At 43.1% G+C, this 134114-nt stretch overlaps 2 protein-coding genes across 2 annotated transcripts; one reads left to right on the forward strand and one right to left on the reverse strand.

Annotated features, from left to right (window-relative positions):
• The first annotated feature begins 7244 nt into the window (after window positions 1–7244).
• LOC106589741 (uncharacterized) lies at window positions 7245–9030 on the forward strand. The gene is made up of 4 exons (XM_014180029.2): window positions 7245–7752; window positions 7959–8052; window positions 8283–8567; window positions 8652–9030. The coding sequence occupies exons 2-4, from the start codon at window positions 8001–8003 to the stop codon at window positions 8657–8659; spliced, it is 345 nt and encodes a 114-aa protein (XP_014035504.1). The 5' UTR covers window positions 7245–7752; window positions 7959–8000; the 3' UTR covers window positions 8660–9030.
• Window positions 9031–28356: 19326 nt separating this feature from the next.
• Window positions 28357–119605, reverse strand: LOC106589743 (lutropin-choriogonadotropic hormone receptor). Its single transcript, XM_045709987.1, has 15 exons — window positions 119384–119605; window positions 119151–119289; window positions 77217–77352; window positions 58955–59029; window positions 58396–58470; window positions 58124–58204; window positions 49445–49522; window positions 49003–49071; window positions 47074–47148; window positions 41309–41497; window positions 36097–36162; window positions 35716–35940; window positions 35278–35389; window positions 32119–32376; window positions 28357–29043 (listed from the first exon to the last, which is right to left on the reverse strand). The coding sequence occupies exons 1-15, from the start codon at window positions 119603–119605 to the stop codon at window positions 28480–28482; spliced, it is 2364 nt and encodes a 787-aa protein (XP_045565943.1). The 3' UTR covers window positions 28357–28479.
• Between the last annotated feature and the right edge of the window lie 14509 nt (window positions 119606–134114).

The raw sequence follows: 134114 nt of genomic DNA on the forward strand, positions 1-134114 counted from the left end.
CACAAATTTCTTGTTAACAAACTATAGTTTTGACAAGTCGGTTAGCCTCTCTGGGCTAGGTGGGACGTTTGCATCCCACCCTAGTCAACAGCCAGTGGAATCCCGTGGCGCGATATTCAAATACCTTAGAAATGCTATTACTTCAATTTCTCAAACATATTACTATTTTACACCATTTTAAAGACAAGACTCTCGTTAATCTAACCACACTGTCCGATTTCAAAAAGGCTTTACAACGAAAGGAAAACATTAGATTATGTCAGCAGAGTACCCAGCCAGAAATAATCAGACACCCATTTTTCAAGCTAGCATATAATGTCACAAAAACCAAAACCACAGCTAAATGCAGCACTAACCTTTGATGATCTTCATCAGATGACACTCCTAGGACATTATGTTATACAATACATGCATGTTTTGTTCAATCAAGTTCATATTTATATCAAAAACCAGCTTTTTACATTAGCATGTGACTAGCATGTGACTAGCATTCCCACCGAACACTTCCGATGAATTTACTAAATTACTCACGATAAACGTTCACAAAAAACATAATTATTTTAAGAATTATAGATACAGAACTCCTTTGTGCAATCGCGGTGTCCGATTTTAAAATAGCTTTTCGGTGAAAGCACATTTTGCAATATTCTGAGTAGATAGCCCGGCCATCACAGGCTAGCTATTTTGACACCCACCAAGTTTGGTACTCACCAAACTCAGATTTACTATAAGAAAAATTGGATTACCTTTGCTGTTCGTCGTCAGAATGCACTCCCAGGACTTCTACTTCAACAACATATGTTGGTTTGGTTCCAAATAATCCATAGTTATATCCAAATAGCGGCGTTTTGTTCGTGCGTTCAAGACACTATCCGAAGGGTGACGCGCCGGCGCATATCGTGACAAATGTCAAAATATTCCATTACCGTACTTCGAAGCATGTCAAACGCTGTTTAAAATCAATTTTTATGCGATTTTTCTCGTAAAATAGCAATAATATTCCGACCGGGAGAAGTTGTTTTCGTTCAAAGACTCAAAGAAGAAAATGGACTCTTCACATGCACACGCGCACCCGTCTCATTGTTCTCAGATCGACCACTTACCAAATGCGCTACTGTTTTTCAGCCAGTAACTGCAGAGTCATCATTCAACGTTCTGGCGCCTTCTGAGAGCCTATGGGAGCCTTAGAAAGTGTCACGTTACAGCAGAGATCCTCTGTTTTGGATAGAGATGACAAAGAAGGCCAAGAAATGGTCAGAGAGGGCACTTCCTGTTTAGAATCTTCTCAGGTTTTGGCCTGCCATATGAGTTCTGTTATACTCACAGACACCATTCAAAGTTTTAGAAACTTTAGGGTGTTTTCTATCCAAATCAAACAATTATATGCATATTCTAGTTACTGGGCAGGAGTAGTAACCAGATTAAATCGGGTATGTTTTTTATCCGGCTGTGCAAATACTGCCCCCTATCCCCAACAGGTTAAGACATCTACTTTGTGCATAAGACAAGTAATTTTTCCAACAATTGTTTACAGACAGATTATTTCACTTAATTCACTGTATCACAATTCCAGTGGGTCAGAAATTTACATACACTAAGTTGACAGTGCCTTTTAAACAGCTTGGAAAATTCCAGAAAATGATGTCATGGCTTTAGAAGCTTCTGATAGACTAATTGTTATAATTTGAGTCAATTGGAGGTGTACCTGTGGATGTATTTCAAGGTCTACTGTCAAACCCAGTGCCTCTTTGCTTGACATCATGGGAAAATCAAAAGAAATCAGCCAAGACCTCCACAAGTCTGGGTCATCCTTGGGAGAAATTTCCAAATGCCTGAAGGTACCACATTCATCTGTACAAACAATAGTACTGAAGTATAAACACCATGGGACCACACAGCCGTCATACCGCTCAGGAAGGAGACGCACTCTGTCTCCTAGAGATGAACGTACTTTGGTGCGAAAAGTGCAAATGAATCCCAGAACAACAGCAAAGGACCTTGTGAAGATGCTGGAGGAAACCAGTACAAAAGTATCTATATCCTCAGTAAAATGAGTCCTATATCGACATAACCTGAAAGGCTGCTCAGCAAGGAAGATGCCACTGCTGCAAAACCGCCATAAAAAAGCCAGACTTCGGTTTGCAACTGCACATGAGGACAAAGATCGTACTTTTTGGAGAAATGTCCTCTGGTCTGATGAAACAAAAAAAACTGTTTGGCCATAATGACCATCCGTTATATTTGGAGGAAAAAGGGGGAGGCTTGCAATCCGAAGAACACCATCCCAACCGTGAAGCACAGGGGTAGCAGCATCATGTTGTGGGGGTGCTTTGCTGCAGGAGGGACTGGTGCACTTCACAAAATAGATGGCATCGTGAGGGAGGAAAATGATGTGGATATATTGAAGCAACATCTCAAGACATCAGTCAGGAAGTTAAAGCTTGGTCGCAAATGGGTCTTCCAAATGGACAATGACCCCAAGCATTCTTCCGAAGTTGTGTCAAAATGGTTTAAGGACAACAAAGTCAAGGTATTGGAGTGGCCATCACAAAGCCCTGACCTCAATCCTATAGAACATTTGTGGGCGGAACTGAAAAAGCGTGTGCAAGCAAGGAGGTCTACAAACTTGACTCAGTTATACCAGCTCTGTCAGGAGGAATGGGCCAAAATTCACCCAACTTATTGTGGGAAGCTTGTGGAAGGCTACCTGAAACGTTTGACCCAAGTTAAACAATTTAAAGGCAACGCTACCAAATACTAATTGAGTGTATGTAAACTTCTGACCCACTGGGAATGTGATGAAAGAAATTAAATCTGAAATCATTCTCTACTATTATTATGACATTTCACATTCTTAAAATAAGGTGGTGATCCTACCTGACCTAAGACAGGAACTTTTTACCAGGATTAAATGTCAGGAAAAACTGAGTTTAAATGTATTTGGCTAAGGTGTATGTAAACTTCCGACTTCAACTGTATATATCTAATAGAACTCAAAGGGTTTTGTTTCATGGAATCTTCTCTAATGTCAAACATGTAAAATGTGGTGTACCGCAGGGTAGCTCGCTAGGCCCTCTAGTCTTTTCTATTTTTACCAATGACCTGCACTGGCGTTAAACAAAGCATGTGTGTCCATGTATGCTGAGGATTCATCCATATACGCATAAGCAACCACAGTTAATGAAGTTACTGAAACACTTAGTGTTGCAGTCTGTTTTGGAATGGGTGGCCAGTAATAAACTCGCCCTGGACATCTCTAAAACTAAGAGCATTGTATTTGATACATATCATTCCGTAAATTCTAGACCTCAGCATAATCTGGTAATGAATGGTGTGGCTGTTGAACAAGTTTACCTTAGATTGTAAACTGTCATGGTCAAAACATATAGATTCAATGGTTGTAAAGATGGGGATAGGTCTGGCTGTAATAAAGAGATAAAAAAAAAAGAAATTGACACCACACTCCAAAAAGCAAGTTCTGCAGGCTCTAGTTTTGTCTAATCTTGATTATTGTCCAGTCGTGTGGTTCAGGAAAGACCTAGTTAACCTGCAGCTGGCCCAGAACATAGTGGCACATTTTGATCTTCATTGTAATCAGAGGGCTGATATAAATACTATGCAGGCCAGTCTTTCTTGGCTAAGAGTTGAGGAGAGACTGACTGCATCACTTCTTCTATTTATAAGAAAAATTAATGTGTTGAAAATCACAAATGGTTTGCATTGTCAACTTATACACTTATGCCACCAGGGGTCTTTTCACAGTCCCCAAATCCAGAACAAATTCAAGAAAGCGTACAGTATTATATAGAGCCCTTATTGCGTGGAACTTCGTTCCATCTCATATTACTCAAATAAACAGTAAACCTGGTTAAAAAAAAACAGATACAGCAACACCTCATGGCACGACGCCTCTCCCCTATTTGACCTAGATAGTTTGTGAATACATTGATATGTAGGCTACGTGTGGCTTTGACATTTTTTTTATGCTGTTCTTGTCTATTGATGTTCTGTATTATGTTTTGTGTGGACCCCAGGAAGAGTAGCGGCTGCTTTTGCAACAGCTAATGGGGATCCTAATAAAATACCGTTCAATGTCCTGCGTTTTGTATTAACCATGGCAGCCAGCATTGTAAATACACAGGTGTGCAGAAAGATAATCAGCTTCTGGAGTCTGTGGATCTTTTCCTCTTAATGTATTTTTCATGTCAGCCAGGCCCATCTTTTCAAAGAAACACTATTTTATTAAATCTCTAGTTGAGTAAAATGAGGAGTCTATTGCTTCAGTTTGCACTTCTTGTTTTCTGGTAAATAACCAACAACCATGCATAATGTCAAGGAAAATAAGGTGAGGAAATGTCAGCCAGGACCATCTTTTTAAAGAAACACCATTTATTTCAATCTCTAGCTGAGTAAAATAAGTAGTTGTGGTCTTTAAATGTACTGTTATCGTATTTCAACAGATGACATTCAATGCTATAAACCTGTCTCCAATATAATCGCATAGTTTACACAGACCCAAGGCGGACCTTTGACACACAAATCTCAGTGTGAAAAGATGTCCAATGGTTTGTTTTGTCAACGAACTCAATGTATTCCCAACACTGGTGGTAACCAGACGATCCCAATAATTTCGGGAGCCTAGCAAACGATGCCCCCCTCTGGTCAGCTTCTGGCATGTTCTATTGTGAGTTGTTTGGGACTCGTTGTTTTCCGTGTTTACTACTCAAAGATAATTTCGTATTTTGACTTAATAAGTAAAATATCTGCAATACACTGGTCTTTTACAATGGTGGACCCATTGTAAAATTAGAGGCTTTTTATTGTATTAAAACGTGTCTCAATCCAACGTGCCTAGCTAGCTCTGCCCACTGGGGCGTGGCTTACAGAGCGCTCTGAAATAAGTGCTCTTAACTCGATCTGTTGGAATAAAGCCATTCCTCATCAGTGAGCACGATCTTCTAGCTAATGTTAGTCCTCCCTGACCAATAGACTATTGACTTCGCTTTGTAACGCTTCGCTTTGTAACTTGACTACGTATTTTATGTCATAAAGGGAGTTAATAAGTATTTCAGAATATATCACATTGAAGTGTGGTGTTTTGAAGCTACATGTTGAAATCAAGAAAAGAGCAGAGGCCATATGGCAGTGCTGTGTAACTAGAACTGCAATCATATTAAACACAGTTTATGTTATGTCAAATTAACTAGCAAACCAAATGTGTTTTCTTCTGTAGCTCTGGGAGTCAAAGATTCTGCAGTCCAAAGCAGTGGATGGCTTGGCCCTCATGAAGAACACCAACTCATCCGACTTTGTGCTGCAGCTCCCTCCAAACTATGGACAGACTTTTACAAAACCTACATGTAAGTAATTAGAGGTTTTACAGTCCAAGGGTACTTCTCAATTCTCTCTTTCCTCCAAAAGTGTGCACTTGTTCACTTCCCTTCACTGATTTGAAGGAAAATGACTGGTAAAGGAAATATGGTGAAATTTCCCTCGCATGCCTCCACCGATCTAATGCTTTTAGAATTGTGGAAAGTAGTGAACAGGTGTAAACTTCAGGAGAAAGGAGATAATATTGGGACGCACCCAAAGGCTCTACACCACACCCATCTATCTATGTCACAAATCAATGAGTTGATCCACCAAATAGGATTGCCCAATGGTTGCATATTCTACAGTGCGAGTTAATCAGGTCAATTGATTATTGAATACAGATCGCTACATTAAATTGAATAGCCTAATCATTCCTCTTCCTTCTTCCATCCCCAGCCTCTGTTGTGATCCCTACAGGCCAAGACGTCCAGAGTTTCACAGCTAAAGCAAGTTACACGAAACTGTCATACATTTGAATGATAACTTTTGTTGTGCAGTGCATGTCTGCAAACTGCTGTTTGGGAAAAGAGCTTACTGCTAGCCTGTAGAATGTTGATTAAATAATTTGGTTGACAGGTGTAGATGACATTTTAGTCATTTAGCAGAGACTTTTATCCAGAGCGACTTATTGTTAGTGCATTCAACTCAAGGTACGACAACCACATGTCATAGTAAGTAAAACTTCCGTCAATATGTTTAATGTTGGAGCCACACCCTGATTGACATGCCAAGTTGTCAATAAGGTGTTCAGCAGCTTGATGAGAGCCAGGGCAGCACCAAATATCAGAGCCAGGCTAGCAGCACTGTATGGTTAGGGTCAGCACGATGGTGTGAAAAAAGTAACAGAGAGACCTCACCACCTTGTGGTTTTGTGGCAACCTATTACACCTCACTGGGATTGCATTCCAATAATTTCTCCTTTCTCACAAAGTATGCACTTGTTTATTTCCCTTCATGGATCTGAAAGGAAGTCACTGATATATGGAAACTGCCTCTAGCACAGTGTTTCCCTACTCCGGTCCTCCAGTACCCCCAACAGTACAAATGTCTGTTGTAGCCCCAGACAAACTCTTGATTCAACTTGTTAACTAATCATCAAGCCCTGAATGAGTAGAATCAGGTGAGTTTGTCTGGGGCTACAACAAAAATGTGTGCTGTTGGGGGTACTGGAGTTGGGCTGTTGGGTACTGGAGGACTTGAGTTGGAGAAACACTGCTCTAGCACACGCCTACATCAATCCAATGCTTTTAAAAGTGAACGAGTGCACACTTTGGGAAGGAGGAGAGATTATTGGGACACACCCTGAGAATGACTGAGGGAAGCAGCAGCAGCCCATTAAACCCCACGTTCTTATGTGATTCTGTACACACCAGGGTTGGTAACAAATTTGTCTGGGAAAGGGCCTTATGTTGTGTCTGGTAACAGGAGGACAGGTCAAGATGACACTATATTAACCATACAAAGGATGGGGATGGTGGGGCACATTTTAATTTAGGCCTAGATGTGGGCAGAGCAAAGAAAGGTAAAAAGGAAATCAGTCTTTAGAGCATGCTGTTTGTGGGCAGCTAGGGTTTTTCTTCTTCTCCCCTCTCTCTCAATTTGATGTTAAAGGCCCAGTGCAGTCGCAATTCTGTTTTCCTGTGTTTTATATCCTATTGTACAATAGACGATGAAACAAACACTGTAAAAGTGTGAAAAAATGTGATCAGTGTTATTTGCTGATAGTTTCTGGTTGAAAATACAATCTACACAGGAGCTTTTAATGAGCAGGTTTGCAGGGACGGGAGATTCTTCTTTCCATTGTGACATCACCATGTGGTATATTGGTTAATTGAACAATAACAAAGAGAGTTCTAAACCCCTCTGCCAATAACAGCAATTTGCCACTTTTTCATTGAAATCTATTACAGTAATGTACTTAATTGTTATCCAGAAGTGATTTGACATTGGGCCTTTAAGTAGCTACCTTTTTGCACGTCTGAGTACCATAAAACAGTCTTATGTGTTTGGTTATACTGTAGCGGCATGAGTCATGATGTCAACAGTCCTCCTATACAGTATGAGTCATGATGTCAACAGTCCTCCTATACAGTATGAGTCATGATGTCAACAGTCCTCCTATACAGTATGAGTCATGTCAAGCTGAACAGGATCATCTTTTTTCTACATGAGAACTGTATGATGACCTACTACAGTAACTCCTTTTTCTGAAATTACAGACAGTGATGCAGGCTAATTCTTTATGAGTTTTTAGAATGGCATATCTTTATCTCTGTGCACCTGATGAGGTTAAAATGTAGAATGTTTTCTTATGCGTATTAGACAGCCTCTAGTTTCCCAGGACTTGAGCCTGAACCCAGGACTCACTGGAAAACAGTAGTAAGTGTAACTGACAAGTCAACTCAGTGGCCCCATTATTTGTGTGAGAGCAGAGGTCAAGAAGACTTGTAGCCTACTAACTGTTGCATTTTATTTTATGTGTGATCTTGTTGCACAAGCAATTTCCATGTCTCTACAACAAATACAGTTGAACGTTCTTTCATTGAGTGGAGCAAATGTGTTTTAACTGTCTAATTGTGTTGCAGAACAACAGTGGGACTCTGGCCACCTTCTCGCTTCCTCCACGGATGACCTACCCAGTCCAGATCCCTGCAGGGGTCACAATGCAGACAGCCTCTGGTAAGAAGGGGAAAAACATGCATTAGCCCTCCATACACTCCCTCGATTAACTTAATTGAAAGGTCCAATGCTATTTCATAGAAACATTTACCAAAATCTCTATGATGCATGTTTATGATACATGAAATGTCATGATATAGAAAAAAGAAATAGCTTCATCAGTCTATTTTTTTCAACATTTACAATGGGACTTTTGTATCTATTTCTCCCTTTTTTTTTATCTCCCTAAGGCCAGCTTTACAAGGTCAACATCCCAGTGATGGTGTCCCAGGCTCCAGCCGGCCACAGCCCTCTCCCCTCAGCTCCAGAAGGGGGTACCTGTAGTGGAGCAGAGCGATCCCAGCTCAGCTTCCCAGCAGTCAGCTATGGTGGTCCCTTCTACTGTCCTCAAGACCATGACCCCTCCGAAGACAGAACCGTTCTCCCCACGGACTGTGGCCCCTCCCACAGCTCTACCTCAGACACCAGAGCAGAAGACCCTGATACGTCCAGTCCAGTTGATGCCTCCGGTCCAGGTGACCATCTTGATGTTTTTGTAGCACTTTGAAATGTTTTTGAAATGTGTTTTACAAATAAAATGTATTATTATTATTCCCCAGCCACCTGATGAGAAGCCCGTGCTACCCAAACCCATGGTCCAGCCCCCAGTTCAGGAGAACCATCTCCTTCAGCAGCCACAGGTTCCTTTAGCTCAAGCACGCTTTTCTGTACAGACTCCAGTGTCCTTTTATTTCCCGTCCCAACCGCCATCTCACCCCCCAGAGAGCCCTTTTGACAGTGGTGATTTCAATCTGGATGGGATTGACTTCGACAGTCCACAGCCACAGCAGCTAGACATGAGCCTGTCCTCATCCCTCTCCTCTGGCTCCGCCCAGATGCCAAAGCCTTCAGGCAAAGTCTTATAAAAAAGATGGTGAACAGGAGGACAACACACCTGAGCAGGATATAACAGACCTGGAGGGTCTACCTGTGTATGCTACCAAGGTAAGACAGGAGATAGCAATCCCAAATCCACCCCTAGACCCTATGCACTTTGGAGATCTGAAAGGATTTCATACTGTAGGTACAGTATAAGCAATATGGTGAAACTTCCACCTAACCTATCAGCGGGAAAGGTGGAGCTTTTGTCATATTGCTAATGTGGGAAGGGAATAAGATGTGGCATATGTGTTGCAGGAATTTTATTCTGATAACATCCACCTGTACTCTAATTGGCTTCTGTACTTTAGCAAGGGGCTGCTGGGTGGGGATCAGGCAGAGTGGCTATAATGTTGCCTACTCAGTGGAGGGGTCCCATTCCCCCTCCCCTTATTATTTATTTATATTATCCCCTGATAAGTTATGCATTCTGTCTCATCATTAAAGTGCAGTCTGGCACTGATGGCGCATTGTCAGCTTCTACAAGATGAAGACCTAACTCACAGAATTACACTAACACCAGTCAAATTCTCTCAGATCTCCACAAACATATAGGGCATCGGGTCTCAATTTGTAGTTCATAACACTTCCTGTTCCTCCTTCCCCAGCTGGAGATGACCCTGTTGAAAGACTACAACTTCAACGATGCTCTGGCAGACATCATCCACCTGAACAGCAGTTCTGATGTGGAGGAGTTGGAGGAGGTGATGGAAGGAGGTGTGTAGCATTGTGTCAACAATAGTTGTGCTAGCCAAAGGAAGTGTTTGCCTTGTTAGCTAACGGTTGCTGCGCCATTCTCATAAGAAGCTTGCTGATGCATGAACAAGCTAACGAGTGTGGTTACAGCAAAGATGGTGGATAAATGAAGATGTCCCTCTCAGGCCATTTACCATTGAAAATGGTCAATTCCGGTCTGAACAGGGTGGCTCTCACTTAGGCAACAATGCATTAGCAGCTGGGTCTGGTCTGCTTAGTTCATCGACTGTATATGAACCATAAAAAAATGAGAGAGTGGGATGTCTCGCTTCCTCTTCCGTCTGTGTTTACAGGTGCAATGGGAGAGAATGAGTTTCTAGGTATGATCACTGCGGAGGCTCTGCAGGCCCTACAGGAGGCAGAGGGCAGCAGCGATGATGGCAACTCCAGCTCCAGTGGTGACGGTGTCTGGATGGATGACTTCCCAGTGGAAGAGGTAAGAAATGGTTATTGAGGAAAAGAAGGGCGTCATGTCCTCTTTGTTTTTCAAAATAAGTATTTGGGTCTGGTTTGCCCGACACAGATCAAGCCTAGTCCGGGAAACTCCTTTGACAAGTCCCCATGCTGATGAACCTGTACAAAAATCAGTAGATGTTGCCTTTTCATTGTTTGACAGTAATCACCTAACACAGTATTTGGGGCCAAGTATGCTTTATTGGCATGAACAAAACCAGAGCGATTAACCCAAAACCAGAGCGTTTAAACCTAACACAAATTATTGTATTTTTCTTGTCTATATTGAATACATAATTTAAACATTCACTTTTTCCAACCTACACTGTATATGAACCCCTAGGCTAATGACTTCTCCAAAAGCTAGTTGGAGTCAGGAGTCAGCTAACCTGGAGTCCAATCAATGAGACGAGATTGGAGATGTTGGTTAGAGCTGCCTTGCCCTATAAAAAACAGTTTGCTATTCACAAGAAGCATTACCTGATGTGAACCATGCCTCGAACAAAAGAGATCTCAGAAGACCTAAGATTAAGAATTGTTGACTTGCATAAAGCTGGAAGGGGTTACAAAAGTGTCTCTGAAAGCCTTGATGTTCATCAGTCCACAGTAAGACAAATTGTCTATAAATTGAGAAAGTTCAGCACTGTTGCTACTCTCCCTAGTAGTGGCCATCCTGCAAAGATGACTGCAAGAGCACAGCGCAGAATGCTCAACGAGGTTATTAAGAAGAATCCTAGAGTGTCAGTCTACGATACGTAAAACACTAAACAAGAATGGTGTTCATGAGAGGACACCACGGAAGAAGCCACTGCTGTCCAAAAAAAACATTGCAGCAAGTATGAAGTTTGCCTAAGTGCACCTGGATGTTCCACAGCGCTACTGGCAAAATAGTCTGTGGACAGATGAAACTACAGTTGAGTTGTTTGGAAGGAACACACAATACTAAGTGTGGAGAAAAAAAGGTACAGCACCCCAACATCAAAACCTCATCCCAACTGTAACGTATGGTGGAGGGAGCATCGTGGTTTGGGGCTGCTTTTCTGCTTCAGGGCCTGGACAGCTTGCTATCATCGATGAAAAAATGAATTCCCAAGTTTATCAAGACATTTTGCAGGAGAATGTTAGGCTATCTGTCTGCCAATCGAAGCTCAACAGAAGTTGGGTGATGCAACAGGACAACGTCCCAAAACACCGAAGTAAATCAACAACAGAATGGCTTCAACAGAAGAAAATACGCTTCTGGAGTGGCCCAGTCATAGTCCTGACCTCAACCCTGAGATGCTGTGACATGACCTCAAGAGAGCAGTTCACACCAGACATCCTAGGAATATTGCTGAACTGAAACAGTTTTGTAAAGAAGAATGGTCCAAAATTCCTCCTGACCGTTGTGCAGGTCTGATCCGCGACTACAGAAAACGTTTGGTTGAGGTTATTGCTGCCAAAGGAGGGTCAACCTGTTATTAAATCCAAGGGTTCACATACTTTTCCCACCCTGCACTGTGAATGTTTACACAGTGTGTTCAATAAAGACATGAAAAGTATAATTGTTTGAGTTATTAGTTTAAGTGGACTGTTTGTCTATTGTTGTGACTTAGATGAAGATCAGATCAAATTGTATGACCAATTTATGTAGAAATCCAAGTATTTCCAAGGGTTAACATACTTTTCCTTGCCTGTGTGTGTGTGTGTGTGTGTGTGTGTGTGTGTGTTATATCGATAAGTCACTTATTAATCATTACCTCATCAATCTCATTCTGAACTTTGCAGACTTCTTGAATCCGCAAGAACCCCAGCCTTTTCTGATTATTCAGTACTACACACATTTATTTACTAACTAAATAATAACACAGAATACACACACACTAACATGAGACAAAAGTCCCTAGAGGACTGACAAGATATGACGGCTTGTTACACATGGAGAAGGGGGTGGGGAAAAGAGCGAGAGATGGGGAGAAAGGGACATTTATTGTACATTTGGAAACTACGCTCACTGTAACCATATACCTTACCGCCTGTTTGGGTAAGAAACTTTTGAACGGTAGTGTGTGTGTATATATATCTTTTAGAGTTGAATTTGGGAGATGGTAACTCTATAAACAACTTCTTCCGTGGTGCCCCAAATTCCTAATGAGTTAATTGTAACATTATTAATTTAATCGGGTAACAATTAAACATGATTCGATAAATAAGTCATCACATGAATGAAAGTCACGTCACGACAGCCGGGAATTGCCAGGGACTTCACGATACGATATTATCACGATACTTACATGCTGACCACACCGCTTGCGCTGCATATACATTTACACATACATGTTATTCAATCATTGCACCCACACTGCTCACGCGCCACAACGAGTGTCTGCGTTGCCAAGCACTAAAATAAAGTCAGTTCTATTTGTGACGCTAAACGCGGTGCAACTCTTGCCTCTCCCATCTCCTCATTTGTTTATAGAAGCAGATACCCACGTGCCATCTCCTCATTGGTTATAACCACGTGGGTGATTGAAAGATGAACTGAGGTTGGTCGGTCATGGTAATCCACCTATGAAAGTTAGATGCCAATCGCCATATCAAGTTCAAAGAAGAAAAGGCCTGGAAGGAGGAGAGATGACTTGAAACGATTCGGTTGACCGTTTTATGTGTGGATTAATTATCGGAGTAGAGGACATTGTGCATTTCAGGTAAAATAGCAACTCAACATTTATATCCCAGGACAAATTAGCTAGCAACTGCAAGCTAGCTAGCTAAATTGCCATAAATGTTTAATGCTTTTTGACCTGTCCCCAAATTAATATAATTGGTTCAGAGTTTGTTTTGATATTTCAACCTTCTTGTCGCACGCACTCGTCCGGTTTGGGTATGGTGTTAGGTGCCAATACGATATGTATTGCGATTCAATACTGTGATTTTTATTGTGATTCGATGTTCCAAACATTTTACTTCAGATTCACCTCATTAAGAACTGGTGGAAGTTCTATCTGAAGGATGGGGTGATGTGTTACGGAGGGGAGGACTGTCTTCTCAAAGGCTGTTGAGGAGGCAGAGTGGTGACTGGATTCATGTTATGTTCCACTGCAATGCCAATACAGATCCTAAGTAGCATGCTAGTGTGAATATCAGAACAGAACCTTGGTCTGTATTTCACCCATGTGGATACAGCCTTGACTTAGTCTTAAATGTGTCCAACGAGGTGTATAATACAAGTGTGTAAAACAATAATATTATCATTTTGAAGTTATTGGGGAAAACCAGTTGTTCAGTGAGCTAGAAAAAACATTTTGGAATCTATACAGACTTCTGTGAAGGAAATGTCTGGATGAGAAGTAATGTGTCTGGCCCAAATCACACCCTATATACTGCACTACTTTTGATCAGGCTCCATAGGGCTCTGGTCAAAAGTAGTGCACTATATGGTGCATAGGGTACCATTTGGGATGCTCACTATCTAATTCAGCCACCACAGTGCAGTAATGGCTTTCTGATTTGTTGATTTCATCCTTTATTTAACTATTTAAAATGTTTCTCTTATTTATGTTATGTAATGCCGTTAATGAGCACATTTGCCAAGTAGGTCCAAACGGAGCTTAGTAATTTTTAATGATGCTCTGTTTGTTTATATGTACCAAATTCATTCATATTAAGAGATACATCATGTGATTTTCTGTTCTGAGCAATGTTACAAAACAATGTATACAGTATGCCACAAAATGTTTTTCTTTCTGCCATGGTGGTCTTTTCTGAGTCCTTGGTAGTGACTGAAATGTGAATTCAAATACCTCTTATTTTTTCACTGTCAATAAAATATAAGCATTAATATGAACCCTGCTGTTATTTTGTCATAAATTAAGAATGCACATACAGGAGAATCTAAATGGAAAAGGACATGTTATGTAGTTAGGGCAAAAGGATGCTTTACACCAGGGTTTCCCAACCCTCTCCTCAGGCCCCCCAGACGTTTCACATTTTAGATTTAACCCTAAACTGGCACACCAGATTCAATTTGTCGACTAATCATCAACCCTTTGACTAATTGAATCCGGTTACCAAGGAGAGGGTTGGGAAACTCTGGTGTATACGACCATGTCTGTCTCCCAAATGGCACTATATAGTGCAATACTTTTACCAGAGCCCTATATGGAATAGGTTGCCATTTGGGATGTAGCCCATGTCTTTGCAAACAGGTTCATGTGATCAAAAATGTATTAGCTTGATTGTGTGCTCAAACAGTCAGAAAATGTAGCTAATGGCGGAAAGTCAATTTCCATTATGTACAGTATTGTACGACTCCCAATAAAGTAAATCATTGAAATTTAGTTAATTCTGGTTAAATACTGTATGTAACAGACTCTTGGGATACTGGAGACGGAGACTTCAACTGGGTACAGAGTCAGGGAAACATCACATCACAAAATTTGAAATATATAGTTTATTACTAGTTTCAATTAAACAAAGGGGATAAAGATTTTATTGGTTAATGTAACAGTTAATGTAACACACAAGTTAACTTATCACAACATTTTCTAAATCGAATATCACACCAAATGTTCAAATTAGAGGTATAAATCACAGCACTCAGGTTAGGTGATAGTGAAGCACAGCACACTTGAGGAAGCCACACAAGCTACTAGCTACCAATGAATCAGGCTAAAGGAAAATACAAAATGGCGTTCCCTTTTTTTTAAATGTACACAAGCAAAAATACAATACAAACAATGCACTTTACATCTTACTTTAATCAACTCACCAATACACTCAACAACAATACTTTAAAACACTTTGGCAAAAAACAGTGTGGCAGCAGCTACCTTGCCCTGATCTGGCTTGTATGCCAAGATAACACCATGTGCTTCTCTTTTATTTAACTAGGCAAGTCAGTTAGGAACAAATTCTTATTTACAATGACAGCCTACTGGAGAACAGTGGATTAACTGCCTTGTTCATAGGCAGAACAACATATTTTTTTACCTTGTCAGCTCAAGGATTTGATCCAGCAACCTTTCGGTTACTGGCCCAACACTCTAACCACTAGGCTACCTGCCACCTCAGGTAAAGGGATGGGCACAGGCGCTCAATCACCTTGTTACAGCTGAGATTAAAGGTACGGCCTCAGAGGCGCATAAAGCCTGTCGCATGCTTCCTAGTCAAAACAGTTTGCGCATATGTTATGACAGTTTTGGGACGTTTTTGTCGGCTGTTCATACACACTACGTTTTTCTTGAGGCAAGTCGATGTTCAAGTCGATTTTTATTTTTTTTATTTTTTTTATTTAACTAGGCAAGTCTGTTAAGATCAAATTCTTATTTACTATGGATGGGATCCTTCAATAAAGTGTTTGTCGTCAACAAGAGATGACTAGTTTTCATGCAAATGTTTTCACTTGAGAAATACTACACCAAACATCTTATTTAGAAATAAAATTGCACACCTAAGACCTCTGCAAAAAAAAACTTAAATCAAGAAATCTGTAATACATTTTTATCTTAATTGGGACTATTTTGGGGAAGTGTATAATGGCTTTTGTTACGGCGTCCCAAGAGGGACAAACCGTAATATTGCTGCTTTTTTCAAATGTTGCAAGTTTTTTAAGGGAGCAGCTACGTGAAGCACAGACATTCACTTTGCCTAGCAGAGTTCTGCTAGGAGCAAACCGAACCTAGTAGGGATGTTTCGATTCACCGATAGGGGTTCCTGGTTCAACTAGTCTTGATAGTTCTGCTTTAAAAGGTCAGTGCAGTCAGTCATTTTTAAATAAATAGTGTAAATGTGTAATTTCATGACAAGAATAAGTTTTACGAGCCGCACTGGTCTGAACAGGGGAAGAGCAGCTCTTCTCAGTAAAGTTCAAAACAGTCAAAACCATTCGCTTTTGCAGAGTGAAATTCAATCTACAATATCTTATAGTAATTGGCTATGTATGTCATAGCTCATTTCTAAAGATACATATTGACATATTTCTAGCTCAAATTATTTTTTCCATCTGCTATATGACAAGTGACAACAGTGGGGACAAAAATATAAAATGCCCCCCCCTAATCTGATAGTGGTAGACGCTCAGTCTGCCCTATGGCTATATACAGTTGAAGTCAGAAATGTACATACACCTTAGCCAAATACATTTAAACTCAGTTTTTCACAATTCCTGACATTTAATCCTAGTAAAAATTCCCTGTCTTAGGTCAGTTAGGATCACCACTTTATTTTAAGAATGGGAAATGTCAGAATAATTGTAGAGTGATTTATTTCAGCTTTTATTTACTTCATCACATTCCCAGTGGGTCAGAAGTTTACATACACTCAATTAGTATTTGGTAGCATTGCCTTTAAATTGTTTAACTTGGGTCAAACGTTTCAGGTAGCCTTCCACAAGCTTCCCACAATAAGTTGGAGGAATGGGTGAATTTTGGCCCATTCCTCCTGACAGAGCTGCTGTACCTGAGTTTGGTTTGTAGGCCTCCTTGCTCACACACACGCTTTCAGTTCTGCCCACATATTTATGGGATTGAGGCAGGGCTTTGTGATGGCCACTCCAATTACTTGACTTTGTTGTCCTTAAGCCATTTTGCCACAACTTTGGAAGTATGCTTGGGGTCATTGTCCATTTGGAAGACCCATTTGCGACCAAGCTTTGAGATGTTGCTTCAATATATCCACATAATTTTACCCCCTCATGATGCCATCTATTTTGTGAAGTGCACCAGTCCCTCAATACATGATGCTGCCACCCCCGTGCTTCACGGTTGCGATGGTGTTCTTCGGATTGCAAGCCTCCCCCTTTTTCCTCCAAACATAATGATGGTCATTATGGCCAAACAGTTCTATTTTTGTTACATCAGACCAGAGGACAATTCTCCTAAAAGTACGACCTTTATCCCCATGTGCAGTTGCAAACCGTAGTCTGGCTTTTTTATGGCGGTTTTGGAGCAGTGGCTTCTTCCTTGCTGAGCAGCCTTTCAGGTTATGTCGATATAGGACTTGTTTTACTGTGGATATAGATACTTTTGTACCCGTTTCCTCCAGCATCTTCACAAGGTCCTTTACTGTTGTTCTGGGATTGATTTCCATTTTTTGCACAAAAGTACGTTCATCTCTAGGAGACAGAAGCGGTATGACGGCTGCGTAGTCCCATGGTGTTTATACTTGCGTACTATTGTTTGTACAGATGAACTTGGTACCTTCAGCCGTTTGGAAATTGCTCCCAAGGATGAACCAGATTTGTGGAGGTCTACAATTTTGTTTCTGAGGTCTTGGCTGATTTCTTTTGATTTTCCCATGATGTCAAGCAAAGAGGCACTGAGTTTGATGGTAGGCCTTGAAATACATCCACAGGTACACCTCCAATTGACTCTAATGATGTCAATTAGCCTATCAGAAGCTTCTAAAGCCATGACACCATTTTCCAAGCTGTTTAAAGGCACAGTCTACTTAGTGTATGTAAACTTCTGACCCGTCTGTAAACAATTGTTGGAAAACTTACTTGTGTCATGCACAAAGTAGATGTCCTAACTGACTTGCCAAAACTATAGTTTGTTAACAAGAAATTTGTGGAGTGGTTGAAAAACGAGTTTTAATGACTCCAACCTAAGTGTATGTGAACTTCCATCTTCAACTGGATATATAAACTCAGACAAAAAAGTAACGTCCCTTTTTCAGGACCCTGTCTTTCAAAGATAATTTGTAAAAATCCAGATAACTACACAGATCTTCATTGTAAAGGGTTTAAACACTGTTTCCCATGCTTCTTCAATGAAACATTAACAATTAATGAGCATGCACCTCGGTCGTTAAGATACTAACAGCTTAAAGACAGTAGGCAATTAAGGTCACAGTTATGAAACTTAGGACACTAAAGAGGCCTTTCTACTGACTCTCTGAAAAACACCAAAAGAAAGATGCCCAGGGTCCCTGCTCATCTGTGTGAACGTGTCTTACGCATGCCTGCAAGGAGGCATGAGGACTGCAGATGTGGTCAGGGCAATAAATTACAATGTTTGTACAGTGAGATGCCTAAGACAGCGCTACAGGGAGACAGGAGGGACAGATGATCATCCTTGCAGTGGCAGACCACGTGTAACAACACCTGCACAGGATCGGTACATCCGAACATCACACCTGCGGGACAGGTACAGGATGGCAACAACAACTGCCCGAGTTTCACCAGGAACGCACAATCCCTCCATTAGTGCTCAGACTGTCCGCAATAGGCTGAGAGAGGCTAAACTGAGGGCTTGTAGGCCTGTTGTAAGGCAGGTCCTCAACAGACATCACCGGCAACAACGTCGCCTATGGGCACAAACCCACCGACGCTGGACCAGACAGGACTGGCAAAAAGTGTTCTTCACTGACGAGTCGCGGTTTTGTCTCACCAGAGGGTGATGGTCGGATTCATGTTTATCGTCGAAGGAATGAGCGTTACACCGAGTCCTGTACTCGAGCGGGATCGATTTGGAGGTGGAGGGTTCATAATGGTCTGGGTCGGTGTGTCACAGTATCATCAGACTGAGCTTGTTGTCATTGCAGGCAATCTCAACGCTGTGTGTTACAGGGAAGACATCCTCCTCCCTCATGTGGTACCCTTCCTGCAGGCTCATCCTGACATGACCCTCCAGCATGACAATGCCACCAGCCATACTGCTCGTTCTGTGTGTGATTTCCTGCAAGACAGGAATGTCAGTGTTCTGTCATGGCCAGTGAAGAGCCTGGATCTCAATCCCATGGAGCACGTCTGGGACCTGTTGGATCTAGGGTGAGGGCTAGGGCCATTCCCCCCAGAAATGTCTGGGAACTTGCAGGTGCCTTGGTGTAAGAGTGGGGTAACATCTCACAGCAAGAACTGGCAAATCTGGTGCAGTCCATGAGGAGGAGATGCACTGCAGTACTTAATGCAGCTGTTGGCCACACCAGATACTGACTATTACTTTTGATTTTGACCCCCCCTTTGTTCGGGGACACATTATTCAATTTCTGTTAGTCACATGTCTGTGGAACTTGTTCAGTTTATGTCTCAGTTGATGACTTGTTTGTTCTGCCCCTGAACACTGTTCCTAGGCCGCCATTGTAAATAAGAATTAGTTCTTAACTGACTTGCCTAGTTAAATAAAGGTTATAAATTTAAAAAATGAATTGATGGGTGTGTACGGGAACACAGGAGTGAGAGGAGGTTGGGTCTTGGTCACACTTGTTCATCTGCTGCTGCTCGCTCCCCTGCGAAGGAATCTGGAACTCCCTGAAGGCTGCATTTCTGAGAAGATCCGAAGCCACCCGAGTTCCCTCGAGACTCATCGGCGATGGGTGAGTCGGACACACTGGAGCCTATGCAACTGGGCAGAACTAGATTATCGCCTAGGGAACGTTCAAGTAGGCTGAGCGCCAACTGTTGTTTGTATTATGGTGCTGCGGGGCATTACATAGCCACCTGCCCAGTAAAGAGACCTGTCTCATTATTAGGTATGAGTGCACTGGTGAGCCAGACTGGGACTTCTCTAATTCCCATTACCCGTACTCTTTTGTGATCCTGCTGTGGGGAGACCAGTCTAACCCTCTCCCCGGGTGCTCCTTGACTCTGGGGCAGACAAGAGTTTTATGGATACTAATCTGGTATCGGAACTAGGTATCCCCATTCAACTCAACTCCTCCCAGGGTCTAAGAATGTGAAGCCAGATGCTCTGGCTTGCCTGTACAGGTCCGCCGCCTCACCCTCTGACTCTGAGACCATCCTCCCTACCTCATGCCTTGCGGCTTCATTTGTCTGGGGTATTGAGACCCTGGTCCATAAGGCACAACGGACCCTGGAGGGGGCCCAGCTAATCGGATATTCGGCCCGGTCCGAGGTCCTGGAATGGGCTCATTCCTCCAGGCTTACCTGTCATCCTGGCTCCCGTCGAACCCTGGCCTTCCTCTGACAATGCTTCCGGTGGCCCACTATGGTTCCTGACGCCTCTGCCTTTGTCACCGCATGCACGGTATGTGCCCAGAATAAGACTGCGTGGCAAGCTTCGTCGGGCCTCCTTCAGCCACTGCCTGTTCCTCATCACCCCTGGTCCCATATTTCCCTGGATTTTGTCACTGGGCTTCCTCCGTCTGATGGCAACACTTACTTACTTACTGACTTTATTGTCCCCATGGGGAAATTTTGTTGCAGTGTCATATACACGTTTAAAGTGGCGTTTTAAATACTAAACAAAATTACAATACAACTTTCATAACAGTTACATACCAATAAAAAGACTAGCCTGCTGGCCTTACTGAATCGATAGGAACATTAGCCCGAGCTATTTAGGAGGGATATCACATCTGGCACAAATGATTGTCTAGTTCCTGACAGTAGTGGATCAGTTTTCCAAAGCCACCCATTTCATTCCTCTTCTCAAACTACCCTCTGCCAAAGAGACGGCCCAGCTCATGGTGCAGCACGTCTTCTGGATCCATGGACTTCCTGTCGACATGGTCTCCGACCGGGGTCCTCAGTTCTCATCCCGGTTCTGGAAGACGTTCTGCACCCTTAATGGGTCGTCGGCCAGTCAGAGCGAACGAACCAAGACCTGGAAACGACACTACGGTGCATCATCTCGACCAACCCCACTGGATTTTCCCCTTTCAAGTGCTCCATGGAGTATCAGCTCCCGCTCTTCCTGGAGCAAGAACAGGAAGTCAACATACCCTCAGCCCAGATGTTCATCCGCCGCTGTCGGCGTACCTGGAAAAGAGCTTGGGCGGCTCTTAAGACCAACTCCAGGTATCGACCTCCACAAGTGTGGTTCATCCTTGGGAGCAGTTTCCAAATGCCTGAAGGTACCACATTCATATGTACAAACAATAGTACGTAAGTATAAACACCATGGGACCACGTAGTCGTCATACCGCTCAGGAAGAAGACGCGTTCTGTCTCCTAGAGATGAACTTTGGTGAGAAAAGTGCAAATCAATCCCAGAACAACAGCAAAGGACCTTGTGAAGATGCTGGAGGAAACAGGTACAAAAGTGTCTATATCCACAGTAAAACGAGTCCTATATCGACATAACCTGAAAGGCCGCTCAGCAAGGAAGAAGCCACTGCTCCAAAACCGCCATAAAAAAGCCAGACTACGGTTTGCAACTGCACATGGGGACAAAGAAAGATAAATGGAGAAATGTCCTCTGGTCTGAAAAATAGAACTGTTTGGCCATAATGACCATCGTTATGTTTGGAGGAAAAAGGGGGATGCTTGCAAGCCGAAGAACACCATCCCAACCGTGAAGCACGGGGGTGGCAGCATCATGTTGTGGGGGTGCTTTGCTGCAGGAGGGACTGGTGCACTTCACAAAATAGATGGCAGCATGAGGAGGGAAAATGATGTGGATATATTGAAGCAACATCTCAAGACATCAATCAGGAAGTTAACCTCTCTCGGGTATGTCGTCCCACCTAGTCAACAGCCAGTGGAATCGAGTGGCGCGAAATACAAAAACCTTACAAATGCTATAACTTCAATTTCTCAAACATATGACTATTTTACACCATTTTAAAGACAAGACTCTCGTTAATCTAACCACATTGTCTGATTTCAAAAAGGCTTTACAGCGAAAGCAAAACATTAGATTATGTTAGGAGAGTACCCAGCCAGAAATAATCACACAGCCATTTTTCAAGCTAGCATATATGTCACTTAAACCCAAACCACAGCTAAATGCAGCACTAACCTTTGATGATCTTCATCAGATGACACTCCTAGGACATTATGTTATACAATACATGCATGTTTTGTTCAATCAAGTTCATATTTATATCATAAACCAGCTTTTTACATTAGCATGTGACGTTCAGAACTAGCAAACACACCGAAAACTTCAGGTGAATTTACTAAATTACTCTTGATAATCGTTTACAAAATACATAACAATTATTTTAAGAATTATAGATACAGAACTCCTTTATGCAATCGCGGTGTCAGATTTTAAAATAGCTTTTCGGCAAAAGCACATTTTGCAATATTCTGAGTAGATAGCTCGCCATCACGGGCTAGCTAATTTGACACCCACCAAGTTTGGCGTTCACTAAACTCAGAATTACTATAAGAAAAATTTGATTACCTTTGCTGTTCTTCGTCAGAATGCACTCCCAGGACTTCTACTTCAACCATAAGTGTTGTTTTGTTTCAAAATAATCCATAGTTATGTTCAAATATCCTCCGTTTTGTTCGTGCGTTCAGGTCCCTATCCGAAGGTTGACGCGCGGACGCATGTCGTGACAAAAAATGTCAAAATATTCCATTACCGTACTTAGAAGCATGTCAAACGCTGTTTAAAATCAATTTTTATGCTATTTTTCTCGTAAAATAGCGATAATATTCCAACCGGGCGACGTTGTTTTCGTTCAAAGGCTGAAAGAAAAACATGGCCAGTTCTCGGGGCCACGCATCTCCTGTCTCTGAGCCACCAGCCTGACCACTCACAAACAGCGCTCCTGTACCTAGCCCAGAGACAGCAGAGATCTCATTCCACTTTCTGGTGCCTTCAGAGAGCCTATGGGAGCCTTAGAAATTGTCACATTACAGCAGAGATCCTGTATTTTTGACAGAGATGCCACAGAAGCACAAGAAATGGTCAGAGAGGGCACTTCCTGTATGGAATCTTCTCAGGTTTTGGCCTGCCATATGAGTTCTGTTATACTCACAGACACCATTCAAACAGTTTTATAAACTTTAGAGTGTTTTCTATCCAAATCTACCAATTATATGCATATTCTCGTTTCTGGAAAAGAGTAGTAACCAGTTTAAATCGGGTACGTTTTTATCCGGCCGTGAAAATACTGCCCCCTACCCTAGAGAGGTTAACTTCTTTGGGATAGTGGGCAGTATTTTGACGTCCGGATGAAAAGCGTGCCCAAAGTAAACTGCCTGCTACTCAGGCCCAGACGCTAGCATATATATGTAATTGGTAGATTTGGATAGAAAACACTCTAACGTTTCTAAAACTGTTAAAATAATGTCTGTGAGTATAACAGAACTGAAATGGCAGGCGAAACCCCGAGGACAAACCATCCCCCCCCAAAACAAATTCATCCTACCACTGATTTCAATGGCTGGCACTTTTATAATAGGGCGAAATCGTGCCCGATTGCAGTTCCTAGGGCTTCCACTAGATGTCAACAGTCTTTAGAAAGAGTTTCAGGCTGGGTTTTGGAAAAATGAGCCATAAATTGTAGTTTTTCTAGGTGGCTCCCATTTTGGCTGTAGTGTTTCCAAGTGCGAGAATGAGAGCACGTTCTTTGGTATTTTTCTCCGGTAAAGACAATAACGATTCTCCGTCTTAAATTTTATCGTTTATTTGCGTATTAGGGTACCTAAGATTTGATTATAAACGTTGATTGACTTGTTTGGATAAGTCTATTGGTAACATTTGGGATTTTGTATGCATTTTGAAGGAGGGAAACTGAGTGGATTTTTGACTGAAGCGTGCCAGCTAAACTGAGTTTTTATGGATATAAAGAAGGACTTTATCGAACAAAAGGACCATTTGTAATGTAACTGGGACCTTTTGGAGTGTCAACAGAAGAAGATCTTCAAAGCTAAGGCATATATAATATCGCTATTTCTGACTTTTGTGTCGCAACTCCCTGGTTGAAAATGATTTGTTATGCATTTGTGTGCTGGGCGCTGTCCTCAGATAATTTGCTTTCACCGTAAAGCCTTTTTGAAATCTGACACGGCGGCTGGATTTTAACAACAAGTTAAGCTTTATTTTGATGTATTGCACTTGTGATTTCATGACAGTTGAATATTTATAGTAATTTAATTTTAATTTGGTGCTCTGCAATTTCACCGGAAGGTGTCGAAATGGGACGCTAGCGTCCAACTGATCTGCAAGAAGTTAAAGCTTGGTCGCAAATGGGTTTTCCAAATGGACAATGACCTCAAGCATACTTCCAACGTTGTGGCAAAATGGCTTAAGGACAACAAAGTCAAGGGATTGGAGTGGCCATCACAAAGCCCTGACCTCAATCCTATAGAGAATTTGTTGGCAGAACTGAAGAAGTGTGTGCGAGAAGGAGGCCTACAAACCTGACTCAGTTACACCAGCTCTGTCAGGAGGAATGGGCCAAAATTCACCCAACTTATTGTGGAAGGCTACCCGAACCGTTTGACCCAAGTTAAACAATTTAAAGGCAATGCTACCAAATACTAATTGGGTGTATGTAAACTTCTGACCCACTGGGAATGTGATAAAATAAATTAAAGCTGAAGTAAATAATTCTCTCTACTATTATTCTGACATTTCACGTTCTTAAAATAAAGTGGTGATCCTAACTGAGCTAAGACAGGGAATTTTTACTAGGATTAAATGTCAGGAATTATGAAAAACTGAGTTTAAATGTATTTGGCTAAGGTGTATGTAATCTTCCGACTTCAACTGTGATTATCCTGGCTTATCCTGGCTTTCGCTAGCACCATTCTTTTATTGTTTTGTATGATCTAAAGTGTTAAAAACAAGCTTTTATCTTATAACCAACGTCCCAAGTCATTAATTTAAAGATGGTTATTCTATATTTTTGAGAGACATGCAAATCCCTAGAACCTAGTATGCGGGCGCCTTTAGTCAGTCAAGCCTTGCACGAGCCTTGGATTGTGTGAGCTGGAACAGCTCATAGGCTCCTGCTCCTATCTCCTGGTTCTGTAGCATGAGGCAGCTTGATGTACAAGTACACCTCTTGGGTATGACGCTACAAGCTTGGCACACCTGTATTTGGAGTTTCTCCCATTATTCTTGGCAGATCCTCTCAAGCTCTGTCAGGTTGGATGGGGAGTGCTGCTGCACAGCTATTTTCATGTCTCTCCAGAAATGTTAAAGTCCGGGCTCTGGCTGGGCCACTCAAGAACATTCAGAGACTTGTCCCGAAGCCACTCCTGTGTTGTCTTGTCTGTGTGGTTAGGGTCGTTGTCCTGTTGGAAGGTGAACCTTCGCACCAGTCTGAGGTCCTGAGTGCTCTGGAGCAGGTTTTTATCAAGGATCTCTCTGTACTTTGCTCCGTTCATCTTTGCCTCGATCCTGACTAGTCTCCCAGTCCTTGCCGCTGAAAAACATCCCCACAGCATGATGCTGCCACCACCATGCTTCACCAAAGGGATGGTGCCAGGTTTCCTCCAGACGTGACACTTGGCATTCAGGCCAAAGAGTTCAATCTTGGTTTTATCAGACCAGAGAATCTTGTTTCTCATGGTCTGAGACTCACTAGGTGCCTTTTGGCAACCTCCAAGCAGGCTGTCATGTGCATTTTAATGAGGCCCTTCTCCTTCGATTGCTCAGTTTGGACAGGTGGCCAGCTCTAGGAAGAGACTTGGTGGTTCCAAACTTCTTCCATTTAAGAATGATGGAGGCCACTGTGTTCTTGGGGCCCTTCAATGCTGCAGACATTTTTTGGTACCCTTCCCCAGATCTGTGCCTCGACACAATCCTGTCTCGGAGCTCTAAGGACAATTAATTCGTCCTCATGGCTTGGTTTTTGCTCTGACATGCACTGTCAACTGTGGGACCTTTAATAGACAGTTGTGTCTCTTTCCAAATCATATCCAATCAATAGAATTTACCACAGGTAGACTCCAAGTTGTAGAAACATCTCAAGGATGAAACAGGATGCACCTGAGCTCAATTTCAAGTCTCATAGCAAAGGGTCTGAATATTATGTAAATAAGGTATTTCTGTTTGTTTTATAAATTTGTAAAAATGTCTTAAAAACATGTTTTTACTTTGTCATTATGGGGTATTTTATATAGATTGCCGAGGATTTTTATTTAATTTAATCTATTTTGCAATAAGGCTATAACCTGACAAAATTTGGAAAAAGTCAAGGGGTATGAATACTTTCCAGTACCAGTCAAAAGTAGGGGTTTTCTTTATTTTTACTATTTTCTACATTGTAGAATAATAGTGAATACCTCAACTATGAAATAACACATATGGAATCATGTAGTAACCAAAAAAAGTGTTAAATCAAAATATATTTTATATTTGAGATTCTTCAAAGTAGCCACCCTTTGCCTTGATGACAGCTTTGCACACGCTTGGCATTCTCTCAACCAGCTTCATGAGTTAGTCACTTGGAATGCATTTCAATTAACAGTTGTGCCTTGTTAAAAGTTCATTTGTGGAATTTCTTTCCTTAATTGCATTTGAGCCAATCAGTTGTGTTGTGACAATGTAAGGTTGGTACACAGAATATAACCCTATTTGGTAATAGACTAGAGTCTATATTGTGGCAAGTAAAGCTCAAATAAGCAAAGAGAAATGACAGTCCATCATTACTTGAAGACATGAAGGTCAGTCAATACGGAACATTTCAAGAAGTTTGAAAGTTTCTTCAAGTGCAGTCGCAAAAACCATCAAGCGCTATGATGAAATTTGCTCTCATGACGACCGCCAAAGGAAAGGAAGACCCAGAGTTACCTGCTGTAGAGGATAAGTTCATTAGAGTTACCAGTCTCAGAAATTGCAGCCCAATTAAATGCTTCAGAGTTCAAGTAAGACACATCTCAACATCAACTGTTCAGAGGAGACTGTGTGAATCAGGCCTTCATGGTCGAATTGCTGAAAAGAAACCACTACTAAAGGACACCAATAATAAGAAGAGACTTACTTGGGCCAAGAAACACGAGCAATGGACATTAGACCGGTGGCCCTGTCCGGGAGTTTCATCGGATGGGGCCACAGTGTCTCCTGACCCCTCCTGTCTCAGCCTCCAGTATTTATGCTGCAGTAGTTTATGTGTCGGGTGGCTAGGGTCAGTCTGTCACATCTGGAGTATTTCTCTTGTCTTTTCCGGTGTCCTGTGTGAATTTAAATATGCTCTCTCTAATTCTCTCTTTTTCTCTTTCTTTCTCTCTCTCGGAGGACCTGAGCCCTAGGACCATGCCTCAGGACTACCTGGCTTGATGACTCCTTGCTGTCCCCAGTTCACCTGGCCGTGCTGCTGCTCCAGTTCCAACTGTTCTGCCTGCGGCTATGGAACCCTGACCTGTTCACCGGATGTGCTACCTGTCCCAGACCTGCTGTCCCAGACCTGCTGGAACCCTGACCTGTTCACCGGACGTGCTACCTGTCCCAGACCTGCTGTTTTCAACTCTCTAGAGACAGCAGGAGCGGTAGAGATACTCTCAAAGATAGGCTATGAAAAAGCCAACTGACACTTACTCTTGTGTTACTGACTTGTTGCACCCTCGACAACTACTATGATTATTATTATTTGACCATGCTGGTCATTTATGAACATTTGAACATCTTGGCCATGTGCTGTTATAATCTCCACCCGGCACAGCCAGAAGAGGACTGGCCACCCCTCATAGCCTGGTTCCTCTCTAGGTTTCTTCCTAGGTTTTGGCCTTTCTAGGGAGTTTTTCCTAGCCACCGTGCTTCTACACCTGCATTGCTTGCTGTTTGGGGTTTTAGGCTGGGTTTCTGTACAGCACTTTGAGATTTCAGCTGATGTAAGAAGGGCTATATCAATACATTTGATTTTGATTTGGAAATCTGTCCTTTGTTCTGATCAGTCCAAGTTTGAGATTTTTGGTTCCAATCGCCGTGTATTTGTGAGACGCAGAGTAGGTGAAAGGATTACCTCTGTATGTGTGGTTCCCACCGTGAAGCAGTGCGGAGGAGGTGTGATGGTGTGGGGGTGCTTTGCTGCTGACATGGTCAGTGATTTACTTAGAATTCATGGCACACTTAACCAGCATAGCTACCACAGCATTCTGCAGCGATACGCCATCCCATCTGGTTTGCGCTTAGTGGGACTATCATTTGTTTTTCAACAGGACAATGACCCAAAACACACCTCCAGGCTGTGTAAGTGCTATTTGACCAAGAAGGAGAGTGATGGAGTGCTGTATCAAATGACTTGACCTCAACCCAATTGAGATGGTTGGGGATGAGTTGGACCGCAAATGGAAAAGTAGCCAACAAGTGCTCAGCATATGTGGGAACTCCTTCAAGACTGTTGGAAAATCATTCCAGGTGACTACCTCATGAAGCTGGTTGAGAGAATGCCAGGAGTGGCTACTTTGAAGAATCAAACATCTTTTTTGATTTGTTTAACACTTTTTTGGTTACTACGTGATTCCATAAGTGTTATTTCAATGTTTTGATGTCTTCACTATTATTATACAATGTAGAAAATAGAAAAAATAAAGAAAAACCTTTGAATGAGTAGGTTTGTCCAAACTTTTGACTGGTTCTGTATATTTATTTTTTACACACAATCGTTTTCGTTGTCATTCAACCCTGTGAGTAAAATGTGATTTTACCCACAGTTCTGATTTACTGAGACTAGTCATGTTGCTCCGCCTCCCTTGCAGAGAAAGCATCCTTGCATCTTGATGTTGTAGGTGTAGAACCTGAAAGAGTGATGTTTTCTGGGGGACGTAGTACTACCCTTAGGCGGTATAGTGTGTGCTTCCAGGTTCTGTGCCCTGTAGAACTCCGCTCTGGCATGGCAAAAACTACAGCGACTCAACAACAAACGTATATCCTTCCGAAACGATCGAGTAAAGATGGTGTAGAGGAAGGGGTTACAGAGGGAGTTGATTGGGTAGAAAAGGACGAGCAGGATCTTGGAATGGGAGACGGTGATGAGGGGCATGCGGAGAGCCGCCGAGATGCCAAAGAAGGAGATGGGTGCCATGCAGATGAAGTTGGTGAAGATTAGGATGGCCATGCGCTTGGCAATCTTGGAGTCACCGTGGCGGATTGCTAGGTCGGGGTTGTGGATGGACAGGTAGATGCGTACGTAGCAGTAGCAGATGATGAAAAAGGCAGTGACGTTGAGGAGGAGGAGGGCTACAACATACACCTGGGAGGCTAGGGACTCGATGTCCATGGGCAGGCAGATTGACACCTGGAGGATAAAATATCAAAGAAAGTCAATCAAGTAAATGTATAAAGCCCGTTTTACATCAGCAATTGTCATGAAGTTATTTTACTGCAGAAATAAAAAGGCTGTGAATGTTCATCTACTACAGTATAACACATGTTCTGTGTAAAGTGAATGTTTGAATACGGGCCCAGGTTTACAAAAAGCCTCACAGATTAAGCCTTGTCCTGGTCTAAAAAGCATGTTCAATGGAGATTGAAAGTGCTTTATAGTATAGGACTAGGCTTAATCTGTGACTTGGAAACACACATATATATATATGTGTGTTTTATATATATATAACTGCTCAAAAAAATAAAGGGAACACTTAAACAACACATCCTAGATCTGAATGAAATAAATAATCTTATTAAATACTTTTTTCTTTACATAGTTGAATGTGCTGACAACAAAATCACACAAAAATAATCAATGGAAATCCAATTTATCAACCCATGGAGGTCTGGATTTGGAGTCACACTCAAAATTAAAGTGGAAAACCACACTACAGGCTGATCCAACTTTGATGTAATGTCCTTAAAACAAGTCAAAATGAGGCTCAGTAGTGTGTGTGGCCTCCACGTGCCTGTATGACCTCCCTACAACGCCTGGGCATGCTCCTGATGAGGTGGCGGATGGTCTCCTGAGGGATCTCCTCCCAGACCTGGACTAAAGCATCCGCCAACTCCTGGACAGTCTGTGGTGCAACGTGGCGTTGGTGGATGGAGCGAGACATGATGTCCCAGATGTGCTCAATTGGATTCAGGTCTGGGGAACGGGCGGGCCAGTCCATAGCATCAATGCCTTCCTCTTGCAGGAACTGCTGACACACTCCAGCCACATGAGGTCTAGCATTGTCTTGCATTAGGAGGAACCCAGGGCCAACCGCACCAGCATATGGTCTCACAAGGGGTCTGAGGATCTCATCTCGGTACCTAATGGCAGTCAGGCTACCTCTGGCAAGCACATGGAGGGCTGTGCGGCCCCCCAAAGAAATGCCACCCCACACCATGACTGACCCACCGCCAAACCGGTCATGCTGGAGGATGTTGCAGGCAGCAGAACGTTCTCCACGGCGTCTCCAGACTCTGTCACGTCTGTCACGTGCTCAGTGTGAACCTGCTTTCATCTGTGAAGAGCACAGGGTGCCAGTGGCGAATTTGCCAATCTTGGTGTTCTCTGGCAAATGCCAAACGTCCTGCACGGTGTTGGGCTGTAAGCACAACCCCCACCTGTGGACGTCGGGCCCTCATACCACCCTCATGGAGTCTGTTTCTGACCGTTTGAGCAGACACATGCACATTTGTGGCCTGCTGGAGGTCATTTTGCAGGGCTCTGGCAGTGCTTCTCCTGCTCCTCCTTGCACAAAGGCGGAGGTAGCGGTCCTGCTGCTGGGTTGTTGCCCTCCTACGGCCTCCTCCACGTCTCCTGATGTACTGGCCTGTCTCCTGGTAGCGCCTCCATGCTCTGGACACTACGCTGACAGATACAGCAAACCTTCTTGCCACAGCTCGCATTGATGTGCCATCCTGGATGAGCTGCACTACCTGAGCCAGTTGTGTGGGTTATAGACTCCGTCTCATGCTACCACTAGAGTGAAAGCACCGCCAGCATTCAAAAGTGACCAAAACATCAGCCAGGAAGCATAGGAACTGAGAAGTGGTCTGTGGTCCCCACCTGCAGAACCACTCCTTTATTGGGGGTGTCTTGCTAATGGCCTATAATTTCCACCTGTTGTCTATTCCATTTGCACAACAGCATGTGAAATTTATTGTCAATCAGTGTTGCTTCCTAAGTGGACAGTTTGATTTCACAGAAGTGTGATTGACTTGGAGTTACATTGTGTTGTTTAAGTGTTCCCTTTATTTTTTTGAGCATGTATATATATATATACACACACAATGAACATAAACCCAACATAATATTTAAAAAATAAACGCAACATGCAACAATTTCAAAGATTTTACTGAGTTGCAGTTCATATAAGGAAATCAGTTAGTTGAAATTAATTCAATTCTCCCTAATCTATGGATTCCACATGACTGGGAATACAAATATGCATCTGTTGGTCACAGATACCTCATAAAAAAAGTTAGGGGTGTGGATCACAAAAACATTCAGTATCTGGTGTGACCACCATTTGCCTCATGCAGCGCGACACATGTCCTTTGCATAGAGGTGATCAGGCTGTTGATTGTGGCCTGTGGAATGTTGTCCCACTCCTCTTCAATGGCTGTGCAAAATTGCTGGATATTGGCGGAACTGGAACACGCTGTCGTAGTCGTTGATCGAGAGCATCCCAAACATGCTCAATGGGTGACTGGTCTGGTGAGTATGCAGGCCATGGAAAAACTAGGCCATTTTCAGATTCGAAGTTATATGTAAAGATCCTTGCGACATTGGGCCATGCATTATCATGCTGAAACATGAGGTAATGGCAGGTCAATGGGCCTCAGGATCTCATCACAGTATCTTGTGCATTCAAATTGCCATTGACAAAACACAATTGTGTTTGTTGTCCGTAGCTTATGCCTGCCCATACCATAACCCCACTGCTAACAGCAAACTTCTGGCCCACACGATGGAATACGTTGTGAGCCCGGTTGGAAGTGGTAGAGAAAATGGAGGCGGCTTATGGTAGAGAAATTAACATAAAATTCTCTGGAAACAGCTCTGGTGGATATTCCTGCAGTCAGCATGCCAATTGCATGCTCCCTCAAAACTTGAGACATCTGTGACATTGTGTTGTATGACAAAACTGCACAGTTTTGAGTGGCCTTTTATTGTCCCCAGCACAAAGTGTGTAATGATCGTGCTGTTAAATCAGCTTCTTGATATGCTACACTTGTCAGGTGGATGGATTATCTTGGCAAAGGAGAAATGCGAACTAACAGTGATGTAAACAGATTTGTGCACACATTTTGAGAGAAATAAGCTTCTTGTGCATATGGAAAATGTATGGGATCTTTTATTTCAGCTCATGAAACATGGGACCAACACTTTACATGTTGCGTTTATATTTTTGTTCAATGTATATTTTCAAATTCAAATTCTGCTGACCTTAGTGTAGCTGCTGACCCCGAGGACAGGAAGCAGAGCGGCCAATAGGGAGAAGCCCCACCCCCCAGCCATCATGGCTACCACATGCCTCAGCCGCAGCCTCTTGTTCTTGTGCATGGCGTTGGTGATGGTGTGCCACCGCTCTAACGTTATCATGGTCAACGTGTAGACCGACAGCTCGCTGGCGAACACCGTCAGGAACCCTGCCACGCCACAGCCCGCACCCGTCTGCCAGAATGTGGCGTGGTTGTAGTATTCCTACAATACAAATACAGCTTTATTATTGGATATGGACTAGAACTCCTACAATAAAATACAACTTTATTATTGGATATGGAATAGAACTCATACAATACAACTTTATTATTGGATATGGACTAGAACTCATACAATATAAATACAATACAACTTTATTATTGGATATGGACTAGAACTCCTACAATGCAATACAACTTTATTATTGTATATGGACTACAACTCCTACAATATAAATACAACTTTATTATTGGATATGGACTGGAACTCATACAATAGAAATACAATACAACTTTATTATTGGATATGGACTAGAACTCCTACAATACAATACAACTTTATTATTGTATATGGACTAGAACTCCTACAATATAAATACACCTTTATTGGATATGGACTAGAATTCCTACAATATAAATACAATATAACTTTATTATTGGATATGGACTAGAACTCCTACAATAAAATACAACTTTTTTATTTTTTATTTTAGTTCACCTTTATTTAACCAGGTAGGCCAGTTGAGAACAAGTTCTCATTTACAACTGCGACCTGGCCAAGATAAAGCAAAGCAGTGCGACACAAACAACACAGAGTTACACGTGGAATAAACAAACATGCAGTCAATAACACAATAGAAAAGTCTATACAGTGTGTGCAAATGAGGTAAGATAAGGGAGGTAAGGCAATAAATAGGCCACAGTGGTGAAATAATTACAATTTAGCAATTAAACACTGGAGTGATAGATGTGCAGAAGATGAACGTGCAAGTAGAGATACTGGGGTGCAAAGGAGCAACAACAACAAAAAATAACAGTATGGGGATGAGGTAGTTGGATGGGCTATTTACAGATGGGCTATATACAGGTGCAGTGATCTGTGAGCTGCTCTGACAGCTGGTGCTTAAAGTTAGAGAGGGAGATATGAGTCTCCAGCTTCAGTGATTTTTGCAATTCGTTCCAGTCATTGGCAGCAGAGAACTGGAAGGAAAGGCGGCCAAAGGAGGAATTGGCTTTGGGGGTGACCAGTGAAATATACCTGCTGGAGCACGTGCTACGGGTGGGTGCTGCTATGGTGACCAGTGAGCTGAGATAAGGTGGAGCTTTACCTAGCAAAGGCTTATAGATGTCCTGGAGCCAGTGGGTTTGGCGACGAATATGAAGCGAGGGCTAGCCAATGAGAGCATACAGGTCGCAGTGGTGGGTAGTGTATGGGGCTTTGGTGACAAAACGGATGGCACTGTGATAGACTGCATCCAATTTGCTGAGTAGAGTGTTGGAGGCTATTTTGTAAATGACATCGCCGAAGTCAAGGATTGGTAGGATAGTCAGTTTTACGAGGGTATGTTTGGCAGCATGAGTGAAGGAGGCTTCACTCATGTTGCAAAATAGGAAGCAGATTCTAGATTTAATTTTGGATTGGAGATGCTTAATGTGAGTCTGGAAGGAGAGTTTACAATCTAACCAGACACCTAGGTATTTGTAGTTGTCCACATATTCTAAGTCAGAACCATCCAGAGTAGTGATGCTGGACGGGCGGGCAGGTGCGGGCAGCGATCGGTTGAAGAGCATGCATTTAGTTTAACTTGCATTTAAGAGCAGTTGGAGGCCACGGAAGGAGAGTTGTATGGCATTGAAGCTCATCTGGACGTTAGTTAACACTGTGTCCAAAGAAAGGGCCAAAAGTATACAGAATGGTGTCGTCTGCGTAGAGGTGGATCAGAGAATCACCAGCAGCAAGAGTGACATCATTGATGTATACAGAGAAAAGAGTCGGCCCGAGAATTGAACCCTGTGGCACCCCCATAGAGACTGCCAGAGGTCCGGACAACAGGCCCTCCGATTTGACACACTGAACTCTGTCTGAGAAGTAGTTGGTGAACCAGGCGAAGCAGTCATTTGAGAGACCAAGGCTGTTGAGTCTGCCTGACAAGAACGTGGTGATTGACAGAGTCGAAAGCCTTGGCCAGGTCGGTGAATACAGCTGCACAGTATTGTTTCTTATTGATGGCGGTTATGATATCATTTAGGACCTTGAGCGTGGCTGAGGTGCACCCATGACCAGCTCGGAAACCAGATTGCATAGCGGAGAAGGTATGGTGGGATTAAAAATGGTCGGTGATCTGTTTGTTAACTTGGCTTTCAAAGACCTTAGAAAGGCAGGGTAGGATGGATATAGGTCTGTAACAGTTTGGGTCTAGAGTGTCTCCCCCTTTGAAGAGGGGGATGACCGTGGCAGCTTTCCAATCTTTGGGGATCTCAGACGATACGAAAGAGAGGTTGAACAGGCTTGTAATAGGGGTTGCAACAATTACGGCGGATCATTTTAGAAAGAGAGGGTCCAGATTGTCTAGCCCGGCTGATTTGAAGGGGTCCCGATTTTGCAGCTCTTTCAGAACATCGGCCATCTGGATTTCGGTGAAGGAGAAATGGGGGAGGCTTGTGCAAGTTGCTGTGGGGGGTGCAGGGCTGTTGACCGGGGTAGGGGTACCCAGGTTTATCTTTGGATATGGACTAGAACTCCTACACTAAAATACAACTTTATTATTGGATATGGACTAGAACTGCTACAATAAAATACAACTTTATTATTGGATATGGACTGGAACTCCTACAATGAAATACAATACAACTTTAGTGTCCAAATAGGAAAGGGTCATTACAGAAATATAAACATTGGAAAGCAAGCATTACAGGGTCAGCCGCAGTGTAGCCCCCCTGGAGAAGTTTAGGGGTTAAGTCGTGCCTTGCTCAAGGGTTCAATGGTAGGTGGTTGGTAGTAATGTACTGAACTGAGAAGAACAGCCCTACAGAAGCCAGTCCAGTCCCCACCTTTTCATAGCCCAACTTGAGACTTGAAAAAGTGACCTTCTGATATACCTCTCTAAGCCTTTGGGCTACGTACCTTGCGTGAGTGGTAGTCCGTGGCTGCAATGAGGAGGAGGTAGACCCCCATGCAGAGGTCTGCGAATGCCAGGTTACATATCAGGAACCGAGAGACATTGAGCTTCTGGTGGCTGGTGAGCAGAATGATCAAAAATTTAAAAAAGATAATCAATTACTTGAATATAAGTTGCAATTAAAGCATTGTTTTAATTATATTTTTCTTATTCAAGCAACATTTCTTAGTAGACCACACATTGTCAGTTTACGCAAGAGGATAAGAGTTGAGCACACTCTTTCCTATAGAATGACATAGATTACTATCCATTCATTCCAATTCAATTGGTTTGGAATCTATCCCTGACAAAGATGGTTGACATTATCCGCACACTTGTCCAGAGACATGCAGGTATATGACATTGACCACTGTTAATCCTAAATCTCTTTTCTCTCCCTTTACCTGATGATCAGTATGACCAGCACGGCCATGTTCCCAGCCACAGCAAACACAGTGATGAGCCAGGTGACTGAGCGGAGGAAGGAGTACCCCAGCAAGTCCTCACAGGGGTTGAAGGCGTCGGACTTCGGGGTGCACTGGAAAGGTCCAGGACACAGGCTCAGCTGCAGGTCTGGGTATTGGAGGTTGATGTCGTACAGGTCTGTCACATTGTCTGCTGAGTGGTCCCTGTAGAAAAGGGGAAGACAACATGGATTTGATCAACGTAAGGTGTAGAGGTAGAAACCGCCCCCCCAAAAAGAAAATGGGCAATCAAGGGAAAAACATTTTCGAAAGCCTGATAACAGAACTTTCCCCTGATACATAGTGGAAATATTGTCTTACATGATTTCATCATCGTCATCGCACAGCCTTCTGAGGTTCGGAGAGAGTGCATGGACAACTTTTTCCCTTTGGATGGATAAAGAGAAAAGGTTAGAGGAGACCCTTGAGTGTCAACCTTTGTGTGTACGTGTGATGAGCACCTATGTGTATTTGTATTTATTAAGGATCCACATTAGCTACTGCCACGGCAGCAGCTACTCTTCCTGGGGTCCAGCAACATTAAAACCTCTTACATCTAGATGTTCCGCTAGCGGAACACCTCGCCAATATCCAATGATAGAGCGTGGCGCGAATTACAAACACCTCAAAAATCCAAAAACGTCAATTTTTCAAACATATTACTATTTTACACCATTTTAAAGACAAAACTCTCCTTTATCTAACCACATTGTCCAATTTCAAAAAGGCTTTACAACGAAAGCAAAACATTAGATTATGTCTGGAGAGTACCCAGCCAGAAATAATCACACACCCATTTTTCAAGCTAGCATATAATGTCACAAAAACCAAAACCACAGCTAAATGCAGCACTAACCTTTGGTGATCTTCATCAGATGACACTCCTAGGACATTATGTTATACAATACATGCATGTTTTGTTCAATCAAGTTAATATTTATATAAAAAACCAGCTTTTTACATTAGCATGTGACGTTCAGAACTAGCATACCCACCGAAAACTTCCGGTGACTTTACTAAATTACTCACAATAAACGTTCACAAAAAACATAACAATTATTTTAATAATTATATATACAGAACTCCTTTGTGCAATCGAGGTGTCCGATTTTAAAATAGCTTTTCGGTGAAAGCACATTTTGCAATATTCTGAGTAGATAGCCCGGCCATCATGGCTAGCTATTTTGACACCCACCAAGTTTGGCACTCACCAAACTCAGATTTACTATAAAAGAAATTGGATTACCTTTGCTGTTCTTCGTCAGAATGCACTCCCAGGACTTCTACTCCAACACCTAATGTTGTTTTGGTTCCAAATAATCCATAGTTATATCCAAATAGCTGCGTTTTGTTCTTGCTTTCAAGACACTATCCGAAGGGTGACGCGCCGGTGCGTATCGTGACAAAAAAATTCAAAATATTCCATTACCGTACTTCGAAGCATGTCAAACGCTGTTTAAAATCAATTTTTATGCGATTTTTCTCGTAAAATAGCGATAATATTCCAACCAGGAGACCTTGTTTTCGTTCAAACACTGAAAATAGAAAATGGAGTCTTCACATGCACGCGCACGCCAGTGTCATTGTTCTCAGAACGACCACTTTCCAAAACCCCTACTGTTTTTTGCCGAGGGACTGCAGAGTCATCATTCAACGTTTTGGCGCCTTCTGAGAGCCTATGGGAGCCTTAGAAAATGTCACATTACAGCAGAGATCCTCTATTTTCGATAAAGTGGCTACAGAAGGCCAAGAAATGGTCAGACAGGGCACTTCCCATATAGAATCTTCTCAGGTTTTGGCCTGCCATATGAGTTCTGTTATACTCACAGACACCATTCAAACAGTTTTAGAAACTTTAGGGTGTTTTCTATCCAAATCAAATAATTATATGCATATTCGAGTTTCTGGGCAGGAGTAATAACCAGATTAAATCGTTTCGTTTTTTATCCGGCTGTGAAAATACTGCCCCCTATCCTAAAAAGCTTAAGGCTGTTATATACAATTTCAAATATTACATGACATTACATTTCCTAACACTTTACCCAATACATTTAGTGTGTTCCCTCAGGCCACTACCACATACAGTTGAAATCGGAAGTTTACATACACTTAGGTTGGAGTCATTAAAACTCATTTTTCAACCACTCCACAAATTCCTTGTTAACAAACTATAGTTTTGGCAAGTCGGTTAGGACATCTACGTTGTGCATGACACAGGTACTTTTTCCAACAATTGTTTACAGACAGATTATTTCACTTATCATTCACTGTATCACAATTCCAGTGGGTCAGAAGTTTACTAAAATATTTGACTGTGCCTTTAAACAACTTGGAAAATTCCAGAAAATTATGTCATGGCTATAGAAGCTTCTGATAGGCTAATTGACATCGTTTGAGTCAATTGGAGATGTACCTGTGGATGTATTTCAAGGCCAACCTTCAAACTCAGTGCCTCTTTGCTTGACATCATGGGAAAATCTAAAGAAATCAGCCAAGACCTCAGAAAAAAATGGTAGACCTCCACAAGTCTGGTTCAACCTTGGGAGCAATTTCCAAATGCCTGAAGGTACCACGTTCATCTGTACAAACAATAGTACGCAAGTATAAACACCATGGGACCACGCAGCTGTCATACCGCTCAGGTAGGAGCTGCGTTCTGTCTCCTAGAGATGAACATACAGTGAGGGGGAAAAAGTATTTGATCCCCTGCTGATTTTGTACGTTTGCCCACTGACAAAGAAATGATCAGTCTATAATTTTAATGGTAGGTTTATTTGAACAGTGAGAGACAGAATAACAACAACAAAAAATCCAGAAAAACACATGTCAAAAATTTTATAAATGTATTTGCATTTGGTGGAACAAGCTCGCTCACGACGCCAGGACAGCGGAGTCAATCACCACCTTCCGGAGACACCTGAAACCCCACCTCTTTAAGGAATCCTACCCCCCCCCGAAAAAAAATAATATATATGTACTATTGTAAAGTGGTTGTTCCACTGGATATCATAAGGTGAATGCACCAATTTGTAAGTCGCTCTGGATAAGAGCGTCTGCTAAATGACGTAAATGTAAATGTTAATGAGGGAAATAAGTATTTGACCCCTCTGCAAAACATGACTTAGTACTTGGTGGAAAAACACTCATTGGTGATTCCTCACCGTTCTCATGATCATTGCAACTCCACGAGGTGAGATCTTGCATGGAGCCCCAGGCCGAGGGAGATTGACAGTTCTTTTGTGTTTCTTCCATTTGCGAATAATCGCACCAACTGTTGTCACCTTCTCACCAAGCTGCTTGGCGGTGGTCTTGTAGCCCATTCCAGCCTTGTGTAGGTCTACAATCTTGTCCCTGACATCCTTGGAGAGCTCTTTGGTCTTGGCCATGGTGGAGAGTTTGGAATCTGATTGATTGATTGCTTCTGTGGACAGGTGTCTTTTATACAGGTAACAAACTGAGATTAGGAGCACTCCCTTTAAGAGTGTGCTCCTAATCTCAGCCCGTTACCTGTATAAAAGACACGTGGGAGCCAGAAATCTTTCTGATTGAGAGGGGGTCAAATACTTATTTCCCTCATTAAAATGCAAATCAATTTATAACATTTTTGACATGCGTTTTTCTGGATTTTTTTGTTGTTATTCTGTCTCTCACTGTTGAAATAAACCTACCATTAAAATGATAGACTGATAATTTCTTTGTCAGTGGGCAAACATACAAAATCAGCAGGGGATCAAATACTTTTTTCCCTCACTGTACTTTGGTGCGAAAAGTGCAAATCAATTCCAAAACAACAGCAAAGGACCTTGTGAAGATGCTGGAGGAAACGGATACAAAGTATCTATATCCACAGTAAAACGAGTCCAATATCGACATAACCTGAAAGGCCGCTCAGCAAGGAAGAAGCCATTGCTCCAAAACCGCCATTAAAAAGCCAGACTATGGTTTGCAACTGCACATGGGGACAAAGATTGTACTTTTTGGAGAAATGTCCTCTGGTCTGATGAAACAAAAATGGAACTGTTTGGCCACAATGACCATCGTTATGTTTGGAGGAAAAGGGGGAGGCTTGCAAGCCGAAGAACACCGTCCCAACCGTGAAGCACAGGGGTGGCAGCATTATGTTGTGGGGGTGCTTTGCTGCAAGAGGGACAGGTGCACTTCACAAAATAGATTGCATCATGAGGAAGTACAATTATGTGGATATATTGAAGCAACATCTCAAGACATCAGTCAGGAAGTTAAAGCTTGGTCGCAAATGGGTCTTCAAAATGGACAATGACCCCAAGCATACTTCCGAAGTTGTGTCAAAATGGCTTAAGGACAACAAAGTCAAGATATTGGAGTGGCCATCACAAAGCCCTGACCTCAATCCTATAGAAAATGTGTTGGCAGAACTGAAAAAGCGTGTGTGAGCAAGGAGGCCTACAAACCTGATTCAGTTACACCAGCTCTGTCAGGAGGAATAGGCCAAAATTCACCCAATTTATTGTGGGAAGCTTATGGAAGGCTACCCAAAACGTTTTACCCAAGTTAAACAATTTAAAGGCAATGCTACCAAATACTAATTGAGTGTATGTAAACTTCTGACCCACTGGGGATGTGACGAAAGAAATAAAAGCTGAAATAAATCATTCTTTCTACTATTATTCTGACATTTCACATTCTTAAAATAGAGTGGTGATCCTAACTGACCTAAGACAGGGAATGTTTACTAGGATTAAATGTCAGGAATTGTTTAAATGTATTTGGCTTAGGTGTATGTAAACTTCCGACTTCACTGTAATTACAATACAACATCCATGTGTACGTGCATGTCTTATCATGTGTATGTGTGTTCCATAAGGTGTTTTTTTTTATTTATCTGATTCTACTGCTTGCATCAGTTACCTGATGTGGAAGAGAGTTCCATGTAACCATGGCTCTATGTAGTACTGTGCACCTCCCATAGTCTGTTCTTGACTTGGGGATTGTGAAGAGACCCTTGGTGGCATGTCTTGTGGGGTATGCATGAGTGTCTGAGCTGTGTGCTAGTAGTTTAGACAGACACCTTGGTGCATTCAGCATGTCAACACTTCTTACAATAACTGGTAGTGATGAACTCAATCCATCCTGCACTTTGAGCCATGAGAGATTTACATGTGTATTATTAATGCTAGCTCTCCATGTACATTTAAGGGCCAGCCGTGCTCCCCAGTTCTGAACCAATTGTAATTTTTCGAGGTCTCTCTTTGTGGCACCTGACCACACGACTGAACAGTAGTGCAGGTGCGACAAAACTATGGCCTGTAGGACCTGCCTTGTTGATGGTGTTGTTAAAAAAGCTTTATTATGGACAGACTTCTCCCCATCTTAGCTACTGGTGTATCAACATGTTTTGACCATGACAGTTTACACTCCAAGCAGTTTGGTCACCCCACTTGCTACATTTTCACATTATTTATTACAATATTTAGTTGAGGTTTAGGGTTTAGTGAATGATTTGTCCCAAATACAATGCTTTTAGTTTTTGAAATATTTATGGATGTATACCTACTTGTCTTTGCGTCGCCAGGTGTGGAAGGCACAGCAGTGGCTGGGGTAAGTGACCTCTGCCACCTCCAGCTCTAGGAGGCTTTCTAGAGGAGGTAGAGTCTTCAGGTAGGGGGTAGAACGGGCAATCAGGACCTTTAAATGTTCCAAGCCTCGACGGGGGAGTGTGTCGAGAGCTGTGGAGGAGACGTCACTGGGCAACACACACAACAAGATACAGGAAACACCTAAGTCAAATGTTGACAAATTTTTTCCTACCTGTTACAATGTAACTTTATTGTCCATAGTTACAGTGAACAATGGAAAATGATCTTCTGCTCTCTTCATTTCTCAACCCCTCCCACACATCACACAGTTGAGAGTAGCACAGGGTAAAGCTGCAGTGCAGCACCCCTGGATGGAGAGCATGTTGTGTGGTTAAAGGCCTTGCTCAAGAGCCCAATGGTAGGGGATTATTATTAGGATATGAACCCAGCAGCTCTCCAGTTGCCAGATCAATTTCTCCCTTTTTTTCCCAGCACCTAGCCCGGGAATCCAGAAGGCGACCTTAAGGCTACAGGCACAACTCCTTAGCCGCTCGGGCTACCTACCCCCGAGACCTAACCCTAAACTTTCACCTTAACAAACTTTTACACTCTTTTGTTTTTTACAATGTCAAGCAGGATGCAAACAAACAATACAACAAGACTAGACAACATACCATTACAATCTAACAAATACAGAAGGAGACCTGGCCGCCAAATTGTGTATATACACTGAACAAAAATATAAACGCAACATGCAACAATTTCAGAGTTACAGTTCATAGAGGAAAATCGGTCAATTGAAATAAATTCATTAGGCCCCAACCTATGAATTTCACATGACTGGGAATACAGATATGCATCTATTGGTCACAGTGAGCATTTGCCCACTGAAGTCGGTTACGACGCAGAACTGCAGTCAGGTCAAGATCCTGGTGAGAATGATGAGCATGCAGATGAGCTTCCCTGATGTGGTTTCTGACCATTTGTGCAGAAATTCTTTGGTTCTGCAAACCCATAGTTTCATCAGCTGTCCGGATGGCTGATCTCAGACGATCCCCACAGGTGAAGAAGCAGGATGTGGAGGTCCTGGGCTGGCGTGGTTACACGTGGTCTGCGGTTGTGAGGCCGGTTGGACGTACTGCCAAACGATGTTAGAGGCGGCTTATGGTAGAGAAATTAACATTCAATTCTCTGGCAACAGCTCTGACGGACATTCCTGCAGTCAGTATGCCAATTGCACACTCCCTCAACTTGAGACATCTGTGGCATTGTGTTGTGTGCCAAAACTGCACATTTTAGTGGCCTTTTATTGACCCCAGCACAAGGTGCACCTGTGTAATGATCATGCTGTTGAATCAGCTTCTTGTTATGCCACACCTGTCAGGTGGATGGATTATCTTGTCAAAGAAGAAATTTGTGTAGAAAAGTTTTTTATGCATATGGAAAATATTCGGGGATCATTTATTTCAGCTCATGAAACTGCAATATTAAAGCTGATCTGTTCAGGAGTTTGAGTGGTTACATTTCCCCAGCGCCATCCATCAGCTGTGTTCCCTTTGTTATCATTCAAATCAAATCAAAGTTTATTTGTCACATGTGCCAAATATAACCGGTGTAGACCTTACAGTGAAATGCTTACTTGCAGGCTCTAACCAATAGTGCAAAAAAGGTATTAAGTGAACAATAGGTAGGAAAATAAATAAAACAACAGTAAAAAAACAGGCTATATACAGTAGCGAGGCTATAAAAGTAACGAGGCTACATACAGACACCGGTTAGTCAGGCTGATTGAGGTAGTATGTACATGTTGATATGGTTACAGTGACTATGACAAATATGATGAACAGAGAGTAGCAGTAGCGTAAAAGAGGGGTTGGCGTGTGGTGGGTGGGACACAATGCAGATAGCCCGGTTAGCCAATGTGCGGGAGCACTGGTTGGTCGGCCCAATTGAGGTAGTATGTACATGAATGTATAGTTAAAGTGACTATGCATATATGATAAACAGAGTAGCTGCAGCGTAAAAAGAGGGGTTGGGGGGGGCACACAATGCAAATAGTCCGGGTAGCCATTTGGTAACCTGTTCAGTCGTCTTATGGCTTGGGGGTAAAAACTGTTGAGAAGCCTTTTTGTCCTAGACTTGGCACTCCGGTACCGCTTGCCATGCGTTAGTAGAGAGAACAGTCTATGACTGGGGTGGCTGGGGTCTTTGACAATTTTTAGGGCCTTCCTCTGACACTGCCTGGTGTAGAGGTCCTGGATGGCAGGCAGCTTTGCCCCAGTGATGTACTGGGCCGTACGCACTACCCTCTGTAGTGCCTTGCGGTCAGAGGCCGAGCAATTGCCGTACCAGGCAGGCTATGATGCAACCAGTCAGGATGCTCTCGATGTTGCAGCTGTAGAACCTTTTGAGGATCTCAGGACCCATGCCGAATCTTTTTAGTTTCTGAGGGGGAATAGGCTTTGTCGTGCCCTCTTCACGACTGTCTTGGTGTGTTTGGACCATTCTAGTTTGTTGTTGATGTGGACACCAAGGAATTTGAAGCTCTCAACCTGCTCCACTACAGCCCCGTCGATGAGAATGGGGGTGTGCTCGGTCCTCCATTCCCTGTAGTCCACAATCATCTCCTTAGTCTTGGTTACGTTGAGGGATAGGTTGTTATTCTGGCACCACCCGGCCAGGTCTCTGACCTCCTCCCTATAGGCTGTCTCGTTGTTGTCGGTGATCAGGCCTACCACTGTTGTGTCGTCTACAAACTTAATGATGGTGTTGGAGTCGTGCCTGGCCATGGAGTCGTGGGTGAACAGGGAGTACAGGAGGAGACTGAGCACGCACCCCTGGGGAGCTCCAGTGTTGAGGATCAGCGTGGCAGATGTGTTGCTACCTACCCTCACCACCTGGGGGCGGCCCGTCAGGAAGTCCAGGATCCAGTTGCAGAGGGAGGTGTTTAGTCCCAGGATCCTTAGCTTAGTGATGAGCTTTGAGGGTACTTTGGTGTTAAACGCTGTGCTGTAGTCAATGAATAGCATTCTCACATAAGTGTTCCTTTTGTCCAGGTGGGAAAGGGTAGTGTGGAGTGCAATAGAGATTGCATCATCTGTGGATCTGTTTGGGCGGTATGCAAATTGGAGTGGGTCTAGGGTTTCTGGAATAATGGTGTTGATGTGAGCCATTACCAGCCTTTCAAAGCACTTCATGGCTACGGACATGAGTGCTACGGGTCTGTAGTCATTTAGGCAGGTTGCGTTTGTGTTCTTGGGCACAGGGGCTATGGTGGTCTGCTTGAAACATGTTGGTATTACAGACTCAATCAAGGACATGTTGAAAATGTCAGTGAAGACACCTGCCAGTTGGTCAGCACATGCCCGGAGCACACATCCTGGTAATCTGTCTGGCCCCGCAGCCTTGTGTATGTTGACCTGTTTAAAGGTCTTACTCACGTCGGCTACGGAGAGCGTGATCAAACAGTCGTCCGGAACAGCTGATGCTCTCATGCATGCCTCAGTGTTTTCTTGGCTCGAAGCGAGCATAGAAGTGATTTAGCTCATCTGGTAGGCTCGTGTCACTGGGCAGCTCGCGGCTGTGCTTCCCTTTGTAGTCTGTAATAGTTTGCAAGCCCTGCCACGTAAGACGAGCGTCGGAGACGGTGTAGTATGATTCAATGTTAGCCCTGTATTGATGCTTTGCCTGTTTGATGGTTCGTCACAGGGCATAGCAGGATATCTTGTAAGCTTCCGGGTTAGAGTCCCGCGCCTTGAAAGCGGCAGCTCTACCATTTAGCTCAGTGCGAATGTTGCCTGTAATCCATGGCTTCTGATTGGCGTATGTACGTACAGTCACTGTGGGGACGACGTCCTCAATACACTTATTGATAAAGCCAATGACTGATGTGGTGTACTCCTCAATGCCATCGGAAGAATCCCGGAACATGTTCCAGTCTGTGATAGAAAAACAGTCCTGTAGTTTAGCATCTGCTTCATAAGACCCCGTTTTTATAGACTGAGTCACTGGTGCTTCCTGCTTTAATTTTTGCTTTTAAGCAGGAATCAGGAGGATAATTGGTTGGGCGCCCGAACACTGCTGACATTTCTTCCGGCGCAATTTTGCGACCTGCAGATTGGCCTTTTCTGGGATCTTTTATTTCATGAAACATGGGAACAACATTTTACATGTTGTGTTTATATTTTTGTTCAGTATAGATTACAGCATGCCTGTGTCAACAAGCATCAAACTTGTTTTATTGAATTTTTAATGAATAATCATTAAGAAACCTCTCCAATCAGCATTCAGGATTAGACCCACCCATTGTACACACCATAAACCACAAGGTCTCTATGATAACAGGTCTCAGTAGTCAGATTTAGTGTCCATGTAAGTACTGTATAACTAATGTGTATCTTTGACATTTCCAGTTATAGATAGGGAAATATTAAATACTGGGGCTCTATGGAGGTCAGTGTGGCAGGAAGAATCCCACTGGGCACACAAATAAAATACATTTTTATTTGTCACATGCTTCGTAAACAACAGGTGTGGACTAACAGTGAAATGCTTACTTACGTGCCCTTCCCAACAAAGCAGAGAGAAAGAAGATAGAGAAATAAAATACAATAATAATAATAATAATAATAAAAGTAATAATACTGTAGATACACAATGAGTTGCCTATACGATAACTTGGCTATATGCAAAGGATACCAGTACAAAGGATACCAGTACAAAGGGTACCAGTACAAAGGGTACCAGTACAAAGGATACCAGTACAAAGGATACCAGTACAAAGGATACCAGTACAAAGGGTACCAGTACAAAGGATACCAGTACAAAGGGTACCAGTACAAAGGATACCAGTACAAAGGGTACCAGTACAAAGGGTACCAGTACAAAGGATACCAGTACAAAGGGTACCAGTACAAAGGGTACCAGTACAAAGGGTACCAGTACAAATGGTACCAGTGTGTCAAAAAAAGGTTTGCGCAAAAAGGGTCAATGCAGATAGTCCAGGTAGGTTATTTGGTTAATTATTTAACTAAGTATTTAGCAGTCTTTTTGCTTGAGTGTAGAAGCTGTTCAGGGTCCTGTTGGTTCCAGACTAGGTGCATCGGTACCGCTTGCTGTGCGGTAGCAGAGAGAACAGTCTATGACTTGGGTGGCTGGAGTCTTTGACAATTCTTAGGGCCTTCCTCTGACACCTCCTGGTATCGAGGTCCTGGATTGCAGGGAGCTCGGCCCCAGTGATGTACTGCAATGTACACACTACCCTCTGTAGCACCTTGCAGTTTGATGCCAAGTAGTTGCCATACCAAGCGGTGACACAGCCAGTCAAGATGCTCTCAACGGTGCAGCTTCAAAACTTTTTGTGGATCTGAGGACACATGCCAAATCTTTTCAGCATCTTCAGGGGGAAGAGGCGGTGTCATGCCTTCTTCACGACTGTGTTGGTATGTGTGGACCATAATAGATCCTTAGTGATGTGGACACTGAGGAATTTGAAGCTCTTGACCCACTCCACTACAGCCCCGTTGATGTGAATGGGGCCGTGCTCGGCCCTCCGTTTCCTGTAGTCCATGATCAGCTCCTGGTTGAATCACGTTGTTTCCACGTCATTTCAATGAAATGATGTGGAACCAACGTGGAATAGACGTTGAATTGACATCTGTGCCCAGTGGGATGATTATATTATAGGAATGGACTGTATTGAAGGTGAATGTTACATAATAGTTCTAAGGAAGTATTCACTTACAGCACAGTTGGCCCTGACGCTCCCTCAAAGGCATCTTCATGGATGTTCCTCAGATACCTGTTGTCTTTCAGAATCCTACACGAGAAAACCATCACATGATACACATAGTATTAAATCATGTTTGTCTTTATCACAATGGAAGTTATATACTTGCAATATATGAGTGGAATATGGGTGTTTTGCTTTTGCATTCTGATGTTGGACCCTTTTGTTTTCTCTTCTCTAAAACCTAGTAGCCTATACTTTTTCTATGGATGCCCAACAGATCCTCAGCTCTACTAACTAAGGTTTGTTTGTTTAGACTTATTTTTTTGTGATCACATTTTTATTATTTTCAATTAGGTACACAAAACAGGCACACATGGACAAGGAAACAAGTGACAAGACCGAACAAGACAAACAGTTCCCATCCCACCCCCCACCCCACAGGATTTCCTCAACCCAAAGTTAGATTAGTGGTTTACAATAGCAGTATTTTTAAAGAGAAAATATGTTTCTTTCACTCACCCCATGCATGCATCCTACAGATATTTCCATGGTTGGGGTTTCTTGAGGAAAATTACATGTTGGACAAAACTCTTGTCCAATTAGTCACAGTACTACAGAGAGGTCTTTCTTCCACAATGCATGGGAAGGGATTGGTTTATGAGTAATTTTCAGATAATGTAATTTAGAGACTAGTCCCTGTGTATTACTATGAATAAATCATTTGTGGATAGGATGGATAGACCATTCTATGCACGCAAAAGTATTTTTACAGAGTCATAAGTTGATGAAAGAGAAAATGTTTCTTTCACTCACCCCATGCATGCGTCCTACAGATATTTCCATGTTTATAATGTCCATGAATGATAACAGCCACTGCTGTCTGCTTAAAAAATGAGGAGCCTGCCAATGTGAGGCTATCATCTTCTTGGCTGCTGTTAACCCAGCCAGCCAAATACGTTGCTGTTTGACAGATAGGTCTAAAGTCGTGTCATCATTTAACAATAAAATAGATGGTGAACATTTCTAACCACTATGTCAATGAGACCGGATGAAACAACCACAGAAACGTTAAACCCCTGGGCACTCACAGACCATATGAAAATATATGCCAGGAGCCCCCTGAGGGTACAGTGAGCAATTTGGGGATTGTCTAGCTTTCACCTTGAATAGTTTGCACGGTGTGCAGTAAGTTCTATGGGCAAAATTGTAACGTATCATTTGGTGGTTGGGGTTTCTTGAGGAAAATTACATGTTGGACAAAACTCTTGTCCAATTAGTCACAGTACTACAAACAGAGAGGTCTTTCTTCCACAATGCATGGGAAGGGATTGGTTTATGAGTAATTTTCAGAGAATGTAATTTAGAGACTAGTCCCTGTGTATTACTATGAATAAATAATTTGTGGATAGGATGGATAGACCATTCTATGCACGCAAAGGAAGTGCCAGGGCAGCTCCCAGTGGGTGGACCTGGCTCCCAGTGGGTGGACCTGGCTCCCAGTGGGTGGGCTGATGACCGAAATCCATAGATTAGGGCCTAATGAATTTATTTAAATTTAACGTTTTCCTTCTATGAACTGTAACTCAGGAAAATCTTCAAAATTGTTGCATGTTGCGTTTCTATTTTTGTTCAGTAAATGAATGTTTAGACTCATTGAAAGCGATTCTGGCGAGATCAAGATGTTGCATCCCGCCGCCACAGCGTGGCACATAAAGTAAACAACATGGCACCCACTCAATGTTGTGTCTTCCAAGACGTTATTTTACTGGTACATCGAGTTTCTTTGATTAACCAAGCCTTTGATACAACTCTGAAATAACAGCAACAAAGGGTTAGCAAGAGTGCGTGCACGTGTTTGTGTGTGTTCAGGCACTTCATTGTAAGAACCGAAACTAAGCAGTAAGCGGAAGAAAAGGTTCATTGTTTGAGGGGAATACGTACAGTTTATCCAGCTTTGTTCCGTTGAAAGCGTGCGACTTGATTTCCTTGAATCCATTTTTTATAATTTTCCTGACAAAAACACATTTTCACACATTTCATTTAAATTGGTTGTTATTGTCAGCTTGACCGATTTACAATTGCTTACATACAGCAGAAATGGATTGAAAAACGTAATCCACAAGTGCTGACCTAAACCCTGGATTTGATGAAAATGATAATGGTTACCGCAATCAATTAGTTGAGATTTAATGAAATCAGCAGTGAAACAATTCTTACATTAAACACCCAGATGAGATAATTTTCTTATCAATGATCTAAACACGTGGTGAGACAAAATGAAATCTAAGAAATGTATTAATTTGCTCACGAAAAGTGGATACCCTATAGTATGGCTGTTTGGAGTATGGCTCCAAATAAGTAAAAGTATTGCACTCATACTCACATGTACACACTCTCCTGTGTGATCCCTTGAAAGGCATTGGCAGGTATACTGTGGAGCTGTATGTTGTCTCCCAGCTCACTGCACACAGAGGATAGGAGAGAAGAGGAGAGAAGAGGATAGGACATAAGAGGAGAGAAGAGGATAGCAGAGAAGTGGAGAGGAAAGAAGAGGATAGGAGAAAAGAGGAGAGTAGAGAAAATCAGAAGAGAAGAGGACAGGAGAGAAAATCAAAAGAGGATAAGAGAGAAGAGAAGGGGAGAGAAAATAAGAGAAGAGGATAGGAGAGAAAAGAAGAGGATAGGAGTGAAGAGGAGAGAAAAGAAGAAGGTTTAAGGTTTTATTTATTTGCACCAAAGAAAATAAGTGATAAACAACAATACAGATGAAAACAAATAAAGATAAACAATGTGCAGGTTGGAAGCCCAAGGGATTACATAAAAACCACACCACAACAAAAACTATATACAAAACATAAGTAAACAAATTAAAAAGCTTTGTTAAAACAGATAACAAAACCCACTAATCATAAATGTACAAATGAACCAATCAGCAATCACAAAAAAACTAAAACAGTATATGCTTTGTTTAAATGTGTGTACATGTGTAGATAGATGTGAGAGTTGGGCTACATGGAGGAGATTACTGAGTAGTTGGGGTCAGCCTGATGAACCACAGTCTTCGCTTGAAGTTATTGAGGAATGATGAGGTTTTTGCAATGTGAAAATAAGAATTCCAGAGTATGGTACCTCTGTATCTGATAGAGAATTGACTATGTGAGATGCAGCAGTGGGGAGGGTGAAGGTTATCACAGTGTCTTGTGTTATATAGATGGATTTCAGAATTAACCTGGAAGAATCCATTGAAGGGTTTAGGTAAACTGTCTGGGAGGTATGAGTATTTGTAATATTTGCCGTACATGAATGTAGACAAGATATTGAGTTTCTTAAACAAAGGTGCAGATAGAGCCAGGTAATTAGAGGAGGTGGCTAGTCTTGAAAATGTATTTTGTATGATGAGTAATTTGTGTATGTAGGAGGCATATGTACTGGCCTTGTCAATATTACAGTGAATGAGATATGGGTAAATTAAGCTATAGTATAGAGTTAGGAAGCAAGCCTGATGAACCAAACCACTAATCTTTCTGATGATACCAACAGATTTCATTACTTTACAGCAGACAAATTGAATATGATGTTTCCAGGATAACTTTTCATCAATTAGAACTCAGAGGAATCTAGTGGATGTGACTTGTTCAATTTCATTCCCACCAATTGAGACTCTGGCTCCTTTTTTATTTACAATATTTCTTATTCTTACTAGTGAATACAATAAAGTAGGATTTTTTTTACATTTAAAGATCATTTGTTTATCTGGAACCACTCAGAAAATGTGGCCATGCCTGAGTTGGCTTCATTAATTGGTGAATCAAAATGCTTGTGTGATAAAATCAAATTTCTATCATCAGCAAAGAGAGTGGGAAGTACGGTAGAAGACACAGCAGCAAGGTCATTGATATACTGTAGATTAGGAATAACAAAGGTCCAATTATCAAACCCTAAGGGACGCCACAGGATATCTTGGCCCTTGTAGATGCACAGCCATTTGCATAAACAAATTGTTCTCTATCATGAACTATATAACCAATTATATGTATAATCATGAAAAACGTATTAATGCAGTTTAGAAAGTAATATTTCATGATTAACCGTGTCAAACGCTTTGGATAAATCTAAAAAGATGCCAAGAGTGTATTCATTGTTTTTAAGGGCTGTAAATATTTTATCTACAAGTTGCAAAAAAAATCCATATCTGTGGAGTAGTTTTTACGAAAACAATATTGGTGTTCATATAGAATACAGTGCTGATTTAAATTATACACCAATTTTTCTAGGATTTCAGAAAAACATAGTACAGATATCGGGCGATAATTTGTAAATTATCTTGGATCCCCAGATTTATAGTGGGGGATAATTTTGGCAATTTCAAAATCTTTAGAAACAATACCAGCTTGCATAGATTTGGTGAAGATATACGTTAGAGGCTTAGTGATCGAGGAAGACACTGATTTCACCAGAGGCACAAATCTCATCATGACCTTCTGCTGATATCTTTAAGTTACCAATTACCTCCATTACATCAGGAGGATCAAACTGAAGCAGAGAAGGGAATGTCCCTTAATGACTAAAATGTAAATGTAATCCAAGGGATTTCCATCCGTTTTCAAAATGTTATTTGACAGAGTGTCACATGAGTTGACGCTGAAGAGACGAAGCAGGTAAGGGGAGTAACACATTTAATAAATAACGGACATGGAACGAGACAGGAACAGCGTCAGCAAACTAATAACACAAACAAAAGACAATGCAGCAGCGGGGAACAGAGTTGGGGAACTGACAAATATAGGGGAGGTAATAACAGGTGATGAGTCCAGGTGAGTCCAATATCGCTGATGCGCGTGACGAGGGAAGGCAGGTGTGCGTAATGGATGATAGGAGTGCGTGATGCAGGGCAGCCTGGCATCCTCAAGCGCCGGGGGGGGAGCGGGAGCAGAAGTGACAGTACCCCCCACCTCCTATAGGGGCGCCGGTTGGGGTGTGGGAGCCCAACGAACCGGCAGGAGCGTGAGAGCCTGGCGATCTGGCTGAGGTAAGACGCCTGTCGATCCCGCTGCAGAGAGGGAGCCCGAAGATCCGGTGGAGTGTGACGTGGGATGGGAAGCCGCCGAGCCAACCGAGGCAAGGACACCTCTTGAGCCAGCCAGGGCGTGAAAGCCCGATGGGCTGGCTTAGGCACCCCCCGGTTCCATCGGCGGCGGAATCCACCCCGACGTCACCAACAAAACAAAAAAACTCCTGGACGGCTGGGCGAACAAGAACTGACGATCCGGCTGAGGCCCGGCGTGGGATGGGCGCCATCCGAGCCAACCGGGGAAAGGAAACCTCTTGAGCCAGCTAGGGCGTGGAAGCCCGACGAGCTGGCTAGGCATCCCCGGTTCCATCGGTGGCGACCCAGAGCCGATGCCACCATACCAACCGGAACGCCAGTACTCCCCGATGCTTTGTGTGTTGGCTGCTGCATTCTGTCACATGAGTTGACGCTGGAGAGACGAAGCAGATACGGGGAGTAACACATTTAATAAATAACAGACATGGAACGAGACAAGAACAGTGTCAGCAAATTAATAACACAAACAAAAGACAATCAATGCAGCAGCGGGTAACAGAGTTGGGGAACTGACAGATATAAGGGAGGTAATAACAGGTGATTAGTGAGTCCAGGTGAGTCCAATATTGCTGATATCCGTGACGAGGGAAGGTAGGTGTGCATACTGGATGATAGGAGTGCGTGATGCAGGGCAGTCTGGCACCCTCAAGCGCCAGATAGGGGGGAAGAGCAGAAGCAGACGTGACACAGAGGAACCCACATTCACAAAAAAAGTTATTAGATTCACATGAAAAAACATCAGGATCAGAATAGGTCTTATTTCCAACAATAAATTGAGATGGAATAGTTGTAGATCATTTTTTCTTATTCAACAGTTGATTGATGATTTTCTAAGTTGACTTCATATTATTTAACGGTTCTTGGAATTTGTTAGTAAAATATATTTTTGGGGATATCCGAAGTAGGTGAGTACATTTGTTCTTAGAATTTTTGTCATTTGCAGAATTCAGGGGAGAGGGATTTGAGAGAAATGTTTTATACAACTAAATACAGAGTTGAAAGACGTGTGTAACGGTCGTCGTGAACACAGGACCAAAACGCAGCGGGAATATGAATGCTCATCTTTTTAATATTGAGAAAAGTGAACACTTACAAAATAAACAAAACAACGACTACACAGTTCCATAAGGCAAAGTAGCTATACAGAAAACATCTACCCACAAAAAACCCAAAGGAAAAACAGGCTGCCTAAGTATGACTCCCAATCAGCAACAGCTGTTCCTGACTGAGAGTCATACCCGGCCGAAACAAAGAAATCCCAAACATAGAAACACGGACATAGAATGCCCACCCAAATCACACCCTGACCAAACCTAAATAGAGACATAAAAAGGCTCTCTCAGGTCAGGGCGTGACAACGTGAGAAAAGTCTGGTAAGCAGACTCCACATCGGCCTGATTATAAACATTTTCCCATTAAATATATTCGATCAACATCTTAAAGCGCTCACAATTATTGCATTGTTGGTTAACCTCTTAGGGCTAGGGGGCAGTATTTACACGGCCGGATAAAAAACGTACCCGATTTAATCTGGTTACTACTCCTACCCAGTAACTAGAACATGCATATACTTATTAGATATGGATAGAAAACACCCTAAAGTTTCTAAAACTGTTTGAATGGTGTCTGTGAGTATAACAGAACTCATATGGCAAGCAAAAACCTGAGAGATTCCTTTACAAGGAAGTGGCCTGTCTGACCATTTATTGGCTTTCTTTGACATCTCTTTCCAAAACAAAGGATCTCTGCGGTAACGTGACACTTCCCACGGCTCCCATTGGCTCTCAGAGCCCGGGAAAAAGCTGAATGTCGTCATTCCAGCCCCAGGCTGAAACACATTATCGCCTTTGTCAAGTGGCCGATCAGGGGACAGTGGGCTTCGGCGCGTGCACTGGTTGCCCCCGTCTTTCTTTTTTTCCCTCTATTTACTGAAACGCAGATTCCCGGTCGGAATATTATCGCTTTTTTACAAGATAAATTGCATAAAAATTGATTTTAAACAGCGGTTGACATGCTTCGAAGTACGGTAATGGAATATTTAGAATTTTTTTGTCACGAAATGCGCCATGCTCGTAACCCTGATTTACCATTTCGGATAGTGTCTTGAACGCACGAACAAAACGCCGCTGTTTGGATATAACGATGGATTATTTGGGACCAAACCAACATTTGTTATTGAAGTAGAAGTCCTGGGAGTGCATTCTGACGAAGAACAGCAAAGGTAATAACATTTTTGTTATAGTAAATCTGATTTTGGTTAAGGCTAAACTTGCTGGGTGTCTAAATAGCTAGCCCGTGATGGCTGGGCTATGTACTTAGAATATTGCAAAATATCGAGTGCATAGAGGAGTTCTGTATCTATAATTCTTAAAATAATTGTTATGCTTTTTGTGAACGTTTATCGTGAGTCATTTAGTAAATTGTTAGTAAATTCCCCGGAAGTTTGCGGGGGGTATGCTAGTTCTGAACGTCACATGCTAATGTAAAAAGCTGGTTTTTGATATAAATATGAACTTGATTGAACAAAACATGCATGTATTGTATAACATAATGTCCTAGGAGTGTCATCTGATGAAGATCATCAAAGGTTAGTGCTGCATTTAGCTGTGGTTTGGGTTTATGTGACATTATATGCTAGCTTGAAAAATGGGTGTCTGATTATTTCTGGCTGGGTACTCTGCTGACATAATCTAATGTTTTGCTTTCGTTGTAAAGCCTTTTTGAAATCGGACAGTGTGGTTAGATAAAGGAGAGTCTTGTCTTTAAAATGGTGTAACATAGTCATATGTTTGAGAAATTGAAGTAATAGCATTTCTAAGGTATTTGAATATCGCGCCACGGGATTAGACTGGCTGTTGCGTAGGTGGGACGATTTGGTGCCACCTACCCTAGAGAGGTTAAGGGCTTGTAAGTAAGCATTTCACTGTAAGGCCTACACCTGTTGTATTCAGCGCATGTGACAAATACAATTTGATTTGATTTGAATGACTTATGTTACATATTCCACATTGAACGCTACTAATCATTCACATCTGTTAATTTCCAGCTGCCAAAGAGAAGTGGACATTTTAAAAGTGGTCAGAAATGTCAGTTTAAAGGAAACCTGTATTAGCCACATTATTTAAAGAATTTGTTAAAATATTATCAATAAGGGTGTCAGATGAACTGGTCAGATAGCTGCAGTATAAAGTATTTCAAATGTCAGATGTCAGTGAGTGGTTCTCACTTTTAAATACATTTATCTTGTAATCACCCAATAGAAAAAAATCTCCATTAATAATCAAATCCAAGGTTGATGCAAAGATATTAATAAAACTACCAATGTCAGAATCGTGTGGCCGATAGATGCATCCAATACCACTTTTTATCAACCAAAAAATGAACAGGAGGGAATTTCTATGAAAAGAGATTCAATGTCATCAGATGCAAGTGCGAGGTCCTCTCAAACAAATAATTGAAAATGTTCATGAAAAAAATGGACACTCCTCCTCCCACTCGAGGTTCTACAGTGGTGAACAGCATTATAAGGAGACATGTCATAAAGAGAAGAGAAAAGGATAGGAGAGCAGGGATAGGAGAGAAGAGGAGAGCAGAAGAGAAGAGAGAAGAGAAGAGGAGAAGAGAGACGAGTGAAGAGAGAAGAGTGACGAGAAGAGCAGAAAGAAGCAAAGAGAAGAGAATAGAAGAGATACTAAATATAATTCCCTGGTCACAGGATGTCATCACAAAGACCAGGGTCAGTTTCTTTTCAGTGAAGAGAATTAGAATAGTAGAGTCACATACAACTGGGATTGGGTGTATATTATCTTAAAATGGGTATAGCTATATTATCATTGTATATTTAAGCAATAAGGCCCGAGGAGGTGTGGTATATGACCAATATATCACGGCTCAGGACTGTTCTTAAGCACGACGCAACATGGAGTGCCTGGACACAGCCCGTAGCTGTGGTATATTGGACATATATCACAAACCCCTGAGGTGCCTTATTGCTATTATAAACTGGTTACCAACGTAATTACAGCAGTAAAAATAAATGTTTTGTCAGATCCGTGGTTTACAGCCTGATATACCACGGCTGTCAGCCAATCAGCATTCAGGGCTCGAACATTAAGAACATACAGCTGGCGGGTTATACACTCTATCGGCAAGACAGAACAGCAGCCTCTGGTAAGACACGGGGCGGGGGACTATGCATTTATGTAAACAACAGCTGGTGCACGATATCTAAGGAAGTCTCAAAGTTTTTATCACACTCAATGAGCTGTATTCCGCCATAAGCAAACAGGAAAATGCTCATCCAGAGGCGGCGCTCCTAGTGGCCGGTGACTTCAATGCAGGGAAACTTAAATCAGTTTTACCAAATTTCTATCAGCATGTTAAATGTGCAACCAGGGGGAAAACATTTTTAGACCACTTTTACTCCACACACCGAGACACATACAAAGCTTGCCCTCCATTTGGCAAATCTGACCATAACGCTATCCTCCTGATTACAAGCAAAAATTAAAGCAGGAAGCACCAGTGACTCGGTTTATAAAAAAGTGGTCAGATGAAGCAGATGCTAAACTACAGGACTGTTTTGCTAGCACAGACGTGCCCTTTCCAACCTGGACAAAAGGAACACCTATGTGAGAATGCTATTCATTGACTACAGCTTAGCGTTCAACACCATAGTGCCCTCAAAGCTCATCACTAAGCTAAGGACCCTGGGACTAAACACCTCCCTCTGCAACTGGATCCTAGACTTCCTGTCGGGCCACCCCCAGGTGGTGAGGGTAGGTAACAACACACCTGCCACGCTGGTCCTCAACACGGGGGCCCCTCAGGGGTGCGTGCTCAGTCCCCTCCTGTATTCCCTGTTCACTCATGACTGCAAGGCCAGGCACAACTCCAACACCATCATTACATTTGCTGATGACACAACAGTGGTAGGCCTGATCACCGACAACGATGAGACAGCCTATAGGGAGGTGGTCAAAGACTTGGCCATGTGGTGCAAGGAAAACAAACTCTCCCTCAATGTGATCAAGACAAAGGATATGATTGTGGACTACAGGAAAAGGAGGACCGAGCATGCCCCCATTCTCATCGATGGGGCTGTAATGGAGCAGGTTGAGAGCTTCAAGTTCCTTGGCGTCCACATCACGAACAAACCAACATGGTCCAAGCACACCAAGACAGTTGTGAAGAGGGCACGACAAAACCTATTCCCCCTCAGGAGTCTGAAAAGATTTGGCATGGGTCCTCAGATCCTCAAAAGGTTCTACAGCTGCACCATCGAAAGCATCCTGACGGGTTGCATCACTGCCTGGTATGGCAACTGCTCGACCTCCAACCGCAAGGCTCTACAGAGGGTAGTGCGTACGGCCCAGTACATCACCGGGGCCAAGCTTCCTGCCATCCAGGCGGTGTCAGAAGAAGGCCCTAAAAATTGTCAAAGACTCCAGCCACCCTAGTCATAGACTGTTCTCTCTGCTATCGCACGGCAAGCGGTACCGGAGTGCCAAGTCTAGGTCCAAGAGGCTTTTAAACAGCTTCTACCCCCAAGCCATAAGACTCCTGAACAGCTAATCAAATGGCTACCCAGACTATTTGCACCCCCATACACTGCTGCTACTCTCTGTTATCATCTATGGATAGCCACTTTAATAACCCTACCTGCATGTACATAATTACCTCAACTACCTCGATACCGGCGCCCATGCACTTTGACTCTGTACCGGTACCCCCTGTATATAGCACCCGCTATTGTAATTTACTAATGCTCTTCAATTATTTGTTTTTCTTATATCTTACTTTTTTTTGTTGGTATTTTCTTAAAACTGCGTTGTTGGTTAAGGCCTTGTAAGTAAGTATTTCACTGCGCGTGTGACAGATAACACTTGATTTGAACCACACAGTTTATAATATTATCTAATCGAGTTTTAGGTTGGTCAAGTTCTGGATACGTACAGGAAGAAGTACTCCAGTATGACCAGGGAGGAGATGGTGGAGAAGTCTGGAAAGTGTATTATTCCTGTGTTACAGATACTCCTGGAAGAGAGAAAAGAGAAGAGGGGGAAAGAGGTAAAAAAAAAAGTGGGTGAAAATGTGTGTGTTACAAAGCTGTGACATCATTTCATCAAGTAAATAAAATGCCAAAATGGAATATTGACAAACTGAGTTGTTGTAGCTGGAATTACAGTAGTATGGTAACTAACAATAATATTGGAATAAAAGCTTACAGGTATCTCAGCCTGGGCAGATCAGTGAAGGCCCCCTTCTCTATACTGATCAGATTTCTGATGTTCTGTATCTGTCTAAGGAATAAAAGAAAGCATCACAATAAACATTTATTTAAAAAACTTTTAACATTGATTTCCAATATCCCAATCAAGTAACATATTTTTACTCATGATAAGTGCACTTGTGAATCATACTTTTACATGTTTTTGTTACAGTAATATTCTGTCCAGGAATGAAGAGGATTAAGTAAATAAGTAATATTCTGCATGCGTTGTTGTGTTCAATCCAGACATATGGATTTAGAAAAAAGTTCAAAGACCCACAACAAAATCCTCAAATAAACCACAGTCTATTACAGTAACTTATTAGGGTAGAAGGATACACATACTAAGAAAATGTAAACACAGTCAAATCCATAGCCTCCAATGGAACGAAATGTTATCTCACCAATTAAAACCTTCAGAACTGGGAGAGGAAAATTCTGTAATGTGTGTGTGTGTGTGTGTGTGTGTGTGTGTGTGTGTGTGTGTGTGTGTGTGTGTGTGTGTGGACACTTACATCTCAGTCAGGCTGTGGAGAGAGAGGAATGCATGGTTTCTTATGTACCTGGTGCAGTCACTCTGAGATATCTCACTGTAGCAGAAAAAAGACAGCATAAGGTAAATTAACATTCTAAAGGAATATTCTCCTTAATCATAAAATAGAGACAGAATATGCAGAGAGTAAACTGCAAATGGATCACAAAGTGAAATGAGAAGTGTTCTGATAAGGCCAAAGGGAATAGGATCAGAGAGGCTCTAGTGACATGCCCTTGACAGTTTCCTGTCTTCCTGATGATGCCCTTGCTACCCTCCAACTCATCCCCCATTCCAAATCAACCTTCCACACCCTCTCAACCCCTTTCTTCTATTGTTAATTATACTTTTTTTTATAGACCTCCGTACGTTTTACCCTTCCAGTCCACCGTACCACCCACTGATATGTAATTAACCAACACTTTTCTTTAGATAGCCTTTTAGATTCCATCTTAAACCAGATAATTAAACCTAGCGACCCACTCTGCTTATATTTTCCCTTAGCCCTGTGTGAGAGTGTGTGTGTTTGTGTACCTCTCGTCTTAAGTTGTTGCATAACATCTTAATTACTGTTACTTTGGTGAAACGATTAAAAAGCCATTTCATTTCAGAGCATCCTCACACATGGAGGAGAGGCTGAGCCATGATTTCCAGCCAATGTAAGTCATCCATGACAAGACAATACCATCTGAACTCTACCACAGCAAATTAGCCAGTGTGACCTAGGACTGGATTAAATCAGATTGACATCGGCATATTGGTTGTTTTGGTGGTGTCGGAGGTGGAACTGGGTTCGAGCTGTCATATCCACAAGCGGTGCGTTGCAACCTACTATGATCCGACAAATCCCATGCTGCCGTGTTAGAAATTCATGCAGCCGTGTTACAAATTCAAACACTCAAATTAGACTGATAGGCTATAAATCCCACATCCAAATTAAGATGAAAACATGCAATTGCCTAACATCAATGGTTTGACATTTGAGAGTCATTATTTCTCACATAGATGCAGCCTACACTTTCTAGCATCGTTTTGAACTTTAACGCAGTAGGGATAATAAGGAAGTGAGTGGTTTGTGACACATGAGCAGCAGCTTACCGATATGTCAGTTTTAATCACGGTAACACCTCCAACACCGTCAAAACATCTGCTATGTGGATGTTGGCCAAAGCTGGTTAACACTGGATCTGATTGAATCTATGCCCTAGTGTTGATTTTTCAGTGTAACATTTCTAGAGTTGCAAAGTCTTGATTCAGGAGTTGATTTAACACTGCATCAGATAACATTGTCCCACTCAAGTATAAAATTAACTTTATCGTTACACCCACTATGTGCATAACACTGAAACATGAATGGGGTCAGTCAGGACAGAAACATTTATTGCATCACCATGAACTTGAAGACATGAGTTACACAGGGGTCATGTAGGCTATTTGTTAACAGTGTCACTGCCACTTAAGCATAGGAGATTGAAGTGACATCACATCATAATGGAAACATAAAAACAAAGCCTCCATCGATGCACTACTGCTAGGATTAAAAAAATGATCATAACATGATGTGAGCCAGGCCTGGCCCACTTCTGGACCGCAATTCCAAGTGGTAACTGGGATACATAGTAAATGGTAACCTTGCAGATGTGGTGGATACATCATACTCCAAGATGGCGTAGCAGTGCAGACGTGTTTTGTTCGTCCTCTCGTCTACTTTTGTATTTTTCGTCCTTTTTTGTATATATTAAAATGTTATTTTCAATCTCTTTTCCATTTTAAATCAATTATACCTTTCGGTAACCTGCCTCACCCAATGTGATACGGAACTGCTATTTCTTTAGACCTTATAGCCAGAACCACCTAGCCATCAAAGCTAACCAGCTAATTAGCTACTAGCTATTTAGTCATTGTTAGCCACTGCTAGCAGCCTTTTACCTTCTGCACAGATACCAGCCCTTTTTTTTGCCTGGATAATACTTGCCAGCCTACCAGTATTGGACTGTTTCTCCACTACTCCACCGGATCCTTACTGTAAGCTCTGGACCTTAGCACCGGATCACCGCTGCTACCGAGTGGCTATAGTGGCTAATGCCCCTGCCCCGAAGCTAGCACCAGTTAGCCGTGAGCCAGGTGCATCTCCTGGCTAGCAAATTAAATTACTACAACTACAATACCTCTTTCGCCATCTGGCTTGGATCCTTTGTTGACACGCGCCCCGTCGCACCACCACGACTGGTCTGACGACGAATACTTCAACCGCTGTGCCTTCAACCGGCCTCTGTTGGACGTCGGAGCAGACGCTTCTACTAGCCCCGGGCTGCTAACTTTAAATGCCGTGTCGCCCGCGTGCTAGCGTAGTAGCGACTAACTTACTCCGCGGCTCCCCTTTTCCATCTATTGCTGTCCCCTGGACTCTATGATCACTTGGCTACATAGCTGATGCCTGCTGGACTGTACATTAATCACGGTACTCCATTCTGTTTATTTTTGTTTATCTGTCGGCCCCAGCCCCCAACTCAGGCCCTATGTGTAGATAACCGACCCTCTCTGCCCATTCATTGCCATTTTACCTGTTGTTGTCTTATCTGATTAGCTGTTGTTGTCTTACCCGTTGTTGTCTTAGCTAGCTCTCCCAATCAACACCTGTGATTGCTTTATGCCTCGCTTTATGTCTCTCTCAAATGTCAATATGCTTTGTATACTCTTGTTTAGGTTAGTTATCATTGTTTTAGTTTACAATGGAAGTCCTAGTTCCACTCATCATACCTCTGATACCTCCTTTGTCCCACCTCCCACACCTGCGGTGACCTCAGCCAGTATAACCAGCATGTCCAGAGATGCAACCTCTCTTATCATCACTCAGTGCCTGGGCCTACCTCCACTGTACCCGCACCCCACCATACCCCTGTCTGCACATTATGCCATGAATCTATTCTACCACGCCCAGAAATCTGCTCCTTTTATTCTTTGTCCCCAATGCTCTAGACGACCAGTTTTGATAGCCTTTAGCCGTACCCTCATCCTACTCCTCCTCTGTTCCTCGGGTGATGGGGAGGTAAACCCAGGCCCCCTCATTTGTTGACTTCTGTGATCGAAAAAGCCTTGGTTTCATGCATGTTATCATCAGAAGCCTCCTCCCTAAGTTTTACTCACTGCTTTAGCACACTCCGCCAACCCTGATGTCCTTGCCGTGTCTGAATCCTGGCTAAGGAAGGCCACCAAAAATTCTGAGATTTCCATACCCAGCTACAACATTCTCCGTCAAGATAGAACTGCCAAAGGGGGAGGATTTGCAATCTACTGCAGAGATAGCCTGCAAAGTTCTGTCATACTTTCCAGGTCTATGCCCAAACAGTTCAAACTTCTAATTTTAAAAATGAATCTCTCCAGAAATAAGTCTCTCACTGTTGCCGCCTGTTATCGACCCCCCCCTCCGCTCCCAGCTGTACCTTGGACACCATATGTGAATTGATCGCCCCCCCATCTAGCTTCAGAGTTCGTTCTGTTAGGTGACCTAAACTGGGATATGCTTAACACCCCGGCAGTCCTACAATCTAAGCTAGATGTCCTCAATCTCACACAAATCATCAAGGAACCCACCAGGTACAACCCTAAATCAGTAAACATGGGCACCCTCATAGACATTATCCTGACCAACTTGCCCTCCAAATACACCTCTGCTGTTTTCAATCAGGATCTCAGCGATCACTGCCTCATTGCCTGTTTCCGCTATGGGTCCGCAGTCAAACGACCACCCCTCATCACTGTCAAACGCTCCCTAAAACACTTCTGTGACCAGGCCTTTCTAATCGACCTGGCCCGGGTATCTTGGAAGGATATTGACCTCATCCCGTCAGTCGAGGATGCCTGGTCATTCTTTAAAAGTAATTTCCTCAACATCTTAGATAAGCATGCCCCTTTCAAAAAATGCAGAACTAAGAACAGATATAGCCCTTGGTTCACTCCAGACCTGACTGCCCTTGACCAGCACAAATCATCCTGTGGCAGACTGCAATAGTATTGAATAGTCCCTGCGATATGCAACTGTTCAGGGAAGTCAGGAACCAATACACACAGTCAGTCAGCAAAGCAAAGGCTAGCTTTTTCAAGCAGAAATTTGCATCCTGTAGCTCTAACTCCAAAAGGTTTTGGGACACTGTAAAGTCCATGGATAACAAGAGGACCTCCTCCCAGCTGCCCACTGCATGGAGGCTAGGTAACACGGTCACCACCGATAAATCCATGATAAACGAAAATTTCAATAAGCATTTTTCTACGGCTGGCCATGCCTTCCTCCTGGCTACTCCAACCCCGGCCAACAGCTCATTAAAATGCAAATGAATTTATAACACTTTTGACATGTGTTTTTCTGGATTTTTTTGTTGTTGTTCTGTCTCTCACTGTTCAAATAAACCTACCATTAAAATGATAGACTAATCATTTCTTTGTCAGTGGGCAAACGTACAAAATCAGCAGGGGATCAAATACTTTTTTCCCCTCACTGTTTGCTAGGTAAAGCTCCACCTTATCTTAGCTCACTGGTCACGATAACAACACCCACCCGTAGCACACGTTCCAGCAGGTATATCTCACTGATCATCCCCAAAGCCAACACCTCCTTTGGCCGCCTTTCCTTCCAGTTCTCTACTGCCAGTGACTGGAGCGAACTGCAAAAATCGCTGAAGCTGGAGACTTATGTTTCCCTCACCAACTTTAAACATCAGCTATCTGAGCAGCTAACTGATCGCTGCAGCTGTCCATAGTCCATCTGTAAATAGCCCACCCACCCAATCTACCTACCTCATCCCCATACTGTTTTTATTTACTTTTCTGCTCTTTTGCACACCAGTATCTCTACTTGCACATCATCATCTGCTCATCTATCACTCCAGTGTTAATCTGCTAAATTGTAATTCTTCGCTGCTATGGTCTATTTATTGCCTACCTCCTCATGCCTGTTGCACACACTGTATATAGACTTTCTTTTTTTTCTACTGTGTCATTGACTTGTTTATTGTGTTATTGGCTTGTTTATTGTTATTTCCATGTTATTCCATGTGTAACTCTGTGTTGTTGTCTGTGTCACATTTCTTTGCTTTATCTTGGCCAGGTCGCAGTTGTAAAACTAGCCTACCTGGTTAAATAAAGGTGAAATAAAAATAAATAAACAAATAAACATGTGGTGTCTGGACTGTCATTAACTTTGTGACCTCATAAGCATGGGGTGACCCTCTCTTGGAGAGTGTTTAATAAATCAATACAGGTAGTCCTGCCCTGTTCCTCAACGATCAGTGTATTATGATACTGTTAGCTAGCTATAACACACACACCATTTGGTTCAAGGTTACTCAATGCTTAACTGATTAATGGTGTTAAGAATTAACAAAAATTCAGGAGAGAGGACCACACTTGAATGTAACACTTAGCTAATTGCCAATTTAACAAGCAACAGCTGCTAACCATTGCCAATCAGCCTCCACTACTGTTGGCAACACTTAACTAGTTGCCTTGAACGTAGCTCCTCAAACAAGCTCCAGCTGCTACTAACTGATAACCAGTCTGCACCTGTTCTCACTCTCCTTAAATCACCAATACCACCCTGTTTAAACCTGACCAAACAGTCATTACTCCTCTTCGTTTTGCGTTGCATGCCCTCTGTGCTGCATTTCAAGACACTGAGTTACCAGCCTCCAAATCATTGCCACCTTCTATCTCGTATTACTTACATTCCTTCAAGGATCTCCTTAGGGGATTGCCATCCTTACAGCAGCCCAACTACCACGGCCTGACGGTGATGTCCATCTGAAACTCCAAGCCAAAACCTACAAAGTAAACCCCTAAGGATCCTTCATCTGCAGTCCTTGGCTTCATCTGGTCTATTCTCATTCCCCTCCTGAATCCTCATTCTTACATCCATTCAATTTCTGCAATAAATATTCTAAACCCATTTCAATTGCTGGTCCTTAAACTCACATAAAGAGATAATGATAGCCAAGGGGGCTGCAATATACCTCAACCAAAATCACAATCGGACACTAATTGAGTTATCAGTAAGTAGACAGCTGCATCCTGATCAGATCAGGGGAAGCTTGTTCCCCTGGCCATAGGAGTTGGCAAGTCAGCACAAACAGATCTGGAACCAAGCTACAGTAAGCCATCCCCCCTGATGGAATACCATAATATGGGTCTTGCCAATTGGCTTGTGAGTGGTGAGGGGTGCTTGACTCAAAAGCCAAGCTGGGGTAAAGCTGTCAGCCCAGATGAGGGAATCACCCAGCTATATATGCAATGCATTAGTTAGATGGGATCTGGATGTACAGTCGTGGCCAAAAGTTTTGAGAATAACACAAATACTAATTTCCACAAAGTTTGCTGCTTCAGTGTCTTTAGATATTTTTGTCAGATGTTACTACGGAATACTGTATAATTACAAGCATTTCATAACTGTCAAAGGCTTTTATTGACAATTACATGAAGTTGATGCAAAGAGTCAATATTTGCAGTGTTGACCCTTCTCTTTCAAGACCTCTGCAATCCGCCCTGGCATGCTGTCAATTAACTTCTGGGCCACATACTGACTGATGGCAGCCCATTTTTGCATAATCAATGCTTGGAGTTTGTCAGAATTTGTGGGTTTTTGTTTGTCCACCCGCCTCTTGAGGATTGACCACAAGTTCTCAATGGGATTAAGGTCTGGGGAGTTTCCTGGACCAAAAATATCGATGTTTTGTTCCCCGAGCCACTTAGTTTTCACTTTGCCTTATGGCAAGGTGCTCCATCATGCTGGAAAAGGCATTGTTTGTCACCAAACTCTTCCTGGATGGTTGGGAGAAGTTGCTCTCGGAGGATGTGTTGGTACCATTCTTTATTAATGGCTGTGTTCTTAGGCAAAATTGTGAGTGAGACCACTCCCTTGGCTGAGAAGCAACCCCACACATCAATGGTCTCAAGATGCTTACTGTTGGCATGACACAGGACTGATGGTAGCGCTAACATTGTCTTCTTCAGACAAGTTATTTTCTGGATGCCCCAAACAATCGGAAAGGGGATTCATCAGAGAAAATGACTTTACCCCAGTCCTCAGCAGTCCAATCCCTGTACCTTTTGCAGAATATCAGTCTGTCCCTGATGTTTTTCCTGGAGAGAAGTGGCTTCTTTACTGCCCTTCCTGACACCAGGCCATCCTCCAAAAGTCTTCGCCTCACTGTGCATGCAGATGCACTCACACCTGCCTGCTGCCATTCCTAAGCAAGCTCTGTACTGGTGGTGCCCCGATCCCGCAGCTGAATCAACTTTAGGAGACGGTCCTGGCGCTTGCTGGACTTTCTTGGGCGCCCTGAAGCCTTCTTCACAACAATTGAACCGCTCTCCTTGAAGTTCTTGATGATCCGATAAATGGTTGATTTAGGTGCAATCTTACTGGCAGCAATATCCTTGCCTGTGAAGCCCTTTTTGTGCAAAGCAATGATGATGGCACATGTTTCCTTGCAGGTAACCATGGTTGACAGAGGAAGAACAATGATTCCAAGCACTACCCTCCTTTTGAAGCTTCCAGTCTGTTATTCGAAATCAATCAGCATGACAGAGTGATCTCCAGCCTTGTCCTCGTCAACACTCACACCTGTGTTAACGAGAGAATCACTGACATGTTGTCAGCTGGTCCTTTTGTGGCAGGGCTGAAATGCAGTGGAAATGTTTTTCTGCATGGCAAAGAGGGACCATTTAGATGCAAGTCCCATAGCTGAGGCTATTATATAAACAGTATTATGGTAATATGGCTATATTGTCTCTTCTGAGTATCACAAAATTGTACCAAGTGGACCAGTTCGTAGCTGGATTCTTCACCGATCTTTTATACCTTCTCCAGAACATAAATGTCGTTCGGTTCCCCAATTCTGTGAGTTAGAAGAATATCCTTTGTCTCTCTATGAAACCCCTCTGTGTCTCAACTGGGCCAACTGCCACGAGGCAGGACATTCTCCTTTGGAATTTTTACAACCCCTTCACACAGGGCCTGGGTGGGGGGAGGTAGGTTGGGGGATGGTGCAAGGGGGAGGGTGTCAACTGTCCTCCCTGTACTCAAAGAGGGCAACGTCATGACAATGATATACAGTTGATGTCGGAAGTTTACATACACTTAGGTTGGAGTCATTAAAACTCGTTTTTCAACCACTCCACAAATTTAATGTTAACAAACTATAGTTTTGGCAAGTCGGTTAGGACATCTACGTTGTGCATGACACAAGTATTTTTTCCAACAATTGTTTACAGACAGATTATTTCACTTGTAATTCACTGTATCACAATTCCAGTGGGTCAGAAGTTTACATACACTAAGTTGACTGTGCCTTTAAACAGCTTGGAAAATTCCAGAAAATGATGTCATGGCTTTAGAAGCTTTTGATAGGCTAATTGACATCATTTGAGTCAATTGGAGGTGTACCTGTAGATGTATTTCAAGGCCTACCTTCAAACTCAGTGCCTCTTTGCTTGACATCATGGGAAAATCAAAAGAAATCAGCCAAGACCTCAGAAAAAATATTGTAGACCTCCACAATTCTGGTTCATCCTTAGGAGCAATTTCCAAACAGCTGAAGGTACCACGTTCATCTGTACAAACAATAGTACGCAAGTATAAACACCATGGGACCACGCAGCCGTCATACCGCTCAGGAAGGAGACACATTCTGTCTCCTAGAGATGAACATACTTTGGTGCGAACAGTGCAAATCAATCCCAGAACAACAGCAAAGGCCCTTGTGAAGATGCTGGAGGAAACAGGTACAAAAGTATCTATATCCACAGTAAAACAAGTCCTATATCGACATAACCTGAAAGGCCGCTCAGCAAGGTAGAAGCCACTGCTCCAAAACCGCCATAAAAAAGCCAGACTACGGTTTGCAACTGCACATGGGGACAACGTCCTCTGGTCTGATGAAACAAAAATAGAACTGTTTGGCCTTAATGACCATTGTTATGTTTGGAGGAAAAAGGGGGACGCTTGCAGGCCGAAGAACACCATCCCAACCGTGAAGGACGGGGATGACAGCATCATGTTGTGGGGGTGCTTTGCTGCAGGAGGGACTGCTGCACTTCACAAAATAGATAGCATCATGAGGAGGAAAATTATGTGGATATATTGAAGCAACATCTCAAGACATCAGTCAGGAAGTTAACCTGTTATGGCTAGGGGGCAGTATTTTCACGGCTGGATAAAAAACGTACCCGATTTAATCTGATTATTAGTCCTGCCCAGTAACTACAATATGCATATAATTATTAGCTTTGGATAGAAAACACTCCAAAGTTTCTAAAACTGTTTGAATGGTGTCTGTGAGTATAACATAACTCATTTGGCAGGCCAAAACGTGAGAAGATTCTGTACAGGAAGTACCCTGTCTGACCATTTCTTGAACTTCTTTGCCATCTCTATCCATTACAAAGGATCTCTGCTCTAACGTGACACTTCCTACGTCTTCCATAGGCTCTCAGAGCCCGGGAAAAACCTGAATGTCGTCATTCCAGCCCCAGGCTGAAACACATTATCGCCTTTCTCAAGTGGCCGATCAAGGGAGTGTGGGCTTAGGCGCGTGCACTGGCCGCCCCAGTCTTTGTGTTTTTTCCTCTGTTTACCGAAAAGGAGATTCCCGGTCGGAATATTATCGCTTTTTTACGACATAAATTGCAAAAGCATTTATTTTAAACAGCGGTTGACATGCTTCGAAGTACGGTAATGGAATATGTAGAATTTTTTGGTCACGAAAATGCGCCATGCGCACGACCCTGATTTACCATTTCGGATAGTTTCTGGAACGCACGAACAAAACGCCGCTATTTGGATATAACGATGGATTATTTTGGACCAAACCAACATTTGTTATTGAAGTAGCAGTCCTGGGAGTGCATTCTGACGAAGACAACAAAAGGTAATCAAACTTTTGTAATAGTAAATCTGATTTTGGTGAAGGCTAAACTTGCCGGGTGTCTAAATAGCTAGCCCGTGATGGCTGGGCTATGTACTTAGAATATTGCAAAATGTGCTTTCACCAAAAAGCTATTTTAAAATCGGACATATCGAGTGCATAGAGGAGTTCTGTATCTATAATTCTTAAAATAATTGTTATGCTTTTTGTGAACATTTATCGTGAGTAATTTAGTAAATTGTTAGTAAATTCCCCGGAAGTTTGCGGGGGGTATGCTAGTTCTGAACGTCACATGCTAATGTAAAAAGCTGTTTTTGATATAAATATGATCTTGATTGAACAAAACATGCATGTATTGTATAACATAATGTCCTAGGGTTGTCATCTGATGAAGATCATCAAAGGTTAGTGCTGCATTTAGCTGTGGTTTGGGTTTATGTGACATTATATGCTAGCTTGAAAAATGTGTGTCTGATTATTTCTGGCTGGGTACTCTGCTGACAATCTAATGTTTTGCTTTCGTTGTAAAGCCTTTTTGAAATCGGACAGTGTGGTTAGATTAACGAGAGTCTTGTCTTTAAAATGGTGTAAAATAGTCATATGTTTGAAAAATTGAAGTTTTTGCATTTTTGAGGTATTTGAATAACGCGCCACGGGATTACACTGGCTGTTGAGTAGGTGGGACGCAAGCGTCCCACCTAGTCCATAGAGGTTAAACAACAAAAGCTGAGTTTAAATGTATTTGGCTAAGGTGTATGTAGACTTCCGACTTCAACTGTAGCTTAACATGAGTTGACAAGTACTAAGTATTCTTTGTGGTGAGGATACTTGGGATTCAGCCTCACCTGGCCTCAACCTCTTGGTTGACAGCAAACTGACCTTCCTGCCACACCATCAGGTCAGTAAGAGTGACAGAAATCAGCCAAAGTAAGTTACTGTGTATTTTACAATAACTACTTGCAACAAGCTGACCATAAATTATAATAAAATAAGCATGAACTAGGCTGGGCGATATGGCCAAAATATCATATCACAATATTTTTTACGTTTTTGATGGTATTTGATGTTTTGGAATATTTTAAATTCTAAATATGCTTTATGCGTAGTTCATGACCCTAGGGTGACAACACATAAATTATAAGTGATTTCAATGGGGCATTCTACATTCTGATTGTTTTATACTGTTCAATCCAACTTCAACCCCAAAAATGTTTCAGCATTTTCAAAAATATTCTGCTTTTCCTGCACTCATGTTATAATTTCTGCACGTTGTCACGTAGGGCTGCATGATATGGGTCAACAATCTAGGCCTAATTAATTGGTGAACTGTTGGAATCATATAAATATAATGATTATTCAAATTCTATAATTGGATAGCATGCAGCACTTTAAATACATTGTTTTTGTTAGGAACTCAGTCTGAGTCAACTTTTGCAAGGTAGAATTGTAGAATACACAAGGTGCAATATCGAAATGTGGTTGTGCACCAACAGTTTTTCTCTTGTTATGTCAGTCACTAATAGTCACTGAATTATCCCACATCAGCTTAACTGTTTAATATGGGTAAACTAGTCTAGCATCCAGCTATCTAAACACGCAGTAATCAAGGTCAAATGATTTCCCTACAAAACCATCAACTCCCTATTAAACCATCAGCTCCCTATTAAACCATCAACTCCCTACTAAACCATCAACTCCCTAATACACCATCAACTCCCTACTAAACCATCAGCTCCCTAATACACCATCAACTCCCTATTAAACCATCAGCTCCCTACTACACCATCAGCTCCCTACTACACCATCAGCTCCCTACTACACCATCGACTCCCTACTACACCATCGACTCCCTACTACACCATCGACTCCCTACTACACCATCGACTCCCTACTACACCATCGACTCCCTACTAAACCATCGACTCCCTACTACACCATCGACTCCCTGCTACACCATCAACTCCCTACAAAACAATAAGCACCCACTTTTCCCATCTGGTTCCACCCACCTTGTGTAAGAAAGATGGCTTAGTAAACCATGTTTGCGGCTTTTGTTCAGTGTGCTAACAGTCTTGTGTCTCACAAGAAACCAGGGTTTGATACCCAATCAGTCACATTGAGACTTTATTATGTGTCTATGAGACTGAAAAACAAAAGTGACTAATGAAATTCATTATGAAAACTGTGATGCTATTTCTATCCACAAAATGCCTTATATTCAGACCAAGACCCTCTATGCTGTTCACTGTGTATGTTTGTATGCACAAATAGTAACTTTGGGCTGCACTGTGTGTGTCCCAAGTGGCGCTCTATTCCCTAACTATGACCGATGAAGTCTACTTTATCTAACTACACTGAACAAAAATATAAATGCAACAATTTCAAAGATTTTACTGAGTTACAGTTCATATAAAGAAACCAGTCAATTGAAATAAAGGAATTAGGCCCTAATCTATGGGATTCACATAACTGGGAATACAGATATGCATCTGTTGGTCACAGACACCTTAAAAAAAAGGTAGGGCGTGAATCAGAAAACCAGTCAGTATCTGGTGTTACCACCATTTTCCTTATGTGGCACGACACATCTCCTTTGCATAGAGTTGATAAGGCTGTTGATTGTGGCCTGTGAAATGTTGTCCCACTCCACTTCAATGGCTGTGCGAAGTTGCTGGATATTGGCGGGAACTGGAACACGCTGTCGTACACATCGATCCAGAGCATCCCAAACATACTCAATGGGTGACATGTCTGGTGACTATGCAGGCCATGGAAGAACTGGGAAAGTTTCAGCTTCCTGGAATTGTGTACAGATCCTTGCAACATGAGACCGTGCATTATCATGCTGAAACATGAGGTGATGGCGGCGGATGAATGGCATGACAATAGGCCTCAGGATGTCATCACGGTATCTCTATGCATTCAAATTGCCTTTTATAAAACGCATGTGTTCATTGTCCGTAGCTTATTCCTGCACATTACAGAGGTAAAGAAGCCGGACGTGATGGGCCTGGGCTGGCGTGGTTACACATGATCTGAGGTTGTGAGGCCGGTTGGACATTCAATTCTCTGGCAACAGCTATGGTGGACTTTCCTGCAGTCAGCATACCAACTGCACGCTCCCTCAAAACTTGAGACATCTGTTTAATTGTGTTGTGTGACAAAACATTTTAGAGTGGTCTTTTATTGTCCTCAGCTGTCACAGGCGTCGTAGTGAACAGACCAAGGCGCAGCGTGTTGAGTGCTCATCCTTTTATTTTAAATGGAAGCACCTCACAAAGAAAAAACAAATGACAGCCAAACAGTTCTGTCAGGTATACAAAACATACTAAACAGAAAGCAACCACCCACAAAACCCAAAGGAAAACAGGCTGCCTAAGTATGACTTCCAATCAGAGACAACGAAAGACACCTGCCTCTGATTGGAAACCATACTCGGCCACACATGGAAAATGAAACATAGAAACAGAAAACTAGAACAAATTCCCTGGGAAACAAACCAACCCCAAAACACACAAAACAACCCCCCCTGCCACGCCCTGACCATTCTACTATGGCAAAATGACCCTTTTCACTGGTCAGGATGTGACATCAGCACAAGGTACAGCTGTGTAATGATCATGTTGTTTAATCAGCTTCTTGATATGCCACACCTGTCATGAAACATGGGACCAACACTTTACGTTGTGATTATATTTTTGTTCAGTATAGATAAAGCAGACACATTTTATATGGAGATAGTGTGGTGCCTTAACTTTGTAAAAACTTATGCAGTATCAGATTATTTTAAACAGCAACCCCCACTATCTACAGTTTTTTTGTCTTCAGAAATAGACCGTGGGAGAACATCAGCCATCAATAGGCCTAAGTATAGCCTTGCACGAGCCTTGGCTCATAGTTTCAAGTTTTATTAGTCGTATGTGGGGATAGACATGGTATACACCGCCCAATGAAATGCTTAATTGCAGGTTCCTTCTCAACAATACAACAACAATAAGAAATAATACAAGATAAGAATACTTGTGGAGCAGGAGACTATTTCCTGTTTCTGTAGCATGAGGCAGCTTGATGTACAAGTAATCCCTCAGAACAGGATGCTAGTCTATCACAGGGCCTTACCCCCACTCAATCTCCTAAATGCTGAGTGTCAAGCAGAGACGCATCGGGTCCCATTTTCAGTCTTTGGTATGACTTGGCCGGGGAACAAACTCCCAACCTTCCGGCTGTCATAACTCTCCTGTGACGATCTGAAGGATCAGGTTACAGGGTGGTCCGCTCTACAGTGTGCTCTCTCTCATAGAGGGGGAAAGCGGGAAGTCGACTGTTTTATGGTCGGTCATAAAATGCCCCTATGCTCTGTAGTGTTCGAGATTGGAATGTAAACTGTGGAACACAGAGAAACCCTTGGACATCAAACGTTTGAATAATTAAACAATGTTTCTATTTTGAATGAGAATGATCCATGGACACTTAAAGGACAGTCATGTCGAGTGTGTTTCATTTGGTGATCTCATGAAGGACAGGAAACATACATAACTGTATCTCTGTCAGGTTAACATCTAAATATTGTGAAACGTATGTGATTAAACATTTTACAAATAGTTTAAAGATGTAATGTGATGTTAACCTTCTAAATGAGAGTATGGATTTTCATATAAAGTTGTAACTAGTCAGTGGCCACACCCCCGTGAGCCCAGACATCACATTAGGCGTCATAGAACCACCCCTTCTTCCACAGAGTATAAAACCTAGTTCCTATGAAATGTACATTAGACCAGAAAATATGGAGCAATGCTACATGTTGAAATGGTTAAGAACTACAACTCTATAGACCACGCAAACCACGGTGTAAGCTAAGGTCGCAAATGGTGGCTCAGGTAGTGCAGCTCATCCAGGATGGCACATTAATGCGAGCTGTGGTAAGAAGGTTTGCTGTGTCTGTCAGCGTAGTGTCCAGAGCATGGAGGCGCTACCAGGAGACAGGCCAGTACATCAGGAGACGTGGAGGAGGGCGTAGGAGGGCAACAACCCAGCAGCAGGACCGCTACCTCCGCCTTTGTGCAAGGAGGAGCAGGAGGAGCACTGCCAGAGCCCTGCAAAATGACCTCCAGCAGGCAACAAATGTGCATGTGTCTGCTCAAACGGTCAGAAACAGACTCCATGAGGGTGGTATGAGGGCCCGACGTCCACAGGTGGGGGTTGTGCTTACAGCCCAACACCGTGCAGGACGTTTGGCATTTGCCAGAGAACACCAAGATTGGCAAATTCGCCACTGGCGCACTGTGCTCTTCACAGATGAAAGCAGGTTCACACTGAGCACATGTGACAGACGTGACAGAGTCTGGAGACGCCGTGGAGAACGTTCTGCTGCCTGCAACATCCTCCAGCATGACCGGTTTGGCGGTGAGTCAATCATGGTGTGGGGTGGCATTTCTTTGGGGGGCCGCACAGCCCTCCAGAGGTAGAGGTAGAGGTAGCCTGAACTGCCATTAGGTACCGAGATGAGATCCTCAGACCCCTTGTGAGACCATATGCTGGTGCGGTTGGCCCTGGGTTCCTCCTAATGCAAGACAATGCTAGACCTCATGTGGCTGGAGTGTGTCAGCAGTTCCTGCAAGAGGAAGGCATTGATGCTATGGACTGGCCCGCCCGTTCCCCAGACCTGAATCCAATTGAGCACATCTGGGACATCATGTCTCGCTCCATCCACCAACGCCACGTTGCACCACAGACTGTCCAGGAGTTGGCGGATGCTTTAGTCCAGGTCTGGGAGGAGATCCCTCAGGTGCCACCTCATCAGGAGCATGCCCAGGCGTTGTAGGGAGGTCATACAGGCACGTGGAGGCCACACACACTACTGAGCCTCATTTTGACTTGTTTTAAGGACATTACATCAAAGTTGGATCAGCCTGTAGTGTGGTTTTCCACTTTAATTTTGAGTGTGACTCCAAATCCAGACCTCCATGGGTTGATAAATTGGATTTCCATTGATTATTTTTGTGTGATTTTGTTGTCAGCACATTCAACTATGTAAAGAAAAAAGTATTTAATAAGATTATTTCATTCATTCAGATCTAGGATGTGTTATTTTAGTGTTCCCTTTATTTTTTTGAGCAGTATACTTTAGTCTGGTAAACGCACCATATTCTAATAAGATTTCCGAATGGTTCTCTGAAGTATCCATTATAACAACTATGACACACTGTGACTTCCGGGGGAACGCAACCAGAGACTTTTCTCTCGACTCTCTCCAGCAGATGGACCGGCGACCACAGAGAGAGACAGCAAGACATACACTCGTAAATATGTAAGTGGCAATTTCTTTTCAAATGAGCGGTCGTTCATGTAAAGTATTAGCACTTTCTATGAGTGTAGTTATCAGCTATGAGTTTCCCGCTATTGAGCGGTCCCCACCCCATTTCCTTTGTCTACCAAGCCATCATATCGGTTTCGTGCGCTAGGGACTTTCTTTGTATCATGTAATACCCCATGTATGAACTAATTGTTTGTGTTTTCAAGTATTTTTGTGATTTGATTAGCTAATTTGTTAGTAAATAAATAATTAAGTCAATTTGTATATCACTGATTCATAATTTATGCTAGGGTTCGTGCAGATATCCAAGGGTTTGCGATGTTCAGTAATGAGAACTGATGAGGTACAATTCATTAATAAGCGACTGTTTTGATAACATATGAAAATATCTGAAGAGTTGATTCGGGAAATAAAGACTATATAAACTTTTTCCCGTGGTGCCCCGACTTCCTAATTAATTAAAGTTTACATGATTTGTTTAATCACGTAATAATTGTACATAGAGAATTGATTTGATAAAATAAGTCTTCACATTTAATGGTAGTCACAGACAACACAGCGGACACTCTAACCATAAGGCCAGAGAGTTGGTTCATCAACCATGCTTATCATTATTTCCCAAATAGTAACCAACAATTTGTTCATGTCACGCCCTGACCTTAGAGATCCCTTTTATTCTCTATTTGGTTAGGTCAGGGTGTGACTAGGGTGGGAAAATGTATGTTTTCTATTTCTTTGTTGGCCGGGTATGGTTCTCAATCACAGGCAGCTGTCTATCTTTGTCTCTGATTGGGAATAATACTTAGGCAGCCTTTTCCCACCTGTTGTTTGTGGGATCTTATTTTGAGTTAGTGCTCTGTTGTCACGGTTTGTTATTTTATTTATAGTTATTGTATGTCTTGTGAAGTTTCACATATTAATAAAGATGTGGAACGATACTCACGCTGCGCCTTGGTCCTTCTCTACACACAAGCCTGACAGTTCATATGAATTGACATGCTTTTGATCTCCTAAATAGTGGGTGAAAGGTAATACATCAGAAAAATGTTGGTCAAACTACTTCCTCTAAAAGGATGTGTGTATACAGGCAACTCATCTGTAGTGTCTTAGCTCTTATTACTTATTTATATAATAAGAAAGACTCCGAATACAAGGAAATGAACTGGAGCTTTACATTTACTAAAATAAGTTAGTACCAGAATAACATAGAACAACACTGCGCATGATCAAGGGTGCTCCATTCTTAAAGGGGACATCAGTAACTAACAGAACATAACATCATCCAAAGATACCCATCCAAAGTGGACATCTCCTTGCCTCTTCTTAAAGCCCCCATACAGTCTTTCACTGTATGTCTTTTGAATCACAGTGTGTGTTTATTTAATGAAAATAACTCCAAACATATTTTGTATATTTCCCTGAGCCTCTTTTTGCCATTGAAATGCTCAGTCTGACAGTGTTGATAAAAATTTAAATATTTAAATACACAGCCCTGATTGGTGGATAAGATCGTTTCTAGACTCTAGAGCCTACCCTCTTCCAAAAGTCATTGGTCAGACTAATTAGGTCTGATTGCGATGTCATGCTTTGGGCCAAAAACACCATCCCACCTGAACAGGCTGAAATTCCAGGGCGCCCCCTCACACACAAAAAAACACCTCTTACACTAAAAGGCTATTATCTGAGTGTTACTTTGACCTCATAGTGTGGAAATATTATAAAAATGTAAAATAAAAATGCATTTAGATAAATGTTTCATACAATATAACGTTAGATTATCACACCTTTCATAAAAGCTACCAGCAGTATGTCTTCCACAAAACAAATCCGTTTATAACTGGGCACTAGTCCAGTTTTAAACAGCCTCATGAAGCTTTGCAGATGTATAACATTGAAAAGGCAAACCCAGAGTTAAACTGAAAATGTGTAATAGGGCTAAAGGAATACTGACAATGCTATATGTCACAGGTGAAAAGGGCTTAATAAATACACTTAATTGATTGATTGAAACTTACATTCTGGACACGTTGATCAGTCCTCTGAAGGCATTGCTTGGAACTTCAGTCAACGGCAGATGAGTTAGTCTTCTAAAGATTATACACAAGGAAAAAACTTGTTTTAAAAACATGTAGTCTAAGGTATTGCTGGCTGCTGGCAACCAGATCACAGAGCATTTCTTATTATTCTGTATGTAAATCAGTGACAGTCCATTTAGTATGATATGTTATGTTTCGTATAGTATGTATTCATTTGTATATGTCCATCACCCATTTTGTATGAAATGTTTTACATTACAAAGCGGAAAATGAATTTGCAAAGTGGACAATATGTTACAAATTTGTAAAACGTGATATGTCATAAATTCTAGGTGGCTAACATTAGCTAGCTGGCTAAAATTAGCTAGACTAAGGGTTAGGGTTAAGTTTAGGAGTTACGTTAAAGGCTTAAGGTTATAGTTAGGGTTAGGGTTAGCTAAAAGGGTTAAGGTTAGGGTTCAGGGAAAGTTTAGCTAACATGCTAAGTAGTTGCAAAGTAGCTAAAAAGTAGTAAGTAGTTAAAAAGTAGCTAATTAGCTAAAATACAAAAGTTGTCCGTAATGAGATTCGAACTCGCAACCTATGGGTTGCTAGACGTTCGCGTTAGACATACATTTTTGCCTTAAGTAAACATTTTTGCCTTAAGTAAACATGTGTACTATGTAACCATACCAAAATAACATATCATACCCATGTGATTGGATTTACATTTACTATGTTATGTCTTGTCTATGAGACCAGGCTGAGTATTAGGCCACTATGGTGGCCTGAAATTGAATCAACTGAAGTGAAGAAGGCAAAGCACAATCAGTAGCTAGGTACTGTACTGTCCTGATAAAAGGCCATCATTGTATCTACTGTAAATTGGAATGCGTTTCCTAATTGACTGGTTGAATTCAAAGGTTAAATAAATAATCAAATAATAAATAATCAGCTCGACAAAAGTGTCGGCAAATTAAAAACAATGGATAGATCTTGACACTATAATGTAATATATGTACAATCCCTCCCCCAAAACGGAATGACATTTTTGGGTACTTACAAGTTTCGAATAAACGATGGAGCAGCTTGGGACTTAAGTTGCGTTTCCCTCGTGCAACTGAGTTTCTCTCCCGTGTCTTTGTAACATGTATCGCTCTTCAATGAACATTTGCAAATCGACGGACAAGTGAAAGTCCAGCAGGAGCGCAAATTCAGAACACCGGACAGCGCGAGAAGAACCCACACCGTCTGCCTCGCTGGTGCCATCCTGTAGTCTCCCTGGGCATTGATCAACCGCTTCTCCTTTCTCCCCAATTGTCACTTTCTAAAGAGAACTCAAATAAAACCGACCTCAGATAGACGAACCTAGGTAGCCAACCTAACAAAGCAAATTGAAGCGGAGGAGAAGAGAGGACCATTTTTATTTCCACCTGCCCTGCGCTAATGCAAAGTACTGTATCTTCCTGGTGTGCGTCACTCAGTAAATCAGCATTCAACAAGGTTACAGTTAGAGCCCAGCCCTGACAGGATCACAACATAACTGCTCTACTCTCGCCACATTAGAAAGCCAAATTATACAAGAAAAAAATGCTGGGTTAAAAACAACTCCATTTGGGTAAATGTTTGGTTATTCGGGTTATTTTGACCGAGCTAGTTCACAAACAACAGAGTGTTTTCTTTAAGTTGGATTGTTGATGCTGGGTTATTGAGCTATGATCCACTGTGTCAGATCAGAAGACTGGAGGCGTGGCTTAGTAGGGGCGTGGCTTTTAGATAGTATTTTTGTGGGCCACTTGTGATAGTAAAATGTTATTCCGGTTAATCTGTTCTGTTGCATTGTCAATGAATGTTATGTTGAGCACTGACACTTTTGTAGCTTTAATAGGGCTTACACAATAGTATGAGTTCCTTAGCCTGTTAGGGCTAGGGGGCAGTATTTGCACAGCCGGATAAAAAAACGTACCCGATTTAATCTGGTTACTACTCCTGCCCAGTAACTAGAATATGCATATAATTGTTTGATTTGGATAGAAAACACCCTAAAGTTTCTAAAACTGTTTGAATGGTGTCTGTGAGTATAACAGAACTCATATGGCAGTCAAAACCCTGAGACAAATCCTGACAGGAAACTGAAATCTGATGTGTGGATATCACTTCAAACATTTGCCATTGAAACACACAGGGGCTTGCGATTCATTTAGCACTTCCTATGGCTTCCACTAGATGTCCCCAGTCTTTACAAAGTGGTTTGAGCCTCCTACCATCAAAATTGACTGAAAGAGAGGATATTTACCTTGGTCACAGGGGATGGGCCATTACCATTGTGACGTCGGCGCCCACGGGTACTCTCCCTTTTCGAAACGTTTTGAAAGACAATGCAACCGTCCCAATGGAATATTATTGAAGCCCTGGTTGAAAAAGCCCCTAAAGATTTATGTTATACAACGTTTGACATGTTTGAACGAACTTAAATATATATTTTTTGCTCATTCCTGACGACAAGTCAGACGCACACGGTACATTTTCACTAGCCTTCGGAGCGCGCTAACACTATTGGGACATAAATTATGAACTTTTTTGAACAAAACTACATTTGTTATGGACCTGGGATTCCTAGAAGTGCCTTCTGATAAAGATAATCAAAGGTAAGGGATTATTTACAATAGTATTTTTGATGGTTGATCGTTCCAAGATGGCTCCAACATAGACTTCTTTTCTGGGCATACCACGTCGTTTATTGCAAAGTGTGATTTCCCAGTAAAGTTATTTTTAAATCTGGCAAAGAGATGGCATTCAAGACATGTTAATCTATAAGTCTTTCAATGACAATATTACATTTTAACAATGTTTTCGAATAGTAATTTTGTAAATTGTAGCGCTGATCATCGGAAGCATTTGAGGGAAAAGATTTTCTGAACGTCATGCGCCGATGTAAAATGCTGTTTTTATATAATTATGAACTTTATCGAACAAAAAATGCATGTGTTGTGTAACATGCTGTCCTAGGAGTGTCATCTGATGAAGGTTGTCAAAGGTTAGTGCTGCATTTAGCTGTGTTTTGGGTATTTGTGATGCATGCTAGTTGCTTTGAAAATGGCTGTGTGATTATTTCTGGCTGGGTACTCTGCTGACATAATCTAATGTTTTGCTTTTGCTGTAAAGCCTTTTTGAAATCGGACAACGTGGTTCGATTCAGGAGAGGTGTATCTATAAAACGGTGTAAAATAGTCATATGTTTGAGAAATTGAAGTTATAGCATTTATGAGGTTTTGCATTTAGCGCGACGTGATTCCACTGGCTGTTGATTAGGGTGGGACGCAAGCGTCCCACTGGCCCAGACAGGTTAAGAGCCTATGCACATCCCAATGTTGGGATAGTTACTACTTTCTTATAATATTTAAATTACATTTTATATTAAAGTATGTCATTTCAAAAATATTGAATGAAAATTGAAATTTGCAGAGTACACACTTAAAATGATGAACATGAATGACATTTACTCTCACGGGTGGCCAAAAATTAGGTGAAAGTCACGCCCCTACTAATCCATGCCTCCAGTCTTCTGATCTGACCCAGTGGATAATGGCTCAATAACCCAAGTAAGTGACCCAACTGGCTCGGTCAAAAATAACCAAACGTGTGTTCTGTCCACTATTTACCCAACACTGGGTTGTTTTTAAAGCAGTATTTTTTTTGTGTAGGCAGCACTGTAGGTTAGGCTGCACATCACTCAGTTTATGTTGTAATGCCATTTAGTGGTTCCTATAGGCTGCTGCTTTGTGCAGTTTTGAGTTGTTTCCTTAGCTACTACTTTGTAATACACATTAAGTTAGTTAATTTATTCTTCAAAGGTATGCATTTTAAGCTTATTCGACATGGTGTAGCCCAATCCCAATCCCAATTCATGGCACAGGCCTACAATAAATAAAATAATGTGAACATGATTGTCATTTTACAAGGGGTGCAGGAAACCTTGGAGAGGCAGCTGTGCGGTTATATAACCCTCACTGGTGAATGGATTTAGCCTTCAGTCCTGTCAAGCAGTGGACTTCTTCCTTAATTGGTCATCTCTGGTCACCTCCTCTGCAATAGTGAGTGGGTTATTGAGCAGTGACTATTCAGACCTAGCATATTTTAAGCATTTCATTGTACTGTATACACCATGTGTATCCTGTGCATATGGCAAAGACACTTGACTTGATATGGAGTGGCGGGAAGAGACACAGGCGATCATACACTTAGTAAAACAATTATTATTTCTAATTTACACTGTTAAGAAAGCAGTTTTATTGTGCAATACAAAAGTTTAATGGTTTGGAACAGATGCACAGGCCAGATATATAAATGACAAAACACAGACTTAATAAGGCAAACATTCACAGGTTAAGCCAAGTTTAAGGGCACTTGTTATATAAATAATAGTATATAGAAATAACATTTATATTATCTTATTTATCTTCATACACATATACCATATTGCAAGGAGAGTGGTTCAATTGTTGTGAAGAAGGCTTCAGGGCGCCCAAGAAAGTCCAGCAAGCGCCAGGACCGTATCCTAAAGTTGATTCAGCTGCGGGATCGGGGCACCACCAGTACAGAGCTTGCTCGGGAATGGCAGCAGGCAGGTGTGAGTGCACCTGCACGCACAGTGAGGCAAAGACTTTTGGAGGATGGCCTGTTGTCAAGAAGGGCAGCAAAGAAGCCACTTCTCTCCAGGAAAAACATCAGGGATAGACTGATATTCTGCAAAAGGTACAGGGATTGGACTGCTGAGGACTGGGGTAAAGTCATTTTCTCTGATGAATCCCTTTCCGATTGTTTGGGGCATCCGAAAAAAAGCTTGTCCGAAGAAGACAAGGTGAGCGCTACCATCAGTCCTGTGTCATGCCAACAGTAAAGCATCCTGAGACCATTCATGTGTGGGGTTGCTTCTCAGCCAAGGGAGTGTGCTCACTCACAATTTTGCCTAACACAGCCATGAATACAGAATGGTACCAACACATCCTCCGAGAGAAACTTCTCCCAACCATCCAGGAACAGTTTGGTGATGAACAATTCCTTTTCCAGCATGATGGAGCACCTTGCCATAAGGCAAACGTGATAACTAAGTGGCTCGGGGAACAAAACATCGATATTTCGGGTCCATGGCCAGGAAACTCCCCAGACCTTAATCCCATTGAGAACTTGTGGTCAATCCTCAAGAGGCTGGTGGACAAACAAAAACCCACAAATTCTGACAAACTCCAAGCATTGATTATGCAAGAATGGGCTGCCATCAGTCAGGATGTGGCCCAGAAGTTAATTGACAGCATGCCAGGGCGGATTGCAGAGGTCTTGAAAAATAAGTGTCAACACTGCAAATATTGACTCTTCGCATCAACTTCATGTAATTGTCAATAAAAGCCTTTGACACTTATGAAATGCTTGTAATTATATAGTATTCCATAGTGAAATCTGACAAAAAATATCTAAAGACACTGAAACAGCAAACTTTGTGGAAATTTATATTTGTGTCATTCTCAAAACTTTTGGCCAAGACTGTACACCTGCTCCGACGCTCATCTTATGTTGCAGGGCTTGCAAACTATTACAGACTACAAAGGGAAGCACAGCCACGAGCTGCCCAGTGACATGAGCCTACCAGACGAGCTAAATCACTTCTATCCTCGCTTCGAGGCAAGCAACACTGAGGCATGCATGAGAGCATTAGCTGTTCCGGACGACTGTGTGATCACGCTCTCCGTAGCCGACGTGAGTAAGACCTTTAAACAGGGCAACATACACAAGGCTGCGGGGCCAGATGGATTACCAGGACGTGTGCTCCGGGCATGTGCTGACCAACTGGCAGGTGTCTTCACTGACATTTTCAACATGTCCCTAATTGAGTCTGTAATACCAACATGTTTCAAGCAGACCACCATAGTCCCTGTACCCAAGAACACAAAGGCAACCTGCCTAAATGACTACAGACCCGTAGCACTCACGTCGGTAGCAATGAAGTGCTTTGAAAGGCTGGTAATGGCTCACATCAACACCATTATCCCAGAAACCCTAGACCCACTCCAATTTGCATACCGCCAAAACAGATCCGCAGATGATGCAATCTCTATTGCACTCCACACTGCTCTTTCTCACCTGGACAAAAGGAACACTTATGTGAGAATGCTATTCATTGACTACAGCTCAGCATTCAACACCATAGTACCCACAAAGCTCATCACTAAGCTAAGGATCCTGGAACTAAACACCTCCCTCTGCAACTGGATCCTGGACTTCCTGACGGGCCGCCCCCAGGTTTTGAGGGTAGGTAGCAACACATCTGCCACGCTGATCCTCAACACTGGAGCTCCCCAGGGGTGCATGCTCAGTCCCCTCCTGTACTCCCTGTTCACCCACAACTGCATGGCCAGGCACGACTCCAACACCATCATTAGTTTGCAGACGACACAGTGGTAGGTCTGATCACCGATAACGACGAGAGAGCCTATAGGGAGGAGGTCAGAGACCTCTGGGTGGTGCCAGAATAACAACCTATCCCTCAACGTAACCAAGACTAAGGAGATGATTGTGGACTACAGGAAAAGGAGGACCGAGTACGCCCCCATCCTCATCGACGGAGCTTTGGTAGAGCAGGTTGAGAGCTTCAAGTTCCTAGGTGTCCACGTCACCAACAAACTAGAATGGTCCAAACACACCAAGACAGTTGTGAAGAGGGCACGACAAAGTCTATTCCTCCTCAGGAAACTAAAAAGATTTGGCATGGGTCCTGAGATCCTCAAAAGGTTCTACAGCTGCAACATCGAGAGCATCCTGACTGGTTGCGTCGCTGTCTGGTATGGCAATTGCTCAGCCTCCGACAGCAAGGCACTACAGAGGGTAGTGCGTATGGCCCAGTACATCACTAGGGCTAAGCTGCCTGCCATCCAGGACTTCTACACCAGGCGGTGTCAGAGGAAGGCCCTAAAAATTGTCTAAGACCCCAGCCACCCCAGTCATAGACTGTTCTCTCTACTACCGCATGGCAAGCGGTTCCTGGAGTGCCAAGTCTAGGACCAAAAGGCTTCTCAACAGTTTTTAGCCCCAAGCCATAAGACTCCTGAACAGGTAATCAAATGGCTACCCAGACTATTTGCATTGTGTGCCCTCCCATCCCTCTTATACGCTGCTGCTACTCTCTGTTTATCATATATGCACAGTCACTTTAACTATACATTCATGTACATATGTACATATTACCTCAATTGGCCCGACCAACCAGTGTTCCCGCACATTGGCTAACTGGGCTATCTGCATTGTGTCCCGCCACCCGCCACCCGCCAACCCCTCTTTACGCTACTGCTACTCTCTGTTCATCATATATGCATAGTCACTTTAAACATATCTACATGTACATACTACCTCAATCAGCCTGACTAACCGGTGTCCGTATGTAGCTCACTACTTTTATAGCCTTGCTACTGTTTTTCACTGTCCTTTTACTGTTATTTTTATTTCTTTACTTACCTATTGTTCACCTAATAACTTTTTTTGCACTATTGGTTAGAGCCTGTAAGTAAGCATTTCACTGTTGTATTCGGCGCACGTGACAAATAAACTTGGATTTGATCTGTACTTGTCCACAACTTTGTCCCTGACCTGTAAGTAGAGCTCCTTGGTCTTCATGGTGCAGCTTGCTTGGTGGTGCACCTTGCTTAGTTGTGTTGCAGACTCTGGGGGCTTTCAGAACAGGTGTATTTCTACTGAGATCATGAGACAGATCATGTGACACTTAGATTGCATACCAGGTGGACGTTATTTAACTAATTATGTGACTTCTGAAGGTAATTGCTTGCACCAGATCTTATTTAGGGGCTTCATAGCAAAGGGGTGAGTACATATGCACACACCACTTTTCTGTTTTTTATTTTATGAAACTTTTTTTTATTTTTTATTTCACTAATTTGGACTATTTTGTGTAATCCAAATAAATTCAATTTAAATTACAGGTTGTAATGCAACAAAATAGTAAAAACGCCAAGTGGGGTGAATACTTTTGCAAGGCACTGCAAGCACTGTAGGCACTGTAGGCAGTGAGCAGTGAGCAGTGAGAGAGATAGAGAGAGATGAAGAGTGGACGAGAGAGAGGGATGGAGAGAGAGAGGATCTGAGAGGTGAATAGTGGATGAGAGAAAGGGATGGAGAGAGAGGGGATCTGAGAGGTGAAGAGTGGATGAGAGAAAGGGATGGAGAGAGGGAGCGAGAGAAAGAGACGGAAGCACAGAGAGAGAGGCAATCGCAGCCTTCACCTGAGCAGGTTCACCTAGTTCTTCTAAGCAGGTTCACCTAGTTCTTCTAAGCAGGTTCACCTAGTTCTTCTGAGAGGTTCACCTAGTTCTTCTGAGAGGTTCACCTAGTTCTTCTGAGAGGTTCACCTAGTTCTTCTGAGAGGTTCACCTAGTTCTTCTGAGAGGTTCATCTAAAATGACTCACCAATACTGCATGCCAGTTCTCATTAGCCAGTTATAATGCCTTGAGTCGCTACACACCAAGGTTGTTATAGTAAACTAAAACTAATAATAAGAAAACAATTTAGTGAACTTAAATAAAATAATTAACAAAACTGTTTGAAAAATGAAAACTATACTGAAACTATTATCTTTCACTCCAAAACTAACTAAAATAAAAACCATCAAAATGAAATGGGGTTATAATGCTTTTTTTCTAATGGGGTTTTCAAGCTTCTGAATCTGGTGGGTCACATTGAGATTTACTTCATAATTTAAAGGTATGCTCAGCGAGATGACGTTGCCACGAGCATCACTGCAGATATTGGTCACATTTGAGTGGTAAGGCTAATGAAACCGACTGTAGATGAAAGTCAAGGAGTAAAGTAGGGGTAGGTGCATCTGCGACATCCAGAAGTAGAACACTAATGTAGTTTTCCAACAGCAAGGCTCAAATCAACATGGCAGTGTTGCCATTGTTTATAAGAGGTTTTCTTTCTAAAGTCGAAATAAACATGTTTCTAACCCCATATCACACACTCACAAACTGAAATCATAATATAATATTGTGTGTACACGTTGTGAAATCAATTAGTCAGAGAGAACCTCAAAAATCACATTTACATGTGTATATCTACAGTACACATAAATCAAGGCAAATGGGTTCCTGTTTCATTTATGTCTTTGATCACATTCGCGTGGATCAAAAAAATTGTAGACCTTCACAAGTCTGGTTCGTCCTTGGGAACAATTTCCAAACCCCTGAAGGTACCACGTTCATCTGTACAAACAATAGTACGCAAGTATAAACACCATGGGACCACGCAGCCGTCATACCGCTCAGGAAGGAGACGCGTTCTTTCTCCTGGAGATGAACGTACTTCGGTGCGAAAAGTGCAAATCAATCCCAGAACAACAGCAAAGGCCCTTGGGAAGATGCTGGAGGAAACAGGTACAAAAGTATCTATATCCACAGTAAAACGAGTCCTATATCGACATAACCTGAAAGGCCGCTCAGCAAGGAAGAAGCCACTGCTCCAAAGATAATACTTTTTGGAGAAATGTCCTCTGGTCTGATGAAACAAAAATAGAACTGTTTGGCCATAATGACCATTGTTATGTTTGGAGGAAAAAGGGGGATGCTTGCAAGCTGAAGAACACCATCCCAACCGTGAAGCACGGGGTGGCAGCATCATGTTGTGGGGGTGCTTTGCTGCAGGAGGGACTGATGCACTTCACAAAATAGATGGCATCATGAGGGAGGAAAATGATGTGGATATATTAAAGCAACATCTCAAAACATCAGTCAGGAAGTTAAAGCTTGGTCTCAAATGGGTCTTCCAAATGGACAATGACTCCATGCATACTTCCAAAGTTATGGCAAAATGGCTTAAGGACAGCAAGGTCAAGGTATTGGAGTGGCCATCACAAAGACCTGACCTCAATCCTATTGAAAATCTGTTGGCAGAACTGAAAAAGTGTGTGCGAGCAAGGAGGCCTACAAACCTGTTTCAGTTACAACAGCTCTGTCAGGAGGAATGGGCCAAAATTCACCCAACTTATTGTGGGAAGCTTGTGGAAGGCTACCCGAAACGTTTGACCCAAGTTAAACAATTTGAAGGCAATGCTGCCAAATACTAATTGAGTGTATGTAAACTTCTGACCCACTGGGGATGTGATGAAAGAAATAAAAGCTGAAATAAATCATTCTTTCTACTATTATTCTGACATTTTACATTCTTAAAATAGTGGTGATCCTAACTGACCTGAGACAGGGAATTTGTACTAGGATTAAATGTCAGGAATTGTGAAAAACTGAGTTTAAATGTATTTGGCTAAGGTGTATGTAAACTTCCAACTTCAACTGTAGATTTGGAATCTGCGCTAAATCAGCTTGCCAGTACTTTTAAGGTCATGTTCAGTTTGCACTGTAGATTGAATCTGTATCTCATACAAAGAGAGCTAGAGAGAAAACATGACTTTAGGAGGAGCTCTCCTGTTGCTGTTCTGCTTGTCCTGTCTAGATTGTTGATTGTGCATTTCCTTCCTCCTCTCCTGCTTACCCAGCTTCTCGCTCTCTCGTTAGTGTCATTCAGTGTGTGATTGTGATTCTGTTGTTACACTGCCTCAGTAGACGTCATGACATCCCCTGGCAGACCCTGGTGGTTAGCAGCCGTCTTCATTATGTTCCACAGGCCGGGTCTCTGACTTGGGCTCTCTCCCATAAAGACCTGGGTTCAAATACTATTCAAAATCTTCCTCAACACGGGGGCTCCACAAGGGTGCGTGCTCAGCCCCCTTCTGTACACCCTGTTCAGCCATGTCTGCATGGCCACGCACGTCTCCAACTAAATCATCAAGTTTACTTACAACACAACAGTGTTAGTCCTGATTATCAACAAGGACGAGACAACCCCCAGGGTGGAGGTGGTGCCAGGAAAATAACTTCTCCCTCAATGTCAACAAAGTGAAGGAGCTGATCATGGACTTCAGGAGACAGCAGAGAGAGCACGCCCCCATCCACATCGACGGACCGCAGTGGAGAGGGTGAAAAGCTTCAAGTTCCTCGGCGTGCACATCACTGACAACCTAAAATAGTCCACCCACACAGACAGTGTGGTGAAGAAGGTGCATCAGAAACCTCAGGAGGCTAAAGAAATTAGGCTTGGCCCCTAAGACCCTTACGAACTTCTACAGATGTACCATTGAGAGCATCCTGTTGGGCTGTATCACTGCCTGGTACGGCAATTGCACCATCCGCAACAGCAGGGCTCTCCAGAGGGCGGTGCAGTCAGCCCTATGAATAACCAGGGGCACACTGCCTGCCCTCCAGGACATCTACAGCACCCGGTCTCAAAAAAGATAATCAAGGACCTCAGCCATCCAAGCCATGGCCTGTTCACCCTGTTACCATCTACAAGGTGGAGACAGTACAGGTGCATCAAGCTGGGACCGAGAGACTGAAAAATATCTATCTCCAGGTCATCAGACTGTGAAATAGTCACCACTAGCCAGCCCAGTACCCTGCCCTGAACCTTAATCACAGTTACTAGTCGGCCCAGTACCCTGTCCTGAACCTTAGTCACTGTTACTAGCCGGCCCAGTACCCTGCCCTGATCCTTAGTCACTGTTACTGGCCGGCCCAGTACCCTGCCCTGAACCTCAGTTGCTGTTACTAGCCAGCCCAGTACCCTGCCCTGAACCTAAGTCACTGTTACTAGCCGGCCCAGTACCCTGCCCTGAACCTAAGTCACTGTTACTAGCCGGCCCAGTACCCTGCCCTGAACCTAAGTCACTGTTACCTGCCGGCCCAGTACCCTGCCCTGAACCTAAGTCACTGTTACTCCCTTTAAGAGTGTGCTCCTAATCTCAGCTCGTTACCTGTTTAAAAGACACCTAGGAGCCAGAAATCTTTCTGATTGAGAGGGGGTCAAATAGTTATTTCCCTCATTAAAATGCAAATCAATTTATAACATTTTTGACAAGCGTTTTTCTGGATATTTTGGTTGTTATTCTGTCTCTCACTGTTCAAATAAACCTACCATTAAAATTATAGACTGATCCTTTCTTTGTCAGTGGGCAAAGGTACAAAATCAGCAGGGGATCAAATACTTTTTCCCCCCACTGTAAGTCATTGTTACTAGCCGGCCCAGTACCCTGCGTTGAACCTAAGTCACTGTTACTAGCCGGCCCAGTACCCTGCCCTGAACCTTAGTCACTGTTACTAACCGGCCCAGTACCCTGCCCTGAACCTAAGTCACTGTTACTAGCCGGCCCAGTACCCTGCCTTGAACCTAAGTCACTGTTACTAGCCGGCCCAGTACCCTACCCTGAACCTTAGTTCTTTATTTTTATTTTTTGGGTTTGTGTGTATTGTTTACTGCACTGTTGGAGCTAGAAATATAAGCATTTCGTGTGTATGTGACCAATAACATTTGATTTGATTATTTTTTGTTGTTGATACATTTTAAATGATTTCAAGTATTAATTGAACCCAGGTCTGCTCTGTCATGCCACTTACTCTTTAATGCCACTAAAGGTAGCTTTTTAGGGAGCTTTCTTGCACCTCTTGCTGGATGGCTGTTGACATGTCAGTATCCTGCTGTTTGATAATCAGAGGACACCAGGGGTGTTACACGAGGTGGTTTGTGTGTGTGTGCGTGTGTGTTTGGAAGACTGAGATGTGCTCATGTGGAGAGCATGGAGACCATTTTTAGTGCTTGGTCCTGTGTGGCTCAGTTGTTAGGAGTGTGGCATAAGCAACACCATGGTTGTGGGTTCAATTCATGGAGACTGGGGAGGTGTGTTTAATTGGTGAGACTGCAATCCACCTGTAACTTGCTTATAATACTTACTCAATATCAGGGACAGGTAGATTCAAACATGTACATACTGTGTCAGAGATTGGTAGGAGAGAGGGGTAAGTTGAGCCATATTTTGCAGTCACGATTTACTACGTCAATGGAAATATAGTATTCTTTCTAACAAAGATATCTAAATATATTTCAGGACGCTGTGTATCACTGGAAATAATCAGAATTAATGTAAACATAACAGTTATGAAAACAGCTTGTCTCTTGGTACAAGTTACCACGGTTATGGGGTAAGTTGAGCATAGGGTCAGGGTCCGTTGAGCCGCCTTATGGTAAGTGGGTGATGGTGTCTTGTGACAGTGGGTGATAGTGCTTGTAGGCAGTGTTGGGGAAGCTACTTTGAAAAGATAGTTTACTAAGCTACCAACTACTTCACACTGAACATAACTAAAGTTACTTTGAAAAAGAAGTTAACTACATACAAACCACTTGGTGAAAAATTATCATATGTAAATCTGAAATGTCGTAGACTATAAATTGCAAGAACAGTTAAAAAAATATGTATTTTCACAAAGTCAAATCAATTCATGGTTTGTAGGTTTCATGATTCTTGTATTTAAACCAAGGTAGATCATTTTAAGATTGTTTAATACGTCAGTTGGGGTCTCTATAAGCTACAATATGAGGTCCTAAGCCTAGCATGAAAGTGCATCCTTGTAGCTGCGTGGGCTAATATAGTAAAAATGTTTGCCTTGGGGTAAGTTGAGCCAATGGCCATGGGGTAAGTTGAACCGTTGGCAACCGTACCCCATACAAATTATTATTACATTTTGTCCGTTTTATGTATAGTATTTTTGCAATGTGTCATGCATATGAACTGAAGAGCATTTTATTGTTAGCCAGCAGCCAAGGAACTGCGAGGAGGGAAGAAGTCCATTCAAGCAGCAGCAAGGGATGAAAACATTTACTGAATGACACTGAAGAGATACATTGACATAAAGAAAACAAAGATGAAAGAAAGAAAATGATAGTAGCAGATGCACACAAGATCTTATCTGATGACATTGTGCCTGAGCTTGCTAAACATATCAAGAATCTGGTGGTGTCACGATTCCCACCGACGGTGGCGCCCCCTCCTGCTCGGGTGGCGCTCGGCGGACGTCGTCACCGGCCTATTAGCTGCCACCGATTCCCTTTTGCTTTTCACTTTTTTTATTTTAGACACCTGTGGTCAATTAGCCATTAGAGGGGCTATTTAGTTTAGCTGGCCCGCTCCTTGTTGTGCGGGATTAATTGTTGTAATTCGACTGTCTTGTTCGTGTCGGCTTGGCATTGTCGCACATTGTATTTATTCCCCTGTGTTTGGGAACTTTGTTTTTCCTTCAAAGTGTTATTAAAAACACCACTCCCTGTGCTCGTTGCTTCCTGCGCCTCATTCCTACAAACGCGACTACCAACGCCGTTACAGGTGGACCAATTTCATGGGCTTAGTACTGTAGCTTCAATTACATAGAGCTTGCCTACAAATTGGCACATCGAAACAACATCCCTTTCCAGACAACTGGTCAAAAAATGGAAGGGTAAGTGAAATTGAAGAGAGAGATCTATATCTAAATGTAGGAATACATTTAAAATAAATAATATATCACTCCCCCATTCCATTAATTAAACTTTAACTTCTTAACCTACCAACAGTGTTGGGGAGTAGTGAAATGCATGTAGTTCAACTGACTGACATGCCCAAAGTAAACTGCCTGTTGCTCGGGCCCTGAAGCCAGGATATGCATATAATTGGTAACATTGGAAAATAAACACTCTGAAGTTTGTAGAAATGTTTAAATAATGTAGGAGACTACAACACGATAGATATGATAGGAGAAAATCCAAAGAAAAACCAATCGGAATTGTTTTTTGTTGGAGAGCCCATGCTCGTACAATGGAAGTTATAGGGAAATAATTAAATCTAGCTCCCAGTATGCAATTCCTATGGCTTCCACTGGGTGTCAGTAGTCTGTTCAAGGTTTCAGGCTTGTTTCTTCCAAAACGAGTAACAATAATGAGTTTTACTACAGGGACACAGTCTAGGAAATTTGTGTATGCGCGCGTGATGAAGAGGACACGCACCTGTCAATATCGTTTTCCTATTGAACATACTTCTTTCCATATGAAATATTATAGTTTAATTACATTTTAGGGTATCTGAGGATTAAATAGCAACGTATTTTGTCTTGTTGAAACAAAGTTTAGGGGTAGATTTTTGGATTCATATCTTGGCCGGTTGAACGAGTGGATTACTCAAATCGATGGCGCTGTCAAATAACCCCTATTACTGGTCAGGACATGACAGTACCCCCCCCCAAAAGGTGCAGACCTCACACAAATAAACAAAATCACCCCAAAACAAAAATAAATCCCCTAAACTAAAGGGAGGGAAGGGAGGGTGGCTGCCGTCAACACCCCCCCTCCCCAACCCACCTATATTGGAGGTCGCTCAGGCTCAGGTCTACTTCCCCCACCCAACCTGTCCACCCCTGCTGAATGCTCAGGGCTGTAGAGTGTCTCTGGGAGCTCCGGACTCTAAGCTGACTCACTCGGCTCCGGACTGCATGCAGACTCACGGGGCTCCGGACTGCAGGCAAACTCACGGGGCTCCGGACTGCAGGCAGACTCACGGGGCTCCGGACTGCAGGCAGACTCACGGGGCTCCGGACTGCAGGCAGACTCACGGGGCTCCGGACTGCAGGCAGACTCACGGGGCTCCGGACCGCAGGCAGACTCACGGGGCTCCGGACTGCTGGCAGACTCACGGGGCTCCGGACTGCAGGCAGACTCACGGGGCTCCGGACTGTAGGCAGACTCACGGGGCTCCGGACTGCAGGCAGACTCACTCGGCTCCAGACTGCAGGCAGACTCACTCGGCTCCGGTTTGCAGGCAGACTCACTCGGCTCCGGTTTGCAGGCAGACTCACTCGGCTCCGGACTGCAGGCAGACTCACTCGGCTCCGGACTGCAGGCAGACTCACTCGGCTCCGGATTGCAGGCAGACTCACTCGGTTCCGGACTGCAGGCAGACTCACTCGGTTCCGGACTGCAGGCAGACTCACTCGGTTCCGGACAGTGGGCCGTCTCTCTTGGTTCCGGACACTCTGGACGAGGCACTGTTGCCGGATACTCTGGACGAGGCACTGATGCCGGACATTCTAGACGAGGCACTGTTGCCGGAAGGTCTGGACGAGGCACTGTTGCCAGAAGTTCTGGACAAGGCACTGTTGCCAGAAGTTCTGGACGAGGCACTGTTGCCGGAAGTTCTGGACGAGGCACTGTCATCGGAAGCTCGGGACTGGGCTGACGCACTGGAAGCCTGATGCGTGGGGCTGGTAGTGGAGGTACCAGACTGGGGACACGCACCTCAGGGCTAGTGCGGGGAGCAGGAACAGGATGTACTGGACTGGGCTGATGCACTGGAAGCCTAGTGCGTGGGGCTGGTACTGGAGGTATCAGACTAGGGACACGCACCCCAAGGCTAGTGCGAGGAGCGGGAACAGGACATACTGGACTGGGCTGACGCACTGGAAGCTTAGTGCGTGGGGCTGGTACTGGAGGTATCAGACTAGGGACACACACACTAAGGCTAGTGCGAGGAGCGGGAACAGGACGTACTGGACTGGGCTGACGCACTGGAAGCTTAGTGCGTGTGGCTGGTACTGGAGGTATCAGACTGGAGGCACGCACTTCAAGGCTAGTGCGAGGAGCGGGAACAGGACATACTGGACTGGGCTGATGTACTGGAAGCCTAGTGCGTGGTGCTGGTACTGGAGGCATCAGATTGGAGACACACATCTCAGGGCTAGTGCGTGGAGCGGGAACAGGACATACAGGACTGGGCTGATGTACTGGAGGCCTGGTGCGTGGTGCTGGTACTGTCTTCACCAGCCGGCTAGCACGCACCTCAGGACACGTATGTAGAGCTGACTCAGGTGACATCAATTTACGGACACGCTCTGTAGGGCGAATGTCGTGCCTAATACATCAACACAGTAGCTCTCTCATAGTTTTCATCTCCAATTTTCCCATCAACTCCTTAATAGTCTCCGCTTCGCTCACCTCCAATTTTACCCCGACTGGCTCTGGTTCCATCCTCGGCTCCACCGATCTGTCCATGTGCCCCCCCCAAAAAATTATTGGGCCTGCCTCTCCGGTTTGAACGCTATCGGCGCGTACAAAGCCTCATACCGACGCCTCTCCGCCTTGGCTGCCTCTATTTCCTCCGGAGGAAGACGGTAGTCCCCAGCCTGATGCCAAGGTCCAGCCCCATCCAAAATCTCCTCCCAAGTCCTCCCATTTCCATTATAGTCCATATAATTTTTCCGTTGCTCCTTACCCCTCTGCTTGGTCCTTGGTTGGTGGGAGATTCTGTCACGGTTGTCGTAGGGTAAAGTGGACCAAGACGCAGCGGGGAAATGTGCACTCATCTTCTTTTATTTAAATGGACAAGAAGGTGAACCAAAACAACACGTACACAAAAAAAACACAACGACTAATAACAGGCCGGTAAGACACAAAGCTATACACAGCACAATCTCCCACAAAACACTAAAACAAACACATACCTATATATAGGACCCTCAATCAGAGGCAACTAGAAAACACCTGCCTCCAATTGAGAGTCCAATCCCCAATTAACTAAGCATAGAAATACAAAATACTAGACTAAACATAGAAATACATAACCATAGAATATTGCCCAAAACCCGGAATAATAAATCAAACACCCTACTAAACACACAACCACCCCGAACCACATAAAACAAATACCCCCTGCCACATCCTGACCAAACTACAATAACAAATAACCCCCTATTACTGGTCAGGACGTGACAGGCGCCAACTAAACAGACTTTTTGGGATATAAAGAAGGATTTTATCTAACAAAACGACACTACATGTTATAGCTGGGACCCTTTGGATGACAAATCAGAGGAAGATTTTCAAAAAGTAAGTGAATATTTAATCGCCATTTGTGAATTTATGAAACCTGTGCCGGTGGTAAAATATTTTGATGTGGGGCGCCGTCCTCAAACAATCGCATGGCATGCTTTCGCTGTAAAGCTTACTGTAAATTGGACAGTGCAGTTAGATTAACACAATTTTGAGCTTTCAACCAATACAAGACATTTGTATGTACCTAAATGTTTAATATCCATAATTTTTATGATTATTTATTTGAATTGCGCTCCCTCCAGTTTCAACGGAAATTGTCCCGCTAGTGGGACGCCTAGCCTTAAGAAGGTCGACCTAACTTGCTTACCAATTTTCCCATGTGGTTTCTTCCTTCACAGACTCTATGAAATGATGACCTCTTCCTAAATATTTTGTCACGGTCACATTATTCATTTTGTGTATGGTTTCCTAGAAACAAGGGGTGGGTCAATTTACCCCACTCTCTCCTACTAGGGGCAGGTAGATGCAGATGTAACAGAGTGTATTCTGTTGTCCCATATGCCCAGTAATCAGTCTGTCTGTCTGTCCGTCCGTCCGTCCGTCCGTCCGTCCATCCGTCCGTCCGTCCGTCTGTGTCTGTCTCAGAGCAATAGGCTGGTGAGGGCCTGCATTCTCCCAGTTGGGTTTTCGTAACATCATATTGCCATGGCTCAGTTCTCTGTTTCACCAGGGCCCCCGGCAGGCATTCCATTGGAAATTCATTGTAAAGATCTTACAAAATGCCACTTTTTGCTCAAGCTTCCAAGGCTTTTGGGAGAGGTGGGGAGAGCGGAAAGGGACGTGACTCACTGTCTTTAGGAGAGAACCATTTTTGGTGAATGGGTGTATGCACTGCTGACTTGCCCCTCACCTATGGAATGCTCTCCCTGACCATCTGAGATCTGCTCCATCAACCAGAACTTTTAAAACAGGCCTTAAAACACATTTCTACAGACTCTTATAGTCCTAATCTGAAAAAACCCTTTAGTGCCTAGCTTACAATTGCTATTTCCTTGATTATAAATGTTTTTATTGTATTCAAAATATATATATAAAATCAGCGTTTTTTCCTATATAGAGTTTTGAGATAACGCTGCAATGAAAAGTGCAATACAAATTAAATGTATTATAATTTGTTTTATTATTATATACACACTCACTCACACACACTACACTGACACGCTCACACAAAACCCACACACATTCACATACACTACATTTGCACACACACACAACACACACATGCATATCGACACACCACACACACGCGCACACATACACACATACTCTTTTACACTCATCATTTGCTGCTGCTACTCTGTTCTATATTTTACTATTATTATCTATCCTGATGCCGAGTCACTTTACCTTGTCTTCATATACAAATCCACATCAAAAACCTCGTACCCTTGCACATTGATCTGGTGCTGGTACTCTCTGTATATGTCTCCATTCTTGTCTATTTTATTCCTCGTGTTACGATTTTTCTTTTTATAATACGTTTTTAACACTGCATCGTTGGGAAGGGCTCGTAAGCAAGCACTTCGCGGTGAAGTCTACACCCGTTGATTTGATTTCACACACACACACACACACACACACACACACACACACACACACACACACACACACACACACACACACACACACACACACACACACACACTTTAAACCCGCTCTTTTGAGACTCCTTTTTCAAAGTCCTTTAGATCTCTTCCTCTAGCCATTGTAGCCAAAATAATGACCCTAAGCATGATGGGATTTTATTAATGCTTAATAAACTTCAGGAACCACACCTGTGTAGAAGAACCTGCGTTCGATATACTTTGTATCCCTCATTTACTAATGTTTCCTTTATTTTGGCAGTTACCTGTATGTTAAATACTCATGCACTTGCACATTGGTTGTGTGCAAATAAAGAAAGGGACTGAGCATCGTAGACTAGCCTATATCATTTCTGAAGAGGTGTCATTCCAGAATGAGGCATGCTGTAGGGGTGGCAGGAAGCCTAGTGGTTAGAGTGTTGGGCCAGTAACCGAAAGATTGGTGGATCGAATCCCTGAGCTGACAAGGTAAAAATCTGTCATTCTGCCCCTGAACAAGGCAGTTAACCCACTGTTCATAAGCTGTCATTGTAAATAAGAATTTGTTCTTAACTGACTTGTCTAGTTAAATGACGGTAAAATGTAGCTCTGCTGGTGTTGCTATTCTGTCTGTCATGGGCTCAGGAAGAGAGTGTTGGGGTTAAAGAATGACACCACTCAGCAGGGTGAGAGGTTCAGATTAACAGCCTGAGGCTACGACACATAAATTGGTTGAAATAAAACCTGGTAATTGAGAATTATTGATTTAAAAGTCGCCAAGGTTGTGGTTAGAATTCCCACATGGACCATATACAGATTTACTTAAAATATATGAAGTTACTGTATTGTATCTAAATGTGTCTGGAGTGTTTCTGTACCTCACTCCCCACACCATTGAGATCTGCACCACACCTCCCTTTTGCTCCTGTGTTGTAGTTCATCCATCAGAACAGCAGGTGTCAGTATACACCCTGTAATGTGACAATTAGTCATGAGTTTCTGTTATGGTGTAGCAATCATTACACGTCTCAGAGTAATACTGCTGCAGATAGCCTAGCGGTTAGAGCATTGGGCCAGTAACATCAAGGTTCCTTGTTTGATCTAACTCAGCCGACAAGGTGAAAAATCTGTCAATGTGCCCTTGAGCAAGGCACTTAACCCTAATTTGCACCAGGGGTGTTGTACTGTGTCTGACGCTGTAAAAACAACACATTTCACTGCACCTATCTGGTATATGTGTCAATACAACTTTTTTTTTAAAGCATCTCAGAGTAAGACTGCTGATCTAGGATCAGGTCCTTTCCGTCCATTTAATGTTATTCATTATGATCTAACAGACAATACTGGTCCAAGATAAACACTCTGAGACACTTTATAAATACAGGCCCTAAAATTGGATTCCATAAAGAACAGCCTGACAGATGCTCTGTCTTTGATTCATTATTCATTCTGGTGAATCCAGAGCTATGAGAACAATAAATGCTATGAAAATGGGACATGAGCTTGTTTACCGCTCCCTGTCTGAGGACACTATCTAGCTAATTACAAAATTATGTGAGGAGATTCACATTTCCCCTACAGCTCTGACAGGAGTTTTTCTTGTTAAACATAGCTACAGTGCCTTCGGAAAGTATTCAGACCCCTTGACTTTTTCCTAATTTTGTTACATTACAGCCTTATTCTAAAATTGATTAAATATTTTTCCCCCTCAGAAATCTACACACCACATAATGACAGAGGAAACTGGTTTTTAGACATTTTTGCAAATTTATTACAAATGAAAACCAGAAATACCTTATTTACATGATTATTCAGAGCCTTTGCTATGAGATTCAAAATTGAGCTCAAGTTTTCATTATTCATCCTTGAGATGTTTCTACAACTTCATTAGAGTCCACCTGTGGTAAATTCAACTGATTAGACATGATTTGGAAAGGCACACGCCTATCTCTATAAGGTCCCACAGTTGACAGTGCACGTCAGAGCAAAAACCAAGCCATGAGGTCGAAGGAATTGTCCATTGAGTGCCGAGACAGGATTGTGTCGAGGCACATATCTGGGGAAGGGTACCAAAAATGTCTGCAGCATTGAAGGTCCCCAAGAACATAGTGGCCTCTATCATTCTTAAATGGAAGAAGACCATGAGAAACAAGATTCTCTGGTCTGATGAAACCAAGATTGAACTCTTTGGCCTGAATGCCAAGAGTCAGGCGTCAGGGACTGGGAGACAAATCAGGATGAAGGCAAAGATGAACGGAGCAAAGTACAGAGAGATCCTTGAGCTCAGGACCTCAGACTGGGGCAAAGGTTCACCTTCCAACAGGACAATGACCCTAAGCACACAGCCAAGACAACACAAGAGTGGCTTCGCGACAAGTCTCTGAATGTTCTTGAGTGGCCCAGCCAGAGCCAGAACTTGAACCCGATCGAACATCTCTTTAGAGACCTGAAAATAGCTGTGCAGCAACGCTCCCCATCTAACCTGACAGAGCTTGAGAGGATCTACAGAGAAGAATGGGAGAAACTCCCCAAATACAGGTGTGCCAAGCTTGTAGCGTCATACCCAAGAAGACTCGAGGCTGTAATCACTGCCAAAGGTGCCTCAACAAAGTTCTGATTAAAGGGTCTGAATACTTATGTAAATGTTATATTTCAGTTTTTTAAATAAAATAAAACAAATTGCAAACATTTCTAAAAACCTGTTTTTGCTTTGTCATTATGGGTTATTGTGTGTATATTAATGAGGGGGGAAAAACTATTTCATACATTTTAGAATAAGGTTGTAACCTAACAAAATGTGGAAAAAGTCAAGGGGTCTGAATACTTTCCGAAGACACTATATGTCTGAATGTAGTTTTCCAGCTTTTGAAACAAAAACTTATTTATTAAAAAAATGTACCCACTTGTCCCCTGAAGTCCATGATTTACAGAGCACACTCTAAAGTGTGTCATTATATGGTTGTTTTGTCATAGGAGACTTGGTAGCCACAGACAGCTTAAGACTTTTTATGATCACACATATAGACACATTGAACATTGAGTTGTGTATTTGACACAGCAGTTGACATGGTACTGATAGTCTACAATGTGGTGAGTATCTATGGATGGACAATCCAAGTGCAGTTCATGTCCTTGCATGTCACCCATGTCCACATGAAAAAAGTGACATAGTGTCGTGTGGTGTCTGTACTGAGGATGAGGAAAGGAAAGATAAAACCCTTGTGTATTATATTAGGAGTGGGGTGTCATTTCTGATTTGAGGGTGACTCTGAATGGATGAGAGACCCGACGGTATGTTTTAATTGAGTAATCAACAGGACTCAAATCAGTCAATCATTGATCTGAGATAGTGTTCTCTGTGTCTGTGTGTGTGTGTGTGGACATGTTTAACTATACTTGTGGGGACCAGACCAACTAGGGACATTTTGCCGATCCCCACAAGGAAAAAGTATATTTTGAGGGGGATTAAGGATTGAATTAGTGTTAGGGTTAGAATTAGGGTTAGAGTTAGGGTTATGGTAAGGGTTAAGTTTTAGAGTGAGGTTTTGGGGTTAGGGAAAATAGGATTTTGAACGGGAATCAAATGTGTGTCCCCACAAGGTTAGTAAAACAAATCTGTATGTGTATGTGTGAGTGAGTGCGAGTCTCGAGAGGTTGTCTCGGGAGGTGGTTGTTCAAAGGAAGGAGTACATGTTTTTGCAGTGTGGATGACCGGGAGAATACAAATACTTTGACTTTAAAAGCCCAATGTCACTCACTTCTCTCTCCTCTGTCTCTCTGTCTGCGTCCTTCTGACACAGACTCTCTCTGTCAGTCCTTGTTAATGAAGTGCCAATTGACAGAGGCTGTGTCCCAAATGGCCCATAGGACTTTGGTCTAAAGTAATGCTCTATGTAGGGAATAGGGTGACATTAGGGACTCAACCAGGCTCTTTCAATTAATTGTTTATGTGTGTGTGTCCATGTGTCCAAGTGGATTTACCCTGAATGGGTATTCAGGCTGACTGACCACCTCTTATCCTACAATCAATAGCATCATCACGGGACTCCATCACTATCACAGGACTGTGGGTTTTGTCCTGCATCAGGCCCAGCTAGCACATTTGGTTCCAGGATGCTACAGAAAGGTTTTATGCAAAATAACCACAGGGCAACCACACTAACCAGGCTTCAAGAAACATGGTTCTTTAAAAAGTCAAGCCATAAATGGCAAAAAATAAAGTACAAAAATAAATCATAAAGAATAAGGTTTTGAAGTGTCTGTCCTATATCTAAGAGATATAAGAAAGCTCAGGAAATATTTTAATATTTTTGGACACATATGGAAAAACTACCTCCTTACTACCATTCATGTGTATGGGTTACCTTCAGACGAGTAACGTGACACTTGTGGGGGTCAGAGCAAAACGTGAGAGTCTACTCTTTCCACATTTTTTCAGCTAGTAATTTAACTACATTTTTCATTTGTGTTTTTAATAGGTAATTACTTATTTTTTTGCCATGTAGTTGTGTAGCTAACTACTGGAACTACACACTACTTTTTTTTGCAAAAATATGGGTGAAGTAATCAATAATTTCCTTTCTTTTTCAGAATCAGATCTGCCCAATTCTCATTGAAAGATAATTTTGTAATTTAATAGACTAAATTATACATTCTGTTGACATATGATCCCAAAGTATTTTTGGATGTAGTGAAGTATTTTGTGATGTAGTGAACTACCTTTTCCACGGTAACTTTAGTTAATTAAACTATATTTGAAAAGGGGTCCCTTTAGTGTTGCTAGTATTGTTTTACACACACACACACACACACACACACACACACACACACACACACACACACACACACACACACACACACACACACACACACACACACACACACACACACACACACACACACACACACACAAACAGTGAGGGAATAATGCTAATATAAGTTTGGAAGACAAACGGATCACAATTCCCTGGCCTGCCTTGATACATGTGTTCAGTGGTTTGAATGAATCCCAGGTGAGGCAAGACATATTAGAGTTAATGGCATTTCTTAGTTCTACTCTCTATGGGCCAAATCACAGGAGTATCATCTGTCTGTTGAGGTCAGTATTTGTTTTCTTACAAATCGTTAAGTTGCTCTTGATTGAGCTTGCCTAGTGCAATGGAGCCGATGTATAAGTCCCAAATGTGCAAACCCCGACCATTCAGCATCACAGACAAATATCTGAAAGGAAATAACTGCTATTTGAAACCAGGTCTGGTTAGAGACACAAAAAAGGAGAGTTCCTTGATGGGTCTATAAATAACACTTTGACCCCTTAGTAGTAGTAAAAGGGTTTAGTAAAATGGCGCCGACAGATATGGTAGCTTTGCAGAATTTTATTTTTGTTGTGAGTTATTTTACAAGCAATTCGCTACACCTGCAATAACATCTGCTAAATATGCATATGTGACCAATAAAATTAGATTTGATAACGGTTCAAAAAACGGTTCTTTCCTCTTTTAGTGATAATTAAAATGTAGGGGTGGCATCTCATTACAATATTTGGGGGGATGATTTGCTCAAATCAATCAGATTGAATTAAATTATATTTGTCACATGCTTCGTAAACAAGTGTAGACTAAGTGCTCTATTTCCGGCTGGCATTAAGGCGGCGCTAGTGTAAAATGCACGTTAGTTTGCAATATCATCATGTAAAAACTGGCGCACTGGTGTTTTCCAGCCCTAATGCCAGGTTCGGCAAATCACCTGTCCTAATATCAACTCGCTTGCACTCAGATGGGAGGGATAGAAATACTTGAGGTGTGTCCTTAAAAACATGATCCAAAGTGTTAATTTCAGACAGCCCCAATAAGGATATTTAAGACCAACCAAAAGCTGGTTTTAGAAGTATCACAGTTGGTTATGGCATGACTTTTGAAAGTGGAAATGCAGCCTCTCAAGCCATGATGCACACTGCCTATATGCGCATGGAACAAGAGTAGCCCAAAGTGCTTTTGGTAACTGTATACTTAATATTTAGGAACATAAAAAAAAAAAAAATATCCCATTTCGTTTTATTTGGTTAAAAACCTCCCATATCAATTAAGTACATTTTTGTCCTGCCCAACGCAATTGCAAAGTAGTCAAGACTGTCAATATAGTGTTTGGCTCTGGAGACCGCTTGGAAATAAATGTTAATCACCAAAGCTTTATTAAAATATAAAGTTTGAGGCCTCCTGAGTGGCGCAGCGGTCTAAGCCACTGCATTGCAGTGTTGTGGCATCACTACAGCCTGGGGTTTGGCTGTGTCATTACTAACCATGACTGGAAGTCCCGTAGGGCGGCGCACAATTGGCCCAGTGTCGTGAGGGTTTGGGGTTTGGCTGGGGAGGCTTTACTTGGCTCATCGGTTGAACGGTGTTTCCTCTGACACATTGGTGTAGCTGGCTTCCGGGTTAAGAAGCATGGCTTGGTGGGTCGTGTTTCGGAGGAAGCATGCCTCTGCTGAGCGTGTTGGGGAGTTGCAGTGATGAGACAAGATTGAAATCAGGAAATTGGGGGTAATAAATTAGATATATACAGTTCCAGTCAAAAGTTTGGACACACCTACTCATTCAATGCTTTTTCTTTATTTATTTTTTTAATAATAGTGAAGACATCAAAATGATGAAATAACAGTTGGAATCATGTAGTAACCAAAAAAAAGTGTTAAACAAATCAAAATCTATTTTATATTTTAGATTCTTCAAAGTAGCCACCCTTTGCCTTGATGACAGCTTTGCACACTATTGGCATTCTTTCAACCAGCTTCACCTGGAATGCTTTTCCAACAGTCTCAAAGGAGTTCCCACATATGCTGAGCACTTGTTGGCTGCTTTTCCTTCAATCTGCGGTCCAACTCGTCCCAAACTATTTCAATTGGGTTGAGGTCGGGTGATTGTGGTGGCCAGGTCATCTGATGAAGCACTCCATCACTCTCCTTCTTGGTCAAATAGCCCTTACACAGCTTAGGGGTGTGTTGGGTCATTGTCCTGTTGTAAAACAAATGATAGTCCCACTAAGCGCAAAGCAGATGGGATGGCGTATCGCTGCAGAATGCTGTGGTAGCCATGCTGGTTAAGTGTGCCTTGAATTCTAAGTAAATCACTGACCATGTCAGCAGCAAAGCCCCCCCACACCATCACATCTCCTCCTCCATGCTTCATGGTGGGAAGCCTATCCAACTGACAATCTCTTATAAACTATTGTAACCAAGACTTACAAATAACTGATAAAAATAACTGATATTGCCACAAGATGGAGGGAGTGTTGGAACGTAAAACAATTTTACAGTTAACGAAAATCCAGTGTAAGCTAATGTATAGAATGTGTTATTCAAGAGACGAAATCAACGAATTCTACAGCACAACGGCAGAGTCATGTCTTAAGTGTAAAACAGACAATGACTCAATAATTCATGCCTTCTGAGAGTGCTATTGTCACGTTCTGACCTGTAAAGGTGTGATTTGTTAGTGTTTAGTTTGGTCAGGACGTGGCAGGGGGTATTTGTTTTATGTGTTTCAGGGTGGTTGTGTGTACGTGTCCATGTAGAGAGGGGTATTTGATTTATTAGTCCAGGGTTATTGTTCTATGTTAGTTTATTTCTATGTTCTGTCTAGTCATTTGTATTTCTATGTTTAGTTAATTGGTGTTGGGGCCTTCAGTTGGAGGCAGCTGTCTATCGTTGCCTCTGATTGAAGGTCCAATAATTAGGGGTGTGTTTGTATTGTGGTTTGTGGGTAGTTGTATTCTGTTTTGTGCTTGTCACCTGACAGAACTGTTAGTGTCGTTTCTGTTAATTGTATACGTGTTTATTTTGTTTCTCCTTCTTATATATTAAAAAGAGAAGATGAGTATACACTTCCCTGTTGCATCTTGGTCCTCCACACACGACACTCGTTGCAGCTATAAAGTCCAAAAGGTATGGGCAGATTTAGAAAGCTGGCTGTCAGATTCCATATGTGTTATTTCATAGTTTTGATGTCTTCACTATTATTCTACAATGTAGAAAATAGTAAAAAAAAGAATAGAATGATTAGGTGTCCAAACTTTAGACTAGTACTGTATATATATATGCACAATTTGAGAGGAGTAAACAGTGAGCTGACATTCCCTTTTTATCTATGCTTTGTAGGCATGCCCATATTATATTAGCCATGCAGGTCCCCCTGCATGATGTAGGCTACATGTCCTTACCCATCATGAAATGAGACATAAGAACTCGGTGAATACTGGTGAACTTCGTATTTAGAAGTTATCTGTAACCAGTAACAATTGCTTATCCATTTCATATATTCAAAACCCAAGCCCTCCCGTAGGCATACGATAACGAAGGCTGGTTCAACAGCCAGCATGTATTTTTTTATCATGCCGATTTTATGATATTATTAGATGTAGATGTACTATTGTAAAGTGGTTGCTCCACTGGATATCATAAAGTGAATGCACCAATTTGTAAGTTGCTCTGGATAGGAGCGTCTGCTAAATGACGTAAATGTAAATGTATTACATTTTATTTAATAATATTTATTGTCGTTGTCATTTAAAAGAAACAGATTGCTTGTTTTTCATTCGATTTTATTACAATCGATCTTTTTAGAATTCACATTATGGTTTTATGATTTAAATGTCTGTGGCGTGCATGCAATGTAACTTTTGGAGATGTGTCAATGCAATCTGATCTGTAAGATGGTTTTGATTATGTTCATAACATAGGCCTATTTGGGAGCAATATTACAGTGAGTGGACATTAGCCCTTTCTCTTTACTTTTGATCTTTGTCCAGCTACTGAGAAAAGTTTGGATGTGCGTAAACCCCTCCATAGTCTGTGTTGTTTTAATATTATATGCCCACGGGGAGAAATGATGGTGCCTGTAAGTGTGACATAGCCTATTTAAAACAAGTTGTTATGTTTTGTTTAGAATTTGATTTGAATTATTAAATTCTATTTTTAGGCTTTATCAATAATTAATGTAATAATGCTTATTGACAATGTTTAACATCTCCATACTCAGCCATAATGAAATTTAACTAGGCCTAGCCCGTATACTTAAAATAAAATTGTGGACTGCAAACAGGTTCAAGCTAACGTACAGGGGCTTGCGAAAATATTCACCCCCTTTGACATTTTTCCTATTTTGTTGCCTTACAACCTGGAATTAAAATAGATTTTTGGGGGTTTGTATCATTTGATTTACACAACATGCCTACCACTTTGAAGATGCAAAATATTTTTATTGTGAAACAAACAAGACATAAGACAAACAAACAGAAAACTTGAACATGCGCAACTATTTACCCCCCCAAAGTCAATACTTTGTAGAGCCACCTTTTGCAGCAATTACAGCTGCAAGTCTCTTGGGGTATGTCTCTATAAGCTTGGCACATCTAGCCACTGGGCTTTTTGCCCATTCAAGGCAAAACTGCTCCAGCTCCTTCAAGTTGGATGGGTTCCGCTGGTGTACAGCATTCCTTAAGTCATATTACAGATTCTCAATTGGATTGAGGTCTGGGCTTTGACTATGCCATTCCAAGACATTTAAATGTTTCCCCTTAAACCTGTCACGTCCTGGCCAGTATAAGAATTAATTGTTATTGTAGTTTGGTCAGGACGTGGCAGAGGGTATTTGTTTTATGTGGCTCAGGGTGGTGTTTTTTCTAAAAGGGCATTTGATTTAGTATTCCGGGGTTTTTGGGCACTGTTCCTTGTCTACGTATTTCTATGTTGATCTAGTTGGTTGTATGTCTATGTTTGGTTAATTGGGGTGGACTTCCAATTGAAGGCAGCTGTGTGGTGTTGCCTTTGATTGGAAGTCCTATATTAGTTGGGTGTGTTTGTCTGTGTATTTGTGGGAGATTGTTTCGTGTTTAGCGTGTGTAGCCTAACAGGACTGTCAGTATATCGTGAGTTCGTTTGTTATTTTGTATATTCATTTTGAGTTTATTAAATGTTCAAAATGAACTATATCAACTCTGCTGCGTATTGGTCATCTTTTTCTGATGATGATTTCGCTATATCGTCTGACGACGAAGAAATCCCTGACAAAACCACTCGAGTGTTGTTTTAACAGTATGCTTAGGGTCATTGTCCTGTTAGAAGGTAAACCTCCGTCCCAGTCTCAAATCTCTTGAAGACTGAAACAATTTCCCTGTATTTAGCACCATCCATCATTCCTTCAATTCTGACCAGTTTCCCAGTCCCTGCTGATGAAAACATACCCACAGCATGATGCTGCCACCACCATGCTTCACTGTGGGGATGGTGTTCTCGGGGTGATGCGAGGTGTTGGGTTTACGCCAGACATAGCGTTTTCCTTGATGGCCAAAAAGCTACATTTTAGTCTCATCTGACCATAGTACCTTCTTCCATATTTTTGGGGAGTCTCCCACATGCCTTTTGGCGAACACCAAACGTGTTTGCTTATTATTTTCTTTAAGCAATGGCTTTTTTTCTGGCCACTCTTCCATAAAGCCCAGCTCTGTGGAGTGTACGTGTTAAAGTGGTCCTATGGACAGATACTCCAAACTCTGCTGTGGAGCTTTGCAGCTCCTTCAGGGTTATATTTGGTCTCTTTGTTGCCTCTCTGATTACAGTTTTTTCAGTCGCTTTGGTGCATTTCTTCGATCAAAAGTGCCATTCTTGATACTACTTGTACAAATTCCAAATCATCTAGTCACTTGTGCACATCATTAAAGCAATTTCTTATTCCTTTGAACAAATTGCAATTGCTTTTGTACATATTGCAATTGATAATGTACAAGTGTCAGCTTTTTTCCACATTTTCAATTGCTCATGTCATGTTGATCAAAATATAGTAGATGGTTCTCTGTTGAATAGTCTTACCCCTCAAAACATCTAGGCATTAGTTCCTTGCATAAGCCATTACATGCAAAATTGTTGAACGATTTGTCATAAACTGTCAAGCATAGTTTTACACATTTCTATTAGACCATTTGTACAAAAACGTGAATTGATGAATGGTGCAGGTGAAATTGACCCTCACTCATGAAGGAATGTAAAGTGTTAGTTCAACCAACAATCAACCAGTTGTCTAAATTGCTCAAAGGTGCATCTCATGAAGAATCAATTGACAAGCATATATAGACAGACCACAACACAGAGTTGCAATTTTCCAATAATGGATGGACCAGGAAACGAACAGGGTCAACAGCCAAGAGGAGGAAGAAGAGGAGTAAGGATGCGTGGTGGAAGGCAAAACAGAGGAAGAGGCAGAAGAGGACATAGGCGCATATCTGATGACATAAGGGCCACTATTGTATACCATGTTGTCAATCATGGCCTTACAATGGCTGAGGCGGGTCGAAGGGTGCAGCCGAATATTGGGAGATCAACCGTGTCCTCAATAGTTCAAACGTTTCGAAAAGAGAACAGGTATGTCCACCAAAGTACAGTGCACAGTTACTGTATATAAGCAGTATACTGTATACTTCCTACAATGCTTCATATTACAGTAGTCCACTTGTATTTCACAGCATACAGAAATATACTCTATGCAGATACATACTGCACCTTACATGCACCCACCTGTATGTTTTACAGTAAAATGTGTGTCTATGTGAAAGTGTGCGTCCATCACTGCATTTTTCCCCACATAGGACTGCAAGATTACCTCAAACCGGTGGCAGAGGACACCTTTTCACACCTCAACAGGAGGAGGCTATTTGCACCATGGTCCGAGCAAACAATGCCATGAGACTCAGGGAAATACAAAGGACCATTATAGAAGACAACGATGTCTTTGAAAACATCCATACGGTTAGCATCTCAACCATCAACAGGGTGCTGCATAGAAACCAGATGAGTATGAAACAGCTGTACCGTGTACCATTCCAAAGGAATGAGGACAGAGTTAAGGAGCTACGGTACCAGTATGTACAGGTAAAACATATATCTATGTAACTACTTTACAGCAACAGTTTATAGTGATACATAGTACAGTAAGCATAAACTGCACACATTTCCATTGCTGTGGAAGGAACATGCAATATGTACATTTTATGTCACTCTTCCTTACCAAAACAAATTCAACTGTGTGTTCTGGGATATAGCGTATAATGGAGTTGGAATCAAGTGAACCCTCTCACAACTTTGTATACGTGGATGAGGCTGGCTTCAACCTGACCAAATGCAGAAGGCGGGGTCGGAATATCATCGGTAACAGAGCTACTGTGGATTTGCCAGGCCAACGGGGAGGAAATATCACCATGTGTGCTGCTATTTCGGAGCATGGTGTCCTAACCCATATCCCCCTTATAGGGCCATACAACACCCAGCATCTACTCAACTTTTTAGAGACTCTCTACAGGGCTCTCATCCCTGATGATGAGAGGGGTCTGTTTAGAGAGGATTTGCCAAAGTATGTGGTCATTTGTGATAATGTGAGTTTCCATCCATCATAAGGCAATGGTTTGAGACCCACCCGAGGATGCTCATAGAATTCCTCACACCTTATTCACCATTCCTTAACCCAATTGAAGAGTTCTTTTCAGCATGGAGGTGGAAGGTGTACGATCGTCAGCCACACACACAGATGACCCTGCTGGCTGCAATGGATGCAGCATGTGAGGACATCACAGTAGACGCCTGCAGAGGATGGATAAGGCATTCCAAAAGATTCTTTCCACGGTGCATTGGAAGGGAAAATATCTGGTGTGATGTGGATGAGAATATGTGGGCCGACAGACGTCTGGATGTGTAGAGACAGCACTAGAACAGTGCTGCGGGCAAAGTTGTGCCTTAGTGGTGGTTTCCTGTGTTTCTTTGTAATTTAGTTTTTTCCCACCTTTGTGCCCCTTGGGTTGTCCAGTCTCTTTCAATCAATAACCCACATACAGTAATATGTAAATAGTACTGTTGAAATTGATATATGCCATAGGAAGTGCAGCCTTGTGCATTTTCAATACAGTAACTGTCATCCAAACTGGAGCCTAAGTTTACATCAGGTAATACTGTCAAAGTACACAGTTCCATTGACAACATGCCTAAACATTTTGACAACCTTGTTCGTGAACAATGACTCAACGACGTATCATTCTGATGACACTGACATGATCATTGGCATGAATATTTACATTTGAGAGATGTACTAAGGATTTTTTGTGACTGACTAGCTTTAGAAACACATCTATTGTATATTGCAGTTTGTACAAATTGTTCTGAGAAATGCACTTATTATTTTGCACGTTAGGGATGATGTGAAAAATGCACCAAAGCGACTGAGAAAAACTGTAATGCCCACCTTGCCTGGTCCGTGAGTTTTGGTGGGCGGCCCTTTCTTGGCAGGTTTGTTGTGGTGCATTTTTATAATGAATTTATTTGTGCTCCGTGGCATGTTCAAAGTTTCAAATATTTTTTTAGAACCCAACCCTGATCTGTACTTCTCCACAACTTTGTCCCTGACCTGTAACAAACTACAACAAACTAACATTGGAATTGGAGTTGATTGCAAGGCAATACATAAAATACCATAAATACACAACTTGAAGCAAGCACATATATCGCCATGGGGGACGTTCTGATTGGCCAGTGAGGGGCCAAGCAAACTTGTTTATTCATTAAAACCCAGCCCTTTCGCACCAACACCAGCAAGTGCACCGATAATTGTGAGTCGATGTGTGGGGGTACAAGGCAATTTAGGTAATAATGTACATATAGGTAAGGATAAAGGGACCAGACAACAGTATAGATAATAAACAGTAGCAGCAGCGTATGTGATGAGTCAAAAGAGCTAGTGGAAAAAGGGTCAATACAGATAGTTAAATAGTTAACCAATAGCTACCCGAATGAACTAGTCAGCAGTCTTATGGCTTGAGGATAGAAGTTGTTATTTATTGGGCCGTACACACTACACTCTGTAGTGCATTGTGATCGGATGCCAAACAGCTGCCATATCAAGCGGTGATGCAGCCTGCCAATATGCTCTCAATGATGCAGCTGTATAACATGTTTAGGACCTGAGGGCCCATGCTGCATCTTTTCAGCCTCCTGAGGGGGAAGAGGCATTGTCATGCCTTCTTCACAACTGTGTTGGTGTGTGTGGACCATGATGATTCCTTATGATTCCTTGTCCCGGTGGGAGAGGGCAGTGTGGTTGTGTCATCTGTGATTGTGTCATCTGTATGATCTGTTTGGTCAGTATGTGAATTGGAGTGGGTCCAGGGTTGCCATATCAATGGTGTGTGATGGTGTTGATGTTATGCCATGACTAGCCTTTCAAAGCATTTCATGGCTACAGATGTGAGTGCTACGAGGCAATAGTAATTTTGACAGGTTACCTTGGTGTTCTTTGGCACAGGAACTATAGTGGTCTCCTTGAAACATGTAGGTATTACAGACTGGGTCAAGGATAGCTGGAAAATGTTAGTGAAGACACTTGCCAGCTGGTCAGCAGATGCTCTGAGTAAGCGTTCTGGTGATACATCTGGCCCTGCGGCCTTGTGAATAGTAAACTGTTAAAAGGTCTTACTCACATTGGCTCTGGAGATCGAGATCACACAGTCATCTGGAACTGCTGGTGTTCCCATGCGTGGTTGAGTGTTGCTTTTCTCGAAGCAAGCATAGAAGGGATTTAGCTCGTCCGGTATGCTCGAGTCGCTGGGCAGGTAGAGGCTGGGTTTCCTTTTGTAATCCGTGATAGTTTGCTTGCAAGCAGTAATCAGGACGATAGAGTTATGCTCAGATTTGCCAAATGGAGGGTGAGGGAGAGCTTTGTATGCATTTCTGTGTGTGGAGTTAAGGTGATTTTGAGTTTTTCCTATGTAGTTGCACAGGTGAAATGCAGGCTGCATTCTGTCCAATATCAATATTTTTACCCAGCCAGTTGGGTTGCGTGAATAACCCAACAATTACCGGACACTAGCAGCGCTACCTCTGGATGTGTATTTTCTTGTCTGCTTATGGTCCTATACAGCTCGTTGAGAGTATTCTTAGTGCCAGCATTCGTTTGTGGTCGTAAATAGACAGCTATTAAAAATCACCATACAGGTTCCATTTCAAACTTTATGAGCATGGTTCTTTATAGAATAGCATGGTTCTTTACTTTATGAGCATGGTTATTTATACCTTCAGCACCAAAAAGGGTTCCACTATGGTTACAAGCTAAAGAACCCTTATTTGGCACTAAATAGAAGCATTTGTTTTTAGTGTGTACATGACTGGGTTCAGATTCAGAGCAGCGTGCTGTAGGTAAACCTGATCCCAGATCAGTTTGGGCTGTCTGGCCAACTGTCTTGTCAACTTGCCAAGACAGCCCAAACAGATATGGGACCAGCTACTGTAGGGTCATTCATCCAGGATATCTTCTCCTCTCCTAATGAAGCTGAAAAGGGGAAGCATGTGGGGGAGGGAGGAGGAGTGGAGGACCACAGGGAGTAGGGTCATTAATCCACTTATTTGGAAGACCACTGAAACGGAACGCCAATCGTATTCCTCTCATCAGGATAGATAATTGTCCAGAACCTAGTGACCGACAACAATAAGCACTGTCTGACTGCACCACATAGACAGAGAGAGACCAACGGCACTTAAAGGAGCACTTCACCACTTTTAACCTCATATTCATTATCTCTGGAACCATAACAGTGTTTACAGGTGATTTAAAAAAATATATAATGGGGTTAAACCGTGCTAATGTGTCTATTTAAGACCTGCCTAAACACAATCAATGTACTGTATTGTTTTTTATGGTGGTCTTTATTTAGGTTGATAACAACACAGTAGATGTGTCACCGGACGGCGATACCTCAGTTCTAATGGAAGGTTAGAGAAGCCTGGCAGTGCTAAAGGTGCTGTAAATTGTGCCACCATGTCAGTGCCTCTGTGACTCCTCAAGACTTGATCATTACCTCCTCACCAGGGGAACTGCCATCCATTGATGGATGCCCATGTTGGCCTCATCTTATTTGGACGGTGTGTATAAGTGTGTTTGTGTGCTTGAGTGTGTGCTTGTGCAGTGTGTGTGTGTATGTGTGTGTGTATATGCTTGCATGAGTGTGTGTGTGTATGTGTGTGCTTGTGCAGTGTGTGTGTATGCTGGTGCAATGTGTGTGTGTGTGCAGTGTGTGTGTGTGCTGTGTGTGTGTGTGTGTGTGTGTGTGTGTGTGTGTGTGTGTGTGTGTGTGTGTGTGTGTGTGTGTGCTTGCATGAATGTGGTGGGTGTGTTAATAAAGGCAGGCCTGCAAATTATACTTCATGACTGGAAATTAACAGGAGGTAGGGTGTCCTCACTCTCCTCTCAGATAGGGAAAGGGAGAGAGAAAATAGAGACAGGGAAAGGGAGAGAGAAAATAGAGACAGGGAAAGGGAGAGAGAAAATAGAGACAGGGAAAGGGAGGGAGAAAATAGAGATAAGGAAAGGGAGGGTGAAAGTAGAGATAGGGAAAGGGAGGGAGAAAATAGAGATAAGGAAAGGGAGAGAGAGATGCAGAGAGAGGGCGATAAAGAGAGAGCGAGAGAGGTGAAGGACAGATCAGTAGCGTTGAGTACATCGAATAGAAGAATTCAATTTGGGCCAAGGTTTATCATGTGGGTGGAGCAGCCGTTGTGCCTGTCAGAGATTGGGAGTGGGTGGAGTTAATCATACACTCATGCACACACACACACACACGAACACACACACTTCTTGTTTTCTTAGCGTTCAGTGTTCTGAGACAGGTAGTGTACAAGAAAGAGGTCAGGGATGAAGTGGGGGAAGCATTGCCTGAGTTCCAGATCTGTTTGTCCTGTGTTGCTAACACAGAGGTTATCATGTCAGCACAAACAGATACGGGATTTAGGGTCCTACTCTCTATGGCCGTGGTCAGAGGAGTATCATCTGTCTGTTGAGGTCAGACCTGGCTTCAAATTGTATTTGTTTTCTTTCAAATCCTTTAGCTGCTCTTGATTGAGCTTGCCTAGCGCAATGAAGCCAATGTATAAGTCTCAAATTGAGAGCTTGGGACTATAAGACTATATCTGAAAAAAGATGATTCTGAGATAATAGGTTTTAAAGTTCCAAACCCTCAATGGTTTGAATGGTCAACACAATGTAAGGTTGTATGTTGTACCTGTTGTATTCGGTGCATGTGACAAATAAAATGTCATTGATTTGATTTGGTGTCAGAAATTTTTATTTTGTATACTTTGAATTTAACAACATGAATTGGAGGTATTTAGAGAACTACATAGGTAGAGAACATTGAACTTAGGCTATTTCAATGACTACATTTTGACAAAAATGTGATAGAACCTTATAGTCCCATGCTCTGGAAATGTGCAAACCCCACCCATCCAGCATCCCAAATATTTTAGAGGAAACAAATTCTCTGCCCTATGGCAAAATGTGTAGAATTGCAACAAACTTGTGTTTAAACTGCAACTTTTTCTCTACACTCAATTGGAAAATGTGTAGAATTCCACTAAATTAACTGAAACTATTTTTTTTTAAGTAAGCTGAGACCCTGACTGAGCAACTGTGGCCAACCTCATGATGATTTCAGATCTTTTGTGGCCCCCACCCCATCAAAGTTGCCCATCCTTTCTCTACAACATCCATAGAATACAACCCTACATCACACAGGAAGCGGCGCAGGTTCTAATCCAGGCACTTGACATCTCCAGTCTGGACAACTGCAACTCAATGTTGGCTGGGCTCTCCTCTTGTGCAATCAAACCCCTGGAACTTATCCAGAATGCCAAAGCCCACCTGGTGTTCAACCATCCCAAGTTCTCCCATATCCCCCCTCTCCTCCGCACACTCCACTGACTTCCAGTTGAAGCTCGTGTCCACTACAAGACCATGGTACATGCCTACGGAGCAGCAAGAAGAACTTGCCTTCCCTACCTCCAGGCTCTGCTTAAACCCTACACCCCAACCCAAGTACTTCGTTCTGCCACCTCTGGTCTCTTGGCCCTCTCACCCCTACGGGAGAGCAGCTCTTGCTCAGCCAAGTCAAAGCGTTTCTCTGTCCTGGCACCCCAGTGCTGCAACCAGCTTCCCCCTGAATCTAGGACAGAAGAGTCTCTGCCCATTTTCCAAAAACATATGAAACCCTACCTCATCAAAGAGTATCTTAAATCCTCCCACAGCCCCCCCTTGCACCCCCTCCTAAAAGTGTCACTGGATGGTGATACCTCAGTTCTGATGGAAGGTTAGAAGCCTGGCGGTGTTAAAGGTGCTGTAAATTGTGCCACCATGTCAGTGCCTCTGTGCCTCGTTCTCAAGCCTTGATCATTACCTCCTCACCAGGGGAACTGCCATCCATTGATGGATGCCCATGTTGGGCTCATCTCTATCGACAGTGTGTGTGTGTGGGTGCGTGAGCGTGTGTGTGTGTGTCCCTGTGTGTGTGCGTGTGTGAGCGTGTGTGTGTGTGTGTGTATGTGCGTCCGCGTGCGTGTGCGCGTGTGCGTGTGTGCGTGTGCGTGCGTGTGCGTGTGTGTGTGTGCGTGTGTGTGTGTATGTGTGGTGGATGTGTTAATAAAGGCAACCAGAGAGAGAGAGAGAGAGAGAGAGAGATGCGCGTAGGACGGGTCAGTAGCGGCGATTACATTGAATAGAAGAATTCAATTTGGGCCGAGGTTTATCACATTGGTGGAGCAGCTGTTATGCCTGTCAGAGATTGGGAGTGGGTAGCATTAAACATACACACACTCACTCACTCACACAAGCATGCATGCACACACGCACACTCTAAAAAATGCTGGGTTAAAAACAACCCAATTTGGTTTCTTTGTTAACCCAGTGCTGGGTAAATATTGGACAGAACACAAACTGGGTTATTTTAACCCAGCCAGTTGGGTTGCATGAATGACCCAACAAGTTTTAGATTTTTTTTTATTTCATTAGGATCCCCATTAGCCAACGCCAATGGCAACAGCTCGTCTTACTGGGGTCCTACACATAACAAAAAATACATTACAGACAAAAGGTTTACACACATTTAAAAACATTAACATGTAGTGTTTATTTGTGTTTGCATCTATCAGTTACAGTGAGGACAAAAAGTATTTGATCCCCTGCTGATTTTGTACATTTGCCCACTGACAAAGAAATGATCAGTCTATAATTTTAATGGTAGGTTTATTTGAACAGTGAGAGACAGAATAACAACAAAAAAATCCAGAAAACGCATGTCAAAAATGTTATAAAATGATTTGCTTTTAATGAGGGAAATAAGTATTTCACCCCTCTGCAAAACATGACTTAGTACTTGGTGGCAAAACCCTTGTTGGTAATCACAGAGGTCAGATGTTTCTTGTAGTTGGCCACCAGGTTTGCACACATCTCAGGAGGGATTTTGTCCCACTCTGGGCCTCACTGCGGTGACAGTCTGCGCTGGCTTTCTGACGCACCACGGCGCGCTGAAGGTGAACATGGGCGGCGTCCTATGTCTCCTCCGCGAGCCGGAACCAGTCGTTCACCGCAGGATCCTCGGTCTGACTCTGATGCCAAGGAGCCAGAACTGGCTGATACCCCAGTACGCACTGGAAGGGGGAGAGGTTAGTGGAGGAGTGGCAGAGTGAGTTCTGGGCCATCTCTGCCCAGGGCACGAACGCTGCCCACTCCCCCGGCCGGTCCTGGCAATAAGACCTCAGAAACCTACCCACATCCTGGTTAACTCTCTCCACCTGCCCGTTACTCTCGGGGTGAAAACCCGAGGTAAGGCTGATCGAGACCCCCAGACGTTCCATGAACGCCCTCCAGACCCTCGAAGTGAACTGGGGACCCCGATCGACATTATGTCCTCAGGCACCCCGTAGTGCCGGAAGACGTGTGTAAACAAGGCCTCCACAGTCAGTAGGGCCGTAGGGAGACCGGGCAGAGGGAGGAGACGGCAGGACTTATAAAAACGGTCCACAACGACCAGGATCGTGGTGTTACCCTGTGAGGGAGGAAGATCGGTAAGGAAATCCACCGACAGGTGCGACCAAGGCTGTAGCTTGGGGACCAAGGGGTGTAGCTTACCTCTGGGCAGGTGCCTAGAAGCCTTACACTGGGCGCACATCGAGCAGGAGGAAACATAAACCCTCACGTCCTTAGCTAAAGTGGGCCACCAGTACTTCCCACTCAGACAGCGCACTGTCCGACTGATGCCTGGATGACCAGAGGAGGGTGTCGTGTGGACCCAATAGATCAGCCGGTCACGGACAGCAGACGGAATGTACAGACGCCCAGCGGGACACTGGAGGGGAGTGGGCTCTGCACGTAGCACCTGCTCAATGTCCGCGTCCAGCTCCCACACTACCGGTGCCACCAGGCAGGAGGCCGGGAGTATGGGGGTGGGATCCATGGGCGCTCCTCTGTGTCATACAGCTGGGACAGTGCGTCTGCCTTCACGTTCTGGGAACCTGTTCTGTAAGAAAGGGTGAAAACAAAATGGGTGAAAAACATGGCCCACCTTGCCTGGCGAGGGTTCAGTCTCCTCGCCGCCCGGATGTACTCCAGATTGTGGTGGTCAGTCCAGATGAGAAAAGGGTGTTTAGCCCCCTCAAGCCAATGTCTCCACGCCTTCAAAGCCTTGACGACAGCCAACAGCTCCCGGTCCTCCACGTCATAGTTTTGCCCGGGTACGCTTCGGTGGTGTACCCGGGCGCTGAGAGAGCACGGCTCCTATCCCAGCCTCAGACGCGTCCACCTCCACTATGAACGCCAAAGAGGGATCTGGATGGGTCAGCAAGAGAGCCGAGGTAAACAGAGCCCTCAGGTGACCAAAAGCCCTGTCCGCCTCAGCCGACCACTGCAAACGCATCGGTCCCCCCCTTCAGCAGTGAGGTAATGGGAGCCGCTACCTGACCAAAACCCCGGATAAAGCTCCGGTAGTAATTGGCAAACCCTAGAAACCACTGCACCTCCTTTACCGTGGTGGGAGTCGGCCAATTACGCACGGCTGAAATGCAGTCACTCTCCATCTCCACCCCTGAGGTGGAAATGTGGTACCCTAGGCAGGATTAAGAACAGGCATTTCTCAGCCTTGACGTTCAGGTCATGCTCCAACAGACGACCAAGCACCCTGCGCACCAGGGACACATGCTCGGCGGGTGAAGCGGAGTATATCAGAATGTCATCAATATCTACCACTACACCCTGCCCGTGCAGGTCCCGGAAAATCTTGTCTACAAAGCTTGGAAGACTGATGGAGCATTCATCAACCCGTACGGCATGACGAGGTACTCATAATGCACTGAGGTAGTACTGAATGCCGTCTTCCACTCGTCTCCCTCCCGGATACGCACCAGGTTGTAAGCGCTCCTGAGATCTAGTTTGGTGAAGAAGCGCACCCCGTGCATTGACTCAATCGCTGTGGCTATGAGAGGTAGCGGGTAACTGTAACTCACAGTGATCTGGTTTAGACCTCGATAGTCAATACACGGGCGCAGACCTCCCTTCTTCTTCACAAAAAATAAACTTGAGGAGGCGGGTGAAGTGGAGGACCGAATGTACCCCTGACACAGGGATTCGGAGACATATGTTTCCATAGCCGCCGTCTCCGCCTGTGACAGGGGATACACGTGACTCCTGGGAAGTGCAGCGTCTACCAGGAGATTTATCGCACAATCCCCCCGTCGATGGGGTGGTAATTGAGTCGCCTTCTTTTTGGAGAAGGCGAGAGCCAAATCAGCATATTCAGGGGGAATGCGCACAATGGAAACCTGGTCTGGACTTTCCACCGTAGGTGCACCAACGGAAACCCCTAAACACCTCCCCGAGCACTCTCGTGACCACCCCGTGAGAGCCATCCGTTGCCATGAAACAGTGGGGTCATGACAGGCTAACCAGGGTAGGCCTAGCACCATGGGAATCGCAGGAGAGTCAGTGAGAAAGAGACTGATTCTCTCCTTGTGACCCCCCTGCATCACCATGCCCAGGGGAGCGGTGACCTCCCTAATCCCAATGGTTGACTGTGTAAGGTGTGAACTGGGAAGGGCACAGCCACTGGAACAATGGGGATCCCTAAACTATGAGCGAATGCTCTGTCTATAAAATTCCCAGCTGCACCTGAATCAACGAGCGCCTTATGCTGGGAATGCGGGGAAAACTCAGGAAACATGACATGCAAAAACAGGTGTGCAACCGAGGGCTCTGGGTGAAAATGATGCCGACTCACCCTGGGGTGACGCTAGAGTGCCCTGCTTGCTGCCTCGACCCCCAGAGGAACCAACTCAACACCGACCAGCAGTGTGCCCTCTGCAGCCACAGATGGTGCACGCAAAGGCCCCTCCTCCGACCTCCCTAATCGCAGCACCTCCCAGCTCCATAGGTATCAGAGCGGTGGTGCTGGGGATGGAACCAACAGAGCCCAATCTGGACATCTGCGGGTGGCCAGCAGGTTATCCAGCTGGATGGACAGGTCCACCAGCTGGTCAAACGTGAGGGTGGTGTCCCTGCAGGCCAACTCCCGATGGACATCCTAGCACAAGCCGCAAGCGATAGTGGTCGATCAGGGCCCTGTCATTCCATCCCGCTCCGGCGGCCAGGGTCCGAAAGTCCAAAGTGAACTCCTGTGCGCTCCTCATCCCCTGCCGCAGGTGGAAAAGACGTTCACCCACCGCTCTACCTTCGGGCGGGTGGTCGAAGACTGCCTGGATACGACGGCTGAACTCCTCAAAGTGGTCCAGCACCGCATCTCCTTCCACCCACACGGCACTGGCCCACTCAAGGGCTTTCCCCGAGAGACATGAGACGAGGGCGGACACCTTCTCACAGCCCGAAGGAGCCGGGTGGACAGTTGCCAGGTATAACTCCAACTGCAGCAGGAAACCCTGGCAGTGGGCAGCCGTCCCATCGTACTCCCTGGGGAGGGCGAGGTGAATCCCACTGGAAACAGGTGCAGGGGGAGCGAGTAGTGGAGGCCTCTGTTGTGCTGGTGGAGGTGCTGGAGGAACTCCCTGTCTCTCCCATTGTTTGGATGACCTGGTCCATGGCGGTGCCGAGATGGTGGAGCATCGCTGCGTGTTCCTGGACGCGCTCCTCTACCCCAATAACAGGGGCACCTGCTCCTGCTGACTCCATCAAAGGTGGGGTATTCTGTCAACGGTGGGTGTAGCTGGTGCATGGAAGTCAGGCGCAGGAGAGCAGAGATGAATGGACAAAGCACTTTACTTAGGCAATCATAATACAGAAAGCAACCGCATCACAAAACAAATGCCCAAAGAACAAGTGAGGCAGCACAAAGTACAAAACCCAAGTACAAAGTACCGGCTGCCACAAAGCACGGGTATGAAACAAAACCCGGCGCAAACCAGCCGGAAGCGTGCCAACCTTGACAATAAATAATACCCCACACAGACATGGAGGGAACAGAGGGCTAAATACACATAGTAATTAGTAGGAGATGTAAACCAGGTGTGCAGGAAGACAAGACAAAACAAATGGAAAATGAAAGGTGGATCGGCGATGGCTAGAAGACCGGTGATGTCGAACCGCCGAACCCCGCCCGAACAAGGAGAGGAACCGACTTCGGCGGAAGTCGTGACACCCGCTACCAAGGACTGCGGGCCCCCCCTCTTCTTCTCTGTGGCCGACGTAAGACATTTAAATGTGTTAACCCTCACAAGGCTGCTGGCCCAGACGGCATCCCTAGCTGCGTCCTCAGAGCATGCGCATACCAGCTGGCTGGTGTGTTTACGGACATATTCAATCACTCCCTATACCAGTCTGCAGTCCCCATATGCTTCAAGATGGCCACCATTGTTCCTGTACCCAAGAAGGCAAAGATAACTAAACTAAATGACTATCGCCCCGTATAGCTCACTTCTGTCATCACGAAGTGCTTTGAGAGACTAGTCAAGGATCATATCACCTCCACCTTACCTGCCACTCTAGACCCACTTCAGTTTGTATACAACCGCCATCACACTGCACACTGCCCTATCCCATCTGGACAAGACGAATACCTATGTAAGAATGCTGTTCATTGACTATAGCTCAGCATTCAACACCATAGTACCCTCCAAGCTCATCATTAAGCTTGAGGCCTGGGTCTCAACCCCACCCTGTGCAGTTGGGTCCTGGACTTTCTGACGGGCCGCCCCCAGGTGGTGAAGGTAAGAAACATCTCCACTTCGCTGATCCTCAACACTGGGGCCCCACAAGGGTGCATGCTCAGCCCCCTCCTGTACTCCCTGTTCACCCATGACTACATGGCCATGCACGCCTCCAACGCAATCATCAAGTTTGCAGATGACACAACAGTAGTGGGCTTGATTACCAACAACGATGAGACCCTACAGGGAGGAGGTGAGGGCACTTGGAGTGTGGTGTCAGGAAAACAACCTCTCACTCAACGTCAACAAAACAAAGGAGATGATCGTGGACTTCAGGAAATAGCAGAGGGAGCACCCCCCCATCCACATCGATGGGACAGTAGTGGAGAAGGTGGAAAGTTTTAAGTTCCTCAGCGTACACATCACGGACAAACTGAAATTATCCACCCACACAGACAGTGTTGTGAAGAAGGCGCAATAGCGCCTCTTCAACCTCAGGAGGCTGAAAAATTTGGCTCATCACCTAAAACCCTCACAAACTTTTACAGATGCACAATTGAGAGCATCCTGTCGGGTTGTATCACTGCCTGGCACGGCAACTGCACTCCTCTCAACCACAAGGCTCTCCAGAGGGTGGTGCGGTCTGCACAACGCATCACCGGGGGCAAACTACCTGCCCTCCAGGACACCTACAGCACCCGATGTCACAGGAAGGCCAAAAGATCATCAAGGACAACAACCACCCGAGCCACTGCCTGTTCACCCCACTACCATCCAGAAGGTGAGGTCAGTACAGGTGTATCAAAGCTGGGACCGAGAAACTGAAAAACAGCTTCTATCTCAAGGCCATCAGACTGATCAACAGCCATCACTAACACAGAGAGGCTGCTGCCTACATACAGACTTGAAATCATTGGCCACTTTAATAAATGGATCACTCTAGTCACTTTAAATAATGCCACTTTAATAATGTTTACATATCTTACATTACTCATCTCATATGTATATACTGTATTTTGTACCATCTATTGCATCTTGCCTATGCCGCTCGGCCACAGCTCATCCATATATTTATATGTACATATTCCTATTCCATCCCTTCACATTTGTGTATATAAGGTAGTTGATGTGGAACTGTTAGATTACTTGTTCGATATTACACTGTCGGAACTAGAAGCACAAGCATTTCGCTACACTCGCAATAACATCTGCTAACCATGTGTATGTGACCAATAAAATTTGATTTGATTTTGATTAGGGGCTATCAGCTAGATCTTATTGGCCACACGTATGAGTAAATGTCATTCCTGTTATTCATGTTAAAGCTGCAATATTTAACTTTTTGGGCGACCTGACCAAATTCACATAGAAATGTGAGTTATAGATCTGTCATTCTCATTGAAAGCAAGTTTAAGATGTTTTAGAAGGGGTCTGAAGAGGATCTGTTCTATGTGCACTTTTTCTATGATTCCCGTTCTTAAGTTTTGTTTTTGCATCTTTTACTTTCGGTTTTGTACACAAGCTTAAAACCGCTGAAAATACAATATTTTTGATAATGGAAAATATATTTTACAGCGGTTTAAATGGTACAATGATTCTCTACACTATACTTTCTTGTTTTGCCACATAAACTGAAATTAGGCAAACTATTCTAATTTTTAGCAACGAGGAAATAGCAGAGCGATTTCTTCATAGTGTGCTCTCATCTTATCTACGAACATAGACAGGGCTCTAACTCCTCTAGCTCCACAATGAAATAGGGTGCAGGCCAGGCAGCAGGCTGTTAGCCAGCCTGCCAGCTTAGTGGAGTCTGCCACTAGCACAGTCAGCGTAGTCAGCTCAGCTTTCCCCATTGAGACCGTGTCTGTGCCTCGATCTAGGTTTGGCAAAACCAAACATGGAGGTGTTCGCTTTAGCAATCTCACTGGAATAAAAACCTCAAACATTCCTGTCACTACTGAAAGAGATTGATATCTCACATCTCAAAATAGGGATACTTAATGTTAGATCCCTCACTTCCAAGGCAGTTATAGTCAATGAACTAATCACTGATAATAATCTTGATGTGATTGGCCTGACTGAAACATGGTTTAAGCCTGATGAATTTACTGTGTTAAATGAGGCCTCACCCCCTGGTTACACTAGTGACCATACCCCCCGTGCATCCGGCAAAGGCGGAGGTGTTGCTAACATTTACGATAGCAAATTTCAATTTACAAAAAAAAAACAATGACGTTTTCGTCTTTTGAGCTTCTAGTCATGAAATCTATGCAGCCTACTCACTCACTTTTTATAGCTACTGTTTACAGGCCTCCTGGGCCATATGCAGTGTTCCTCACTGAGTTCCCTGAATTCCTATCGGATCTTGTAGTCATAGCAGATAATATTCTAATTTTTGGTGACTTTAACATTCACATGGAAAAGTCCACAGACCCACTCCAAAAGGCTTTCGGAGCCATCATCGACTCAGTGGGTTTTGTCCAACATGTCTCTGGACCTACTCACTGCCACAGTCATACTCTGGACCTAGTTTTGTCCCATGGAATAAATGTTGTGGATCTTAATGTTTTTCCTCATAATCCTGGACTATCGGACCACCATTTTATTACGTTTGCAATTGCAACAAATAATCTGCTCAGACCCCAACCAAGGAGCATTAAAAGTCGTGCTATAAATTCTCAGACAACCCAAAGATTCCTTGATGCCCTTCCAGACTGCCTCTGCCTACCCAAGGACGTCAGAGGACAAAAATCAGTTAACCACCTAACTGAGGAACTCAATTTAACCTTGCGCAATACCCTAGATGCAGTTGCACCCCTAAAAATTAAAAACATCTGTCATAAGAAACTAGCTCCCTGGTATACAGAAAATACACGAGCTCTGAAGCAAGCTTCCAGAAAATTGGAACGGCAACACCAAACTGGAAGTCTTCCGACTAGCTTGGAAAGACAGTACCGTGCAGTATCAAAGAGCCCTCACTGCTGCTCGATCATCCTATTTTTCCAACTTAATTGAGGAAAATAAGAACAATCCGAAATTTATTTTTGATACTGTCGCAAAGCTAACTAAAAAGCAGCCTTCGCAAATGGAGGATGGCTTTCACTTCAGCAGTAATACATTTATGAACTTCTTTGAGGAAAAGATCATGATCATTAGAAAGCAAATTACAGACTCCTCTTTAAATCTGGGTATTCCTCCAAAGCTCCATTGTCCTGAGTCTACACAACTCTGCCAGGACCTAGGATCAAGGGAGATACTAAAGTGTTTTAGTACTATATCTCTTGACACAATGATGAAAATAATCATGGCCTCCAAACCCTCAAGCTGCATACTGGACCCTATTCCAACTAAACTACTGAAAGAGCTGCTTCCTGTGCTTGGCCCTCCTATGTTGAACATAATAAACGGCTCTCTATCCACCGGATGTGTACCAAGCTCACTAAAAGTGGCAGTAATAAAGCCTCTCTTGAAAAAGCCGAATCTTGATCCAGAAATTATAAAAAACTTTCGGCCTATATCGAATCTTCCATTCCTCTCAAAAATTTTAGAAAAAGCTGTTGCACAGCAACTCACTGCCTTCCTGAAGACAAACAATGTATACGAAACGCTTCAGTCTGGTTTTAGACCCCATCATAGCACTGAGACTGCACTTGTGAAGGTGGTAAATGACCTTTTAATGACGTCAGACCGAGGCTCTGCATCTGTCCTCGTGCTCCTAGATCTTAGTGCCGCTTTTGATACCATCGATCACCACATTCTTTTGGAGAGATTGGAAACCCAAATTGGTCTACATGGACAAGTTCTGGCCTGGTTTAGATCTTATCTGTCGGAAAGATATCAGTTTGTCTCTGTGAATGGTTTGTCCTCTGACAAATCAATTGTAAATTTCGGTGTTCCTCAAGGTTCCGTTTTAGGACCACTATTGTTTTCACTATATATTTTACCTCTTGGGGATGTCATTCGAAAACATAATGTTAAATTTCACTGCTATGCGGACGACACACAGCTGTACATTTCAATGAAACATGGTGAAGCCCCAAAATTGCCCTCGCTAGAAGCCTGTGTTTCAGACATAAAGAAGTGGATGGCTGCAAACTTTCTACTTTTAAACTCGGACAAAACAGAGATGCTTGTTCTAGGTCCCAAGAAACAAAGAGATCTTCTGTTGAATCTGACAATTAATCTGGATGGTTGTACAGTCGTCTCAAATAAAACTGTGAAGGACCTCGGCGTTACTCTGGACCCTGATCTCTCTTTTGAAGAACATATCAAGACTGTTTCAAGGACAGCTTTTTTCCATCTACGTAACATTGCAAAAATCAGACATTTTCTGTCCAAAAATGACGCAGAAAAATTAATCCATGCTTTTGTTACTTCTAGGCTGGACTACTGCAATGCTCTACTTTCCGGCTACCCGGATAAAGCACTAAATAAACTTCAGTTAGTGCTAAATACGGCTGCTAGAATCCTGACTAGAACCAAAAAATTTGATCATATTACTCCAGTGCTAGCCTCCCTACACTGGCTTCCTGTTAAGGCAAGGGCTGATTTCAAGGTTTTACTGCTAACCTACAAAGCATTACATGGGCTTGCTCCTACCTATCTTTCCGATTTGGTCCTGCCGTACATACCTACACGTACGCTACGGTCACAAGACGCAGGCCTCCTAATTGTCCCTAGAATTTCTAAGCAAACGGCTGGAGGTAGGGCTTTCTCCTATAGAGCTCCATTTTTATGGAATGGTCTGCCTACCAATGTGAGAGACGCAGACTCAGTCTCAACCTTTAAGTCTTTACTGAAGACTTATCTCTTCAGTAGGTCCTATGATTAAGTATAGTCTGGCCCAGGAGTGTGAAGGTGAACGGAAAGGCTGGAGCAACGAACCGCCCTTGCTGTCTCTGCCTTGCCGGTTCCCCTCTTTCCACTGGGATTCTCTGCCTCTAACCCTTTTACAGGGGCTGAGTCACTGGCTTACTGGTGTTCTTCCATGCCGTCCATGGGAGGGGTGCGTCACTTGAGTGGGTTGAGTCACTGACGTGGTCTTCCTGTCTGGGTTGGCGCCCCCCTTGGGTTGTGCCATGGCGGAGATCGTTGTGGGCTATACTCGGCCTTGTCTTAGGACGGTAAGTTGGTGGTTGGAGACATCCCTCTAGTGGTGTGGGGGCTGTGCTTTGGCAAAGTGGGTGGGGTTATATCCTGCCTGTTTTTCCCTGTCCGGGGGTATCATCGGATGGGGCCACAGTGTCTTCTGATCCCTCCTGTCTCAGCCTCCAGTATTTATGCTGCAGTAGTTTATGTGTCGGGGGGCTAGGGTCAGTCTGTTACATCTGGAGTATTTCTCTTGTCTTATCCGGTGTCCTGTGTGAATTTAAATATGCTCTCTCTAATTCTCTCTTTCTCTCTTTCTGTCTTTCTCTCGGAGGACCTGAGCCCTCGGACCATGCCTCAGGACTACCTGACATGATGACTCCTTGCTGTCCCCAGTCCACCTGGCCGTGCTGCTGCTCCAGTTTCAACTGTTCTGCCTGCGGCTATGGAACCCTGACCTGTTCACCGGACGTGCTTGTTGCACCCTCGACAACTACTATGATTATTATTATTTGACCATGCTGGTCATTTATGAACATTTTAACATTTTAACATCTTGACCATGTTCTGTTATAATATCCACCCTGCACAGCCAGAAGAGGACTGGCCACCCCTCATAGCCTGGTTCCTCTCTAGGTTTCTTCCTAGGTTTTTGGCCTTTTCTAGGGAGTTTTTCCTAGGGAGTTTTTCCTAGCCACCGTGCTTCTTTCACATGCTTTGCTTGCTGTTTGGGGTTTTAGGCTGGGTTTCTGTACAGCACTTTGAGATATCAGCTGATGTACGAAGGGCTATATAAAAATAAATTTGATTTGATTTGAAATTTGATAGTGCAGCTTTAAGTTTACATGCTGAAAATTATTATTATTATAATATTTTTTTTACACATTCTTCTATAATATAACAATAATTTATGACATATTATAGTAAGGTATACCACATGATGATATCCTAAAAATCTGATTTACGTAGGCTTTTAGGGAACTCAATGTTCGACCTTAACATGCATAACTATACAAATAAAATAAAATGTTATTTGTCACATGTTTTGTAGACAAAAGGTGTAGACTAACAGTGAAATGCTTACTTACGGGTCCTTTTCCAACAATGCAGCGTTAAAGAGTGACTGCCTTTAAAATTCAACAAATCCCTTTGAAAACAGCCTAAGTGGCATCAATATGAGTCAGAAACAATTATTCTAGTGTCACAATTGACTACAAAGTGTACATTTTGGTCATAAAGTCAGTTTTGTCTGAAACAGACTTTGGAACATCTGTGCATCACAGCGGATAAATGAAGGTTGGATTTTGAATTCACTATGTCCATTTGCCCACTAACATGAGGTGAAGAGCTGCGGTGATCACTTTCTATCCAGTAGCATAGACAGAGAGTCAGACCTACCCAGCAACTCTGACACATTGCAAATTGTTTTACTTGAGAAATACTGCACCAAACACAAATGGCAGCAGTTTATGTGTTTTTTTCGCGTTATTTGTAACTTATTTTGTACATAATGTTTCTGCAACCGTATCGTACGTCAGAAAAAACTTCTGGATATTAGGACAGCGATCACTCACCTCGGATTAGCCTCTTGAGGATACCCTAGGATAGGGGGCGCCACAGCGCATTTTGAAAAAAATTTGTTCCCATTTTCAACGGCCTACTAATCAAACTCAGAAGCTAGGACATGCATATACTTATTATATGTGGATAGAAAGCACCCTAAAGTTTCTAAAACTGTTTGAATGGTGTCTGTGAGTATAACAGAACTCCTATGGCTGTCAAAACCCCGAGACCGATTGAAACAGGAAATGGAATTCAGAATTGTGGACTCGACTTCTCATCTTTCCCTATTAATCACACCGTTAACCATGGTTCAGTGAGCACTTCCTATTGCTTCCACTAGATGTCGCCAGTCTTTTCACAGTGGTTTGAGCCTTATACAGTCGAAACTCAGTGAATGAGACCCATTGGAAATTGGTCACAGGGGATGGGCCATCACCATTATGACGCTGTCTACCCCCACCTTTGGAAACGTTTCAAAACACTCTACAACCGTCCCCGTCGAATCTGATTGGCTCTCTTGGTGTTACAGGCCCTGAAGATTCATGTTTTACAACGTTTGACATGTTTGAACGAACCTAAATGGGAAAAAAATGTTTTATTTCGAAACGGCTGTGCCGCGCCCGGCAGAGTATTTGGATACAGCATTCAGACGCGCTAACAACAGAAAGCTAATGGAACATAAATGATGGACTTTTTCGACCGAAAATACATCTGTTGTGGACCTGGGATCCCTGGAAGTGCTTTCTGATGAAGACAACTAAAGGTAGGCGATTATTGACAATATTATACAAGATGAGATGTGACATGCGATTGTTCCAAGATGGCGCCGAGCTCGGTTTATTAGCTCATTTTCTGTGTATCGCATCTCCTTTTATCGCAAAGTGTGATTACCCAGTAAAGTTAATTTAAAATCTGGTATGACAGGTGTTCTCAAGAGATATTCATCTATAAATGTTAGATTGACAATATACATTTAAAAAATCGTTTTCGAATAGTAATTTAGGGAATTGTAGCATTGTTTCCCGGGACGCATTTGAGGGGAAAATAGTCAGTCAACGTTACGCGTCGATGTAAAATGCTGTTTTATATATAAATATGACCTTTATTGAACAAAATAATGCATGCATTGTGTAACATGATGTCCTAGGTGTGTCATCTGATGAAGTTTGTAAAAGGTTAGTGCTGCATTTAGCTGTTTTTTGGTTATTTGTGATGCAAGTGGTTGGTCGGAAAATGGCTATGTTGCTGCTTTTTACGATGGACTCATCTAACATAATCTAATGATTTGCTTTTCCTGTAAAACCTTTTTGAAATCGGACGACGTGGGTCGATTCAGGAGAGGTGTATCTATAAAAAAAAAAAAAATCTAAATTTTTTGTAAAAAAAAATTATGAATTTTTTTAATGCTAATTGGCGATATGATTTTTCGCTGGATTTTGATCCCGCTAACGGGATCAGACGCTGAAGAGGTTTTAAACAAAGATTTTTTCACAACAAGCAAGACTCACATGATATTCTCCAAACACCCGGCAGGGCCGACATCCCAGTTATTCACAAGAGGAAGCGACGCAGGTACAGAGGACGAATAGCCGGATGCCTCATCAGGAACCACAGAAGGCGAGTAGGAAAGCTGCTGTTACCGTCAATATTACTCGCCAACGTGTGATCATTGGAAAATAAATTAGACGAGGTACGATCACGAATATCCTACCAACGGGACATCAAAAACTGTAATATCCTATGTTTCACGGAATCGTGGCTATGACGACATGGATATTCAGCTAGCGCGATACACGCTGCACTGGCAGGATAGAACAGCACACTCCGGTAAGACGAGGGGGGGCCGGTCTGTGCATATTTGTAAACAACAGCTGGTGCACGAAATCTAAGGAAGTCTCTAGATTTTGCTCGCCTGAAGTAGAGTATATTGTGATAAATTGCAGGCCACACTACTTGCCTAGAGAGTTCTCAGCTATACTTTTCGTGGCTGTTTATTTACCACCACAAACAGATGCTGGCACTAAGACCGCACTCAGTCAGCTGTATAAGGAAATAAGCAAACAGGAAACCACTCACCCAGAGGCGGCGCTCCTAGTGGCCGGAGACTTTAATGCAGGGAAACTTAAATCAGTTCCACCAAATCTCTATCAACATGTTAAATGTGCAACCAGAGGGAAAATAATTCTAGATCACCTGTACTCCACACACAGAGACGCGTACAAAGCAGGAAGCACCAGTGATTCGGTCTATAAAAAAGTGGTCAGATGAAGCAGATGCTAAACTACAGGACTGTTTTGCTACCACAGACTGGAACATGTTCCAGGATTCTTCCGATGACATTGAGGAACACACCACATCAGTCACTGGCTTTATCAATAAGTGCATCGAGGACGTCGTCCCCACAGTGACCGTACGTACAAACCCCAACCAGAAGCCATGGATTACAGGCAACATTCGCACTGAGCTAAATGGTAGAGCTGCCGCTTTCAAGGTGCGGGACTCTAACCCGGAAGCTTACAAGAAATCCCGCTATGCCCTGCGACGAACCATCAAACAGGCAAAGCATCAATACAGGGCTAAGACTGAATCATACTACACCATCGTCGGATGTGGCAGGGCTTGCAAACTATTACAGACTACAAAGAGAAGCACAGCCACGAGCTGCCCAGTGACACGAGCCTACCAGACGAGCTAAATCACTTCTATGCTCACTTCGAGGCAAGCAACACTGAGGCATGCATGAGAGCATCAGCTGATCCGGATGATTGTGTGATCATGCTCTCCGTAGCCGACGTGAGTAAGACCTTTAAACAGGTCAACATACAGAAGGCTGCGGGGCCAGACGAATTACCAGGACGTGTGCTCCGGGCATGTGCTGACCAACTGGCAGGTGTCTTCACTGACATTTTCAACATGTCCCTGATTGAGTCTGTTGTACCAACATGTTTCAAGCAGACCACCATAGTCCCTGTGCCCAAGAACACAAAGGCAACCTGCCTAAATGACTACAGACCTGTAGCACTTACTTCCGTAGCCATGAAGTGCTTTGAAAGGCTGGTAATGGCTCACATCAACACCATTATCCTAGAAACCTTAGACCCACTCCAATTTGCATACCGCCCAAAGAGATCCACAGATGATGCAATCCCTATTGCACTCCACACTGCCCCTTCCACCTGGACAAAAGGAACACATATGTGAGAATGCTATTCATTGACTACAGCACAGCGTTCAACACCATAGTACCCTCAAAGCTCATCACTAAGCTAAGGATCCTGGGACTAAACAACTCCCTCTGCAACTGGATCCTGGACTTCCTGACAGGCCACTCCAGGTGTTGAGGTTAGGTAGCAACACATCTGCAACGCTGATCCTCAACACTGGAGCTCCCCAGGGGTGCGTGCTCAGTCCCTTCCTGTACTCCCTGTTCACCCACGACTGCATGGCCAGGCATGACTCCAGCACCATCATTAAGTTTGCAGATGACACAACAGTGGTAGGCCTGATCACTGACAACGACGAGACAGCCTATAGGGAGGAGGTCAGAGAGCTGGCCGGGTGGTTCCAGAATAACAACCTATCCCTCAACGTAACCAAGACTAAGGAGATGATTGTGGACCACAGGAAAAGGAGCACCGAACACGCCCCCATTCTCATCGAAGGGGCTGTAGTGGAGCAGGTTGAGAGCTTCAAGTTCCTTGGTGTCCACATCAACAACAAACTAGAATGGTCCAAACACACCAAGACAGTCGTAAAGAGGGTACGACAAAGCCTATTCCCCCTCAGGAGACTAAAAATATTTGTCATGGGTCCTGAGATCCTCAAAAGGTTCTACAGCTGCAACATCGAGAGCATCCTGACCGGTTGCATCACTGCCTGGTACGGCAATTACTCAGCCTCCGACCGCTTGGTACTTCAGAGGGTAGTGAATACGGCCCAGTACATCACTGTGGCAAAACTGCCTGCCATCCAAGACCTCTACACCAGGCGGTGTCAGAGGAAGGCCCTAAAAATGTTCAAAGACCCCAGCCACCCCAGTCGTAGACTGTTCTCTCTACTACCGCATGGCAAGCGGTACCGGAGTGCCAAGTCTAGGATAAAAAGGCTTCTCAACAGTTTTTACCCCCAAGCCATAAGACTCCTGAACAGGTAATCAAATGGTTACCCGGACTATTTGCATTGTGTGCCCCCCCAACCCCTCTTTTACGCTGCTGCTACTCTCTGTTTATCATATATGCATAGTCACTTTAACTATACATTCATGTACATACTACCTCAATTGGCCCGACCAACCAGTGCCCCCACACATTGTCTAACCGGGCTATCTGCATTGTGTCCCACCACCCGCCAACCCCTCTTTTTACGCTACTGCTACTCTCTGTTCATCATATATGCATAGTGACTTTAACCATACCTACATGCACATACTACCTCAATAAGCCTGACTAACTGGTGTCTGTATATAGCCTTGCTACTGTTATTTTCAAATGTCTTTTTACTGTTGTTTTATTTCTTTACTTACCCACACACACACACACACACACACACACACACACACACACACACACACACACACACACACACACTATCGCACTATTGGTTAGAGCCTGTAAGTAAGCATTTCATTGAATGGTCTACACCTGTTGTATTCGGCGCATGTGACAAATACACTTTGATTTGATTTAGTTAGATGTAAAATTACACAAATAAAATATCCTCTGTAAAAACGTCAAAATTACTGAAAAGATCCTTAGGTTGATATAATGAGATTGACATTCTCTAAAGCACAGACTCTGAAATATCATTTGGCTTCATGTGTACACCTCTATTCAGCAGAAGCGTTACATTTTTAAACATGTAATCACAAAATCTCCTCTGGTGGCCTCTTTAACCTTGAAACTAGGTGAACTAAATGTTCCAAATCTGTTCCTGCCAGGAAGGTCACATACTAATGATAATAAGGTCGCTTAGCCACTGTTCATTTCTATTTATTTATTTAGTTGAAATTTTGCAAGATGAAATCTCTCGAGATGCACAATCGTGTTTTGAAGGGTGTTCTAATGAAAATAAAAGACAGTAATTAGTAGCAACAATAATATGACAAAAGGCAGAGAAAACTGTAAAATTATAAGAATGATTAAAACACTGCAGAAAAAAACCCATAACAATTAGGCTTACTGTCTAATAATAATACACATTTAATAATAATAACTAATAACTAAAACTTACATTTACAGCAACTTTCTATTTCTAATATCTAAGAATTGGTGTGCTGCAGTTTTTCGTGTTTTGAAAATGTATAAGAATCTTGAATCAGAAGTTGAGACGCAACACTTTCATTATAAAACATAATTTATTGTTAATCCATTAAAAACAGCATGATGTTCTGGTCATAGAACTTATTTCTAAGAATCTGAAATATTTGGAAAAATAATGACTGAACACGGGGTCAGTTATTTCTGGGTATTTTCAGCTGTTCTATATGGATTATGTGTAATTATTCAATGTCTAGTTTATGCACCTTTTTGATATACCTGCCTATCGTGGGAAAATGCAAGAAAATACAGAAAGACTTGACTTATTCACCACGAACAGCGATTAGCATTTACCCATCTATTTTGTTTACCACTATATCACTGACATTTCTGCTGTCTATCAATGTTCCCTTCTCTCTTCCCCATCCCACTCCTTTGCCCCCCTCTGTTATTCACTACCATGTTAAGTCTCCTTTCCTCTTCACATGTCACCTTGAACAGCCAAACTGTGGTTGATGTTGTTTGATTATACAGTATTGTAAGTAGTAGGAAACATAAAGAAACTAGATTCTCTCTTCAGGCCAGATGTTGTGGATGAAAACCCAAATGTTGCAGACACACACTCGTTAAATAATGTCATTAACTTTGATGTGATTCTATTGTCACGAACCGGCTCGAAGCCCGTAACAGAAAGGGAGACAACGTGGAGAAAAAGAATAACAAAATATATTTATTAACTGAAGTAAAGTAAATACAATTAACAATGGTGTGTGTTTAGTCAGTAGTGTAAGTGAGTGGTCGCGTGTATAGATGTGATAATGAGGGGTGTTGAAAGGTGTCAACGCAAACAAACAAGCAAACAAACAAACAAACAAACAAACAAACAAACAAAACAGCCACAAAAATGCCACAACCAAAATCTATCAGTGTGTCTGCATGGAGAGAGTCTCCCCAATGAATGGGGAAGAGGTATATTTATCCTGGGACACACCCGAGCCCAGGTGTGTCCCATTTCGCTGATGACCCTCCCGGCTCCGCCCACCGACATCCTAATAAGGAAAACAAGAGCAAAGAGAAAGAATTCGGCAGACAGAGTGGGAGGGTCGTCACACTATGAAAGGAGATCTCTTTGTTTCCTCCTGCTGAGAATCTCTAGCAGCATAATTATACCAAAACATCCACACACACGCACTCTTCATTATTAATGATAAAACATTTAGTGACATCAGTAGATGTACACTATATGACCAAAAGTACGTGGACACTTGCACGTCGAACATCTCGTTCCAAAATTATGGGCATTAATATGGAGTTGGGCCCCCATTCGCTGCTATAACAGCCTCCACTCTTCTGGGAAGGCTTTCCACTAGATGTTGGAACATTGCTGCGGGGACTTGCTTCCACTCAGCCACAAGAGCATTAGTGAGGTCGGGCACTGATGTTAAGCGATTAGGCCAGGCTCGCAGTCGGCATTCCAATTCATCCAAAGGTGTTCGATTGGTGTTGAGGCCAGGGCTCTGTGCAGGCCAGTCTAGTTCTTCCACACCGATCTCGAAAAACCATTTCTACATGGACCTCGGTTTGTGCACTGGGGCATTGTCATGCTGAAACAGGGAAGGGCCTTCCCTA

This window comes from Salmo salar, chromosome ssa28, assembly GCF_905237065.1.
Source record: "Salmo salar chromosome ssa28, Ssal_v3.1, whole genome shotgun sequence".
NCBI lineage: Eukaryota > Metazoa > Chordata > Actinopteri > Salmoniformes > Salmonidae > Salmo > Salmo salar.

Bases quoted from the DNA above. Each gene is read 5' to 3' on its own strand.
- LOC106589741 (XM_014180029.2), top strand. From the start codon at position 8,001: ATGACCTACCCAGTCCAGATCCCTGCAGGGGTCACAATGCAGACAGCC. The intron at 8,053-8,282 runs GTAAGAAGGGGA...TATCTCCCTAAG, and splicing joins CACAATGCAGACAGCCTCTG to GCCAGCTTTACAAGGTCAAC.
- LOC106589743 (XM_045709987.1), bottom strand. From the start codon at position 119,605: ATGGAGTCAGCAGGAGCAGGTGCCCCTGTTATTGGGGTAGAGGAGCGC. The intron at 49,523-58,123 runs GTACGTATCCAG...CTCTGTGTGCAG, and splicing joins ATACTGGAGTACTTCTTCCT to TGAGCTGGGAGACAACATAC. The intron at 49,072-49,444 runs GTGAGTATGAGT...TGTTTTTGTCAG, and splicing joins ACACAGGAGAGTGTGTACAT to GAAAATTATAAAAAATGGAT.